At 43.5% G+C, this 129,339-nt stretch overlaps 2 protein-coding genes across 6 annotated transcripts in view; both read left to right on the plus strand.

Moving 5' to 3' along the window:
- LOC144327686 (receptor-type tyrosine-protein phosphatase C-like) overlaps positions 1-8,189 on the plus strand; it is a 10,445-nt gene extending 2,256 nt beyond the window's left edge. The window contains exons 3-8 of the mRNA XM_077928084.1: positions 1,601-1,831; positions 2,988-3,938; positions 5,133-5,341; positions 7,317-7,380; positions 7,564-7,681; positions 7,922-8,189. Coding sequence (XP_077784210.1) covers positions 3,749-3,938; positions 5,133-5,341; positions 7,317-7,380; positions 7,564-7,681; positions 7,922-8,012 — 672 coding nt within the window. The 5' untranslated portion in view covers positions 1,601-1,831; positions 2,988-3,748 and the 3' untranslated portion in view covers positions 8,013-8,189. The remainder of the gene's footprint in view (positions 1-1,600; positions 1,832-2,987; positions 3,939-5,132; positions 5,342-7,316; positions 7,381-7,563; positions 7,682-7,921) is intronic.
- Positions 8,190-17,747: 9,558 nt separating this feature from the next.
- LOC114598659 (receptor-type tyrosine-protein phosphatase C) lies at positions 17,748-100,395 on the plus strand. 5 transcript variants are annotated; one of them, XM_077928378.1, is made up of 32 exons: positions 17,748-17,882; positions 17,969-18,087; positions 60,179-60,211; positions 63,156-63,347; positions 64,401-64,529; positions 66,765-66,866; positions 70,835-70,852; positions 73,889-74,119; positions 74,568-74,693; positions 75,393-75,539; positions 76,327-76,464; positions 77,661-77,819; positions 79,557-79,756; positions 80,088-80,151; positions 80,327-80,435; positions 81,690-81,730; positions 82,562-82,671; positions 83,182-83,272; positions 83,404-83,480; positions 83,602-83,638; positions 85,280-85,377; positions 87,053-87,178; positions 88,739-88,896; positions 89,907-90,042; positions 92,893-93,042; positions 93,765-93,855; positions 93,983-94,119; positions 94,980-95,114; positions 95,343-95,465; positions 96,395-96,576; positions 97,905-98,040; positions 98,872-100,395. In XM_077928378.1, exons 2-32 carry the CDS (start codon positions 18,024-18,026, stop codon positions 99,142-99,144), a joined length of 3,813 nt encoding a protein of 1,270 aa, XP_077784504.1. In that variant the 5' UTR covers positions 17,748-17,882; positions 17,969-18,023; the 3' UTR covers positions 99,145-100,395. The 5 variants fall into 5 exon arrangements, with proteins under 5 accessions (XP_077784504.1, XP_077784505.1, XP_077784506.1 ...); XM_077928379.1 differs by having other exon boundaries at positions 81,690-81,703; XM_077928380.1 differs by lacking the exon at positions 63,156-63,347 and having other exon boundaries at positions 17,749-17,882.
- The last annotated feature ends 28,944 nt before the right edge of the window (positions 100,396-129,339 follow it).

The following is a 129,339-nucleotide window of genomic DNA, read 5'->3' on the forward strand; positions in this document are numbered from 1 at the left end:
GCCGCTAAACCGCTAATAGCGCTAATCCGCTAAGCCACTAATAGGGCTGCTTCACAAGACGAAAAAACCGCTAGACGAAGAGACCCGCGGAACGGATTATTTTCGTCTTGCGAGGCACCACTGTATTTGCTTTTATTTGTTATTAAAGTTCGTACTGCCCTTAATTACAGGGCAGCTTACAATATATAAACACAAAAATACATCCCATAGTAACAAACAAAAACAATAGCGGGCTGCAATTCTCACCTCACTTACCTGGGAGTATGTGCCATTGAATTCAGTAGGACTTGTGTCTCAATAGACACAGCTAGGATACATAGCTGTCAAAGTTTCCCTTTTTTAAAGGGAAATTCCCTTATTCTGAATAGGATTCCTCACAAGAAAGGGGAAAAGTTGACAGCTATGTTAGGATTGCACTGTTACTCATACCTATTCATTTCAATGGGTCTGCTATTTATAGAATACATCCAACTTGTGAAATACAATGAACTTTAACAAGATCTTCATCCAGCTGAAATTCAGCTTTTGGCTTCTGATTAGAAATGCAAACCAATTTTGTCCCGCTTGGACTACTGCAATGCGCTCTACGTGGGGCTACCTTTGAAGGTGAACTGCAATTAATCCAGAATACGGCAGCTAGACAGGTGACTGGGAGTGGCCACCGAGACCATATAACACCGGTCCTGAAAGATCTTCATTGGTTCCCAGTACATTTCCGAGCACAATTCAAAGTGTTGGTGCTGACCTTTAAAGCCCTAAACGGCCTCAGTCCTGTATACCTGAAGGAGCGTCTCCACCCCCTTCATCCAACTGAGGTCCAGCACTGAGGGCCTTCTGGCGGTTCCCTTGCTGAGAGGGCCTTCTCAGTAGTGGCGGCCAGTGGCGTAGCATGGGGGGTGCAGGGGGGGGGCCGGCCACACCGGGTGCAACATCTGGGGGTTAGGGTTAGGGGGCGCAAATCCACGGGTTAGGGGGCGCAAATCCACGGGTTAGGGGGCGCAAATCCACGGGTTAGGGGACGCAAATTACTTGCCTTGCCCCGGGTGCTGACAACCCACGCTACGCCACTGGTGGTGCCTGCCCTGTGGAACCCCCTTCCAGCAGATGTCAAGGCAATAAACAACAGCAGAAGCGCTAAATCACGTGCAGAAGTGCCAAATTGCAACCCGCTTGTGCACACACGCAGCGCTGTGGGTTGTGAACGCTGCGGGTTGCGAATGTGCTTCCTGCATGGATCACGTTCGCAACCTGAGCCTCCACTGTAAGCTCCGCCCGATCACATTCTACCACCACCACCCCAGCCTGATGCCAAGGTGTTCTGATGGCCACCATATATATTGCTGATGAGCTGTGCTTGGCTTGGTGAGTCACACAGGTTGGGCAGATCGGGTTAATGAACTGAAATATTTCCAATATGAACTGAAGGAAAACAAGCAGCTGCAAATCTAAGTAATCAGCAGAAGAACAGTTTCTCTCACCTGTAGTGCACATACTGTGCCTCTCTTTAAACTGTTAATGCACATTAAACATTGTTTGTGGTTTGCTTGTTTTTAAAACGTTCCAGTGCAACAAGCTTTTTAACATTGATTTGTTCTCTTAGGTCGTAGAACCATTTCAGTGGCTCGTTATGAGTACAATTCACAGGGTGCCACTGCAGAACTTAAAGTTATGAAGAAGCCAGAGCTGCAAAATGTTAGCTGTGAACATGCCCACTGTACTTGGGACAAGGACCGAAACACACTTGCTGGACTTCAAGAATGTGACGAATACAAGATAGTAGCATCTTTTAATGGATGTGATGATTTAATATTCCCAGTTTATGTCCCCCCTGGTAAGATCAGATACTTCTCATTTATTTAAGCAAAATCTGCCTTCTTGTTTTTCAGCCACTCTGATGAGCTCCCCCCCCCCCCCAGTGCTAAGCTATTGGGAGAATGTATGTCAGGGGCTAGAGAGGGTGCGGGAAGTCAGTTTTAATTTTTTTGCTGTCAGCTAATATACTGGTTTTCTGTTTTTTTATGGTTTCCAACCACTTTTAATCGCATAGTAACTCTGATGGCTTCTCTATGCTATTTAGAATAAAATAATGTGCAACTAATAATCGGAAATGTCGTTGTCATGCTCCACCAAAATTGAAGAGATTTTCTTTCAAGTTATTGTGTTCAGATTTGTATTGGTTTTATATTGAAAACAGCAAGCAGTTGTGCCCCTTGAGTCATGAGCAATGCCAACGAAGTGAATGCATGAAGCTGGCGAGAGGTGAAGGGCTGTAGTGATTCTAGAATGATGCTGTAATAATGATTAGAATTACTGTATTTTTTGCTCTATAAGACTCACTTTTTCCCTCCTAAAAAGTAAAGGGAAATGTGTGTGCGTCTTATGGAGCGAATGCAGGCTGCGCAGCTATCCCAGAAGCCAGAACAGCAAGAGGGATTGCTGTTTTCACTGTACAGCGATCCCTCTTGCTGTTCTGGCCTCTGAGATTCAGAATATTTTTTTCCTTGTTTTCCCACTCCAAAAACCAGGTGCGTCTTGTGGTCTGGTGCGTCTTATAGAGCGAAAAATACAGCAAGTGCTGGACAAATAATCCACAAGCACCACTAAATCCCATAGATCGCAGAGGGAAATTTTAAACCTTTGAAATCTATTAGGATTTTAAAATGCTCAACTGTGGCTGAGTTGTGCCCAGTGCTCTTGATTCAAGTCTAGATGATTGAAAATTCACTAGATTTCTCTCAACAACAGGCTTTTAAAGCTAAGCAATGTTTTTATTTCTCCTTCCATCGTATCTCATAGTCATCTAACACATAAAAGTATGCTAATTCAAAATGAATAGATGAACACTGAAAACTGTGTTAGGTACTCATTTGGGGTAAAATGATGCAACCCATTTAGCAATATATTATCCAGCATGCTTTTAAAACTGAAAAAGAAATACTGAACAGAATGTCATTGTGATATTTTTCTCCTTTTTCTTTATTTGGAAGAAACCGATAAGTGGAAACTGGAAGAACCACAAAAAAGTAACACCAGTGTGACTTTATCTTGGAACAATCGTGGATATGATAAGCAGCGTTGCCATTTAAGATATTTGTGTTACTGTGTTCCTTATGGTAGGAGATTTTAGAAGTTTTGAATTTCTGTCTTTATTGGCTGGAGAATTAAATGCACTTTATTGGGGACCTTTGCTTTTGTGTCCTGTGTATGGACGTATTTAGAATTAAGTATAGAGAGGTGGAAAGGCAAACAAGTCTGGTAAAGGTATGAGTCTCTCTCTCTCTCTCTCTCTCTCTCTCTCTCTCTCTCTCTCTCTCTCTCCTTAATGAAATAGCAAGAAGAAATACCTCCTGCTGTCCAGAAGGATCTTACTCTACACGAATGGTTTCAAGTCCCTAAAAAATCACAAGTTGTTGATAGTTTCTCTAGGTTTGATTACTGTAGATAACAAGGGTGCAATATTTTGTGTGAAACATTAGATATGGATGGTGCCAAAGAACTGCTTGGTAGGGTGGACCTAAAACACATAGCTGCAGTCAAATAGCAGCTCACATGGAGGTGAGGTCAGGGGAAAGATGCAAGAAAGTGGGTAGCATGTTCTTGATTTTTTGTCAATCAGAGCTAACCTACACGACCCTCCATACCTTCTTGGACTCATCTCCCAAAAGCCCCAAGCAGCACAGCCAATGGTAAGGGATGTTGGGAGTCTTGAAGGCAAAAGATTCCCCATCCATGGCATAGATGCTTCTGGATGCTTGAAGTATGGAGCAATGATGTTTTGAAATTTCTTATAGGTGAGAATTTTCGGACCACTGAAGAGCAGAATGGTTGTACAGTGACAGGTTTATCACCCAACAAGAACTACAGTTGTTTATCAGAATTATTGTTTCATGGCAATATTGCGAAAACTGGCAACAAACAGCTAACAACAGATTATGGAAGTGAGTATGACAACATGATGCCTAGTCACTTATGAACTTGCCTTCATCCCAGAAACTAAACTTTTATAACGAAGAAGGGTATCTATGTGCACATATAAATAAAAGCATACAAATAGGATTTAATGTATTACCGTGACAGATTATAATCTGGGCAGGAGTGCCTGATCCAACTTTGGAGGCCCTTGGGTAAGATGTCCATTGTGGGCCCCTTCTCCAGCGGGGTCCACCTTCTTCCCTCCACTGTTTATTTTCTGGCCTTTCTGATCTGAGACAAAACTGCATGGTAAACGAAAGGGAGCCACAAGCAGTCTCCTGCTCTTTCTCCTTACTCCTATCACTACACATTCACTCAGAGGACATTTTCACTGGCACTCGATCATAAGTCCATCCCACCCATTTTGTGTGGATTTTTTTTGAAAGAATGCCTAAAAGGTTACCATTTAAATAATCTACATAATGGCACATATTTCCCCAGAGTGCATATTTTTTCAAGGCTTTACAACATGGTTTCCTATGAAGCATGCCTTTTATACATAACCACAACAATACTATCAATTTTGTCTATCAATTTTGAATGTCTCAAATAATTGGTGATATTGCCTTTTATACATAACCACAACAATACTATCAATTTTGTCTATCAATTTTGAATGTCTCAAATAATTGGTGATATTGAAACCAATCAACAATGCACTCTCTTATTTCCCCGAAGCTTTTTAATTTCAATTGGTTATTTTCCTCCTTTAGACGTTGGCCATGGTCCCTGGATATTTTTTCTCTTAACTGCCTTCGCCTCTATTGGCGAGATCCACCAGGGAACCTTGGGTTCGAGCAGGTTTTTATACTTCTCCCAAAACGTCATTAGAGATTTCCTAACAATATGGTTTGAAAAGTTCCTGTGAACTTTTGCTTTCCCATAGGCTAAGTACGTGTGCTATCCCCGTCGATTATCATATCCCTCCAAGTCTAAGAGGTCTGGGTCCTGAGATTTCAAAGGAGGGTTACTCACCCTCTCAAACCTATAACACAGCAAACAGGGATGAAAGATTGCGCAAAGCGATCTTTTCCAGAAGAAAATAAAACTAAAAACCTACAGTGTTTCAGAGCCCACACTGATTTTTTTTTAATCTGTTCATGAGATCTAAAAGCTTTAGCGTGCAGACTATGGATATCAACCATTTCTCTTTTAAACAGAGCCAACACCAGTGAGAGAAATGCAAGTCGACCCATTAAACCAAGAAATCAGTGCTGTTAAGATCAAGTGCAGGGAGCCAGAACAAATAAATGGTCCTGAAGAAAAATATTATTTGTACTTCTTAGACGAGGAGACCATGATTAAAGCTAACGAAAGCTGTTACTTTGAAGTTATAAACCTCTGTCATTCGACAACATACCAGTTTAAGGTAAATTGCTTAATTCTAACTTTAACGGTCAGCTACAGGCAATGACCTGGGACGCGGGTGGCGCTGTGGGTTAAACCACAGAGCCTAGGACGGTTCGAATCCCCGCGACGGGGTGAGCTCCTTTTGCTCGGCCCCTGCTCCTGCCAACCTAGCAGTTCGAAAGCACATCAAAGCTGCTCTGGTTCACCAGAAGCGGCTTAGTCATGCTGCACATGACCTGGAAGCTGTAAGATGGCTCCCTCGGCCAATAAAGCGAGATGAGCGCCACAACCCCAGAGTCGGTCACAACTGGACCTAATGGTCAGGGGTCCCTTTACCTTTACCTTACAGGCAACGACCATTTTAGGTGTGTCCAAGTGACGTGTGATAGCTGATATGCAGGTCCTTTTGGACCTGGAAGAAGTCAGAGAGTGGACTGGAGTGGAGCAGGCTTTGTTCTGGTCCACCCCTGAACCATTAGCTGTATCTGAATGAGTATTTCTTAAACAAAATGATGTGCTCTTCTTTTTTCTTTCCAGGCAGATTTTTTGGGCAACTTTTCTCTAGAGCAGCCTCTCTCATAAAGAGATTGGCTAAATGCACACAGATTTCCATCTTCTTTCTGATCTCCCCTGCGGGATGAATTGAGGGGAATAAGATTGATCTAGGGATTTACTGAAGGCCAATTGCATCTTTGGAGATTACCTCCTTTGCCTCTAAAGGCAGTGGGGCAAAAAATTGAGGCACAATGCGTACCAGTTGTTCTGGAGCTGCCATATTCTTCCTGGCCTTAGAAAAAGACATGGTACTTCAGTAGAACCCATTAGGGCATAGCTGTCAACTTTCCCCTTTTCTTGCGAGGAATCCTATTTGGAATAAGGGAATTTCCCTTAAAAAAAGGAAAACGTTGACAGCTATGCATTAGGGTGGCTCTAGTTTCACCAAACTCACCCACCTGAATGCCTGTTTTCTTAGATCCCTTAGCCTTCTCCAACCACGCATCCCGTTGTAAGAAATAAACAACTAAACAAAATGACTTTATTTCCCCTTCAACATTTTCCATTATTACCCAACCCACAAGTAGACGCAGTAGAAGCTGGTCTATTAGCACATGTGGAGCACTGCCCCATCAACCTCAGTTTGCCCCCAGTCAGCTCTTGAGTCTCAGTTTTGTCTCTTGTAGAACTCAGCACGAAGGAATATGGAGATGAAATGAGAATTACTTTGCTCTGCCTGCCATTCAACATGGCTCCACCAACTGTTGGACCTCCTTACTGTCCTACATTTGTGTAAAAGTACAGTGGTACCTCAGGGATGCGGGTGGCACTGTGGGTTAAACCACAGAGCCTAGGACTTGCCGATCAGAAGTTCGAATCCCCGCGAAGGGGTGAGCTCCCGTTGCTCGGTCCTAGCTCCTGCCAACCTAGCAGTTCAAAAGCACGTCATAGTGCAAGTAGATAAATAGGTACCACTCCAGCGGGAAGGTAAACGGCGTTTCCGTGCGCTGCTCTGGTTCGCCAGAAGTGGCTTAGTCATGCTGGCCACATGACCCAGAAGCTGTACGCCGGCTCCCTCAGCCAATAAAGCGAGATAAGCGCCGCAACCCCAGAGTCGGTCACTACCTTTACAGTGGTACCTCAGGTTACAAACGCTTCGGGTTACAAACACTTCAGGTTACAAACTCCACTAACCCGGAAGTAGTACCTTGAGTTGAGAACTTTGCCCCAGGATGAGAATGGAAATCGTGCGCCGGTGGCGCGGTGGCAGCGGGAGGGCCCATTAGCGAAAGCGCGCCTCAGGTTAAGAACAGTTTCGGGTTAAGAACGGACCTCCGGAACGAATTAAGTTTGTAACCCAAGGTACCACTGTAGCTCTCTTTATGATATCACTTCTTTGGTTTAGGTGGAAAACCGTTTGGAAGGTCTGCAACATTGTTTGTGGTGATACATTTTGGACTAATAAAATAACAGCATTTCCTGTTCTTTCTGTTTATCAGGTTATTTTCTACAATGGGAAATATTTCTCAGACCCTGTGATCTCTGACCCAGTAAGAAGAAGACGTAAGCTAAAGTTTCAACTGCTTCTTTTAATTTGCTGATTAACCTAATTTACATGTTAAAACACAGAGTAAGAAATGACATGACATGCAGAAAGCAAAGTGAAGAGATGTGCCAGAACTAACTTCTGTTAACATTTTCTAAAATCTTTTCAACATAGCTTGTCTCTCCCTCTCCTCTTTTTAGATGTTGTAAATAATTATGGAAACCTAGTGACGTGTTTGGCATTCCTCGTTACTGGGAAGTCCTTGGCTTTGCTCCTTCTTCTGCATAAAATCCACATCCTTATCGTAAAAAAATCAAGGTTAGGCTATTTCCCTTCCTTTCGTCTCTTAAGTATATGTAATTAGATGAGAAGACTGCAACATTTTTTTTTCTTAAAAGGTAAAGGGACCCCTGACCATTAGGTCCAGTCGTGGCCAACTCTGGGGTTGCGGCGCTCATCTCGCTTTACTGGCCGAGGGAGCCGGCGTACAGCTTCCGGGTCATGTGGCCAGCATGGAGCATTGCTCTCATCCTTCATAACTGTTTATGTTTCTTACAGGGATCAAGATTTACCTATGCAGCCTCTTAACAGAGGTTGGTATTCTCCTACTTCTGGCAAGGGCAAGTATTTAATTGATGTTTCTGCCTAGCTCATGACAATGGCTTGGTGGCAGTACTGAACCCTGAAGCATGCTTCATGGAGTCGTAAGGTAGAAACTTTCCTCATAGACCCATGCAGGCATTGCAGAATCAGGGAATTGGCCTGATGAACCTCCCATAGCTACTTCTGTGCTGCCAAGTGGCTAATATGCCACTGACTTCACTCTTAAGCTTCAAGAAGAGCTGCTCAGACTCCGCCCTCTTCACTAAGCTTTTAGTGCAACTTAAGGTTCTGTCTTCCTGATTCTATGTTTGATCACTTTTATTGTGGTATTGATTTTAGTAATCTGAATTGTTTCAATGTAATTTGAAAGATTTTGATTGGGCGGTATGCTCTTTTATGGACTTCTTTGTCAGCGTTTCACATTGACCTGTAAAAGATTATTAAATATAACGTTATATAAAGCTCACCGCTGTTTCCCATTGCCGATGGCCCACTGCTCTGCAGCACCCCCTTGTGTCACATTTTAATAACGCCTCTTTAACGTTATAAACAACGAGTGTAGGTCCACCCATTGTTACAGATGCCATTTAATACTTGTTTTGTATTTGTATGAAATAGATTTTTCAAACCCTGCCTACTGATATTAGCAGGCGCCTTCACTGGGCTCTTTAGTGCCTGCTGAAAACATTTTTCGTTAGACAAGCCTACCCACATTTGCAGAGTGCTTTAATCTGTCTTTAGTTTATCATTGATTTTAATTATCTTTTGAATGTTTTAATTATTTGTGTTTAATTTCTTTTATTCTTTTTGGAAACTGCCTTGAGAATTTATTTTTTATTTCTACAACCAAGCGGCATATACATTTTATGAAATAAACAAAAATAAATAAGACTGCTCCATACTAAGTATTTTGACTTATTTCTAGATTATGAAAACTGTGGGCCACAGAACACGACAATGAATGCAGCTGAGCAGACAGAACCTCTAACAGGAAGCCAGATGTGCACATCAGTAAGAACTCCAGGCAATCGTATTGAGCACAGAGAGGAAAATGAATTAAACGTGTAAGTGAGAAATGACCACAGATGTACCCTTACCATTAAAATAAATAAATAACCAGCAGTTAATTGTACAGCAGTGATGAAGGTTACCAATGTTACCGAGTTTTTTCATGTGTTGCAGGGGCTTGGACTAGATGACCATCGGGATCCCTTACACCTCTACAAGTCTATCATTCTTTGCATGAGGACATATTGGAGCTGCACGAAGAGATAAACCCATTGAGGATGCAAGCTGGAGTTGAAGAGCAATAGTCGGTTTCAAAATCTGCTGCCATTTTTATGTTAACACCCCCCCATATGATGTACTACAGCACAGCTTTAATGTTATACAAATTGTTGATACTTTTCATCACCTCTTTCACATGTGTGCAACGTTGTTTTTTAAATGGTAAATGTTGTTGTTTGGAATGGCACGTTAGCCATTATTATTCTCATTTTTCATCTGTAGAACGTTGGAGGGTCTGTAAATGTGCATTCCGTCGTTGACCAATTTTGCAATGTTTAATTTCGATTATGTTGCTTTCAATGCATGCTTTACTTTTGAGTAATGTTTTATTCTGGATTGTTTTATTGGATGCTTCAATGGCAGTTGCAAACTGTTTTGAGATCAGTTGTAGAAACAGTAGCAAAGAGACGTGTAAAGTTCATTGGCTTCACGCCTTAGATTCCTGTTACAACGCCTTATAAACTTTGCTATCACAGGAAATACTGCACGTTCCCCCCTCTAACAAACCCTGCTTCTGTAACTCTGTGTGGGACTTAATTTGAGAGTCAGGCGTTTGAGCCCCACATTGGGCAAAAGATTCCTACGTTGCAGAAGGTCGGATTACAGGACCACTGTGATCCCTTCTTTGCTTCTGTTATTCTATCCCCTTGGCTCCCTTGCCCCCTTCACCTCTCCATTTGTTACTCTTCCCTCTTCCTTTCATTCCCAACGTCTCTTGTTATCCCTGATGTTGAAATTGTTATCCCCTTGGTGGGCAGGGAGATCTGTCTGTCTGTCTAAGATCTTGCCAAAGTGCTACAAACACTTTTATAACAAAATATATTGATGGTTATGACATTTAGCATGAGGATATGCGCCAGGTCCATGTACAGCTTTGTTCTGAATGAGAGTTCTTTCTGGGTTGGGAGTTATTTTTCTTTGTACGTATCCTGTTTTCTGTCTGTACCCTTTAGAGCATCCCTCCCATTCTTTGTCCAAGGATACAAACAGAGCCAGTGTCAGAAGTAAGCGCTGTATTTTTCATTTCATTTCATATGAAATTTACTGCATGTTATACCCTAAAAGAAAACTTTATGAAGATACAATTTCGATGGTACCTGACACCACTAAAATTATCTAAAATGTACAAAAATGTTTCAAGTAAATGTTGGAGGTGTGGGGAAGCGGAAGGTTCCATGCTACACATGTGGTGGACCTGCAAGAAAATTAAGGAATTCTGGAATGTCATTTATGATGAACTTTAAAAAACGACCAAAGTATCATTTCTAAAAAACCCGGAGGCTTTCCTCCTTGGGATTCTGGGCCCAAGAAATATTCTTGTATGTGACAGTAGCAGCAAGAATATTGATTGCAATGAATTGGAAGGGAGAAAAAATCCCAACAAAGCTGGAGTGGCAAAGTAAGTTGTTAGAGTATGCCGAAATGGCAAAAATGACAGAAAAGCTGAGAGGTAATACTGAGCAGACCTTTATTCGAAAATGGGTACCTATTTATCTACTTGCACTTTGACGTGCTTTCGAACCACTAGGTTGGCAGGAGCTGGGACTGAGCAACGGGAGCTCACCCCGTCGTGGGGATTTGAACCGCCGACCTTCTGATCAGCAAGCCCTAGGCTCTGTGGTTTAGACCACAGCACCACCCGCATCATACTTTTCTTTAATTTCAATAAAGCATATAAAATGGAAAAAAGAAAGAAGTAAGCACTTTAAGGCACCTGCTGAGCCCCACACTCCTACAGAGGGCCCACCTCCACACTCTTCTTTTCCGCCGTAGTGCAAATTTATTCCAAAACACACATTGTTTTTGCGCACTTTGGCCTAATATATATGTTTTTCCAAAGCAGCTTTCTCTAATATAATGCATTTTTAAATATTTTTTTCAGTAATGGATCCTTTTGTGTACACCTTTCCCTAATACATGCATTTTTTGGGTACACATACTTGGTTGCAAATTTGTGTACTGTTTTGAAAAGTGCATAGAAGGCAGGTTTGCCTTTAAGTGCAAACTGAGCTGAATTTCGCTGCCATCCCTTGCGCAGAGTGGGAGGACAGGGAAGTAGACAGCAGTGCCTTGGAGAGGAGGGAAGCTCGCTAAGGGTATCTTGCTAGGAGCCCCCCAAAATCTGGAACTGGTGTGCGATATCACTTCTTTTCAGCTCCCCTCTCATTAGTTCCTTGAATTGTTTCTCATTTCTGTGTGCCTTCCCCTCCCTCTGTTTTTGATGTTTACTTTCCATTGTACTCATGCCTCTTTCTTTGGGATGGATTTAGTCAATCGAAAGCCTTATCTCCCCCACTAGAATTTCTTTCTCTCTTAAAATCTCACCTGCGATGACCTCTGTTGTCTTAGCCCTCTTAAGTTTTGTGTGGGAGGCATTATTAGCGAGGCGACACACAAATTCCCAGTGCATTTTCATATGTATAAAAGGGTTCCCTTGGCAACCATTAGGAGCCAATATCTATCTAACTTGACAGCAAAGAGTGCACGAACTTGGCATCTTCCGCTTCCTCACTGTTCAAGGCAGCCGTTCCTTTTGCCGAACGCATCAGAGATCTGTTCCTTCCCCCCCAAGTGAAATTCAAAGGGAAATGCAAGCTCGGTGGCTGTAATTTTATTACGGGAAGGATTTCTGCAGAAAGGAAATGACATCTGGGGCACGGCATATCCTGCCCACCCTTGCTTGTCAGCTATGCCCTTGAACAAGTGTAGGCAGTAAGGAAAGAAAGAATCTTTGAGGGTTGTTGACAAGGAGGCATGAGCGCTGCATGTCAAAGAATATCTTTCCAGGCAAGAGTTCCTTACAGAATCGTTGGAAGGGACCACAAGGACCATCTAGACCCCTGCAATGCAGGAATCTCAGCTAAAGCATCCCTGACAGATGGCCATCTGTTTGTTGTTGTTGTTGTTGTTTAGTCGTTTAGTTGTGTCTGACTCTTCGTGACCCCATGGACCAGAGCACACCAGGCACTCCTGTCCTCCACTGCCTCCCGCAGTTTGGTCAGACTCATGCTGGTAACTTCGTGAACACTATCCAACCATCTCATCCTCTGTCGTCCCCTTTTCCTTGTGCCCTCCATCTTTCCCAACATCAGGGTCTTTTTCAGAGAGTCTTCTCTTCTCATGAGGTGGCCAAAGTATTGGAGCCTCAGCTTCAGGATCTGTCCTTCCAGTGAGCACTCAGGGCTGATTTCCTTCAGAATGGATAGGTTTGATCTTCTTGCAGTCCTGGGACTCTCAAGAGTCCCATGGCCATCTTAACCTCTACTTAAAAACCTCCAAGAAAGGAGAGTACACAACCCCCTGAGGGTCCACTCCACTGTCAAATAGCTCTTACTGTTAGAAAGTTTTTTTCCTGATGTTTAGTTGGAATCTCCTTTCTTGGAAATTGAAACCATTGTTTTCGATCCTAACCTCTGAAGCAGGAGAAAACAAGCTTCCTCCATCTTTCATGTGACAGCCCTCAAGATATTTGAAGATGGCTATCGTATCTCTTCTCAGTCTCTTTTCCATGCTCAACATACCCAGCTCCTTCAACCATTCCTCATAAGGCTTGGTTTCCAGACCCTTATTGGCCTGCCCTTCTCCTCTCCTTGCCTTCTCTTCTAAGATATTTCCCCATCTTCCATAAAATCTGCAGCTGTCTTCTCTCGATGTGTCTTAGAAAGAGGATTCAGGGTGGAACATAGGTATCTGCCTCACACGAAGGCTGGATCTACACTGAACTGAAAAACCGCTTTAAGAAAACCCCAAACGTAATATAGCTCTCAATGTAATTTCCCATTGATGGTGGATCACTGCTCTACAGCGGCCTCTGGTGTCACATTTTCATAACACATTTTTGATGTTATACCGCATTTGTCCATCTCTAAGATGCCCCCGTCTATAAAACGCCCCCTATTTTGGGGGCCTCAAAATTTAGAAAATAGGGGGGGATTGAGCTTTTGGAGAGGATTATTTGGGGGGAATGCCAAAAATCGCTCACCCACCGGAACGCAGCACACAACCACTCGTGTTGCAGCTGCCTGATCGCCACCATTGGCCCTCCTGTTTGCTGCTGCGGCAGCCAGTAGACAGCTGCACTTGTCGCAGCAAGCGGGAGCATGATTGGCGGCTGCTGGTGAACAGAAACCACCTACCAGCTCCCCAATCGCCACTAGCAGCCACCAATCACACTCCCACTTGGTGCGACAAGGGCAGCTGTCTATTGGCTGCCGCAGCGGCAAGGAGGAGGGCTAATGGCGACGATCAGGCAGCTGCAATGCGAGCGGTTGTGTGCTGCGTTCCAGCGGGTGAGCAATTTTCAGCATTGCCCCCCCCCCCAATCAAGCAGCCAATCGCCGCTTACAGTCTCAGGCTCGTGCAAAAAAACCATTCGTGCGTCCTCCCTCAGCACTACCCATCTATAAGATGAGCCTAAATTTTGAACCTCATTTTTGGGTCAAAAAAGCTCGTCTTATACACGGAAAAATACGGTAACTAACCAGTGCAGATTAGCCCCAGGTCAGACCATTGGTACACCTAGTTCAGTATTTTCCACACTGACTGGCATTCCTAGCCCTAGCTGGAGACACATGGGAGTGAACCCAATGCAGGTGCATTACTGCTGAGCTATGCCCCTTCCCCCTTTGGAATGATAGCAACCTGACTTACATTTGATGGATTATTTGAGCCAACATGGAAGCAGACTGGTGGTTGAAAGGTGGCAGTGGAGCAGCTTTCAAACTGATCTGGTAGGAGCCAAGGATCACCGGGTTTGGGGTGAATCATTGCTCAGAGCTAAATATAAATAAATGTGCTGGAAATGTAAGGAAAAAGAAGACACCTTTTATCATATGTGTTGGGAATGTAAGGTAGTAAAAGAATTTTGGGAAATGATATATAATGAGTTGAAAAAACCTTTCTTTAAAAAACCGAAGCCTTCCTTTAAGGAATTCCAGGTGTCAAAATCCCAAGGGAGCAGAAAAGACTATTTATGTATGTGACCACGGCTGCGTGGATGTTATTGGCCCAGAGATGGAAAGAAGGAAAAGTCCCTACCAGAGAAGAATGGCAGATCAAGTTGATGGATTATGCCAAACTCAGCCCTCCAGATGTTTTTGGGACTACAACTCCCATCATCCCTGACCACTGGCCCTATTAGCTAGGGATGATGGGAGTTGTAGTCCCAAAACATCTGGAGGGCCGAGTTTGCCTATGCCTGGATTATGCCAAAATGGCTAAAATGACTGGAAGAATCAGAAATCAGGAAGACCAAAATTTTAACAAAGAACGGGGGAAATTGATAACTTATCTTACAGACCATTGTAAACAGTTAAAATGGTTAGTAGTATTGGAATATCACTTGTAGTTTAAGGGTGAATTTTGGACACAATGGAGAGGTGAAAGATTAGGATGATCATAAAAGATGCAGGAGGAAATGATTAACAATAGGACCCACAAAGGGGAGGAGGGAAGTCCAAGAGATTCACTGGAATCTTGTTTTTATGTTGTATGTTGGATATGTGACTGTAAATTTTTAATCTGAAAAACCAACTAAATAAATTTAAAATAAAAAATATAAATATAAATATAAAATATATGGTTTCTTTCCAGGCTGCCACAAAGATCATTCTGGGTGGAACAAATCAGCATGGACATATACTGTTCTTCAAGTTTCACTTGCTGGGTGAAGAAATGTGTGCATGTGGAAGCTTGTAATCTTTTGTAGTGAGCTTGTTCACACACATCCACTGAAGAAATGCAGGAGATATGTCAATAACAGAATAGTTGACAGCATCAAGGAGCAATCTACCTTTTCCTGAGGCACCTGACAACTGGAAGCGAGGAAGGAGGGAGGGAGGGAGGGGGGAGTTTTCCACTATTCCATAATTTAATTGTGTGATCCTATACATTTCTACTGACGAATACAGTTCATTGGGATTTATTGCCCAGTAAGTGTGGATAGATCGAAAGCACGTCAAAGTGCAAGTAGATAAATAGGTACCGCTCTGGTGGGAAGGTAAATGGTGTTTCCGTGCGCAGCTCTGGTTCGCCAGAAGCAGCTTAGTCATGCTGGCCACATGACCTGGAAGCTGTATGCCGGCTCCCTCAGCCAGTAAAGCGAGATGAGCGCCACAACCCCAGAGTTGGTCACGATTGAACCTAACGGTCAGGGGTCCCTTTACCTTTACCTTTAAGTGTGGATAGAAATGCAGCCTTGCCCTCTCAAATGATGCTTGGAAGGAACTTCCATAAATTTGGTTTACAGAACTTTAGGGTTTGTTCAGGAGAATGTGATCGGTTTAGGATGAACTCCAGAGAGTTTGAAGTTTCGTTTCCATCCTTCCTGAATTACTTTCTGTGACTTTACAAGATGCTTTGAGTGCAAAAAAAGGAAAGGAAAAGAAAATTCCAGATTAGAAAATCAACAACATGCTCTAAACTCATAAAGCTGCTATGCGTACACAATAACTGCAACCAAACATGCCAGTGTGGACAATTTGTTGGCTGAATAAAGTCATAAAAATTCATAGGAATTGTTGAAAAGCAAACAAAAAGTGGAGTCTGGAAGTGTCTGTCACAAATACACAGGGAAATGTGAAAGCAAGACACAAGGCTGGATGAACTGGGCTATCTTTATTTAATTTAACACAACAGATCCTCAGTAGGGAACATGGGTGAGGGATGCATAACTAACTGTGGGTGAGCCAACTCTGTCAAGTGTGAGGGATAACTTTTCATATACAGTGGTACCTTGGGTTAAGTATTTAATTCATTCCAGAGGTTTGTTCTTAACCTGAAACTGTTCTTAACCTGAAGCACTACTTTAGCTCATGGGGCCTCCTGCTGCTGCCGCGCCGCCGGAGCACGATTTCTGTTCTCATCCTGAAGCAAAGTTCTTAACCTGAAGCACTATTTCTGGGTTAGCGGAGTCTGTAACCTGAAGCGTATGTAACCTGAGGTACCACTGTAGCTCTTCCCTAGCTAAGCGCCACCATTTCAAGTCAGCAGGGAGATGTTCCACTCCCTCTGCAGGTCCCACAACCCCCAAGTGGGTGTTAAGGGTTGCTCCAAAGGCCAAAACATGGGATGGAATTCAGTGTAGCTCCAAGTGGGCTACGTGCACTGGGAATGAGATTTAGGGGATGGGGCACAGGGGAAGGGGAGAGGGAAGTCCCATGGTGGAAGTGAACCTTGTGTCATGCAAACAACAACTTAGTTGGACCCCATCCACAAACCACAGTTTGCAATTGCTTCTGAACCTGCAAACTACAGTTAGCACTTGCTGTCCGAATGAGGATTGCAAAGCATATACTGACCTGGATTTGCAACCCTGGTTGTGACTCAACTCAATGCTGTGGGTGTGCTAAACACTCATGATGCGGGGAGGTGTCTGGAAGAAAGGCGAGAAAAGTGCCGTTTGATTTGGTGACATCTACCACAGAGGGTAAGGGACGCGGGTGGCGCTGTGTGTTAAACCACAGAGCCTAGAACTTGCTGATCAGAAGATCGGCGGTTCATATCCCCGCGATGGAGTAAGCTCCCGTTGCTAGGTCCCTGCTCCTGCCAACCTAGCAGTACAAAAGCATACCAGTGCAAGTAGATAAATAGGTACCACTGCGATGGGAAGGTAAATGGTGTTTCCATGCACTCTAATTTCCGTCATGGTGTCCTGTTGCGCCAGAAGTGGTTTAGTCATGCTGGTCAGATGACCCGGAAAACTTTCTGAGGACAAACACCAGCTCCCTCATCCTGAAAGTGAGGTGAGCGCTGTAACCCCATAGTCGCCTTTGACTGGACTTAACCGTCCAGCGGTCCTTTACTTTTTTACCTTGAGCCATAGTTTGGCTTAGTGTTACATGCAGGCTGGGTCAATGGATCATTATGGTGATAAGAAGTCTATATTTGCCTTCTCTGTACCTCCATTTAGCCTTCCCCATTCAGGCTGGGTACACATGCTCCAAGCTTAAGGCTACAGTTCCATGCCTACCAGCCAAAATGCATATATAAGATTGCACTATAAGACAATTGTACCTAGGCAGAGAGAAGGTTGTATCATGATAGAGCCTTCCGATCCCCATAGTGGCCTCCATGGTGGAGGAAGTACACTGTGATGGCCATCCCTCTGTGTGCAGGTGTGGCACTCACACTTCAATGGAGCAAACCTTAAGTGAAGCCATTTTTGGAGAAGGAGAACATTTTGCATCATCTGGGACTTCTCCAGGTCTGTTTTAAAGCAGCGAACACTTGAGATATTAGCTGTGATCAACGGTGGTGGCCTCGTCAGTTAAGCATGCTGGCATGCAATTGTCTTAACATTATCCGGCATCGTTGTAGGGGTGGGACTTTCTCCACAGCCACGAGCATTTTAACTCTTTCAGCATTTGACAGAGAAACCCGTCTCAGCTCCTCAGAAATTCTGGCGGCATCTGCTTTTCGACCAGGAAGTCACAACAAGTGCAGCAGCTTCAGAAAAACCTCTGACTTCCTGGAAACTGAAGTCAAGAGAGAAAGAGAGAGAAGAGTGGTTTTAGAGAAGTCAGTAAAAATTGTCTGTGACATCACTTTGCTGTGAAGTGTGTGTGTGTGTGTGCTTAGTCTCTGGGTGTCAGAGGAAGCTGCTCCCTGAATGATAAGGACGCATTGCAATGTACGTGCGCATAGCCTATTCTACATTTGATTTGGACCTTGGCAAGTCATTTTGCACAGGGCGATAACCATTATTTTGCTTTCCAGAGACTGACACACACATGCTGTTTTGTGAGGATACACATGAGCCCTGGATGTAACCATGTTTTTGTGGCTTAAACTCTTGGTGTTTGGCTTGGCCCTCGTTGTGGATGGACAGGACTCAGGTAGGTGGCCGCTGCTTGTTTGTTCACTTTGCTTATCGTGGAAACTTATTTAAAATAACTATCCTAAACGCATCTTGACAAGATCTAAGGGTTGGGTCTAACGCCTTAGGTCTGTGTATCTCATATGCCTGAGTGCCTATGATGATTGAGGTGTGTCAGGATCTTAAGAATATCAGTTACAGCAAACTAATTTATCTGAATGGTGACGTAGTCATCATTACCACTGGGTAGGAAGAAGTTTCTGGCCCACACTCAGTTGAGATGGAGTAATTGAGACAAGACCTTCAGGTCTGTCCAGCACTTATTGACAGCTCCTGTAGTACGGCCACAGAATCCTCTGCAGTTACTTGGGTTAACAATTCAACACAGAAATAGTTTGTTAGGAGTTAGCTATTTGAAAATGGCTGCTTTAAGATAACCTGCGCAGTGGTAATCTCAAACACGCTGTTTGGTTTTTCATTGCCAGATTCCCCTCCATCCTGAATCTTGGGTTGTCAACCAAGTAGGAATATCAAGTGTCCCTCTTCATTTGGAGTTTGGGTTGTCTGCGTTGTGAAAATATTCACAATGAATCAAGGCAACGCTCCTTTTGAACGTGGCGAGCAAGGATTTGCCATGATGCAAATTCTGAAATGCTTCACATTTCAGAAGTCCCACTGAGTTCAATAAGATTTGCACCCAGGTGCAGCCTCAATATATAGTTTTTTATCTAAAAAAATAAATAGATGCATTTACCACTCTAGTCTGAAAATGTTTAGAACTGGGACAACTTTATAAGGAATGCTTAGGATTGCAGAACTAAGTCACTTCTTTTAAATAATACATACCACTCAACAGGATTGCGTTTTAACGTTACATAAGGAAACACCTTCTTTTCATTTTCTCAGACTTTCTAAAGCAATGATATTGCAGCTGGGTTTGTCTCTCCTCCCCTTTAAAATGGACTTCTCCATTAACTTCTGAGCCACTCCCTGATCTCAGATCCTGTATTCAGTTCCTCAAATTTCAAGCTCTACTGCATCGAAGTTTCTTTTTTAATGTGTTTAACTGATTCTGTCAGATTGTAGGTGTGCGATATTGGATATAATTGCAGATTCCCAGAGCCAGTGGTCCAGTTAGGTAATTTCAGTCCCTGGATTTAATTGTTTTAATGTCCCCCCTTTTTAGATGACAGTGTGCTTCAAATGGTGGTAATAAAATCATTCTGCATTTATGTGTGTGCCGGTTGGGGCGGGAGGATGACTCCTGCTTATTCTGCTGAGTTATTCTGCCCTGGACTTATGACCATAGGAAGCTGCCTTATCCCAAGCCAAACCTCTCATCCATCTAGCTCAGAACAGTGGTACCTCGGGTTACAGATGCTTCAGGTTACGGACACTTCAGGTTACAGATTCCACTAACCCAGAAATAGTACCTCGGGTTAAGAACTTTGCTTCAGGGTGAGAACAGAAATCGTGTGGCGGCCACGCGACGGCAGCGGGAGGCCCCATTAGCTAAAGTGATACCCCAGGTTAAGAAGTTTCAGGTTACGAATGGACCTCCAGAATGAATTAAGTTCTTAACCTGAGGTACCACTGTACGGTCAACACTGACAGCAGCTCCCCAGTGTTCCAGAAAAGCATCTTCCACAGCCCTACCTAGAGATGCTGGGGATCAAACAATGTGCTTTTCCACTAAGCTATGACTACCTCTGTCCTGAAGTGGGGTCCTAACAGTACTGCTGCCCAGAGCTCAAGGAACCTCATTCAATCATCAGCTTCGTAGTCACTGACATGTCTTGCACCCTCTTTCTCCATTTATGCCTTCTCGGTCGGTAGTGGCGCCCACCCTTCAGATGTGAAGGAAATAAGTAGCTATCCTATTTTTAAAAGACATCTGAAGGCAGCCCTGTTCAGGGAAGTTTTTAATATTTAACGCTGTATTGTTTTTAATACTTGATTGGGAGCCGCCCAGAGTGGCTGGGGAAACTCAGCCAGATGGGCAGGGTATAAATAATAAATTATTATTATTATTATTATTATTATTATTATTATTATTATTATTATTATTATTACCTTCCGCCTTGTGCCTTTCCAAAACAGAACCCCCACTCCCTTTATACTCCCTGTGCTGCTTATTTTCCCCCTGTTGGGGGTCCTCCATGCACCCTACCTCTCTCGACATTACTTGCTACCTATTCCCTTTCCACTGCACCAAATTATTTGTAAACGCAGACCTGGAACTGCTACTTTGCTGCAAAGCTGTTTTTTTTTGGGGGGGGGGACACATGAATTGCAAGGTTCAAGTAACAGTCTCTTTCGCCCACGTTATTAATGGATGTTTAAGGTCTTCCATGCAAAAATACCCCAGGGTGATTCAGAAGAAGTAAATAAACATGCACGCTGCGGAGATGCTTACCTGATGGATGGGCTTGCAAGAGAAAGCAACGGGGGGGGGGGGAGTACGTATTAAGTGTCTCCCCTGGAAACGGTGCTCTGCTTTGCAGCAGAAAAATGGTAGCCCAGGTTTCCAGACCTGGGTTGTTGCTGAGTGCATAGTTTAGGCTTGACAACAGGGGCCTTGCAATAGTTGGGGATGTTGAAACGACTCTTCGCTTTCACAAATCCCAATGGAGTTGTGATTCTTTGGGGATGCTTCAGCCTGCATAGTTGGTGAGCCAATGGCCAGGAAGGGAGACAAAATTGCTTTCTCTTCCGCTCAGGGTTGTCCAGATGTTGCTGGACTACAATTTCAATCATCCCTGCATCCCTGACCTTGTTGGCTGGGACATCATCATCATCATTTGTTATTTATACCCCACTCATCCGGCTGGGTTTCCCCAGCCACTCTGGGCGGCTCACAACAGATTAAAAACAGAATAAAACATTAAAACTTCCCTAAACAGGGCTGCCTTCAGATGCCTTCTAAAAGTCAGATAGTTGCTTATTTCCTTGACATCTGCTGGGAGGGCATTCCACAGGGTGGGTGCCACCACTGAGAAGGCCCTCGGCCTAGTTCCCTGTAACCTCACTTCTCGCAGTGAGGGAACCACCAGAAGGCCCTTGGCACTGGACCTAAGAGTCTCTCAACATCTAGTAGGCCACCTCCCCACCCCGCTAACCTGAAGGGACTGTGATATTTCTGCTGGGGCAAAATATATCGATATTTAGGAAATACCTTCACAGCTTACCACAAAATATATGGCAGGGAAGTAGTAGAGATGTATTATTATTTATTAAATTTGTATACCGCCCTTCATCCGAAGACCTCAGGACGGTTTGCAGCATAAAAATACAAAACGAACTGCATAATAAAAACGAGCAAAAACAAAGCAAACCAATAGCACCCCCCAAACACAAACACAATTAAAAAGACATAGAATATTAATCAGCCCAAGGCCTGGTTGAAGAGGAGCATTTTTGCCTGGTGCCTAAAGTTGTATAATGAAGGTGCCAGTTGAACCTCCCTGGGAGAGCATTCTGCAAATGGGGAGCCACTGCAGAAAAGGCCCTGTCTCATGTTGCTACCCTCTGGACCTCTCTCTGAGGAGGCACACGAAGAAGGGCCTCAGATGATGATCACAGGGTCTGGTTTGCTTCATATGGGAAGAGGCAATCCTTGAGTTATCGCGGTCCTGAGCCACCTAAGGCTTTATAGGTCAAAACCAGCAGTTTGAATTGGGTCCAGAAACTAATTCTATAAGATCTAAGTCTGAGATTACAATGGTGGAAATTAGTACACATGGGGCTGATTCTGCATTTTGCTAATATACTGAAACTCAAGAAGGCAACTTGTAGGGAAGTGACAGTGAGTGGGCACAGAATGCAAACAATCTGCTGGTTTTCCTGAATCTGGTTTCCCCCACCAACCCACCCCAGTGTGGTTCACTTCCAGTTTTGAAGCTTAGCTGTGGGGGGAAAGGCAGTTTTCAAGAGAGAGGAAGGGTTAAGCACGGCATTTCTGCTTATTGATTCTCCCCGGTAAGTAAGTCCGTGTCTACCCTCTGCCCCCAAAGTTAACATTATGGGGGAAAGACTTTGCCCAGTTCTGTCCAGCAGCTACTGCCAAACACAGTAGAATTTAGTGTTTTCTTGCTTCATATGCATATTAAAAACATACAGACACTAAAGAGGTTCTGCCATTCGTGCTCATGACTATACAGAGCAACTGCTCTCCCTTTATCAACAAAGAAAGAATGCTTTATCTTTCCGAAGCTGTCACTTGCAGTATATTTTAGATTTTCCGGATTTTAAAATGTTGCGTCTCCGTCAAATCTTACAGCGGTCTCTGAACCAGCATCCATTTAAAACAAAGGTCCTCATTTTTTTGTTTGTTTGAAATCCCCAATAGCATAGAGACCAAATGTGAGAGGAGGGGGGTGGAATGGTTTGTCACCGATTTCATACTCTGGATTTATTCTTTTGAGCATTTATGCAAAGTGGAAGTTCAGACTTAGGATGCCCATTCTCAGTTGGGGTGCTCACTTCGATTTATGCGCATACATTTCCTCCCCTTATTTTTAAATTAAAAGCGCAATAAATAGAGGCAAATGGTAGCTAACTCTGGCATATGATAAAAAAACACACCAAGCTGCTAAAGAACAGGATTCTTTTCTTGTGAATTTTTTGTGTGGCTGTTCTTCATTTTTATAACTGACTTCCTACAGTTGACTGCTGTTCTCCTTTCTTTAGAAAGAGTAGGCTAGGCTCTGTCTCGGCAACTCACCTCTTTTGTTACTTTATGCAATGTCTAACAGAGAAGGCATAGAAGGGGGCTGGAAGGGAGAGTGTGCGACAATAGTTTTCTTCAAAAGACAGATTTTCCTCTCCTTTGCCTGCATGAGGTAGATGCCTGGGGCATGTGCTATCCTAACTAATTGTTGCTATAGAAATCCTAAGAGTTACCAAGATTTAGGAAACGTTGCGGCGCTGAAAGAGCATTACATTATTTCACAACTGTGAAGCAGATAAGAAGGTAACTTTCCCCCTTTGTTACCAGTCCTTTTTTGAAGGGAATATTTTTACCTAGTGTGCTTGTTCTTAAGCAGGTCAACCTGCCTTTTTTTCAGGGACTGTGTGTGTGTTTTATTCTCTAAAAATAAAGCCCTTCATACCTCTTCCCAGGCAGTCAAACAGCTTCATGTAAAAGAGACTTGTGTGTGAAATTATAGGCACAGCAGAACCCTATGCGTGTTTACTCAGAAGTAAACACAACAGCGCTCACAAGGGCTTATTCCCAGCTCAACCCTAACTAGGTCTACTCAGAGGATTGCCCTACTGAATTCTGTAGAAGCTCATCCAGAGAAGTGGGGTTAGGACTGCAGGCTAAATTACTCAGCTAAATCATATATTAGTGTTGAGCTCAACCCAGCCCCTACTCTGCCCTGAGAAAAATTCTGAGATTTATCTCCCTCCCCCCACTTCCCCAACTAGAAAAAAGAAGTCAGTTTTGCAGTATTTTCTTTAGGTATTCTCTTTTTAAACTTAAAGGTTTCCAACATATAATACAATAAAAACCCAAACAAAGGTAATATCTAAAGAGAGCAAAATAATAAAAAGAAGGGGGGCGCGGGGAAAGAAAAAACAAACACACCTACACAAACACACATTTTTATATTCTATCAACCTCCTATCTCAATCTTCAATTCACAGAGATCCCCATCTTCCCAGGCCCCACTTGGGACAGCTCCCATCTTTCTCAGCCTCATACCCTGAGAAATACCACTCTATTTTGTCTCTCACACAGATCTCTTCTATCAGTCTTCTCTCTGTAAGTTCATATCATGCCATTCATATCATACTTACAAGTAATATTATTGAACATTAATTTTAAAATATCAAAAACTAAATAAGAAGAAAAAGCCGAAAAGCAGAAATAGAAGAAAAAGAGATACTTAGAATCATAGAATCATAGAGTTGGAATAGACCACAAGGGCCATCGAGTCCAACCCCCTGCCAAGCAGGAAACACCATCAGAGCACTCCTGACATATGGCTGTCAAGCCTCTGCTTAAAGACCTCCAAAGAAGGAGACTCCACCACACTCCTTGGCAGCAAATTCCACTGTCGAACAGCTCTTACTGTCAGGAAGTTCTTCCTAATGTTTAGGTGGAATCTTCTTTCTTGTAGTTTGAATCCATTGCTCCGTGTCCGCTTCTCTGGAGCAGCAGAAAACAACCTTTCTCCCTCCTCTACTCTTCTATCTGCCAGTTTTCTCTAGGTATTCTCCACCATTTGTTTTGTGGCGGCTGCCATTTCCCAGCTCACCTCCCCTCAGAGCGACATGAGATCAGAGGCCTTGGAAAAAATGCCCAATGGTAGACTAGGCCGCCCAAAATGTCGCTGCTGTTGCCAATGGAAGCAGCAGCAAAGGAAAAAGAAAGGTGGGGGGAATAAGCTGTTGGAGAATTCCTTCTCTCCTTGGATAGCTTTGGTGAAATGGTGCTGCAAACAACTCTGCCAACAAATTAGGGTGGAGTATATCAAGAGTAAGGGATGCAGGTGGTGCTGTGGGTTAAACCACAGAGCCTAGGACTTGCCGATCAGAAGGTTGGCGGTTCGAATCCCCGCGACAGGGTGAGCTCCTGTTGCTCAGTCCCTGCTCCTGCCAACCTAGCAGTTCAAAAGCACGTCAAGGTGCAAGTAGATAAATAGGTACCGCTCTGGCGGGAAGGTAAACGGTGTTTCCGTGCGCTGCTCTGGTTCACCAGAAGTGGCTTAGTCATGCTGGCCACATGACCCGGAAGCTGAATGCCGGCTCCCTCGGCCAATAAAGCGAGATGAGCGCCGCAACCCCAGAGTCGGCCACAACTGGACCTAATGGTCAGGGGTCCCTTTACCTTTACCTATATCAAGAGGACATTTGCACACACCTCACCATGTATATCATACTCTCCAACATTTCGCCAATGAACACAGGGACCTCCGTTTCCATAATAATAATTTTGTTGCTTATACCTCACCCATCTGACTGGGCTGCCCCAGGCACTGTGGGCAGCTTCCAACATATATAAAAACATAATAAAACATTAAACCTTAAAAAAAGGCCCGATACAGGGCTGCCTTCAGATGTCTTCTAAAGGTTGTATAGTTACTTATCTCCTTGGCTCGGGGGATCACATGACTTCATCTCCTCTAACATTTCTCCGATGAAAATAGGGACAGCCTAAGAGATCAAAGGACATTCCGGGATCAAATCAGAAATTTACAGATGGCTTCTGTAAATCTGGGACTGTTCCTGGAAAAAAAAGACACGTGGAGGAGCTGGTATATCAGCCAGCACCTCACTTCAAACACTTTGATATGCTTCAGGTTTAGCACAATGGGACTGGAAAATGATCAGTGTGTATCTGTGTATGTGTGCGAGTGAGGCCTACAGAGGTATCTCACTTCCTCAATTAACTCCTTTCCTCCATCTACACAGCACATAAAGCTCTGTGTGCTTAGGGTGGCAGAGGTGATGCAGCGGAGGGGAAAGGAGATAAAGAAGTATTGTGCCCTTCACTGAGTCATTTCACCTTGTCCAATTGCATCTCTCTCTCTCCATGCTGTGTTCCAAACCCAACAAATGTGGCGGAAGTGGAGAAGGCAAACACCGCTACCTCACTTTCTCTTCCTGAGAAAACCACAAGGAAAATATACACAGGTGCTGTGGAAAAATGGTTTTATTTTTAGAAAAGGGCCTGATACAACTGTTTCCAGAGATGGAAAGTAACACCAAAAGCATGCCAACCTTCGCAAACACTTTAGTGATCCCTTAAGGAATCTCCCTGATGTAGGCTGCAATCCTAAGTAGGAACCAAGTGTGAATTCGTGGCGTCCTCTTGTTTCTGTACTCTCCTCCTTCCTTTGTGCTCTCTCTCTCTCTCTCTCTCTCTCTCTCTCGGGAGGGGAGAATGAAGGCTTCCTGGCCACTGTGTGGTCTAGCACTGTAACCCTCTCCCAAAAGTGGCAAGGTGGACCCTCTCCCCAAAGTGGCAAGGTAGAAGCTGCATCCAGAAGGTGAGATTTGAGATGTGCCTTGAATAGATGAAAGAGTTAGGACTATGGATGTGTGTGTGTGTGTGTGTGTGTGTGTGTGTTGTGGGAAGAGCTGCGAGGGAGAAATGAACAGAAAGTTTGGGGAAGAGAGGCAGGCATCAAGCTACAATGCTAGATCATTCACCATCCTCCATGCCCATCCACCACTTAACTATGCACAATTAGTGATGAGCAAATCCATACTTCATCATCCTGTGTGTAGTCTGGATTCCTTCCCGAACCTCCCAATTTGTCCAGTCCCATATATGAAAGTAAAATTGTTCCTGTCCCGTCCCTGCCCTGCCCCGCCCACGGAAATTATACATTGTTTTTGGGCTGTTCATTTCTTTAATATTTAGACATGTTCATTATATAAAGAAGGATGTTCTGCATCATGTTTATTTAGTTAAGTAGATAACCTTTCGTTGAGTGGATCACCAATTTGTTTTGTTCAGCAGATGTCTTGTTGCAACCCTAACTGAAGGGTTGGTCAGGTACAAGTGATTTGCAGACATAACAGTCAGAGATAACGTCATTTGAAAGCAGTATTGTCAGCATATTACACAAAGAGGCTTATTTTCTGAGACCCGTTAACCCCTTAAAAAAAGAAAGAAAATGCTACACAGTTGTAGAATCTTGTGGGTGCTGCACAGATAGAGTGTTGTTATGGTTGAGGTGCACCAGCGAGGCTGTGCCTGTTCTTCACACTGTGGAGTCCAAGATATAACACTGACCACCAACTTTAGCTTTAAACAAGGATTGGACAAATTCATGGACAATAAGGCTTTCAATGGCTACTGGTCATGATAACCACATTCTTCTTCCACTGTCCAAAGCAGCAGGCCTCTGTCTAAGAATCTGCTGCTAAGAATCAGAAGTAGGGAAAGAGGTTCTGCACTGAGGTCCTGGTTGCTGGCTTTTCAGAAGCATCTTCTTGGCATTGTGGGGAAAGGATGCTAGACCAGATCTGTCCTTGGCTTGATCCAGCAGGGCTTTTTGTATGTTCTGCTAAGACTTGTGAACCCCTCTCTCTTTCTTTTTTAATGCATCAACCAACCCTATCCACCTCTGGGATTTTATAGCTGTTAAGATTAAAGTCCCCAGAAGGGGAGGAATTTACACCATGGTCAGACCATCCCCCCCCCCCCCTGTTATGTAAATAATGTGCCACATTCCCTTATGTGGAGAGAAAAAAGTTTCCTTTTTTCGTGGAGCCAAACAGCACTCACTAATTCACCAAGAAGATTGAAGAAGAATATAGTATAAGCTGGTGGAGGTCATTCTGGGCTGGACTTCAGGGTACCAGAACACCCCAAATCCATGCGTAAATGTGGATAATATCTCCAGAATCCTTGAATGAAAGTTAAACAAATTCTACATCTCCCTAGGCCTGATCAAAGATATTTCAGGTTGTGCCAGAGATTTATTGTCAATCCGCAATTCTTTTTGGAAATTAAAGTGAATCAAATGCAATCAAGATTAGTTGCTCACTCTCAGAATTTATTCTGCCCTGTGTTCTTTCCTTCTATTTTGCTTTCTTGGGTGGGTTCAACAGAGCGGGTGAAAACATTTATAATAATTACTACTATAAATGAATTACTATTTTAAAAGTGGTGCTTTGAAACAATGTCAGAGGCTGGAGCAGAGAATGAGCAGGGGCTGACATAAGAAGAATTGCCAAATACAGTGAGAGGGCAATTGGGGAAAGCCTGCATACTTGAGAACTACTGAAGCAGCCATAGAGCTCTGTGCACTGTGTAGATGGAGGAAAGGGAGTTATTTGAGGAGGTGAAATACCTCTGTATACCTCACGTACACCCACTCACACCCACACACATACACCAGATACACACTGATCGTTTGCCAGTCCCACTGTACCCATATCTGCTTTTCTCCTTGTTAAAACTGGTTTGTGTTTTTATTTTTTTTTAAACAATTCTTCGGGGTCTCTCCACCCCTGCTTATCTCAAACCTTTAAGGTGTTTAAAGCCACAATTTTTGTCTCAGTATTACTCTCTTCTCGCTTTATTCACACTTCTGTTCTTGTTTGAGTACAGCAAGAAAAGGGGCACACTGAAATGACTGTTTTAAACTTTTCCCTTTCATTCTTCAGCAGCCACATGCGTGAGAGATAAGAGCCCTCAAATAGTCCATAGTGTCTTCTCAGAATGTATTTAATTCCTGTTACCATGTTTTGTCTTCAACCTGAAGTTCTAGATTCAGTGTAGTAATTTAGAAAAGATGTTTTGTTAACAACCAAGCACGCATACGTGTACAACTGAACTCCACCTTCTCTAACTGAACAAGCCAACTGCCATGCTTTCTCTCAAGAGTCTATTCATCTTAAATGATGTTGCATACATCAGCATGGGTTGTGTGTGTGTGTGCAAAGGGGGCTGAAGAATAGGAGAACTGAAAAGGCATGGAAACCAGGTGGCCTGTGCGCAAGGGACAGCTGAAAGCAAGCGGAGGGGGAGGGAAGGAAAGGAGGGAAGGTGAAAATGCGAGTGCAAAGGGGTTTGTGGAAAAGGAGGAGCAGGAGGCACTGGGATGGGGGCTAAAGAGGGAAACCAGGGGCACGAAAGGATCTGAAGAACAGTAGGGGATGGTGGCTGGACAACTGGACAGAAGGTGAAACGGTTGCTTAGCAGGTGCAATCTGTGAGAGGAGGAACATGCAGGAGGTTTCCATGAGGGTGGTTTGTGTGGAAGGTGAGTCAGAGGCACGGGCTTGGGCTTGAAAGCGAAAACATGGCTGTAGAATAGACAAGAGTAGAGGCTTCAGAAATGGGGTTGGGTAGGTGAAAAGCCAGCTTAGCTGTCACACAGGGTGGGAAGGGGAAACACTTGAGGGGGAAGTTGGAGGGGGCTGGAAGGGGGTGAGTAGGGCATGGCCTCAAATAAGAATATGGTATGAGCCTGCTAGGGACGCGGGTGGCGCTGTGGGTTAAACCACAGAGCCTAGGACTTGCCGATCAGAAGGTCAGCGGTTCGAATCCCCACGACGGGGTGAGCTCCCATTGCTCGGTCCCAGCTCCTGCCAACCTAGCAGTTTGAAAGCACGTCAAAGTGCAAGTAGATAAATAGGTACCACTGGAAGGTAAACGGTGTTTCCGTGCGCTGCTCTGGTTTGCCAGAAGCGGCTTAGTCATGCTGGCCATATAACCCGTAAGCTGTACGCCGGCTCCCTCGGCCAATAAAGCGAGATGAGCACCGCAACCCCAGAGTCGGCCACGACTGGACCTAATGGTCAGGGGTCCCTTTACCTTTATTTATGAGCCTGCTGGGTCGGTCCAAGAACCCATCTAGTCTACCAGCCAGTTCTCACAATGGCCACTCAGATGCCAACGGAAAGCCGAAAAGCAGGCTCTGAACTTTTGAACGTTTACAGTAAAAGGATGAAGAGTACTTCGAGCCACATTGGTGGTTACCTTGGTAAGGGGGATGCAAGAGCAGTGGCTGTGAAGAAACGGAAGTCAAGCATAATTTCCTTCCCCTTTGCTGTGTTTCATGGCTTGCATGCTTGAGAACTACGAAGCAGCTTTAGAGCTTGGTGCAATAATATTTATATATCTGTAAAGTGTGTGTCTGTGTGTGTGTGTGTGTGAGAGAGAGAGAGAGAGAGAACAAGAGAGAACAAGAGAGAACAAGAGAGAACAAGAGAGAATAAGGGAAAAAGAGAACCAGAGAACAGGAGCTATGTCAGGGAGAAGCCGAGGCCATTTGTCCCACAGGAAATAGTGGGAGAGAAACTTCATTGTTCAGGATTCTGAGTAAAACACACATCAGGCATAATCTGAGGGCCACAAATACAGCAAAACAGTACCTCATGATCAGAGGGCCACAAATATAGCCACTAATAGTGACCGGGAATGTAGTTCTGACAAATATTCCTAGCAGATTCCACCAAAAGAATGTATTTTTCAAAAACAGAAGGAAGAAAATGATCTTTCAAAATGGTGTTGGGGTGTTTAAAGAAAGGGTAACCGGACCCCTGACCATTAGGTACAGTCGTGGCCGACTCTGGGGTTGCGGCGCTCATCTCACTTTATTGGCTGAGGGAGCCGGCGTACAGCTTCTGGGTCATGTGGCCAGCATGAATAAGCCGCTTCTGGCGAACCAGAGCAGCACACGAAAACGCCGTTTACCTTCCTGCCGGAGTGGTACCTATTTATCTACTTGCACTTTGACGTGCTTTCGAACTGCTAGGAGTTGGCAGGAGCTAGGACCAAGCAACGGGAGCTCACCCGGTCGTGAGGCTTCAAACCGCCAACCTTCTGATCAACAATTCCTAGGCTCTGTGGTTTAACCCACAGCGCCATCCGCATCCCTGTGAGTGTGTGTATTGTAATGCAATTCAGCATCAGGCACTAGAGGGGAGCAGTTGTAACTAAACACACCGCTGCCACCTCTGCTCTTGGTCTCTCACCTCCTGATCCATAGGTGCATCACTGAGATACCCAATACTTTGCCTCTGTGGAGCATGAAGAGAGAAAGCTGAAATCGAATTGGTTCTGTTGACATGCACTGCACTGGGCAAAGCTCCTCATAGAATAACAGAATTGTAGAGCTAGAATGGACCCTGAGGTTCATCTAGTCCAATGCAGGAATCTCAACAAAAGCATCCATGACAGGTGGCCATCCCGCCTCTGCCTAAAAACTTCCTATGAAGGAGAGTCCATCACCTTCCTTGGCCTTCCCCTAGCCCTCTTGGAAAGCTCAAGCAACCCAATGTCTTGGAAGGCAATTGGGCTGCATCCATGCCACTTCATTGGCTACTGTTGGCTGAGCCTGACTAACCCCTAGAGTCAATGGCTGGCTTTCAATTCCTCTAGGATTTGTGGGGCCCTACATGATACCTGCTCTGGTCTAGGGATGTTAAAAGGTTTCCTTGGTGGTCTGGCTCCTTCCCTGGTGGCCCACTCCTTTAACTTGGTTGTGGTGCAGAGTCTGTTGCCATGCTGTGAGTTTAAGTCCCAAAATCCACGTTTAGAAAAATAAGTGTTCGGTCAGAAGGTCAAATCTTTCTGGAAACAGTGATTTAGGATCAAAAAGCTCTTCCCTATGAGATACAGAGATTTGCTGTATTGTTCTAGTTCCCTGGCATTGAAAGCAGGTCCTGGAGTGCAGTCTTAGGGAGTCCTGCTTGACACCAAATACAATTTGTCTCAAATTATTATCTTATGGCGATGCTAACACCAATCCTTATACCACTATTCTCTAGTCCTACATTGTATAGCAGTGGCTGAGGATGTAACATAGGACTTTGAAACCTAACGGCTTGCTTTGAACCCAATGGCTGAGATGAAATTTGAATCATAGAATCATAGAATCATAGAATCATAGAGTTGGAAGAGACCACAAGGGCCATCGAGTCCAACCCCCTGCCAAGCAGGAAACACCATCAGAGCACTCCTGACATATGGTTGTCAAGCCTCTGCTTAAAGACCTCCAAAGACAGAGACTCCACCACACTCCTTGGCAGCAAATTCCACTGTCGAACAGCTCTTACTGTCAGGAAGTTCTTCCTAATGTTTAGGTGGAATCTTCTTTCTTGTAGTTTGGATCCATTGCTCCGTGTCCGCTTCTCTGGAGCAGCAGAAAACAACCTTTCTCCCTCCTCTATATGACATCCTTTTATATATTTGAACATGGCTATCATATCACCCCTTAACCTCCTCTTCTCCAGGCTAAACATGCCCAGCTCCCTTAGCCGTTCCTCATAAGGCATCGTTTCCAGGCCTTTGACCATTTTGGTTGCCCTCCTCTGGACACGTTCCAGTTTGTCAGTGTCCTTCTTGAACTGTGGTGCCCAGAACTGGACACAGTACTCCAGGTGAGGTCTGACCAGAGCAGAATACAGTGGCACTATTACTTCCCTTGATCTAGATGCTATACTCCTATTGATGCAGCCCAGAATTGCATTGGCTTTTTTAGCTGCCGCGTCACACTGTTGGCTCATGTCAAGTTTGTGGTCAACCAAGACTCCTAGATCCTTTTCACATGTACTGCTCTCAAGCCAGGTGTCCCCCATCTTGTATTTGTGCCTCTCATTTTTTTTGCCCAAGTGCAATACTTTACATTTCTCCCTGTTAAAGTTCATCTTGTTTGTTTTGGCCCAGTTCTCTAATCTGTCAAGGTCGTTTTGAAGTGTGATCCTGTCCTCTGGGGTGAATCAATACCCTTCCATCTTATGGTTAACATGCGCACGCATACACACACACTTGAACAGAATATATACAAGTAGTAGACACTACTTAAGTTCTGAACTTCCAACACCCATTTTTAATTACAGCGGAATCCTCCACATGCCTACTCAACCAGTGAGTCCCATTCAGTTCAATGGGGTTTACTCCCATGTACATGGGCACAGGATTACAGACTTAACCACCTGATGACATCACAAGGAGTAAACCAAATGCCCTTCTTATCTCCACCATTGTCAGGGTTTATGATGGTAAGAGCTGCATTTACTGCATTTGCCTCTGGTGTGCAGCATAATTATTTGACTTTCAGCCATTTTGCTTCTCTTAAATAAGGGGAATAGCCTATAGCTGGAACTTTTTCTTCTTTTTTAATATACAAATTTCAATGCCAAAGCCACACACCTTTGTGCAGTGGTGTAAAACTCAGGAACAGCAAAATACGGAATAGCTAGAAAGTGTGTGCATATGTGTATATAGATACAGATATTAAATGGGAAAAGCCATCCGTTCTGACTACGAATTTTATATTTGCAACTAGTGCTATTTTTTTCTTTAAAAAAATGTTTAGGGTACTCTCATTTTGACTCAAGAAAATCACCATTTTATAGTTCAAATCGGGAAAAATAAATACAGTAAATGAACAAAAGTACAAAGATCAACAAAATATTTAGGGGTATGCGTACCCCTGCGTCCCCCCCAGAAAAAAACCACTGTTTGCAAATGTGGAGGAGGGCAGGGTAGTGTTGGGGAGATGCAGACGGATTTCCTGTGTATCTTGCAGATTTCCATATCATTTTAAAAAATCATCCTGTTTATTAACTTTAAAGGGGTTTTCTGAGTCCAAGAGAAAAGGCTGTCATAAGATACAAACGGGAAAGCACAGCTGGATAATAAATTTCTAGCGAGAGATGCCGTCTGCTGAGTTCCAAGTGCATATATCAATAAAGCAGAACCCTTGCAAACAGGTCATGCTTGCTGGTCTTTCAAGAACTGCTAAACCATTTATCTATTTTCAGACATTTTCTCCAGTCTTTGAAATAAAAGCCAATTGCGGCCCCGGGTATCAGGATATTTTTTTTAATAAAAAAAACTAGCTGTGAGTGTTTCAGACCAGTCCACAATGTACATAATGTTATACTGAAAAAGGAGCTATTTTCTAGCTTTCCTTTTGATAATTCCCTCTTTCAGTGTTCTGTGGTTGCCATTATTCCCTCTGTGTCAACATGTCCTCGGTTGGAATGCTTGCTTGGCTTCTATTTTGTAGATTCAAAGACTTATAATCCTTTTGCTCCTCATTCACAACTCTACAGAGAAAGTTATTAGCGTCAGCCATATCTTTTATTGTATGTAGGGGGCATGAATTCTTCTCTTTTTCAAAAAAAACCAAAAAACCCTCTCACAAAAAGATAGATTCTGCAGAGCAATTTTTAAAAACCGCCTGTGAAATATGCTTTATTTGACAAATGGTGGAGGGGAAAGAAAAAAAAAACCAGACTAACATCCGAAGAACTGGTAGGTGAGGAGAAAAGGGCAGCAGATCAAAGCCACGTCCTGTATTACCTATAGCAACTAAAGTTCATTAAATGAACTAGATGGATCACAAAGCAAAATGTTATTAGGGAAATTTATGCTGGGAACACAATTTGCTACTACCAAGATGGGTTTGTAAGAAGAACACAGATATTAATGATGCTGTTTCTAGGTGGTTGTATTTTGATGGACATCAGTAGTGAAGTGTGTTTTGAAGTAATTAGGGGGAAGGAGATTTGTTGGGTCATCAATAAATTGAAGCGCAGAAGCATATGATGTCATGCTCTCTGTTCAGGGCTCTTCCAAGTTTGGTCTGATCTTTTGTAAGAAGTAAGAGCCCACTCGAAAAACCGAAATTTGAAAATTGTTCCCTTTGGATTAGCATGGCATGGATAATGTCGAAAGGGGCCGTAGAAAGCAAGGAATAGATGGTCATTTTGGATGGAGTATGTCAGAAGAGACCAATGCCTGTCTCTTTAGATTTTCCTTTCCTCCCAGCCATATGTGGGGATATGGAGAACTAGGCCAAACTGTGTGTAAAGCTGTCTTTAGGTACCTGCATCTAGTGGATGGAAGCTAGGGATATGCCTGCAAACTTTCCCCAACAATCCTCATGTGTTTTGTCCAGGATGCTCAGTCCCTGATGTTCCCATGGGGTGCACTAATCCATCAATTTTGGTTCCCCAAATTTCACATTCTCCCAGTCATAATTTCAGTTCTTCACATTCTGTAACAATTAGTGGGTTAAAAAAAAAATCCCCGTGAAAATTCACCAGCTAATTTCTCCTCATAAAAACACTTTTGTATGCAGCTATTTTCACAAATATATGCATTTTTATGCACAACCGCTTGGCTAGAGAAGCACACTGCCAAATTCGGAGAAGTACAAATTTCAAGGCATGGCTGTGCTTTGGCTCACAAACTGTTTCAAAAAGTGTGGATATGGCAGATTCACCTGAATGAAATTTCTCCTCCATCGCTAGTTCAGCAGGGCCTGAATACACCTGGTGTTATGGTGTGTGGCTGCTGCGTCTCTAACAACTTGCATGCCCGGACTCAAGGAGGGCATAATCAAATAATGTCTCATAGCCAGAAAACCCTGCACTTTGTGTGATCATTGGAGGCAATTTTGTACGGCCATCAAGTCATCAAGTGTGGTGGAGCCACCCATTATTGCAACTGCTGAGAAACTGCATTCCCTCTATACTTATCACATGATTGGTTTGGTAATCTCAGTTCCTCCAAGGGCAAGTTGCTACCAGGCAGTTAATTATAGTATCACAGGAGACTCACAGCTTCATAGCTTCCTCTGAGCTTTAGGTCTTTTAGTTTCTTCCTTTCCTTTTCTCTGCCTACTGATTGCGTAGATCACACTTGGTTGTTTCCATCTGGTTAAGTCTTAACTGACTGTAAGTGCACCAAGACATATTTGAGTCCAGCTCAGCCTCCATAAGGTTAGGCCTTTGTGGTTTCAGACTTGCTGAGTATCTGCTGAGCTCGGATGAGGTCATTCTTTGTGGGCTTCCCAGCTTCAGAGTCCTTTAATGCACTTCCTGTAAACTTCTCAGGCTGAGCACCACAGAAGGAGAAGTGTTGCTATCCCGACAGAGAGTCATGGCACAATAGACTCCACAATGTGTCAACATTTTAAATCAGGAAATGGGATTTAGCATGTATGTGCAAGGCAGTGGGGATCTAATGATTTTATATTGAAATGGACAACAGGAAAGACGAAATGGCTTTGTAGGAAAAATAGTGTTTTGGACATTCAGGTCAACCAGTCACACAGTCTAATGAGGAATGGTTCTTGTTTCATGAATTTATACAAGGTATGTACATTGTGTTGTTTTCAAGGTACGGAAGTTGGCAGTTTTACTGAGTAATGAAAAATGGCCCAGACATCCCTTTTGAGTGCAGCAGAGGACATATCAAACCCACTGGAACTTTGCATTAGAATAAGGAAATTCATTTACATTGATACAGACAATGCTACAAGAGTCAGGAGGTCTTTATTCTTAAACAATAAAGAAAAGGAATAAAAATGCTGAAGCTCCATTTGTCTTCTTTTCATGATTAATTGTTGACTTCAAGATTGCTCTGGTAGTGATCCAGTATATGCTCTTTTATATAGTATATAATAGAATCACAGAATTGTACAGTTAAAGGGGACCCCGGGGTCATCTAGTCCATGCAAGGGAGAATCTTCATTATCTGCCCAGGTATAGATCTAATCAATCCAAAAATAAATAGATAAGTGAATAAATTTATGTATATAGTACCAGCAAAAATTAAGCAATACAGAAAATAAAGCTTTATAATTCTATGATAAGATATTGCAGTGTTGCTTTTTATAAGCAAAGATTTTAAAAAATCAATGTTATAATATTTGATCCTGCCTAATCACTACCATGTAGAAGGATCAAAGCACATTTAAATCACAAAATCCTGGTTCAAGTAGTTTGCCCCTCACAGTACTACAATTCCCAGCACCCGTAACAAACTACCGCTCCCATTATTCTTGTTTTGGAGGGGAGAATGTGATTTAAATGGATGGCGTGTATACTGCCTAGAACTCCCACAGATGTACTCCCACTTCTGTTTCCATGAGCAGAGCACTTTCAGAAATGATTCTTCAAGATAACGTATGTTTCTTTGACAATTGTCATATTGGCTATATTCACCCCATGCTTTCAAAGCACATCCCCACCCACTCCCAAAGAATCATGGGAAATGTCATTTGGTAATGGTGCTGAGGATTTTAGCTTCCCAGAGAAGCGTAACCTGGAGTTCCCAGGATTCCTTGAGGGGAAATGTGCTTTCAGTGACATAGTATGCATACAGCAGCCTGCCTCCATCAGTTGTGTCTAGTCATTGATGGGATACAAGGGTGTTATCTATCTATTTTTACAGGAGGCATGCTTAACATTTTGCATCCCTTGCCTGACTGATCTTCCCAGACCCTTCACCTCAGCCACATCGAGAAAGCACAATGTGCAAGGGTGTGTAGGGCTTTACATAACACCCCAAAGCAGTGCTGACCTTAGAAAACTACTTTATCTACACTACTTAGCTGCATGGCTTGGATTGACTCCATCTTTCTTATCATCACTATCGGTTTTAGCTTTTCAACTTTCCATACGTATGGCAGGAGAAGAACATCTGTATTTCTGTAATCTGGCCTATGTGACAATGCTCCGTTGCCCATGACCCCTCACTTCGTTTCCCTGACCCTAATTAGCATAGCCCCCCCCCCGAAAGCTTCCTAGAACCCTTCTCCCTAGTTCACACTAGGGTTTAAAGCCTAAATCAATTAAGCCCAAAATATCAGAAATGAATGGTAGAGGGGACCCTCTTGGTAGTTCCACCTTCTTCAGGAATTTGGGATGGCGGCGGCCCAGGAGATGGCATCCTCTGTGGCAGCCCCTAAGTTGTGGAATTTCCTCATAGAGTTATGACTTGCATAAATCAGTTGGCCCATAGTAAAGCAGGGGTTTCTTTTGGTTTTTGCATGGGATAAGAGCATTGAATCAGGGACGCGGGTGGCGCTGTGGGTTAAACCACAGAGCCTAGGACTTGCTGATCAGAAGGTTGGCGGTTCGAATCCCCGCGACGGGGTGAGCTCCTGTTGCTGGGTCCCTGCTCCTGCCAACCTAGCAGTTCGAAAGCATGCCAGTGCAAGTAGATAAATAGGTACCGCTCCGGCGGGAAGGTAAACGGCGTTTCTGTGTGCTGCTCTGGTTCACCAGAAGAGGCTTAGTCATGCTGGCCACATAAGCCGGAATCTGTCTGCGGACAAACGCCGGCTCCCTCGGCCCATAGAGCGAGATGAATGCCACAACCCCAGAGTCGGTCACGACTGGACCTAATGGTCAGGGGTACCTTTACCTTTAAGAGTGAGTCTGACTGAACGCAACCCGAATGAGTCCCACTTACAAACTAGTGAGCTTCCTGTTCCTGCTTTAATGTCATGCTACTTCCTGTTCTTTTCCGTTTCTTCCTGTTTCTGAACGTTCCAAAGAGAAGATGGGGAAAGCCCAGTCTCTCCCATCTTCTCCTGAAATAAAACTACTGCCACTTTGCCAAAGTCTGCACTAGAACGATACCGCCAAGAGCCAAACAATGGTAGACCTTCCATAGATATTTTTGCCTAGTAACTAATTTGACAGTAGAGTGGCCCACATATTAGGGCACTCTGACTAGTGTGGTTTTTGCATCCAAGGGTCCTCATTTTAAGATTTTTAAAATGCAAAAGAATGACTCATTCGTGGCTGAGGGTGCTACTTTGAATTTTTAAAGAAGAAATGAATTGCACTGGGTATTATGAAACCATTTTAGCGCTCACATTTCTGCTTCGTGTGCTAATGCCTCCCTTTTTGTCAGCCTGACCCCCTGTATTAAGAGATGTCCATAATTTAAAAGAACCCACCATTCCAAAGAAAATGATGAACTGTCACAGCTCAACCATGTCCCCTATTTTAATATAACATGGTGACAGCCCTATGAATATCACACTTCCCTTATAGTCATATATTTATCCAGTACTAAGGGCATGACATTTCGGTACTAAATCTAGGTTTTGGAAATTTTTGCAGCCCCAGAAAGTAGCCACTATCATCACATTGTGCTCCAAAATCTCTGCCCTGCACTATTTATCTATTCAAGGAGACCACGATATACCATACCCCAAATGGATCTCCTGCCCCATCCTACCAATAATAACCTCAGGGATACAGGGTACATAGGTAAAGGTAAAGGGACCCCTGACCATTAGGTCCAGTTGTGAACGACTCTGGGGTTGCAGCGCTCATCTCGCTTTATTGGCCGAAGGAGCCAGCATACAGCTTCCGGGTAATGTGGCCAGCATGACTAAGTCGCTTCTGGCGAACCAGAGCAGTGCACGGAAATGCCGTTTACCTTCCTGCTGGAGTGGTACCTATTTATCTACTTGCACTTTGACGTGCTTTTGAACTGCTAGGTTGGCAAGAGCAGGGACCGAGCAACGGGAGCTCACTCCGTCGCGGGGATTCGAACCACCGACCTTCTGATCGGCAAGTCCTAGGCTCTGTGGTTTAACCCACAATGCCACCCGCGTCCCCACAGGGTACATAATACTGCACTAATAACAACCCAATGAAAAAAGCCCATATTTCATATTTCAGTGGGTTAACTATATGGCAGGTATGCAATTAGTCACTTGCCTGGTCACCTGGGGTAAGTGGAAAAATATTCCAGGTAACCAGACAGACCCAATCCCCACCACTAGGAAACCCCCCCCCCCAAAAAAAAAAGTGTTTCCCAACCTGTAGGTCACAAGTAAACCCCAAATAATTATTGCCTATAATCTTAAACCAGTAGGATTATTGCCTCTTACAACTATTTGTTTTGTTGGCATATTACAGTGGTACCTCGGGTTACATATGCTTCACGTTACAGACTCTGCTAACCCAGAAATAGTGCTTCAGGTTAAGAACTTTGCTTCAGGATGAGAATAGAAATCGTGCTCCGACAGCACGGCAGCAGCAGGAGGCCCCATTAGCTAATGTGGTGCTTCAGGTTAAGAACAGTTTCAGGTTAAGAACAGACCTCCAGAACGAATTAAGTACTTAACCTGAGGTACCACTGTATAAAGCTGCATTGCCACTTGTAACCGAATCTCAGAAAGGCTTCAGCCTTAGCTTTTAAAAACCAGAGAACGTTCTCCAGTGGTTGGCGGGAGAGAAGACCTAAAGCCCAAAATTCACGTGACTAAAATCTGATGGGTCATCGCACAAAGTAAATTTGGGCTTGTGGGTCCATACCAAAAGGGTTTGAGAATCATTGTCCTAAAGGAGCTTCTGGAAGGTTTCAACCAAAGGATTAGTGGGCCAACTCATATTGTTTTTCCCCTCACCGACCCCTTAGAATAGGCTCACGGTATTGTGAGTAGCGTTGTATTGACAGTAGAAGCAACAACTGGCAAAATATTTCTGTATAGAATGTATATATAACATACCTATGCCCTGTTCCCTACCTGGGCTCCAATCTTCAGTTTTGTAAACTTCCCTTTCTGAAAATAGCACCAAGCTTCTGCTGTCTCTGAGTCCTATGCTCAGTTTCGTTTGGCCCCTACTTCCTCCTCAGCTTTCTGCAACATGGCTCCACCTCAGGTTCCTGATTTGCAGGGCACTGCCAACTTTGGCCCACTTGCTTTTACTGCAGTGCCTCAGCCTCTGTGATGTTAGTGCTTTTTTGTGACAGTATAGAGTACTGCTAGCTCCTTTTTTGTGTGTCTGTGGTAGTCATTTTCTGCTGCCGCCCATGAAGCTTTGATCAAGTAAAGGTAAAGGGACCCCTGACCATTAGGTCCAATCGACTCTGGGGCCTGGTGGCCGACTCTGGGGTTGTGGTGCTCATCTCGCTTTATTGACCGAGGGAGCCGGCGTACAGCTTCTGGGTCATGTGGCCAGCATGACTAAGCCGCTTCTGGCGAACCAGAGCAGCGCATGGAAACGCCGTTTACCTTCCCGCCAGAGTGGTACCTATTTATCTACTTGCACTTTGACGTGATTTCAAACTGCTAGGTTGGCAGGAGCAGGGACCGAGCCACGGGAGCTCACCCCGTCACGGGGATTCGAACCGCTGACCTTCTGATCAGCATGTCCTAGGCTCTGTGGTTTAACCCACAGCGCCACCCACGTCCCAAGTACTTGCACCAAATTTAATTTATTTTTTTTTACTCACAAAAAATGTTGTTGTTTAGATTTCTTACCCACCCTTAAGTATAGGGTCCCAGAGCAGGTAACAACAGTGCATAAAAACACATTATTTAAAACAGTGAAAACAATTTGCAACCAGAAGAATAGGGTTGGTCCTAAAATCTCTTTCTCTCTCAGGTGTAAAAGGTACATCTTCAGCAAGGAAGGGAAAATCTGTCGGTTTTTGCTTATTTTAATTTTCTGGGGTCCCCCCCCCCCATCTTTAGTTCAGATCACATTTCCACATCCCTTTGTGATTTAAAAAAAATAAATCCTCATGAAAATTCATCCACTGAAATTTCCGAATATACACATTTTGTACGCGACATTGCATATTTCCCCGAATATTTCAATTTTCCCTAATATAATGCAATTGTGTACATTAACTTTCACTAATACATGATTTTTAATGCACAGTTCAACTTAGCATATGCTTCCGTGTGCACATTACTTGACTGGAGATCTGCACTGTGAAATTTATAAAAGTGCAAATTTCTAAAGCTGGTTCCCAGAGTGTTTCAGAAAGTATGAATTAAGTAGATTTGCCTTTACATTTGAAGTGAAATCAATTTTCTGCCCCATCCACCGTCTTCGGCATATGACAACAGCTATATAATGTAATTGGCTTTCTTAGAAAGGAGAAAAGTATTGCACCTTGCTTTTAAAGCATGTTGCTTCCCCCAAAGAATCATGGGAACTGTAGTTTCTGAAAGGTGCTAGGAATTATGTGTGAGGGGAAACTACAATTCCCACAATTCTTTGGGGAAGTTGTGTGCATTAGAGATGCTTTAAATGTATGGGCTCAGTCCTAGACAGACTTGCCTGGAAATAACCCCCATTTAACACAGTGGGAATTACTTACAAGTAGACATGCCTAGGAATGTGCTGTAACTCTAAAAATGGCTTTAAAATGCTTTCTGTGTGGTTCCTCATAGCTGTATCTCTTAAGAAAAACATAAGATAATCATAGGTAACTGGAAAAGCAAGCAGCAAGCAAATGTGATTTATTGGGGTGTATTTCTGTCACACAGATCAGGTGAGGGGAAAAACCTTAAAGAATCTGTATGGTTTGTTAGCATATATCTAAGACTGAACCTTAGGGACGCGGGTGGCGCTGTGGGTAAAACCTCAGCGCCTAGGACTTGCTGATCGCATGGTCGGCGGTTCGAATCCCCGCGGCGGGGTGCGCTCCCGTTGCTCGGTCCCAGCGCCTGCCCACCTAGCAGTTCGAAAGCACCCCCGGGTGCAAGTAGATAAATAGGGACCGCTTTATAGCGGGAAGGTAAATGGCGTTTCCGTGTGCTGCGCTGGCTCGCCAGAGCAGCTTCGTCATGCTGGCCACGTGACCCGGAAGTGTCTGCGGACAGCGCTGGCTCCAGGCCTATAGAGTGAGATGAGCGCACAACCCTAGAGTCTGTCAAGACTGGCCCGTACGGGCAGGGGTACCTTTACCTTTTTAAGACTGAACCATTGCCAAGTGATTCAAAATCAGGCTGTTTCGTATTAAATATGAAATAGCAAAACTAAAAATACATTATTTGGTGAAAAATGCAGATTTAGGCCTAGAAAAACTCTTAGCTCTGGCGATTCAGAGCTGAACTACACACGGTGCAGAATATTGATCTACAGTTTCTCCTGGATGTAATCTTTTCAGATGACAATGAGTGGGTAGGAGAAGGGAATTGCTCTTTCATGTAGCCATTATTCCCCACAAAACAAAATCTAGTATGAAGGCTGGAAAGTTCGTTTCCACCACATGCTAGTTTATTGTATGGGGACAATTCATTCATACATTCTATTTCTAGACCATATATCAACCAAAATTATCTGGTTTCAGTAGTTGAAACCCAAGAAGCCATATGAATTCTGTGAAGGGAATGTGGCACTGAATATTGGAAAGGCAGAAATGGAAACATGGACAGGATCCAAGAGAAGACAATGACAGTGCATAAAAGAAGGAAATAAATACATAAAAATCAGGTGGCAGATGTGTGAATGGGTCCCATGATTCACTTCTGTGAAGGGCCCCATGTTTTTCTCTCCCTCCAATACTTCCCAGACCTGGTGTTTGAGTCTGAAATGGCCTCAGGACTGCCAAATAGCAGTGACAGCTGCATCTTCATGTAGATACTTTCTTAAGGCCACATTTTCCTAGATTTGCCTTGAATGTGTGTCTAAACCAACAACAACAACAACTCTCAGCTTGTTTCAACAACACATTTACCTGTTTTAAAATTCAAATATTGGGATGTTAGTGGGAGAAGTAAAGGAGTTGCTGCTACAGGGTTTGCATTCCTTTCCCCTCCCCATTCCTCTTTCCTTTTGCATCGTTACCAGTTTGATCTTTTACTCAGAACTGGTCCATGGCATTTTGCTTCCTCAAGCAAAAGACAAGAGGGAGCCCATTCTCAATTCCAGAACAATTTAGGTAGTATAGAAGTATGAATAATAACAACAAACTAACAAAACAACAAACGTAACAAAAGTTTGCTCACATGACTATTCAAGTACTTTGCGATCAGAAAGTCTTCCACTGGTTTATCAAGTCAGCCATTTTTTTGTACCTGAATAATAATGGGCTGTTGTTTTTGTCGCCTGATAGATACTGTGATAATGTCAGACAAATAAAGCTATGATTGCTTTCAAGAAAGTGTGGGTAGAACAATCCTGCATCTATGATTTTCATACAGGAAGGATGTAGGTGGCACATCTAGAAACCTTCTGAGACCTCTGCTTGGCAACTGTGCTTAACTTTTCAGCAAAATGTGCCATAGTGCTGCTGCTTCTACATGCTATACAATGCCCAAATCATCAATAATGTACTTTAATGCAGAAAACATTTGGGAGTTTCAACCTTTGGTCCAATAATAGCTATTTTGGTGAAAAGGCACATTTGAAAGGATGTTGTAATGCAAGTCTCCACAGATGGAGGATTTCAGCAGATAAGCAGTAACTACAATGTTTAGAAAGAGGGACACCCACCCAAACCCACCCACCATGATATTAAGGAGGGACTATAGAATGATCTCTGACCTGGAAGTTCCTCCTTTCTTATTACAGCCTTCCTGCGAATGATTAGAGAACTGTCAAGGATCAGAACTCTGTGATCATCCCACGATAATGATAAAATACCTTGGTACCTTGGTTCTTGAACGTAATCTGTATTTTATATAATGGCTTCACAACATGAAGTATTTTATTTGTAATGCTACATCAACCCATCTAAGGGGGTCGTATTGAAGATCTGGGCTCAGGCTGAGAGAAAGCTGTCTCCTTAAGACCACCTAGTTGAATTTATTTTATTTATTTCATACAATTTATGAAACCTGTGACAGAGCTTTCTGTGTACAGGGAATGGTTGGTTTGTTTTGAAAAGCTGGAAGATTCAATCATGTGAGCTCCAACTTAGAAACTGAAGTGGTACCATCAAGACACAGGTTTTCCATCTCATTGTGAAAATGGGCCTATGTCACATCCTGAAGTTGTTCATGATATTATTATAAAATACCCCTCACATTCTGCTTGAAAAACAGTGTAAACCATAATATGTTGTTGTTGTTGTTGTTGTTGTTGTTTAGTCGTTTAGTCGTGTCCGACTCTTCGTGACCCCATGGACCAGAGCATGCCAGGCACTCCTGTCCTCCACTGCCTCCCGCAGTTTGGTCAGATTCATGTTTGTAGCTTCGAGAACTCCATGGACAAAAACCATAGTATAGGTAAAGGTAAAGGGACCCTTGACCATTAGGTCCAATCGTGACTGACTCTGGGGTTGCGGCGCTCATCTCGCTTTATTGGCCGAGGGAGCTGGCGTACAGTTTCCGGGTCATGTGGCCAGCATGACTAAGCTGCTTCTGGCGAACCAGAGCAACACACGGAAACGCCGTTTACCTTCCCGCTGGAGCGGTACCTATTTATCTACTTGTACTTTGATGTGATTTCGAACTGCTAGGTTGTCAGGAACAGGGACTGAGCAATGGGAGCTCACCCCGTCGCGGGGATTCGAACCGCCGACCTTCTGATCAGCAAGTCCTAGGCTCTGTGGTTTAACCCACAGCGCCACCCGAGTCCCAACCATAGTATAAACCCTCCTAAATTGTAACATTTAGCTTTAACTAAACTGTCCTCTTTTCCCAATTTTCTAAAGCTTCCCCTTTATATTTTAATACAGTGGTAGCTCTGGTTGTGAACTTAATTCATTCTGGAGGTCCGTTCTTAAGCTGAAACCATTCTTATCCTGAGGCACACTTTCGCTAATGGGGCCTCTCACTGCGCGTGCACTTCCAGCGCACAATTTCCATTCACATCCTGGGGCAAAGTTCGCAACCAGGAGCAGCTACTTCCGGGTTAGCGGAGCTCGTAACCTGAAGCGTTTGTAACCAGAGGTACCCCTGTATTGGGCTTTCTTGCAGCTTGATGGCATGCCTGAGTTGTTGCTTTGTCATGCCTAGAGCCCCAAGGAACCCCCAAAATCACCCATTATTGCCACATTTTCTTTTGCTTTTTTACTTTCTGTATCAGGTTGCCATAAAAATGGTAATCGTGTTAGGGAGGAACCATACATAGTCAGAATTGTTAGCAGGGTCACTTGATGGAGTCCAGAGAGAAAAGAACCTGATTATACATTATTGGGTAAATTGAACAAAAAAGGTATATAATTTGAGGTGAAAGGAACACAGAGGTTTTGTCTTTCTTACTTCAGGCCTTGTACGTAGCAGGAAGTCATTCAGCCGAACACACAGAGGGGAAGAAACCCCCAGAACTACACAGCCAATCAGGGCATGTGCCACTTCAGTAAGCATCACGCCACTCAGCGTGGTTGCTAAGCAGCACCCATTCTGCTCTTAGCTAGTTGACTTTAACACATTCAAAATTAACTGTTAAGTTACATATCTCTGGTGTTGCACTTCTAACAAGAACTATGTATTTCGTTGCATGGACAGGGGTTGAGAAGGTGCAATTGATCAGGACTTCCACTGTGTTTATACCAACCATCACATGGCATGAATAGCCTGTAAGCTTCATGCTGTTTCATTCCTGGACACCCTTCTCACGAAACCTTAAAGTGCTGGCGCACTGCAACAATTCACCCGTAAAGACATTTATTCATTTGTGAGCTTACAAGCAGCACAACGTGGGAATGAGACGGCAGCTTGCTAAGGACTGCAAGCTGAAACATGCTCTTTACAACTGCGTAGGGTCTGCAAGCGGCAGATAAAATTAACATAGCCACATCCGGCAGCCCTTCGCCGTTTGAGCTAGAAGTCATGTGTCAGGAAACAAAACCAGTTCACATGCGAAGAACCACATACACACATATGAAGCTACATTTGTTTCTTCGGTGCGGTGTTCAGTGAAAATGAAATATTCCTCCATTTGAGCTCCTCAGTTCATTTTTTTTTAAAGAGTCCCACCTTATATTTTCACCCAAATATTATTTTCATTTCATATCTACAGTAATCTAAGTAAGCTGTAAGAATGTGTGTGTATCTTCTGTTGTCTAAATGATTATAGAACCCACCTGCAGGTGATATCCCCCCCCATTGCTTTTTACCGAAATGCATAACCCTTCCCCTGTTTATTTACATCTGGGCAGTGGTGCAGGACTTCCTTGTACTGTGCTCAGGCGGGAACTATTTGCAAAAGCTGCAAAGTGGTTTGTGAACTGGTGCAGTGCCAATGGAATTTTTTCTTCTCCTTCTCCTCCGCCTCCTCCTTCTACAAAGCAAGGCCAGAGCTTTGCAGAGCAGACAACTGAAAATTTAAAATATCTTCCTGAAAGTTTGAGTAATGCTCGATTGTAAGCTTAATCGGCAGAGGAAGAGGCTAACTCTCAAGGTGACTCATCTCAGTAGGAGTAGGGACTGGGCCCCTTTGGCAATTTTTCGGTTGTTCCTTCTCTCAATTTTGAGCGAAGAAGAAGAAGAAGAAGAAGAAGAAGAAGAAGAAGAAGAAGAAGAAGAAGAAGAAGAAGAAGGGCGAGCCAACCAAAGTTAAGCACTTGTAAGGTCCACTGATTTCAAAGAAAGACGGCATAGCCAACCCATTGAAATGAATGGGATTTAGACAAGAACATTGGCTACATTGTAGTCTATACTGCTAACCCTCTTACTTGTGGAGTTGGAAAAGGAAATATATAGGCAAGTATCCTTCAGGAAAGATACTTCAAATTGCTCTGTGCCTGGCACTGAATTGAAATATTTGTTTGATTACAGTTATTTAACTTGAAGCCATTTGCTTGTCTGCTTTTTAATTGTTTTGCACGGACTTTTGATGGCATTCCCCATCAGCACCCAGAACACCCAGCTGAATACCAGGACCAAAATAGACAGACAAGGGAGTGGAGTGTTTTACATTGGTGAGGAGGCCTGTGGAACTCCCTACCAATAGAGAACCTCTATTGTCCCTTTCTCCATATAACTTTTTGGAAAACCATATCATTCAGAAAAGGCCTTGCAACAACTTTTCTCTTTTTAATGAATCCATATTTATTGACGTTTTATTGATTTCTTAAGGTAAGGTTTTCTGGATACTTTTTTGCCGATTTCATCCTTCTATGTTACAGACCACCAGGATATATTTTTTTATGAAAGCATAAATTGCAAATATGTAAATGAACTAAATAAATACATAAAGTCAACAAAGGCAAAGGCAGGCTGCATTTGGAAAATACCTTTTCCTTTATATTTCCTTACTTGCATTTTATGCAATCTTTCACGCAACATGACAGCCGCTTCTGAAAATTTAGTGAAAGTTTAGCACTCATTTCTGTGTTGTTTCCTGGGGGGAGGGGGAAACGTGTTTGCAACCCCATTAACTCAGAAAATTGCAGTGTTTTCATGTGATCAAATTTGGGGTGATATACTGGCACACGTTTCTTTATTGATCAAAAAGCCATTGTTCCATAACACAACAGATTACTGGCAGTGGTGTGCAGTCAGTGAACTAGGGGAATTAGGCTAGTCCCCATAATATTCCCTTGGTGCCTCCTTCCCAAAGCCCTGGAAGCTTCTGCCCAGCTTAAGGAGGGAGGTGCAATGCTCTGATATGCTCATGTGTGCAACATCAGGATGTCACGCACGCAACGTCCACCTCCCCCAATTGCCCTCGCAAACTGGGACCTCTGGCCCTAACTGTTCCCCTACGGGAAATTTCACTGCACTCAACTGGATGTTGCAGTGTACAGTGGTACCTCGGGTTACATATGCTTCAGGTTAGAGACTCCGCTAACCCAGAAATAGTACCTCGGGTTAAGAACTTTTCAGGATGAGAACGGAAATCGTGCTCCGGCAGCGCGGCAGCAGCAGGAGGCCCCATTAGCTAAAGTGGTGCTTCAGGTTAAGAACAGTTTCAGGTTAAGAACGGACCTCCAGAACGAATTAAGTAGAGTGGTACCTCAGGTTAAGTACTTAATTCGTTCCGGAGGTCCGTACTTAACCTGAAACTGTTCTTAACCTGAAGCACCACTTTAACTAATGGGGCCTCCTGCTGCTGCCGCGCCGCCAGAGCACGATTTTTGTTCTCACCCTGAAGTTCTTAACCTGAAGCACTATTTCTGGGTTAGCGGAGTCTGTAACCTGAAGCGTATGTAACCTGAAGCATATGTAACCTGAGGTACCACTGTACTTAACCCGAGGCACCACTGTAGAAGGGACATTAGGAATCAGGACAGAGGTGCTAGCATTACCATCAGCAAAAGTAACCCAATAAACTCCACATCAGAATGCAGCCACAGCGCACCTGTATGGCCTGCTGGGTGTTTAACAACCTCCCCGCCCCCTGGTTTTTTCCAGCACTGAGCAAACAGGAAAAGCAAGAGTTTTATCATTTCCTGGAGGAGGCATTGCATATAGCAGTTCACCAGCTCTGCAGGCCTGCCCTTTAAGAGCAAAGCGCTCGCTTCTTCACCAAATGTTCCCACACATTCTTACTGGGAACTAACACCAGAAAGATTTGCTTGAAGCTGTTCCCTTGAATCAGAGTGGCCTGCAGTCAAACCTCCTCAGCTTTAACGAAGATAAGCATCGCAAGCCCATTAAGACGAGAATTTGTAAAGAAGTGAATACCATTTAATATATTAAAAAGATTTACCTGCTTAGGATAGTCAGGAAAGAACTTTAGTCCTTCACAGATGTTCCTCTGCTGTTTTATGGCAGCATTTTATCAGGGTTTATTTTCTTGGCACTCTTACCGGCAGCGCTACTGCCAAACATTTAGCTTTGTAGCTACAAACCAAGGTTTGTTTTGTTGATAAAACAAATAGCACTGATGTCCTCTTCCTTGTAATAGTTTGCTCTCTTTCTCTCTCTCTCCCTGTCTCACCGGTAATAACTGAAATGCCACTGTACACCTCTGAAATAGCTTGTTGTCAAGGTCAGGAAAGATGTTTACAGGTCTGGTGAATTCCCTAGCTCATGTACCTCAATGCTGTCTCTGAGACAGGAGGGTAACTGGAGCATGTAATCACATGTTCTCCCAGCTATTGCCCGAAGGCTTTATCTGGGGCCTAAAGTATAGGCTTTTTAAAGTCCACAGCTGACTTTCAAAGACTCGGCCACTCTTACAGATTCTGCACCTAAGTGGGCTTTAAAAAAAAAAAACCTTTTATTTCCCCTTGCCTGCTGCAGTCTTTAGGCCAAAGTATGGAAATAAACAGTGTTTCCCCCCCCCTAAAAAAATGTTTAGGGGGTACTCTCATTTTCCTACTCATATTGAAATACTGCTCTTCAATGAGGCCAAACTTAGATTCACAAAATGTTTAGTACCCCTGCACCCCCCAGAAAAAAAGCACTGGAAATAAATAAAATGCAACTCATTGGCTAAGATTCTTAAGGGAGTGCAGCCCAAGTGTGCTTTTTCTTCTTCTTAATTGCTTTTTATCAGTTAAGCTTTTATATATATATATATGAATGATTGAACTAGTAGCTACAGTGAGTTTTAGAAAAAGTTCTTTTTCAAAATAATTTTTGTGACTGTAGATATCTGTATCTCTTTATGGAACAATGTCCCATTAATTGCAATGAGAAATATTTACACACACTATTACGGACGCTCCAAGAATCCCTATTTTCCAGGGACAGTCCCTGGAAGCTGCCCTGGTTTCTGATTTGATCCCGGAGTATCTGACTTTTCCTTAGGAAAAGTATTGGTGGGTAGGAAATGTTAGAAGGTATGGTGTTAATGCAACCCCTGAGCCAAGAAGATAAGTAATTGCGTGTCAAGGTCCCCAAGACACCCCAAATAAGAACACAATGACACTTGATATTTGTTTAAGGTTTTTGGCATAATTTTGGCCACAACTTTATTAAAAATGCAGCAATGTGAGTGATTGCTTAGGCATTGGTAGCAACTAACTGACCCCGCATGGGGACAGCTCTGACATTCGCACCCCCCGCGAAGTCAGGAAGGGTAAGTCACCTGGGGAGAGAGACGGGACTGGGAAGCATGCCTCACCTCTCCCCAGAATGCATGGCGAGTCCCTAGGTTCCTTTAACGGAAAACCCTTGAAGCAGCAGCAGCAGCAGCAGCATTTTGGAGGGTCGGGCACAGCCAAATCCATACCCCTCCACCAACCAATTCCCAAACCAATGCCTAACTGCAACCTTACAAGTTGTGACGATTTGCTACGCAGTAGGCAAAAACCAAATGGCACCAGCCAATCAGCCAAATGGACAAAATTCCTACCAGGCCCCTGCCCCAAAGCAGACGACCCCATGACAGGCATAGCAAGGTCAAGCAAACAGCCTAACATTAGGGAGGGAGGGTGATCCGAAGCATGCAGAAAAGAGGAAGCTCATCACTGTGTGCAGTGTATTTAACAAACAGGGCTGTCAATCAATAAATGGCAACATATAAATCCCCCCAGTAACAGCCCGCCCCTGCTTAAAGATGGCCAAACTCTTTTGCCCAGCAACAGTGAGGTGTCTTGTCAGCCCCCACCGCGACACGTGCTCTCTATGAGGGAGAACACGCTTTATACAACTGTTAGAAGACTTCTGTTTTATAATGTTTTTCTGTATGTTGGAAGCTGCCCAGAGTGGCCAGGGCAACCCAGCTACATGGGCAGGGTATAAAAAATAAAGTTGTTGTTGTTGTTGAATAGGATGTCCCTATTTTCATCGGAGAAATATTGGAAGGTATGCTATTATACACATGCTTACTTGTCTCACTGAAATCCATGAGAAGTAGAATGATTTGTTTTGACTGGTTCATGCCCATTTCATGAACAATTCTCCAATGAAAATAGGGACATACCATTCCATAATGATAATTTTACTATTGATTCCCCACACATCTCACTGGGTTGCCCCAGCCACTCTGGGCAGCTTCCAAACATACATAAAAACATAATAAAAGTTTAAACATTAAAAAAAAACCTTCCCAATATAGGATTGCATTCAGGGGATGGGATAATTCCATACCTTCCAACATTTCTCTGATGAAAATAGGGACATCCTAAGGAAAAGCAGGACATTCCAGGATGAAAACAGAAACTGGGACGGCTTCTCTAAATCAAGGATGTCCCTGGAAAATAGGGGCACTTGGAGGGTCTGCCATTTATGTATTTTAAGGCAAAACCCAGAAATTTGCTGCACTTGGTTTGCTCTGGCTGAGAAACCTAGGATGTTTGCAAGAGGGTAAAATGATATCTTTCCCTCAGCCCCATCACTGTGCCCTTGTGTGAACGAGCAGGTGCTAGATATCTATCAGCCAGCAAAGGTTAGGTACTTTCTTCAGAAATCTGGGTCATGATAAACAGAGAAGACTGGCAATGTGGTTTAGAGAGCCCTGTTTCCTGGTGACACGATGGCTGGGAATCAGATGCAGAGACGGCAAAGGCTGCTGAAGGTTCCATTAAGCTCGGAACAAGAAATGGTAGGATCCCGAGTGACAGCTTGTTGGAAAACAAAGTTCTTGTATGAGCCTTGCTGTAATGGTATCTTTATTGCGACTGAGATCATTCCTTGGCTGCTTAGGACATTTCAGAGCCTTCAAAGGATTACAACAGGGAGAGGATTTGCATTGTTGCAGAACAGCAAAGATAAGTCTGAATTGTCTGTTCAGAATGAAGACTGCCATGTGTCCCCCATCTGACTCTTCCTCCCCACTTTTTTTTACTTTTTTACTGCACAGACAATGATAAATTATAGAAGCTGTACTGCCTGTTGAATCAGGGGCAGTCCGTTAGCAACACAGAGACCGGATCTGGCCCACAAAGCATTTTATCTGATTCCAAGTGGCTCTACTAAAATTTAATTAAGGTGTGGTTAAAGTTCACTCACACAGCAAAGAAAATGTTTCATAATGTGTGTGTGTGTGAGAGAGAGAGAGAGAGAGAGTGAGAGAGAGAGAGAGAGAGAGAGAGAGAGAGAGAGAGAGAGAGAGATACCATCCTGTAATGTTACCAACCTTCTTTTAAGTATTAAAAAGGTAAAGGGACCTCTGACCATTACGTCCAGTCGTGGCCCACTCTGGGGTTGCGACGCGCATCTTGCTTTATTGGCCTTGCTTTATTTATCTGGTGAACCAGAACAGCGCACGGAAACGCCGTTTACCTTCCCACCGGAGCGGTACCTATTTATCTACTTGCACTTTGATGTGCTTTCATACTGCTAGGTTGGCAGGAGCTGGGACCGAGCAACGGGAGCTCACCCCGTTGCAGGGATTCGAACCGCTGACTTTCTAATCAGCAAATCCTAGGCTCTGTGGTTCAACCCACAGCAGTTAATTACATTCTTCCTTCAAAGCGTTTGGAGCCAATGTACATAATTCTCTCTCACCCCTCACACTAGCTGAATATGCAACATACATTCAAAGACATAATTTAAAGAACTCCGAGAACAGAGCTGTGATTTCCAGCACCTTAACAAACCACAGTTCCCAAAAGTCTTTGGGGGAAGCCATGTGCCTTAAATGAATGGTGTGTGCATGCAGCCCATCTCAAGTGACTCTAGGTTAGATTGGTGACTGGCCTTAGAGCACCCAGTGTGGCTGATTGGGGATTTAAATGCTATTCTTCCCAGTCCTAGGCCAACAGTCTAGCCCAGGGGTTGTGGAAACTTTTCTGCCTAGGATGACAGGGATTATCCAGGGTTTCAGACAGGGAGAGTTCCCAGCCCTCCCTGAAGATGCTGGGGATTAGATCTGGGACCTTCTGCATGCAAGGAGATGCTCCCCCACTAAGCTACAGCTGATATTGTTAGAATTTCAATTATAGCTGAATATTGTTAAATGGAATGTTAGTTCAACAAATATTCCATCTTCTGAAGTTATATTCCAACAGAATATTAAAACAGGATGAAACATCACACGTTAAAAACATACCTAAACAGGGCTGCCTTCAGATGTCTTCTAAAAGTCAGATAGTTGCTTATTTCCTTGACATTTGATGGAAAGGCATTCCACAGGGCGGGTGCCACTACTGAGAAGGCCCTTTGCCTGGTTCCCTGTAACCTCACTTCCTGCAGTGAGGGAACCACCAGAAGGCCCTCGGAGCTGGACCTCAGTGTCTGGGCTGGACGATGGGGGTGGAGACGCTCCTTCAGGAATACTGGGCCAAGGCCATTTAGGGCTTTAAAGGTCAGCACCAACACTTTGAATTGTGCTCAGAAACGTACTAGGAGCCAATGCAGGTCTTTCAGGACCGGTGTTTATATGGTCTCGGCGGCCACTCCCAGTGACCAGTCTAGCTGCCGCATTCTGGATTAGTTGTAGTTTCCGGATCAGTTTCAAAGGTAGCCCCACGTAGAGTGCATTGCAGTAGTCAAGTGGGAGATAGCTAGAGCATGCAGCACTCTGGTGAGACAGGAAGCATCAGGAGTCAGTAAAACGCCAATAATTATATGTACAGTGGTACCTCGGGTTAAGAACTTAATTTATTCTGGAGGTCTGTTCTTAACCTGAAACTGTTCTTAACCTGAAGCACCACTTTAGCTAATGGGGCCTCCTGCTGCCGCTGCGCCACGATTTCTGTTCTCATCCTGAAGCAAAGTTCTTAACCCGAGGTAATATTTCTGGGTTAGTGGAGTCTGTTACCTGAAGCGTATGTAACCTGAAGCGTATGTAACCCAAGGTACCACTGTGTTTATGAAGAACAAAACAGCAGCTATGGCTTCCTACCCCCGTCAAGACTAAAGGCCAGTTCCCATTGAGCTCTGGAGGAAACAACAAGCAGAGAGGGGAAGAGAAGTTTCTTTACAGGCTAGGCATGACACAACACTCACAACAACAACAACAACAACAACATAGGCCTGGTTTAAATAAAAACCACCATATGGATCCACTCTTATTCATCTGGGCCTGACAGGGCAACTTACTGTCATCTGAGGTACAAGCAAACGTAGGTAACATAAATGCCCTGAGTTTGCAGCACAGGGTTTGAATCAGGAAGCTCGCATCTACCCTGGAGAAGTTGTGGTTTTAGCACAGAGTGGGTCGATGCCTTTAGCATGCTGGTGCTATGGAAACCGAGTTTCGCCACAGAGAAGAACTCGCGTACTAAACCACAGAGCGCTGCACACCCTCTTCCTTTTTTTATGCAGCCTCCCGAAGAAGAAAAACAGAAGTCGGCAAACCGAAACCACACATGAAGGAGGCCTTTGCAGCAGTGCTACGCTAATGGCCTGATATAATGGGGGTCAGATAATGGGAAACTCTCACAATGGACACGGGGTTGCAACAGAGTGGACATATAATTTCAGTTCCTAAGAAAAGGGATGGCAGCCAGATGCCCTAGTGTGGAAGTTTAAATGCTTAAGGAAGATCGGAGCAACTTGTGAACCTCGAAGCCAAATACGGACTGTCAGTCATGAACAGAAGGCGGCCGCGCCCCCATTTCGCCCCGCCCCTGTTCCGCCCTGTTCCGCCTCATTTTCCGGCCACTTCCATAGCGATGTACATGTGCCATGGTTGTCGCCTGTATTACATTAGAGAAAACTGCTTTGCAAAAATGTGTATATTAGGCAAAATTGCATGCAAAAATAAGTTAGGTAAAGGGACCCCTGACCATTAGGTCCAGTCGTGACCGACTCTGGGGTTGCGGCGCTCATCTCGCTTTATTGGCCGAGGGAGCCGCCGTTTATCCGCAGACAGCTTCCGGGTCATGTGGCCAGCATGACTAAGCCGCTTCTGGTGAACCAGAGCAGTGCACGGAAACGCCGTTTACCTTCCCGCCGGGGTGGTACCTATTTATCTACTTGCACTTTGATGTGCTTTCAAACTGCTAGGTTGGCAGGAGCAGGGACCGAGCAATGGGAGCTCACCCCATCATGGGGATTCAAACCGCTGACCTTCTGATTGGCAAGTCCTAGGCTTTGTGGTTTAACCCACAGCGCCACCCGTGTCCCCCCCCAAAAAAAGTTATATTGAGATAATTTAACTCTGAAAAGCTGATGAATTTTCATGAGAACTTCTCTCTCTCTTTTTTAAAAATCGAAATCTGATGTGGAAATGTGGAAACTGAAACTAAGGTTGAAAAAAGTGAGAAGCTGAGATAAACTAAAATGGACATTGTCCATCCCTAGGGCCAGGAGAGCTTTTCTGGGGTGGAGACTCCATAAAGTCCTGTCTCTGTTTATGTTCTGCCCGGTAGTCCCTCCTCCATAAGGACATCTGTGTGCAGCAAGGATTAAGACCTTCCCTGCAATTGCTCCAAGGCTGTGGATTCCACAGCGTGGAACGACTTTCCTGATGAAGTTTACAACTGCTCTTGACTTGCAGTCTATCCAAAAAAGGCCCACAACTGCTGAGCAGACACTGCTGTTGATTGCAGTGTATCTTGTTAGCTTTGTTTCTTAAAACAATTATTTGCTTTTATTGTGTTGTGTTGTTGTTTTTTAAATGTTGCTTTTCTGTCCAAAGCCCCTTTTGAACTTCAGAGTGGTGGGCTTCAGAACGTTCTAATAAAATAAATAGGTGATCTGACTGAGGGGTTGTGGCCATGGTTGTGGAGGTGCTGCGCTTCCAGATTTCAGGAGTGGGGATGTGTGTTTGAAGCATGAATGTCTTGTGAACGAGCACTGGGCAGCATCTACAGTAGGTATATTGAATGTTATCTACTCTAGCAATAATCTTTTGTGCATGAATGAGAGCAAAGCGTAAAAAAATCTCATGATTGACAAACGTACAATGCTTTGTGCCAAATCACTGCTTACTCATCAAAAGAATTTAATGTGGTCATTTTCTTATTCCAATCTGAAAATATTGATTTTGATCAATATTCCTGATTTCCATCTCTTTCCTTAATCTCCGTGAGGTGAGCTTCCTTCCCTCTCCCCCAGTTCTGCTATAAGCACAAACATTCTTTTATATATTGCATGCATTATTATAAATATAATATTATGGGATATATGTCCAAGTTTTCAAAAGTAACCAAAAGTATGCATGTAAGGCATTTTTGCTGAGGAAACATACTGCACCGGGTTTGACTCTTTTATATGCATCATGCATATGATAAACCTTTTTGTATACACATGTAATAAAACAGGCTTTTGTTTTAAAGATCATGCGTCTCAGAGGCAAGTGGGCTCTTGATGGAGGAGAAGGTCTGATGTAAGCATAGCTTGATTGGGTTGGAACACCATGCAATGCCTAGCACATATCCAGCAGCCAAATTCTGAGTATAAACACGTTTATAAAAGGATTCCTCCTCTGTCTGTAGTTGCCAGGCGTTGAGCTCCATTCAGTCCTCTGGTTTGGCTTGGCTTCTTCTCAGCATTCCCTGCTCACATCCTGGACGTTTAGCATCGAAACACCTTGTGGTGTCTTTCGTTGGCTTTCTCCCCACTCCACAAACATATCCAAATCACTAGAGCTGGTTCTGTTTCCTTACAACTTCTGCAGACTGATTTAGAACAAGAAGGGTATATGAAGGATCCCATTATTCATTATTTTATATTATTTATTACTTATATCCTGCTTTTCCTCCAAAGAGCACAAGCTTGCTGTCAGGGTGCTGACAGAGGCTCCTGGCTGGTTGCCCAGGAAAGTATAAAAACAAGGGAAGGTTTCTTACCGTCCTTTTTTATTCAATATTTACAGAGAGAGGCTATAGAACCCTGTCTCTTGGATAATGGCACTGTCCTGAGTGAATCTCCACCCCTGTCTCTCCCACTTCCTCATTCATCACTTCTATGGGTGCTGCTACGTGCCCTGTCTTTGAGCTCTTTGCTCTCCTACTTTCAAGGCTCGCTGGGTTCTGGGAAGGATGGGGGTCTGGAAGGCTTTCCAATGACATCATGTCCATCAGCTGTCACCCCACTTCCTCCCCCCTCCTCTCCCATTATTTCCCAACTTTCCCCCTCCTCTGCCTCTGAGCTGTGACCTCCCGCAAACCACTGTTGTAAGTCTATATTGTCTTCCTCTTCCTCCTCCCTGGAAGGTTCAGGGTGGGGAGGCGGTCTCCACCATTCCTCCTGTGCCCAGTCCTTGACACTAGCATGCGCCCCTCTCTGTTTGATTCTTCCCCCCCCCTACTCCATGACCCTGTGAGATAGGGTAGGCTGGAGAGATAGGGTCCAGGGTAACCCAGTGAGCTTCAGTAGGATGACTGAATATTTGAACCCAGATCTCCCCAACCCAAGTCCAATCAATACAGCATCGTCTCCCTCCACCTTTTCTTTTTAAAATGTCAGAAGCAGTTGTGTGTGGAAGCTGACTTATAATAATAAATAATAATGATAAATTTTATTTATACCCTGCCCTCCCCGGTCAGAGCCGGGCTCAGGGCGGCTAACACCAATAAAATCACAGTAAAAAAACATAATAGGGGAAAAGAAAAAAAGAGAAAAAACCAATTTAAAATACAGGTTAAAATGCAATTTAAAATGCAGCCTCATTTTAAAAGTAGCTGATAAATCAAGACCATAAGGGGAGGAAAACATAAGGGTCAGACTGAGTCCAAACCAAAGGCCAGGTGGAACAGCTCTGTCTTGCAGGCCCTGCGGAAATATGTCAAGTCCCGCAGGGCCCTAGTCTCTTGTGACAGAATGTTCCACCAAGTCGGGGCCAGTACTGAGAAGGCCCTGGCCCTAGTTGAGACCAATCTAACAACTTTGCGACCTGGGACCTCCAAAATGTTGTCATTTGTGGACCTTAAGGTCCTCCGCTAAATGGGGACAATACCCCACCAACTTCAGGATGGCCAAAGTGAACCCCTTGCCATCTTATTTACAACCAGTCAGAGGGTGGCTCTACTTGTCACTGGCTTTGCCTGCGCCATCTCCCCATCTCCCAGGCATATACCCGACGGGCACTAATCACTCCTAGTGCTCATGAAGAACTGGTGCTGATTTAAGAAGGTAGCCAAGATGTGAGCTGCTGCAAAGAAGGTGCCCCACACTAAGATGATCAACAAAGTTCTCCGCAACTGGTGCCCCTACAACAAGCTGCCTGCAGATTCAATGAATCAGTCCAGTTTTCCTCCTGCAGACGAGACACACTTGTCTGCTTGCCATATGAGGAGTTAAGTTCTCAGCCTCTCCCCAATAGCACATTGCTGGTGGTGTTTCTGCTGCAATAATTTAATCTGCAGCGGTCTGTGCTGAAGCAGCAACCAGCAAACTGACCTCAAAGTGTTTGAACACATAACAGAAAGCAAGAATATTCTCTTTTTTTAAAAAAAATGCAATGTTTACTAGAAGGTTTTAGGCTGTGTTCATATACACACACTTGGCTGAGTATATGCTTCATTGCGCCTCTCTGACAATACTGAGCTGGGTGGAACCTAGGTTCCTGTGACATCTGATTAGTGTACATATCATCTTCACTCATCCTCCTTGTTTCTCCAGTCACGACAGTCCGCATTGCCCTGCATGGGAGAAACCAAGTAAGACTAGGAATGTGGCTATAAAAATCCAGATGAGCACCACTGATGAACACAGATAAAAAAATTGCATGATGATAATAGAACATTGGTGACTCTGGATTGTGGAAGTGCTGCCATTCCTTTACCATTAGTACTTTTGAAGAAATAATCATGTAACCTTCTGTGGATAGGAACAGCCTAGGTTTTGTTGTCTATGCTCTGGTATCTTCTAGGTTAGGTTACTGCAATGCTGCTTCTGAAGGTGTTTCAGAAATGGTAGCAGGTGCACAAGTCCACAACCAGATTGTTGACCAACGCAAAAGGATCTGAACGCACATCACCAATTCTGACAAAGCTGCACTGGCTTCTAAATGGTTTCCTGGCCCAGTTCAAGGTGCTGGTTTTCACCTATAAAGGCTTCTGTGACTCAAGACCTCAATGACTACCTCTCCCCACATGAACCAACCCCAACCCTGCACTCATCACCCGAGGCCCTTCTCCATGTTCTCAGAGAACAGGCCTTCTCAGCGGTGGCTCCCTGCTTGTAGAACGCTCTTCCCAGGAAGACATCCCTGACTCCATCATTACCTGTCTCCAGGTGCCAGGCAAAAATGTTCCTTTTCTGCTAGGCCTTTGACCTTCAATTATCCATGGCTTCCTTTGTGGGTAGAGTGGGTTAATCCTTCTTTACATATATATAAATATGGATGAGTTTTAGCTTTTACTCTCTTTTAGTTTTATGTTGCTTTTAATTTATATGCTGCTTTTTGTAAGTTGCTCTGTCTTACTTTTTGTAAAATTAAAATAAATAAATAAGTGACTACAAGGCTGAATTAATAATAATATGAATAGAAATAATAAATTAATAATAATATGAATAGAAAGGAATAGATCATAGATATACAATCAGGTGCCCTATGGTTTTTAACATCCTCTGTTCAAAAAAGGACTTCTCTTCGTTTGACTTGGTGCCTCACCATTACCAGGTTACTAGGGAACGGATATTTACTGCATACAGTTTGGTAGTGTTATGGTGCCATCTACAGATTTCTTTCTAAACTTTCTGTGCATTACAGCACTGCTATACAGAGTATAATTGCTACTTCTTGGCACAGCTTTATTATGTATACGGCTAAAAACAACAACAAAACAACAGAGGACACCTTTCTATCATGGAACTCTTTGGTTAGCTTAACCCCTATGTTGCCTTCTGTACAAATGTTTGTCTGGGACAGGAAATAATGTTATTTGGATGGTTCCCCCCCACCGATGTATTGCCTAAACTTCCTCTTTCGGACAAGAGTGGGATATTTTGCTTTATGTGCATAGGATGTGGTATTATGTTGCAAGAATCTAATCATTTTGTTGTTGTTGTTGTTGTTGTTGTTGTTGTTGTTGTTGTTATTATTATTATTATTATTATTATTATTATTATTAACCTATTATACTGCACAGCATAAGGGAAGAGGTCACAAAAGGATCACAGACACTCACTTGAAGACCTACAAGTCCAAGAAAAGGCAGCTCAAAATAAATGCCCTGTCTTTCGTAACTCTTGAGTTTTCACCACTGAAAGCTCCTGGCTGGTTAAAAAAAAACTGTTTCCCATGCTTATTCTGTCCAATTTTATTATATATAAGAAATATATAATTACAACCAATATATTATGATTTACTTTTGCTGATAATTCATATCTCTATCTCTATTTCATCTATATCTGTAAAATTTAAATACACCAAAGGATACAAAAGTCCCTTGTGGGAGAAAAATCAAGAAATTGCATCTCAAACTCTTTTCTTTTTTTCTTCCTTTCTTTCTTGAAACAGTGGCAAAGAATCCTACTGCTCCTACTCCCCAAGGTAAGAAAAGTTGTTTATCACATTTATGTTAAATATTTGCTACAGATGGGTCATGATCCAGTTCTATGAGTGGGGAGGGCAATAAGTAAGCCGTGAGGGATTGGGTCCGCTCCCTTATTTGCCAGACAAACATCCAGAATATACATCACAGGCGGACTGGGTTCAGTTACATCTTACAGAGAATGAATATATCAAGAATTTGCTGTTAAAATCAGATTGCCAACTGATTAAAAATAAATTGAGTTTCGTCAGGAATACAACTACTCACTGCCAGTTTTGCTGTGCAAGCCTATAACTATTCCTTGCCCCACTCTTTTTACAATTTTGTTGGGTATTCTCTCTCCCATTTAACCTTTGACCTGCTCCTCAGTCCTGGGAACTATATTTAAGACTTTACTTGGATTAATTGTGACTTAATTGCTTTTTGTCACTTTTTAGTTGTCGTGAATATAGAGCCAATATAGAGTTGGCTGTAGGCATAGTCATGGTTAGAGTAGACCTGTTGAAATTAATGAGATTTACATTAATCTCTAACCTAGGTCCCATAGATTTCTGTTTTGTTCTAAGCATGATCTGGATCTAACCCATAGTAATTAAAGAACAGATTTTCCCTCATTCATGTTTCAGACTTATTTCAGTTCAAATATCTAGTTCAACTTCCAGAAAACTTTTTGAAAGAATGCAGCATTAAAACTTTTTGAAAGAATGCAGCAGTAAAAATACTAATGGAATAAATTGCACAAATACACAGGTTGCCCTGCAATGCATTTTATCAGGGAAGTGTTCTTAATCTGGGTTAATTTTAGTAGCAAATCCAGAACCTAGCAATGGAAATTGTTCTGGATTTATTAGCAAAGAACACGAGGACTTTTGGGTGGGCTCCTGCCACTTCTTCCATCTTCCATACAGTGTCTAGCATATTTTCAGCCACAAGGTATTTGTCAGGCTTTTAAACTGCCATTTACTTACCTGACAGCCTTTAGCAAATCGGAGTTGCCAGCAGACGGCAACTCAGCTTAAGTTTGGTAAGACGTGAGGTGGGCCTTTTTGGTTTCTTTTGGACCACCCATGTGCCACACATCACTATAGGTATGTACATATGATCAAGAAGGCTAGTGACATTTTTCGAAGGCTATTGCCATCATGGCCAGCCATGTTCGATTTTTATCCAAAGGGTGTGTTCAGCAGATAAATATCCTTGAAATTGTGAGCTGCACCTGGCAAAGGTAAGAAGTCATGCTCAGTGCTCTTTTTTCTAGGAAAAAGAGGTGCCGGAACTCACCATGAATATCTCCCTTGTTTGCATGGCAATGGCGGCCACTGAGTTCTGGCTGAAAAACAAGCCCTGGCCTTCCATGAGGGGTGTGCTGGTCCCGTGGGTTACATGAGAGGCAAGGTCCAAGTCCGGTCCATGGTCAAAAGTGCAACATGGAGGCAGTGCATAGTAGCTGAAGCTGGGTGCAGGGCAGGGAGTCGGGTGAAGTCAGGAACAGGCATGCAAGCAGGGAGCCAGGGTGGGTCAGGAGCTCTGGCAGAAAAGCAGGACAGTGTTCAGGTAGGAACTAACAACCAACAATGTTGCTTCCCCAACTTGGGACTGAGGCTGGCCGGCTTTTATCTGCCCCGAGGTATAGGGCAGCCCCGATCCTCTGGTGACTCGCCTCTCCTGGCTTGGAGGTGAACACTCCTCCTTAGTTCCCTCCGCCTCTCTGCCCTGAGCCTCTATAGCTCAAAAGAGGCTAGAGGGTTACCAGACCCAGAGGCAACCTCAGCCTCCCCTGACGGGGCTGAGAGTGGAGCACCTGCAGGCAATGGGTCCTCCATCACTCCAGGAGCCAGAGCAGACTCAGCTGATACCTGCACCTGAGGACCCAGCACAGGTGAAGACCCTTCAGGCTCATGCCCCAGCCCCGGCTCAGCTGGTTCTGGAGGCAGGGAATCCTGTGCAGGCTGGGATCCCTCAGGTTCAGCATCCGAGTCCGAATCCCAGGCCATCACAAGGAGTTTTGCTGGGATGCACTAGCTAACCGCCCCCTCTGCCATATACCTCTTGCCATGGGCTGCCTCCACTTAGAAAAAAGGTCTGCAGGGAGGAGCCTGTTGGCGTCCTGTTGCAGATCTCCACCATCACAATACCTTGAGGGAGGAGGACCAGGCGATGGGGACATGTCAGAGGAGGAGGGGCCAGAGGGTGTGGCCTTGCTCTCCCCTCCTTCATTCAGCACTGAATGTCTGAATAGAGCAGGGATGCGGAACCCGTGGCTCTCCAGATGTTGCTGGACCGCAGCTCCCATCAGCCACAGCCAGCATGGCCAGGGCTCAGGGAAGATGGGAGTTGTAGTCCAATAACATCTGGAGGGCCACAGCTTCCCCATCCCTAAAACAGGTCTCCGTACTGAGTGCCAGTCGCAGTTACACATCCCTACTGAGGGCTTGCAAGGGTGGGTATTCTCCAGCCTCCAACATGGCGTACCTCGTCCGTGTCCCATGATATCTGAAGCGAGGGATTTTGTAAACTTGGAGTTGAACTACACGAGACATGGGAGTTCCTTGCTTGGAAGACAAAGGCCCAGATTTGGAGGGTTGAAATCTACCCTTTCCCCCACACCCCAAGCTGTTGTTATCCATAGAAAGTGAAATGTCTGTGAGATTTTCTCCCTGGGGCTAATAGCGACTTTGGGAAAGCGATCTGGATTTGGGTTGTTGGACAAGGGCATAGGGTTAGGCACCCCCCTCTTGCAAAGCATGGCTGTTCCAGTTATGGCACTTCCAACACCATAGCCTAATCCGTATTCGTAAGGATGGAATGACAGACCCCTGGAAGCATAATAGTCCTTGTAATTCATCCTGGTTGAACAGACTGCTGGTGCCATTCTGTTTAAGACTCTGCTGTGTAACATGGCTGATTTGTTTATTGCCCTCTCCCCTCACGTGCTCACCATAGGAACTCTTCTTGGCTCTTCTCCCACACTTCCACGCACCACTCCACCCTCACCTGCAAGCACCTCTGAAGCAAAGCCTGGCTCTGCGACCAAGGAGGCAGTGACCCCCACTTACCAGGCCTCCAATGCTTCCGGGATACCTCTTAGCAAAGCAACTGCCACCCCTGCGACTGCTGTCTCTGCCAACGTCACAGGTTTGCTTGGGAGTTTTCTGATAAGAGATTGTACTGCCCCAGGAATACTGTCCTCTCTCAGGAGAGTGGTGGTGGGGAGCCTCATCACATAACATGGCTGGAAACTTTACTTGAATAAGTATGTGAAGTTGCAATGCAATGGATGGTGAATGGCCGACTCTACAACCATAGAATTAGATCAGAAATTAGGAGAACATCCATTGGGGCAGGGGCCTGAGAGGTACGCATGGACAGCTGCTGAGGACAGGAAGCAACTCTGTGTTAGCAAGACTGAAGCTGGCTTTGTGGCTCACTTCACTCATCTTTGCAGAGTTGCTCACACTCACATCTCGTTATGACCCTTTTCTGCTTGGCTAGCTACATGAATGAAGGGGCATGCATGTGAACTGGGCCAATTGTACTAATGATAGGCTGTCCCCCTCCCCTCCAAAGCGTGGTTAGAATCAGGCTTAAAGGTAAAGGTGAAAGTTAAAGTTAAAGTTAAAGGACCCCTGGACGGTTAAGTCCAGTCAAAGGCAACTATGGGGTTGCGGTGCTCATCTTGCTTTCAGGCCAAGGGAGCCAGTGTTTGTCCACAGACAGCTTTCTGGGCCATGTGGCCAGTATGACTAAACCACTTCTGGTGCAATGGGACACTGTGACGGAAGCCAGAGCACATGGAAACACCGTTTACCTTCCCGCCAGAGCGGTACCTATTTATCTACTTGCACTGGTATGCTTTCGAACTGCTAGGTTGGCAGCAGCTGGGACAGAGCAATGGGAACTCACCCCGTCACAGGGATTCGAACCACTGACCTTCTGATCGGCAAGCCCAAGAGGCTCAGTGGTTTAGACCACAGTGCCACCTGTGTCCCATAGAACCACCTGGTCAGCCCACACAGTTGATGCTCCAGGTAGCAACCGCAGCATGTTTCACAGTACTGCTGCTGAATTAGCTTTGCAAGAGATCAGGAATACTGCTTCCTTCTCTGAAGGGGACCCGTTAACCAGTTAATGTTTTGCTGTTGTATCATAACAATGGTAATAAAAATTGTTGCACTTTTGTTACTACAGAGATTGTTCCAACAAGCAGCTCATCCTTCCTCCCTCGCACGGACGCAAACTCTTCCAGCACGCAGGCACTCAGCAGCACTGCTGCCCCTCCTCCACTCTCTCCCTCCACCGTCACACACGCACCACCAGGTTTGCCGTGTTGTTCTTTGCAGTGCCTCTGAGCAATGTCTTAAGTGCTGGGCATGAATATTCAGTTTGTGAGATGGTTAAGCATTATCAGAATGCATATATGTTTTGCTTGAGGTTGCTAAGCTGAGGCTGGATGGCCACCTCTGAGGAATGCTTTAACATTGAATTCCCTGTACAGTCAGGGATGTCAACCAGGTGATTGTTGAGGTTCTTTTGAAATCCGGATATCTTTAAGCTTTTAATTGCATTATAAAGCTGGGTAGTCATTGGAGGATGCATTCCTGTGTGTCTAGTTTAAAAATATCAAGTCAATGGCCAACTTAGTGCATTTTGGACATCTAACCATGAACATTGACTTCACATGATCTCCTAAACAATGTCATGATTTGCTTGGAAACACGCTATGAGTGCTGGTGCACACATCATGCTAAGTCAACGCTTAGCTCAGTTGGTTAGAGTGATCCGAAGAAAGGAGGAGTGAAATGACAGCTATGTTTGTTCACGTGGTTTATGGCTTGCCGTGACATGTGAACACACCCAATTTGCCTTATAGAAGAATTCTCACCAGTTATTCCTGCCCCTTGATACATTAAACCAGGCATGGACTTACCAAACAAATCAATGTACTAAAAGCTAGGATCCAGTGAAAAGGATCATTGGGGGACAAGTTACTTGTATGTATCTTTTTCTGGTGGTGGCGGAGGGTTTCCACATCACTTTATCTACACACTAAGAAAAGCCCCACGTATTTTGCCATATTATAGTGGTTTCAAAGACTCAGAAGCAGGGTGAGAAAGAACATTGGGAACTCTACATGAATAGCAAATTCAGGAATTACTTTTGCCAGTGTAAAATTCTTCCTGGAAGTGATTCCATGTGCAGATAGTGCATTTTAAATGTTAAACTTTTGAAAGGTTAACCTTAATTCCAGTTTTTAGGAAGCAAGGACATAACAAACAGGGAGCATCTCCTTTGCAAACCTGTTTTACACATCCTGTTTTATATGTCTATAATGGTAGGAACTCCTTTAAATGAAATAGTTAACTAAATAAATGCCAGTGGTGCTTATGTAGAATTATGTTGAATTTCCCTGGAGCTTTATGACTCGAGAGTCTAGGCTGCTTTGAACCAAAGAAAGGTTTCACAGCTGTGAACAAATATATTATGAAGTTGCTGTTGTTTTTAAGGCCCAATGTTGTCAAAGTCAGCATTTAATACTGTGTAGTTGGGTAATAAATATTTGCTATACTGAGGCCAAAATGTAAGAGTCACATTGCACACACACACACACACACACACACACAGACACACACACACACACACAAACCCAAGAGATGCTGGCCATTTCAGCCATTTCTAATTAATACCACATTTGCACTGATGTTACGAATTTGTATAAAACCGGGACAGAGTTAATTTGTCTTCCAGTATCTTACAATCATTTAGAATAGAAAACATTTTTCATTCTCGATTTTAATTGAGTTGATAAGAACACATACAGTTTTATTTTTATATGTATAGTGAGGGAGTAATGTGAAAGAAAATAAAGAAGAAGAAAACAAACAAAAGAAAAATTGAAATCGTGATACAATTGAGTATATCAGTGATACAATTCTTCCAATAAATGTAGAATTATTCTTGATAAATGGATTCCATGTATTGTTATATTTATCCAGACACAATCCGCACCCAAAAGAATACCTATAGATATTCCAAATGCATGCCCACCCACTGTGGTAGACTTGTAAAAATGAGGAAGGAAGGAAGGAAGGAAGGAAGGAAGGAAGGAAGGAAGGAAGGAAGAAGAAAGGAAGGAACCTTTATTCATATATCAAAGTGAAATGTTTTGTAGACATCTGAATTATCACTTCTGTTCTTCATTTCGAGTAAGAAATTAAGACTGCAGTCTTGTAGATACTTTTCTGGGATTAAGTCCTACTGAACTAAATGGGTCTTACTTCTGAGTTGGTATGAATAGGGAAGAATTGTTGCAGCAGCATCTTATGCAAACGCCCTCAGAAGTAAGACCCACTCTCTTCAATGGTGCTTATCTGCAGGTCTGTGTGTGTAGGACTGTACTTTATATTCCCATTAAGAAGGCTAGTTTTCCTTTTTACAGGAGAAGGAACACATTTTCTCAGCTTGCAGTTGTGCTTCAAGGTTGTTTCCATTCATGGGGATATGCCATCAATAATTGCTGAATGTAACGCTAACGTTCTGTTTATTTCCTGGCAGATGATGGGGATAATTCCACCACGCATACCAACATTTCAGCGTCCTCTGGCACTCCAGCAAACATCCCTCCAGCTCTCTCAGAGACCACCACTGGTCCAATAGGTGACAAACTTGCACACATTTAAGAGCATTGCTAGCACCACATGCATGCATGGCTTTGAATGGCATCCAAATTCCTTTGAGAATGAAATCTTTCCTGTGCAAACACAATTGAAATGAATTGGGATTCGTGCAGAAATTATTTAGTAATTCCAATCCAAGAATCTGGTTTAAGAGCCAAGACTGACATCTGGCATATGAGAAGTGGGATACTGCTTTATCTAAATTGGCATATCTTACCCCAATTCTAGAATGCACTGCAACAAACATAAGAACTTGCTACTTGAAGCAAATTATCCATTTAATTTAGGTGGCTTTCTCAATAGGCAGCACTTTTCAATCTCTGTTACTGTGTATTTGTCATAAAATTTCATTAACAGCAGAAGACCATAGCACCTGGTCACCAGGCATACTGAAATGTATTGTAACAGTTATTGGAATTGAGGATGATATGAATATTCAAGATTTCACAACAACATCAAAATTATAATAAATTATAATAAATTATAATTTAAAAAGGAATTGATCTAAAAGGCTCCTGCTACTTATTAAGGAATGTTTTGGTAGTCATAAAAAGCATACAGCAAGGTGACTGAACAGAAAATAAATGAAAGCAAACCAGGAGCCAGGGGTGAACGAAGGCATCGTGACACCCGGGGTGGGGCATTGCTATGTAGGGCACATGTGTGGCATTGCTACGTACAACGCGTACAACGCGGCAGCGCTCCAGAGTCATACAGATGGTGCTGGGATCCTCTGCTCACGGCTGCAGCCGCGAACGGTGGATCCTCCACATTCGGCTGTAGCGGCGACAGAGGGATCCCACCGCCGTCCGTACAGTGCTTAAGAGGCGCCGATGGCAAACCGCTATGTACAGCACATGTGTGGCGTTACGTACAGCGCATGCATGTGCTGTACATAGCATTTTGCTGCCAGCACCGCTCCTCCACATGCAGCTATGCCGGCGCAATGGCTGCTTGCGCTGCCATGGCGTGCCTTCTTGTCACCCCCCCCCCAGACATGGCACCCAGGGTGCACCACCCCCACCCCCGTTGTTATGCCACTGCCAGGAGCAAATAATAAATAAAAACAAAAGCAGAAAATAGATGACAAAAATTACAAATTGCAAACCAGCTTGGAAGCGCTGCTAAAATAGAACTAAATTGTAGCCCTGGGGCCTTACCCAATGCAGCAGCTCCACTCACAGAACAGACTTTTCTATGAGAACAATGGAACGTCCTCTTCCCTGCAGTTCCCCACACACCTTCAAACAACTCTGGAGCAGATTTTGGAGGTTAGGGGAGAGGAAAGGAAGCAGAGGTTCCATTGCATGAACAGAACTCTGCTCACGAAACCCTGGATTTGGTCACTGCTCTGATGGAAGACCATTTAGGACTCCTAGATTTCCCACCTTGAATTCCATCATGAAAGAAAGGTGGAGCAGGACTATCATTAAATGTTTTAAAGTGTTGGATCCCCTAGAAAGTGCTACTGGGCTACACTGCTGAACTACAGCTCCCAGTTCACCCCAGCAAGCATGGCAAACGCCCTGGGATGATGAATGGTGGGTCACCAGAATATGCAGGGACAAAGGGTTCCTCACACCTGATATAGGTATTTAAAGGCACATTTTCTTATGGAAGCAGGACAGAACAGTCCTATGTGTACACACTTTTGAAAGTGGCAAATAGACCGATTCATCCATCCCCAAGTCAACGAAAATGTAGGAAAATGTAAAGAAGAATAACTGCCAATGGAATGAAAGCAACGAACCTCATAATTTCTCAAGAAAGTTCAAGCGATAAGTCAAACAAACATCACAAACCAAAAATGGAATTACTGTTTTCAACCAACAATAAATGTAGACAAACCCCACATGCAGCAGGCCTGCCCCAAGATCAGAGAATAGTGAGGCAATCAAATAAATGTTTGGCTATCTGACAAGCCGTTGAATTAACTTCAGACTGTATCGACGGTTGCAAGCATTTAAATAGCTTATTTGGGAAAATAATTTACACTATGTCAGAACCTGTCATCTGAGGACAGTTTAGTAGAAAATAGGAAATAGGAAACTTGGAAAATAAAATCAACCTTTAAGGCTAAGTTTATAAGTAGGCGATTTCAATGGGAAATAGCTAGTTTTGCAAAACATTTTTAGCCATTTTGCAGTGACTTAAGTTGTGTGTTCAGACCTTTAAACCTCCCCCTTAAATAAATTCAGACAAGACTCAAATTTTGGTTTGGTTTTTGGCAGAACTTAGGCCACAACTTTATTGATTACAGCAAGTGAGTGGTTGCATAGGCTCTGGTTCGGCTAGCTCTCTGCACCCTTGCAGGTAGCGCTGACCCAGGGCACCAGCATAGGTCAGCCTAGGGTGAGCACCCGGATAGGCCGGGAACAGGCTATGTCCACCACCCAGATGTCCCCCTGGACTCTGGCATGGGCACAACCCCCTCACAGGGTTGACCAAACCATTGAGTCCCTGGATTCCTTTAACGGAATACCCTTCACATAGGGATGGCGAGAGCGTTCTCCCATCCCTATCACATGAACCAGAGACTATCCGCAACCTTACAAGATGTGACGATTTGCTACATGGCAGGCGAAACCCAAATGGCACCAGCCAATCAGCCAAGTGGGGAAATTCCTGCCGTGCCCCTGTCCCAACGACAGACGACACACGACGGCATAGCAAGGTCAAACGCACAGCCCTAAAAAATTAGGGAGAGGTGGGTGGATGTTCCAATGCACGCACCAAAAGAGGAAGCTCTGGGTCACGTGCATAGGTATATATAGGCCCCTTGATCCATTTAGGCTGCGTCCCATTGGCCTGATTAAACCCTGCATCAAGGGACCTACCAATTGGGTGTTGTGGCTATCCAATCATACCCACCAGCAACACAGGGTTTGGTTGCCAGGTCTCGCCACAACACGTGCCCTCTTTAAGGGAGGACCCGATTTGTCACGCCGTTTTGAACTAGTATTACAATATACAGCAAGGATGCAGACATGTTTGCTGAGCGGTCCCACTAGTCCCAGAGATGGGACTTAGCCATACAGAATCTCTGTAAGGTGCAGGTGCAATATAAAGTCAAAATAACCACATTTTGAAACTTAAGCATCGGCAACAGAATTCAGGTGCTCTTGCATAAGATCTAATTTCATTTCAATAACGTTTACACAGGAAATGTTTTTTGGGGAAGACCAATAAAAAAATGTTGTAGTTTTGTGGCTGTAAGAGTTTGCTCTGAAGATGCTACTGCCCTGACATGATGTCTACCCCAATATAAGAACAGACAGGCGACAGAAACTCCCGGCAAACACCAAGCATTTGTAGGGCTCAAGTTACCATGGCTCAGTTGTGGGGCCACCTTTACTGAGAATCCTGCAACTGACTAGGACCGCTGCAACCAGTAGCAGCCCAGTGTAACAAGGCCTTGGAGGCCGTTCAGCTGCCAAGAGACCAATTGCAGCAGAGCCACAAGTGTAGAGATACTGTCTTCTGGACGTTGTATTAGCTGTGGTTGAGGTTTGCTGGTGCCTGCATGTGTTCACTAGGCCTGGGGTGCATATCATATCAGAGCAGCAAGGTCTGTAGGCCACACCTCAAGTACTGTATACTGCATTTACCTCCATTTGAATGCTATTTCATTGGTCCCCAGTAATTATGCAGTATTTCAATTATTCAATGCAATGTATAGTTAACTGTGTTTATGCTTAAATGCCATGAAAAAGATCAAAACCATAGTATAAAAGGTACAATGTTATATAGATATTTTAATGATGGAAGCTTATATTTTAATGTCTTAACGTAATTGGTTTTTATGTTTTGTAAGACACTTAGAAGCTTATATTGGCACTAAGCAGTATATAAACACACACACGTATACACACTGTATGTGAATAATTATTTTCTCTTTGATACATTTATAATGAAGAGCCTTCTAAGATTTTATCTTCTTTCTTACAGCTACTCCCGTGGACTGCAGTAAGTTTTAATGTTTTCTTGAAGATGGGACCCAACTTGTTAGATGTCCCTTTTGTTATTCTCAAGGACACAGATAATTCTCAAGAACGATAATGAAATACAGAAAACCAGGCATTAAAAATGTGCCTGTAAATTGCAAGATTTGGGAGTCACTAGCAAATAATGGGACCATTCACATATATGACTCATGCATAAACGAAATATCTTTGAATATCCATATAATATGTAAGCTAAATATGTAGCTAAAAATCGACCATTCCTTTTCATTCCCTGAACTTCATGAAGGTCAACAGCTGTGGCCTCCCAGGAACTTGAGGTTCTCCTGTATTTTGCAGCCCCCTCTTACACAAACAGCAGTCAAAAGATCAAAGGGCTATGAAGCACAAGCAGTGGCAGATCTGAGGGCTTCAAATTTCAACGAGGCCCTGTGCAATGCCAAAATATGGTGCCCCCCCCCCCGCCTCTCACCTTCCATTCTGCAGCATAGTTACGTACGGTGCCCCTGAGGATCTGCGCCCAGTGCGACTGAATCAGTCGGGCTCTCCTAAATCTTTCCCTGGCACAAGCCAAATTTGGCAGAGCTGCAGGGCATTCCCCACCATACAGGTAGCTGCTGAATCAACAGCCTTGCTTTGTTTAGTGGCTGGGATGGCAGGACAGGAAAGGGCAGAGACTGGGGGAGAAATCTTACAAATCAGAGGTTCGTTTTTAGCTGGTTCTTTAGAAGAAGGGAACACAAGTAGACCCAGAGAGTTGCAACTCAACAAAATGTATTTATTGTATACATTAAAATTGCAGTCCCTAATACACACACACACACACACACACACACACACACACACACACACAATCTCTTGTAAAGTTGTTATTAGTATTCCAATATACCCCCAATAGTATCCAAATTATAATAATAATTAATTCCCAAATTATACAATTATCAAAATGCCAATCAACTTCCAATTATACATTTTAGTTAAAGTGGCTCCCCGCATGGTGGATTGGGTTCATTTCTGATCTTATATCACTGTGTTCCATAATCTTCATATCAGTTACATTTCAGTTATAAGTCATACACACACACATTCTCAATCATACTCACCAACTTTGCAGCAGTAGCTGATCAGGCTATTGGCAAGAGGACGGGTGGCAGGTATTGTAGCGCTGGGAACATGTAAAGTTCCTTCTTTATATCAGACATTACATGGACCACTTACAAACATGGACCACTTACAAACGCCATCTCCAACTTCTTGAAAGATTCCATCAGCGGTGTCTCTGAAAAATCTTACACATCACTTGGGAAGACAGGTGAACTAATATCAGTGTACTGTTGAAGCAAAGATCACCAGTGTTGAAGCAATGATTCTTCAACACCAACTTCATCGGAAGGTTATGTTGTGCAGATGCCTGATTATCGTCTTCCAAAGCAACTACTCTATTCTGAACTTAAAAGTGGAAAGTGTAATGCTGGTGACCAACAAAAGAGGTTTAAAGACAGTCTCAAGGCAAATCTAAAAAAAAGTAGTATAAACACTGACAACTACGAAACACTGGCCTGCGAGCGCTCCAGTTGGAGAGCAGCCTTTACCAAAGGTATCATGGACTTTGAAGACATGAACGCAAGGGAGAAACGTGCTCAGAGGAAGGCACGCTTGGCAAATCCACACCGTGATGAACTCCCACCCGGGAACCAATGTCCCCATTGTGAAAGGACGTGTGGGTCCAGAATTGGCCTCCATCGTCACTTAAGGACTCATTGTTAAAACCGTGTTTATGGAAGACAATCTTACTCGGCTACGAGTGATCGCCAAAGGAGAAGATATCAGACATTACAGCTCTGGTGATTCACTGCAATCTGTTCATCATCAAAGTTGTTCATCACATTCCAGAGTTCATCACACCCTTGTTAGTCAGTCTTGCTCAACACCCGTCCTTCATTATCAACCTGTTTGTACGTCAGGTCTCATGAGCTCAGCACCTCTTCCTCACTTCACTTGCCAACCTTATCAGTTCCACAAGTCTTAGCAAGACTCCATTTTAGAGTGGTGTTCTTCAATCTAAAAACAGGCCTACACTCATTCCTCCATTAATACCATAAATTTCTAATGAATATGATTATTATATTCATTACATATTGCCAATTGAGTTTGCATTTAAGGTTGAATCGCTCACATCTACTCTTTCCAAAGCAACGTGAGAACTGAAACACAGCTGTCCTTCAAAAATCGTACCTATCCGAATTTTGCAGTGTAGAACTCCAGCTGACTGCTCCTTACAACAACACAGATACTGGGTGTGGGTGTAATATGTGTAGATTAGTCAAAACTGCATAGAAAATATGTGTTTATTAGGATAAAATTGCACTAAATCGATCAAGGGTTTTTCTTTTAAAACCACAAACTGCTGAAGAAATGCAGAGAACTGAACTTACAAAAACTAGAAATGGAGACAACCAATATTGACAAGTCCTTCCATGCCTTGGAAGGGGACAGGATCACTGTGCCAGCCAGGAGCTGCTGCACCAATTGGGTCAATGGATTCCAGGGCCTTCTGATGGCTGCTGTTGTTGGGGATCCTGCCAGGGGCACTTTTGCCTGTCTGTAGATGTGTGTGGAGAAGTGCCAAACCAATAGAGTGATGCTGGCATGGCTGGCAGGAGGCCACCTGGACAGCTCTGCCCAATCACATTCCTCCACCACCCTAGCCTGACACAAAGGTGTTTTCTTATGGGGGAATTGTTCCGTTGGTGAGCCTCCGATGGCCATTATATATATTGCTGATGAGCTGCGCTTGGCTTGGTGTGTCACACAGGTTGGGCAGATCTGGTTAATGAACTGAAATATTTCCAGTATGAACTGAAGGAAAACAAGCAGCTGCAAATCTAAGTAATCAGCAGAAGAACAGTTTCTCTCACCTGTAGTGCACATACTGTGCCTCTCTTTAAACTGTTAATGCACATTAAACATTGTTTGTGGTTTGATTGTTTTTAACATGTTTCAGTGCAACAAGCATTTAAACATATCTCTCATCTCTTAGGTCGTATAAACATTTCAGTGGCTGATTATAAATACAATTCAGAAGGCGTCACTGCAGAACTTGCAGTTATGAAAAGGGCAGAGCTGCAAAATATTAGCTGTGGAAATGCCCACTGTACTTGGGACAAGGTCCGAAACACACTTGCTGGACTTCAAGAATGTGACGAATACAAGATAGTAGCATCTTTTAATGGATGTGATGATTTCACATTATCAGTTCATGTCCCCCCTGGTAAGATCTGATACTTCTCATTTATTTAAGCAAAATCTGCCTTATTGTTTTTCAGCCACTCTGATGAGCTGTTCTCCCCCCAGTGCTAAGCTATTGGGAGAACGTAACCTGGGGGTATGTCAGAGGGCTAGAGAGGGTGCAGGAAGTCAGTTTTAATTTTTTGGGTGTCAACTAATATACTGGTTTTCAGTTTCTCACAATAACAGGCTTTTAAAGCTAAGCAATGTTTTTATTTCTCCTTCCATCGTATCTCATAGTCATGTAACACATAAAAGTACACTAATTCAAAATGAATAGATGAACACTGAAAACTGTGTTAGGTACTCATTTGGGGTAAAATGATGCAACCCACTAAGCAATATATTATCCAGCATGCTTTTAAAACTGAAAAAGAAATACTGAACAGAATGTCATTGTGATATTTTTCTCCTTTTTCTTTATTTGGAAGAAACCGATAAGTGGAAACTGGAAGAACCACAAAAAAGTAACACCAGTGTGACTTTATCTTGGAACAATCGCAGATATGATAAGCATCATTGCCATATAAGATATTCCTGTCACTGTCGTCCTCATGGTAGGAGATTTTGGAAGTTTTTGCATTTCTGTCTTTATTGGCTGGAGAATTAAATGCACTTTATTGGGGACCTTTGTTTTTGTGTCCTATGTATGGACGTATTTAGAAATAAGTGTAGAGAGGTGGAAAGGCAAGCAAGTCTGGTAAAGGTATGAGTCTCTCTCTCTCTCTCTCTCTCTCTCTCTCTCTCTCTCTCTCCTTAATGAAATAGCAAGAAGAAATACCTCCTGCAATAGGGAATATGAAATCCAGAAGGATCTTACTCTACACGAGTGGCTGCAAGTCTCTAAAAAACCACAAGTTGTTGATAGTTACTCCAGATTTAATTACTGTAGATAACAAGGGTGCAATATTTTGTGTGAAGCATTAGATATGGATGATGCTAAAGAAGTGTAGGCTAGGGGAGACCTAAAACATATAGCTACAGTCAAATAGCAGCTCACGTGGAGGTGAGGTCAGGGGAAGGAAGAGGGATCTTGTCAAAGTGGCTCACCATAGCTCCAGTTCTTATCGGCAAGACAGTGGGATAGCATGTTCTTGATTCTTTGTCAATCAAACTAACCTACATGACCCTCCATGTCTTCTTGGACTCAGCTCCCTCAAGTAGCATGGCCAATGGTAAGGAAATTCCCCATCCATGGCATAGATGCTTCTGGATGCCTGAAGTACGGAGCAATGATGTTTTGCAATTTCTTATAGATCAGAATTTTCGGACCACTGGAGAGCAGAATGGTTGTACAGTGACAGGTTTATCACCCAACAAGAACTACAATTGTTCATCAAAAATATGGTATAATGGCAAAAATGTGAAAACTGGCAACAAACAGCTAACAACAGATTATGGAAGTGAGTATGACAACATGATGCATAGCCACTTATGAACTTGCCTTCATCCCAGAAACTAAACTTTTATAACAAAGAAGGGTATCTATGTGCACATATAAATAAAAGCATACAAATAGGATTCAATGTATTACTGTGATAGATTATAATCTGGGCAGGAGTGCCTGATCCAAGTTTGGAGGCCCTTGGGTAAGATGTCCATTGTGGGCCCTTTCTCCAGCTAGGTCCACCTTCTTCTCCCCACTGTTTATTTTCTGGCCTTCCTGAGACAAAACTGCATGGTAGTCCAAAGGGAGCCACAAGCAGAGTCTCCTGCTCTTTCTCCTTACTCCTGTCACTACACATTCACTCAGAGGACAGGGGAACTGACAGTAGGGATGGACAGATCAATCATAAGTCCACCCTGTTTCATCCATCCATCCATCCATCCATCCCTGGCCCTGCCTACTGCTTTTTAAACATTTTTATATCTTTAATTGCTTAGTAGTTTTTGAACTGTTGAACTATTAAAAATCAGGAAGAACCTTCCACCATTAAGAACTGTTCAACAGTAAAATTTTGACTTTCTCGGAAGGTAGTGGACAGTCTTTCACTGGAGGTTTTTAAGCACAGGTTGGGTGGCCACGGGTCATAGATGCTTTGGTTGAGAAGCCTGCATTGCAGTGGGTTGGACTAGATGACGCTCAGGGTTCCTTCCAACTCCATGATTCTGTGATTCTATGAACTATCACTGGGTTCCTGAATACTTTTTAAAAGAGTCCCCCCCCCCCCCGCTAAATTCCTGCATCAGCACCTGGCAAGCCTGAAGATATTTCATGGAATTCAAGTAATTCTTCAATAGAAATCACGTGGAAGAAGCCACAATCTGAAGAAAATGGCCCTATTGATGGGTACATGGTCTGCCTCGGGGACCACTGCAGTGAAAAAGGTATGTACATTTTGCATTATTTTGCCAGAAAGCATATTAAGTCCATTTGTAGATATTAGGTGTGTGTGTGTGTGTGTGTGTGTGTGTGTGTGTGTGTGTGTGTGCAGAGATCTTCTGATCTGCTTTGTGGCCCCTGGATCAGGCAGACCCATCTTGTGATTCTCTGGGGGGGACCCCCACCACTCTGTCCCACATCCAGTCCTGTATCAAGGAGGTGGGGGGGTTAATCGTAAATCCTAGTTAAACAAATGGGATGGAGGGGAGAGCAGTGGGGTTAGATCTTGCAGGGTGCTGCTTGCTTGTGAGTTCCTTCCCTGCATTGAAGCCCTTAGCGAAGGTAGCAGCACCCTGGGAATCATTTTTAATGTTCTGAGCATGACATTTATTTTGGGGTGAGTATTTTTAGATCATTTTAAAACTATTTTACTGGGGGTGTGCTTTGAAGAGTTGATTACAAGCCAACAGCCCTGTCCCTCTTTTTTCTAAGTATTCCCCTAACACACAGGCTGCGGGAAAATTTCTCCATTGATTTATAGGGGTTCACCAGTGATCAGAGCCATTTTCTGATTGGGAGGTAAATACCGTATTTTTTGCTCTATAAGACTCACTTTTTCCCTTCTAAAAAGGGGAAATGTGTGTGTGTCTTATGGAGCGAATGCAGGCTGCGCAGCTATCCCAGAAGCCAGAACAGCAAGAGGGATTGCTGCTTTCACTGCACAGAGATCCCTCTTGCTGTTCTGGCTTCTGAGATTCAGAATATTTTTTTTCTTGTTTTCCTCCTCCAAAAACTAGGTGCGTCTTGTGGTCTGGTGTGTCTTATAGAGCGAAAAATACGGTAGATCAGCTCATTTTTGAGAGAAATGGAAATCAAGGAGTGCTTGCGCCCATCTCTGCCTTCTTAGCTTTGAAGCAGTGTCTCTTCTCATATATTCCTCCATGTGCCTTGAGGTCTATTCCAAAGAAGGCCTATTCAATATTTTTTTTATTTGCACAAAGAAAAGCAGTCTGGGAATGTTGGGGTGGACCTTTGTGCACACCCCTCACCCCACTTCCAGTTTAACTTTCCACTTGTTCAAGCAAATGCCTGAACTGTAATGTCATGTATTGTTGAAAGCTGGCCATTATCTGTATTGATGGTTTTATCTTGTTCCATTCCATGTAATTTCTAATCTTTTAAAAATGTTTTTTTTAATTAGAAAATACAGATAATGTTTCAAAGAATACCAGTTATATATGGAATGACTTAAAGCCCTACAAAAATTATAGTGTCTATGTTTGGGCATACACCAAAACACAGAATGATGCAGTACTGGAAGGGCAACGAAGTAGCAAGACAATTCCCACTAAAGCAGCAAGTAAGTTGTGTTCTCAAATATTGTGCTAACGCTATGACTAAAAGTCCGTCCCCCCTATTTAAAAACTTGCTACATACAATCTGCTACTGTATGCATTGCAGACTACATATGGGCAGCTGCATCTAAATTTATCTATGTGGAAATCATTCATTTTCAACATTTAATGCATGAAGATTTATAGGAATGATTGGAATAATTTCCTGTGAAGTAAATTGTTATTTACCCACCCTCTTGGGTAATATCCAAGCATCATCTGACTTATCAGAATGGCTCAAAGTTATTGATGATCAGAGGTCTATAACATCTACCTACACGTTCGTTCTCCGTTACGTTTGGTGGTTGTGATGGAACCAAAGGAGGTTGCGCTAAGTACTTGAGGTCATATTTTGTCCCAGACTATAGGAAAGCATTTATACTAATTTGTCTAAATGTTCTGTCATCAGCTATGTTGGAAGGAATACTTGTGCCATGTAAAGAGGGGTGTTTGGGGTGACTTTTGGAGGAATGTTGAAAATAAGTTCATTAAAAACAAAGGAGCAAGCAAAAACAGAAAGGCCTGTGTGACTTGACAGGAAAAAGACATTTCTTTTATTTTTCCTGGGTGGACTAGAGCAGTTTGTTATCATGAGGCGATAATGAAATGCCTCTAAGAGTGCAAATATTCCGGTTGGAAAAATGGTCAGGCTAGTCCTTTGCTTACTAATGAAAGCTTCCTCTAACTCTAAGACATTTATTTCATACAATTTATATACGGCTTGATTGAAAGAAGAAGAAAACCCTCAAAAGCAGTTTATAAAAAACTAAACAATAGAAACAGTTAGAAACTGCTATTTAAAACATTCAAATAATAAATAAAATCAGGAATAAGCGAAAAACAGACCGAAACACATGTAAGCATTCTACATATTTGGGTAGGCTGTTTTACATTGTGCTTTGCCTGCTGTTTTACTATTTACTAGAGTGCAAGCCACTCTAGAAGCACAGCGTATTGAAGGGCAGCGTATAGATCTTTGAAACAAATGGATAAGTCATATCTGTGGCAAGAGGTTCGCTTTCCTGCCCTCTTGCTACTTCACTGGCTGCCACTTGTGGCAGGAAAACTCTGAGTGCCATGACTTCTTGGCTAGCGATTCAAAGCCTACAACATTTCTAGGGGAGTGAAGGAGAAGATCTTTTGTTATGGTGCCAGTCCTTGAAATCTTTGATTCATTAAAAGCAGTTTGTCTCCAAAAGCCTATTGGACCAATAAATAGTTCACCTGCCAGTGGAAGGACAAGGAGGGAGCCAGTCTGGCTTCTCCAGGGAGAGAGTTCTGGGAGGCCTTTGGTGCTTTGCCAGCTGATGGCATTTTGTTGAATCCCACTGTATAATTTGTTCTTTTAGTGTATAGTTCATTGCTTTGGACATCAAAAGCAGTATATACAGTGGTACCTCGGGTTACATACGCTTCAGGTTACATACGCTTCAGGTTACAGACTCCGCTAACCCAGAAATAGTGCTTCAGGTTAAGAACTTTGCTTCAGGATGAGAACAGAAATTGTGCTCCGGTGGCACAGCAGGAAGCCCCATTAGCTAAAGTGGTGCTTCAGGTTAAGAACAGTTTCAGGTTAAGAACGGACCTCCAGAACGAATTAAGTACTTAACCCGAGGTACCACTGTAAATGAATGGCATTATTATTATTATTATTATTATTATTATTATTATTATTATGCCTTAACTATTTGTCTTTCAAACAGAACCAACAGGTGTGAGAAATCTCAAAGCGGACTTATCAAACGAAGCAAACAATGCTGTAAAGATCAAATGCTCAAAGCCAGAACAAATAAACGGCCCCAAAGAAGAATATATCTTGTACCTGGAGGATGAGAATAAAACGAAGAAAGATTGTTCTTTTGAAGTTAAAGACCTGGCTTATCTGACAACATACACGTTTAAGGTAAACTGCTTAATTCTGATGTTTACATTGAGATATAGGTAGATGCATTTAATTCATCACCTCCCTGGGTAATGGTGTTTTCCCTTGTGGAAGCTGCAGACAAAACTAGAATTAGTCGGCTCTTCCTGCCACTGGCTTTGGCGCCACCTAGTGCTGGGCTCCCTGTCTTCTGCCCTACCAGTCCCAATGGGCAATAGCCATTTGTGTAAAAGTAGCTCTTTTGATTATTGCATCTTCACTTTAGATGGGAAACCATTTGGGATATTGTTTGTCTTTGGTGATACATTTTTGACAAATCGAAATAGTATCCGCTGTTCTTTCTGTTTATTAGGTTGGTTTTAGCAACGGGAATTATACCTCGGAAGCCTTGGCCTCTAATCCAGTAACAACCAGATGTAAGCTAAAGTTTCAACCACTCCTATCAATTTACTGATTAATTTACATGTTAAAACACAAGAGCAGGACTTGACATAAGGTTTAGAAAGCGAGTAATGGAACAAACTTTTGCTAGCATTTCTTAAACCTTTTCAACATAGCTTCTCTCTCCCTTTGTTCTTTCGAATTTTGCAGATAATTCTCAAGCCCTGATTATATTTTTGGCATTCCTCATTATTGTGACCTCTGTGGCTTTGCTCCTTGTTTTGTATAAAATCTACACTCTTAACAAAAAACGATCATCGTAAGTAACCCCTCTTCCTTTCTTCTCTTAAGTATATGAAATAAAATGAGAAGACTTGTCGATATAACGTAGAATGGCGTGAGATTTCTTTCTCCTTTATTTACCTACTACATTGCTCCAAGGAGTTCAAGGAAGTGTACATAGTTTATCTCTTTCCCATCTTGCAACAACCCTACGAGAATCCTACTCCAACCACCTAACGCCTGCTTCGCAGTGGCTTCCTTTGGCCATGGTCTGTTGGTTGCATATTTCTCCGGTGATATCTATAAGGAATCACATGTCAGGAAGTGTAAAGTAAGGTAGAGAAAAGTGAAGTTTTCTCACGGGGTGGTTGGACAGGAAGCTACATCAAGCCACACAGGGCCTCCCATGGAAAGAAAATAAAGTCCCTACCAGAGAAGAATGGCAGATTAAATTGATGGATTATGCTGAAATGGCAAAAATGACCGGAAGAATCAGAAATCAGGAAGACCAACATTTTAATAAGGAATGGGGAAAATTTATAATTTATCTTAAAAGCCACTGTAAACAGCTAAAATCGTTAGTAGGATTGGAATAACACTTGTAGTTTAATGGTGACTTTGGGACATAATGGAGATGTAAAAGTTTTGGATTATTATGAAAGATGCAGGAGGAAATGACTAACAGTAGGACCCACAAAGGGGAGGGGAGGGAGCCCAGGAGATTCTTTGGAACCTTCTGTTTATGTTGTATGTTGGATATGGGATTGTAAAACTTTAATCTGAAAAACCAGATAAATAAATGTATATTTAAAAAGACACACATGCCCCGCCCCCAATCCGCGCCATCACTGCAGCTTACCAGAAAGAAGAGGGGTGGGAGGGTCAAGGCTGTGCAAATGCACTTGTGAAACCAGTTGGGCACCACCAGTGCGTTTGCACTGTGATGACCTCCCTGCCACCTCACCCCTCTCCGTCTCTATAAACTGCAGTGGCACTGCTCCTCAGAGGCCAGGCCTCTTCCTGCTGGCCACTCCTGATTCCTTCTCATGCTAAAGTACCCTCCATGGGAGTTGGGTTATAGTCACATAGGAAAGAGTTATATTGTTATTCCTTGACCAGCACCACTTTTATGACTTTTACTAATACTGGAGTGACATAGGACCAAACCAGACACGAGCCTGCGGATCTCACTCGTAAACTTTGCTGGATGTACCTTAGAATTTGGTTGCAGAAAGCTTTGTTAACATGGAGCATTGCTCTTAGGCTTCATAACCGTTTGTGTTTCTTACAGGGATCCAGATACAGGTATGCAGCCTCTTATCATAGGCAGAGGTTGGTATTCTCCAGCTTTGGGCAAGTGCAAGCATTTAATTGATATTTTTGTCTAGCTCACCATAAAGCCTTTGTAGCAGTACTGAACCCCGAAGCATGCTTCTTGGAGTCGTAATGTAGAAACTTTCCTCATGGACCTTTGTAGGCTTTATAACTATTGGGGTAACAGGATTTATTACCTTTCGGTTAACCCTTCAGTACACAGAGTATGTGGGATAACCAGCCTCATATAACCAACATGATTCAGTCTACTTAATGGATGAAGGGGTTAATGCCATAGAGTAAGCTGTCTTGCCTGGCTTAGCCTATGTCACTTCCCTTCACCTTGAGAGGAAGGTAAACAAGCTTATTGTTCGCCTGAGAAGCTCAATATGTGAAAATGCAAAACCCTGTTCTCTAAACTGAGTTGCATCCAAACTTCCAACAGTAACATCAGGGAATTCTTGTGACCTGACAAATCTTCCAGACCTAACTCTGTAATGTTGTTAAATGTACATGTTTTAAGGATGGGGAACCCATGGTCTTCAGATATTGGATTCCAGTCCCCATCTGCCTCAGCCAGCATGGCCAATGGTCAGGAATTATGGGAGTTGTAATCCAACATATTTCTATGCCTGCTTTAAGAGAATGTAATACTCTTAAATAATGTGAATTATTTGGTAGTGCTTTGCCGAATGTCATTTCATTGCACTCAAGCTGTATAACTTGATTGCAAACCTATAACAAAACTATAGGAACCTAAGCATGTGTTTAAATATGGATTGCCTTTGTGTGGTATGTATTAAAAGAAACAAATGTCATGACATATATGTTTTTCTACGTGTTTTAAAGATGATGAGAAACATCTGCTGAACATAGACCCAATTCCTGCAGAGTTGTTGTGGGAAACATATAAGAGGAAGATAGCAGATGAAGGAAGACTTTTCCTGGACGAATTTCAGGTTGGTGCCCCATTAAAAGACATTAGCCAAGTAATGCTTGTGGCTGGCTTGCTTTTGTTATGGGGTAAGAAGTTCCCAAATTCCCTGAAGGGCTCAAGGTTGGGGGGGAGGGAGGGGGGGAAGTGCAGAGCACAGCTGTGTAGCCCAGAAGGCTAGAATTGCATTATAAGAGATGAGTCTTGCTGAATCCTTTGGCAGTTAGTCCTTGTTGTTGTTGTTGTTGTTGTTGTTTAGTCGTTTAGTCGTGTCCGACTCTTCGTGACCCCATGGACCAGAGCACGCCAGGCACTCCTGTCTTCCACCGCCTCCCGCAGTTTGGTCAGGCTCATGTTTGTAGCTTCGAGAATTGGTTTGCAGCTCTGAATGTGGATAAACTGGATTAAGGAGTGCAGTTGAAATGAATTATGATGTGAATAGTTTTGAAGAGCTAAATATGTCATTTATCCCTAACTGTGGTGGCAATGGTTTCACATAATTCTTTTTGCTGAGGTTGTTGTTGTCCTTTTGCAGAGCATTCCCAGAGTTTTCAGTAAATTCACAATAAAAGATGCACGCAAGTCTTACAACCAGAACAAAAACCGTTACATTGACATCCTCCCTTGTAAGTACATATTGCAAATTGGGTTCTTCGTGAGAATCCTTTATCCTTCCCTCCTCCCCCGAATTTATATCAAACTGAAGATAACCTTTGATAACGTCTTAACCTTTGTTTATGACTGTTTATATGAAAAGATGACTACAACCGTGTGGAGCTTTCTTCAATACTCGGGGACCCTGGATCTGACTACATAAATGCAAGCCATATTGACGTGAGTGACCACTGTTAGCAAAATTCCTAATGTCAGATTGAAAACGTTATTCATAATTATTCCTAAGAATGTGCAGATATTAGTTTGTCTGGGCATAATAAGAAAATACTTTATCTTGTAGGGCTTCACAGAACCAAGAAAATACATTGCTGCCCAAGGTTGGTATTTTGGTATTACTTCTTCTTCTTCTTCTTCTTCTTCTTCTTCTTCTTCTTCTTCTTCTTCTTCTTCTTCTTCTTCTTCTTCTTCTTTATTGAATATACCACAGAGCCTAGGGCTTGCTGATCAGAAGGTCCTAGGGCTTGCTGATCAGAAGGTCAGTGGTTCGAATCCCCACAACAGGGTGAGCTCCTGTTGTTTGGTCCCTGCTCCTGCCAACCTAGCAGTTCGAAAGTGCAAGTAGATAAATAGGTACCGCTCCGGCGGGAAGGTAAACGACATTTCCGTGTGCTGCTCTGGTTTGCCAGAGACGGCTTAGTCATTGTTATGTACTGAAGTTCTCACCCTGGGCCAGCAGGGGGATACTGTAGATAGTTATGCAAATGACTACAGTTACATTGCTCTGGAGCTCTATATAAGCAGGCTGACTGAGCTCCTCAGTTCAGTTCTGTTCCAGCTTACAAAATAAGGAGCTGCTTTGGAGAAATTGCTGTGTCGTCTGCTATGTCAACCCACAACTTAACAGTCATGCTGGCCACATGACCCGGAAGCTGTACGCCGGCTCCCTCGGCTAGTAAAGTGAGATGAGTGCTGCAACCCCAGAGTCGGCCACGACTGGACCTAATGGTCAGGGGTCCATTTACCTTTTACCTTTACCGCCCTATACCCGGAGGTCCCAGGGCGGTTCACAGAATAAAATCAAAATACCACAAAATACATATTCAAAATAAGAACAACAACCCAATAACCTCCCCCCCCCCAAAGCACACATTTTCTTTTTCCTTCCCTTTCCACCTTAAATCATTCAGGAAAGTAGTCTCTCTCTCTTTCTCCGTGCTCATACATATGAGGGGCTGCTGCCCCAGCTTGCATTGCTAACCAGCCCCACCTCCCACCCTTTCCAACCCTATCCCCTCCCTTTACCCCTCACCCATGCTTCCCATAGCCTCATAACTCCATCAACCTCCCTATATTCTAACATCTCCTTTATTCCTCCCATATCCACACAGCCCCTTCAATCCCCTATATTTTCACAGCTCCTTTAAGCTCCAGTCTCTCATCTATCTGCCACCTCAACCTCACCTACCCGCCATCGTCCGCTGCAAATCTCCATCACCTCACAGCTTGCTTGCCCAATGCTTCCCCATCTCCTCACAGCTCACCCCAATCCCAAGAGGACGCAGCTGCTGCCAGTCACAGAGGAGGGAGGAATGAAGAGGAGACAGTCTCTTCTCTGTCCTGCCCTGACAGAAAGAAGTGTGGATTGTGAAATGCACACTTCCTTCTGCCGATAGCATCAGTGAAGGGAAGAAAGACTTTCCCCTCCATGGTGGTAGTGACAGTGGAGAGTACTTGAAGGCCTGTGTCCCCAGCTGTGTCCTCCCCTTTCTCCCAGACTACCCACCCATTCATTCACCTGATCAGCTGGGCCACTCACTTGCCCTGTTCCCAGACTTCCTTCACCTTATTGTGCATGGATTTGGCCTGACCTAGCCAAAGTTAATTGCTTTTAAGTTTCCTTGATTTTTGTGGGGCCTGCGTTTAACTCTCTTTCCTTCTCTTTAAAAGTGCTTCTATCTTTGGCTGGGTCATGCCCATGGCAATCACGCCAACTGCTTAAAGTAAATATTTCTGCCCAGGTCCCAAGGAGGAGACAACGGATGATTTCTGGAGAATGATCTGGGAGCAGAAGGCAACCATCGTCGTCATGGTGACTCGCTGCGAGGAAGGAAACAGGGTGAGGGAAAGAGGTGCACTCTCCTGTTGTGGCTACTGCAAAAATATGCATGACTCTGCTTACTTTATTCTTACACCAATCCGGTTAATTATGGGAAACCTCTTTGGCCACAAAATATACCCAAGAGGATGTACAAAGGCTCTGTTGTGGCTCTGTGGTGGGTCATAACTTCTGCTAATGAATTTATGAGCCAACCCAAATTCTTCTGGGGAGACACTGGTAATCTGGGTGCAGGAAATGGCTACTGACTTGATCAGCAGCATGCATTGACTTGTCCAGGCTCTGCTGCTACTACCATTTCTTATGGTTTGTCTTGGCCAAGTTTTCCCAAGAAGCGCGTGCTTACCATTTGCTGGAATGGGGTGGGGTGGGGGAAAACTGTTTCTCCTCATGCTATGCACAGGGACTTCTGAGAAGCATCAGGCAGGCCATTGTGGGAAATGAGAAGATGGAGCAGAAGAACATTTGGGCTGACCCAACACAGCTCTCCTCTGTCTCTCTCTTAAAAAACAAAACCATTTCTGCGGGGGTTGCATTCCAGGTCAAAGCTCATGTTGACAGAGCATGCATAAGTCCACCCCACCCCATTATACCTCAGCGGCACCCCTGTTCCACCCCATCCTTTCCTCTTCTGGGTCAAAAATGACCCATGGCTTCAATTGGAAACACCTAAAATGGACACCGCCTGTACGTAATTTTGTTTGTATGCTGCCTTTTCAAATGATGCTCAAGGTGGCTTACAACATGAAAGCCATACCTAACTACGGCGTACCAAAAGTTGTCGTAAACAATAAATAAAACCTTTTTTTAAAAAAAATACAAAATGAAACTGAACAATTTCCAAAAGATCTAAAATAAAAATACAAAAAACCAACAGCAACAATACCCCAGCCCTAAAGTCTGCCCAGCAAACCTCAGCTTTTGTAGTTGGAGTCAGTCAGGGCCCTGCCCTCCAAGGTGAGGTGGAAAAATTCCTTCAGGGCAGGGAGCAGGTCTTCCAGGACTCGTAGCCAAGATTACATCTGACTGTATTTTTTTACATTAATAATAATAATAATAATAATAATAATAATAATAATAATAATAATAATAATTTATTTATACCCTGCCCATCTGGCTGAGTTTCCCCAGCCACTCTGGGTGGCTCCCAATCAAATGTTAAAAACAGTACAGCATTAAATATTAAAAACTTCCTGAACAGGGCTGCCTTCAGATGTATCTCACCTTTTCTACAAGCAGCAAAAGGTAACATTCATGGTTTTCTCCTTCCTCATTTTTTCTCCTAACAACCCTGTGAGGTTGGACTGGGCCCTGAGTTGATTCCTGAGGTAACCCAGTGAGCTTCATGGTGGAGATTTGAACCCTGGTCTCCGAGGCCCTAATTTGGCACTCTTAACTACTATATCACATATTGGAGCCATTCCTACTCAGTCTTACAGAACAAAGGGTTGAACTGCAGTACCAACTGGTTTATTTTATGCCATTTTTAGTTTGATAATTTGAGTTTTAACGGCTGGATCTTGGTTACTTTTATGCCTGCTTTTTTATTTGTAAGCCATTTCGAGCAACTCCAATGTGGAGGAGAAAATCAGTGTATACAATTTTTTAAAGTAAACAAATAAATGCAAACCTATGTTAGGGCCGGTTGCAGTTGATGGTCCTTGCGTTTCCACAGGTCAAATGTGCCAAATATTGGCCATCCATGGAAGAGGAGACCGCATCTTACGGAGACATCGTTGTGAAGATAAACGAATGTAAAGTGTGCCCCGACTACAACATTCAGAAGCTGCACATCACAAACGTAAGCACGGCAACACTTGCAGAGCTTTGCATAATCTTGCCTTTGCAATAATACTTGTGTAAAAGAGGTAAATAAGTAAAGCAAATAGTGGTTTTCCAAGGACCACCAAGCAGGTAGTGCGCAGCGACAGGAGAGGGGAAGCGGTGAGGCAGCAGGGAGGTTGGCATGGTGCGAACATGCCACCTGGAGGAACAGACTGGCTCTGCTGGTGCATTTGTACCATGCCAACCTCACCACCAACTTGCCCACCCCTTCCTAGTGGGACCCTAGTGGTCCCAGGCCCTAAGGAAGTTAGATTAGCTTCAACTAGAGCCAGGGCCTTTTCAACTCTGGCTCCGGCCTGGTGGAACGCTCTGCCTCATGAGACCAGGGCCCTGCAGGATCGGATTTCTTTCTGCAGGGCCTGTAAGACAGAGTTGTCCCTCCCCGACCTGGCCACAGTGATCCATGCGACGGTCACCTCCAGGCTTGACTACTGTAATTCGCTCTACGCGGGGCTGCCCTTGAAGCTGACCCAGAAACTCCAGCGGGTGCAGAATGCTGCAGCGAGGCTTCTCACGGGGTCTCTGCCATGGGAGCATATTCACCCAGTGCTTTTCAAACTGCACTGGATCCCGGTGGAGTACAGGGTCAGATTTAAGGTGCTGCTTTTGACCTTTAAAGCCCTTCACGGCCTAGGACCCTCGTACCTACGGGACCGCCTCTCCCGGTATGCCCCCCGGAGAGCCTCAAGGTCCGTAAATAGCAACACTCTAGAGGTCTCAGGCACTAAAGAAATTAGATTAGCCTCAACCAGAGCCAGGGCCTTCTCAACACTGGTGGAACGCTCTGTCTCATGAGACCAGGGCCCTGCAGGATCTGATTTCTTTCTGCAGGGCGTGTAAGACAGAGTTGTTCTGCCTGGCCTTTGGCTTGGATCCAATTTGATTCCCTTCCCCTCTTTCTTTTTCCTTTTTCCTTTCTCCTCCTGTGATGAGGCTGCATTTTAATATTTTAATGTTTCGATATTTTAATTGTTGTATTTTAATCTTGTTTTTAAGTTGTATTCATTCAACTTGTTTTTATTATTGCTTGCTAGCCTCCCTGAGCCCGGCCTTGGCTGGGGAGGGCGGGGTATAAATAAAAATTATTATTATTATTATTATTATTATTATTATTATTATTATTCTGATAACCCACAGTGATGCCAGTGACAAGAGGTAAGGCTAGTACAGCAAACCATGACGGGTGGAATGTGTCTCACTTCCCACTCTCTTAAGCACTATACTTCGCCTGCTCTTCTACTAAGCAGATATTTGGTTAGGAGGAACATGGCTCGTGGTGCTGTATAAATATGCCACTGGAGGAATCCTCTCGTGAGGCTTAATCATAACATGCGTTGCTCAGACAGACCAGTGTAGAAGTCCATCCATGTTCTCCCTCCATTTCTGGCTAAGCCCAAGGAAGCCGGAGAGCATTGTTCACCACTTGGAAGGTGGGCATTCCCACTCTTTCTTTGCTCTTTATATTTGCAATTGAAACGACAGTGGCGAATGTTTACATGCACTCCTTTTCATCCAGAGAAGGGAAAAGACCACAGGAAGAGATGTGACCCACATCCAGTTCACCAGCTGGCCAGACCATGGAGTCCCTGATAATCCCCATCTCCTTCTCAAGCTCCGACGCAGAGTTAACGCTTTCAGCAACTTTTTTAGTGGCCCAGTTGTGGTCCATTGCAGGTAAGAATTAGCTCTCTGCTTAACTGAGGCTGGGTCTATAGGTGCTGTAGAATGAAGTGATAGAATTCTAGACTGTGCTACCTGTATTCAGATGACAACAACAACAACCTTATTTATGCCCCACCCATCTGGCTGGGTTCCCCCAGCCACTCTGGGCTGCTCCCAACAGAATATTGAAAATACAATAAAACATCAAACATTAAAAACTTCCCTAAACAGGGCTGCCTTCAGATGTCTTCTAAAAGTCAGATAGTTGTTTATTTCCTTGACATCTGATGGGAGGGTGTTCCACAGGGTGGCCGCCACTACTGAGAAGGCCCTCTGCCTGGTTCCCTGTCACCTCACTTCTCGCAGTGAGGGAACCACCAGAAGGTCCTTAGAGCTGGACCTCAGTGTCTGGCCTGGGACACTTTGGGATACTATTTCTGAATGCTCCTCAAACTCCCTGTAAGTAAAGCAGACACATACACATCAGAGAGAAGGGTGCTTTAACACATTCTCCCTGGTATGCTAGTTAACTGTATGCAGGGAACTTTTTTCATATACATAGGAGAATATTCAAAAATGTGATTCTTACTCTGAAACGATGCAAGTCACTTCTGGAATTTTACAGCCTCATTTCCATGTAGTTCTCTTCCCTATCTGAAGTTACAAAGAAAACTGAATCAGAGAACATTATCACGTGTGTACACTTCTACAAGTACTGCTATCTAAACAAACGCATACACACACAGACACAGATTTTGCCCTGCCCCTCACAATTCTTACTGCTGTTAACCGTACCTACAGAAATGCACATCTGATCTTGGTCAGTGTTTGCTTATTTTCCTCAAATAGCTTTAAAAAGCGAACGTATTTCCCTTAAGTCGCATATCTTACAGCAAAATCCAACATAAGTATGCTGGGAAGAAAGCCCCATTTATGTTCAGTGGCCCTAACTCCAACGTAAGTGTGTACAGGATTGCAGCCACAGTTATCCGCAATGTATTGCTTTCTCTCCTCCTTGTCAGTGCTGGTGTTGGGCGCACTGGAACCTATATTGCAATTGATGCAATGCTGGAGGGCCTAGAGGCTGAAGGAAGAATGGATGTCTATGGCTACATTGTCAAGTTGCGGCGGCAGAGGTGTCTTATGGTGCAGGTGGAGGTATGCTGTCAGAGCTTTGATGGTCGACCATATATATATATATACAGTGGTACCTCGCAAGACAACTGGGACGCAGGTGGCGCTGTGGGTAAAAGCCTCAGTGCCTAGGACTTGCCGATTGAAAGGTTGGTGGTTTGAATCCCCGCGGCGGGGTGCGCTCCCGTCGTTCGGTCCCAGCGCCTGCCAACCTAGCAGTTCGAAAGCACCCCCGGGTGCAAGTAGATAAATAGGGACCGCTTACCAGCGGGAAGGTAAACGGCGTTCCGTGTGCTGCGCTGGCTCGCCAGATGCAGCTTGTCACGCTGGCCACGTGACCCGGAAGTGTCTCCGGACAGCGCTGGCCCCCGGCCTATAGAGTGAGATGAGCGCACAACCCTAGAGTCTGGCAAGACTGGCCCGTACGGGCAGGGGTACCTTTACCTTTTTTACCTCGCAAGACGAATGCCTCGCAAGACGGAAAACTCGCAAGACGAAAGGGTTTTTTGTTTTTTGAGCTGCTTCGCAAGACGATTTTCCCTATGGGCTTGCTTCGCAAGACGGAAACGTCTTGCAAGTTTGTTTCCTTTTTCTTAACACCGTTAATACAGTTGTGACTTGACTTCGAGGAGCAACTCATAGCACGCGGTGTGGTAGCCTTTTTTGAGGTTTTTGAAGACTTCGGTGATTTTTGAAGCTTTTCTGAAACTTTTCCGACACCGTGCTTCGCAAGACGAAAAAAAAACCCGCAAGACGACAAAACTCGCGGAACGAATTAATTTCGTCTTGCGAGGCACCACTGTATGTGATTATTAGAGCCTGTTGATGATCCATCTAGTAGGAAGATTGATTCACTCAGAAAATATTTTGGTAGGGTAAAAAAAAGAAAAAAGGGGTGGGGTTTACTTGTAGAGGTATGGATTCACACTGGGACAGGTGCTGGCATCTCCTTCCCCATATATTGTGGGACTCTTTTTTTAAAAGTTATTTTTCTTAAAGCTTGAAAAACAAAGGAAGAACAATATACAGAAATGAACATCAAATGTCAAGCATTTTTAACATAAAAACTAAAAGAAAGTAAATAAGGAAAAGAAAAAGACTTCCGTTTCTCCTTCTATCAGCCTTAAAAATGTATGCAAAACTCTTGCTCCAGAATAACATCAATCTTCTGTTTCCCATAAGCCAAGCTCTTTTCAGTCTTCAAACCTAGATATCACAAGCTCATTGTCCTTTTGGTGCAAAAAATTCCATAAGGGGCTTCCAATCATTAATAAATTTCAACTATTATTTTTATATTATTAAGTGCGGCAACTTTGCCATCTCAGCCAAACCCATTAATTTCAATAACCATTCTTCCATAGTCAAATCAAAAAAAATTCCTTCCAGTAGCACCTTAAAGACCAACTAAGTTAGTTCTTGGTATGAGCTTTCGTGTGCATGCACACTTCTTCAGATACGAAGATACATTCTTCCATAGTAGGTAATAATAAATCCTTTCATATTTGTGCATATGACAATCTTGCCTCTTGATTGGAGCAGGTGGTCCATTGCAGTCCCACCCCTTCTCAGTTATTCCAGCAGTAGTGCGTCTCTCTGCTTTCTGGATTTCTTGCGATTAGAGTCTAGTAAGCAGCACCCTGCTTTCCATTGGTTGGTGGACGACTCAAGCAATATACCGTAATTTTTGCTCCATAAGACGCACTTTTTTCCTCCTGAAAAGTAAGGGGAAATGTCTGTGCGTCTTATGGAGCGAATGTGTGGTGATCACTGGCTCCCTTTCTGGCCCCGCCCCCTTGCCCAGGCCTCCATTGTTGAATGTTCTGCAGACAGAGGCTGTTTGTTTCCCCAGCGACATGTGACTGGCTGATTAGATTATCTGTCTGGAAACCGTAGAAACGGCTCCCTTTCCTTTCCTAAAGAAGTTACAGAACTGTGTGGCGAACCCCATAAAAACAGGATTTTTTTCCCTTTGCAAAGTAAGCTCAACAACTTTGAGCTGATCCTCAAAAAAAGGGGCTTTTCCCCTTTGCAAAAGAAGCTGCACAACTGTGAGCTGATCCCCCCAAACACGGGGCTTTCCCCCTTTCTTCCTCTAAAAACTAGGTGCAGCTTATGGTCAGGTGCATCTTATGGAGAGAAAAATACGGCATTTGCTCACTGGTAGGAACTTTAAAGAGCTGACTTGAGTGGTCCGTTCATCTGTATGGCATGACCACAAAAGATGGCAATTCCCCAAGTGCTACAGAAACAAATGTGGAAGGATGTCTTCAAAGGAGGGATGGGGAGGACATTCTCTCTTCCTGAGACAATATGCTCTTCTTTGAAATTTGCACTTCTCCCAATTCCCCCATCACCAAATTATGTATATAGTGTGCCTATATTAGTAAAGATAACAGCAGGGAAAATAGGATACAAATGTCACCTACAGCCCTGCCCTTTCCTCGATTAAAGGGGTGCGTGCATATTGTTTTGGTTTGTCATTTTGGTACGTATTTTTGTGTGTTGTTTAAATTGTAAACCGCCCTGTGATCTTTGGATGAAGGGTGGTATAGAAATCTAAATAACAACAACAACAACAATAATAAGGAGAAATTCACAGTAAGCTGGTGCAGAAATGTGAACTGAATTTAAGAATAGAGGAATGAGGAAGACTACCCCAAAGTATACACTTGGCCCTTGCGGAAAGTGCAACCTTATCTAGAGCAAGTCTTCCTAGCCTACAGAGGCATCAACTCAAAGAGCCTCTGTCTTGTCAGGATTCAGTCTCTATTTGCTCTGTATACTGCTGTAGTCATGGAATTGTATCTACGTTTCTTTTAACTGGAATTTTTCCATCCTGCAACTGGCATAATCTGGAATCCTGGGGAACATCAGTCACAGTACATCTTGATCCATCAAGCTTTGGTTGAATACATCCAGTTTGGTGAAACAGAGGTCAATATCCCAGAACTACACAACTGCCTCAATTACCTGAAGAAGCGAGATCCTGCCAGTGACCCATCTCCACTGGAAGCTGAATTCCAGGTAAATTGCTCTCAGTAAAAGTTACCGTATTTTTTGCTCTATAGGACACACTTTTCCCCCTCCAAAAGTGAAGAGAAAATGTGTGTGCACAGAGAACTTCCGCTGTGGTCCGGGGGCTTCAGGCAGCTATCCGCAAGCCTTCAGAGCGCAGCAGGAGTTCCCACCATGCTCCGAAGGCTTGCGGATGACCGCCTGAAGCCTGAAACCCCCGAAGCGCAGTGCGGACGCCCACTGCGAACGCTCCAGGGGCTTCAGGCAAGCCTTCGGAGCACAACAGGAGTTCCCACCGGGGTCGGTGCACACTGATCACTCTTGCTCTCCAGGCTTCGCTTCGCTGGAGAGGCGCTGCACAGTTTTCCCTCTCTGCGCAGCGCCCCTTCAGTGAAGTGGGAGGAGAAATGGAAGGGGCTCTGTTTCTCATGCCGCTTCGCTGAAGGGGCGCGGAGCAGAGAGGGGCAGAATAATTTTTTTTTCTGTTCTCCCCCTCCTATGATCCGATGCGTCCTATGGTCCGGTGTGTCCTATAGAGCAAAAAATACGGTAGTTGAATATAACCCTCTGCCTCTCAACAGCTTATTGTGGGCCCATTTCATTTTGTTCCTCCTAGACTGAAGTTGGGAAGATGATTGCGGAGCAAAACTATGTAGCGTAAAGAGAGAAGAACGCTGAGTGATTATTTAGCATTTCTACTTAATAATCTCTTCTATATTTAATTTCTTTAGCGACTGCCTTCATACAGGAATTGGCAGACACAGAGAGCAGCTAACAGAGATGAAAATAAAAGTAAAAATCGGAGTTCGACAGTCCTTCCATGTGAGTATTTGAGGAGGCAGAAATAACTGTAGATTTCACACACTTGGTTTCTGTGACAGAGGGTTGACATTAACTCCTTGGAAACTATCTAAATGGCATCCTTTGCCCTGGCTTTCTTGCCCTGCAGATGACTATAACAGAGTTCTGTTCAAGTGTGAAGAGGAGGGCAGCCGAGAGAGTGAGCACGATTCCAACGATGAGGATTCAGACGAGGAGAGCGAATGCGAGGAGCCCAACAAATATATCAACGCTTCCTATATAACTGTATGTATGTTTGGATAACATATCCGTCTCATAGGTTTTAAGTCACATTGATGTAACTATTGTCCATTGGAATAGCGTATTTTGGTGGCGCTGTGGGTTAAACCACAGAGCCTAGCACTTGCCGATCAGAAGGTCGGCGGTTTGAATCCCCGCGACGGGGTGAGCTCCCATTGCTCGGTCCCTGCTCCTGCCAACCTAGCAGTTCAAAAGCACGTCAAAGTGCAAGTAGATAAATAGGTGGGAAGGTAAACGGCGTTTCCGTGCGCTGCTCTGGTTTGCCAGAAGCGGCTTAGTCATGCTGGCCACATGACCCAGAAGCTGTACACCGGATCCCTCGGACAATAAAGCGAGATGAGCGCTGCAACCCCAGAGTCGTCCGCGACTGGACCTAATGGTCAGGGGTCCCTTTACCCTTTACCTTTAAAGTCATTTTAAACACAGAACCAGTTTTTAAGTAGCAACCAAGAGATGAGGTCTGGGTTTTGGTTTGCATTTTAAATGCCAGCTTTATAGCCAAGGTTCCATTCCAGCTGCACAAAATGATAAGTTATTATCACTTACTTTTTCAAAACTAAACCACAAGGTGCCATTAAAAAATAAACAAAACTAATGGCGACTAAATGCCTGACATGCAAATGAAGGTGCAGAACAATATGCAAGTTTTTAAATGTTTTCTACTGATCTCTCCCAACTGAACTACAGATGACTGAATTTGGTTTATATTACACAGAGGAAAATTAAAAGATTGGATTTCCCCCTTAACTTGGTATGAAATCAATCCCTGTGTGGCGTCATGCATCCCACCACCCATTTATCTGCAACAAATTCAGGTCTTTCTCTCTTCCTCTCTTTTTTTAAAGGGCTACTGGCTTCAAAATGCAATGATAGCAACCCAAGGGCCTCTCCCAGAAACCATTGGTGACTTCTGGAACATGGTGTATCAAAGAAAAGTGAAAGTTATCGCTATGCTGACGGAGCTGAAAGATGACACACAGGTTAGTCTTTATGAGTCTGCAATATGGCATGGTGTCTCCCCCTAAGAAATACCAAAACTCTTTTTTTTTTCTACTACTCAGGCTTTTGCTTGTCTTTTTGGGACAAACAGCAATGGAATACTGATTTGACACTCTCATCTCTTCTTTCCAAGTGCATCCCCTACATCTTCCAGCTCAAAGCTACAGTGCTGGGAACCAGTGATTTTTTTGCTTTTCTTCATTTTCTAGGAATTCTCTGCACAGTACTGGGGAGACGAAAAGAGGACCTATGATGGTATTGCGGTTGAACTGAAGGATGTCAACCATTGTTCCAGTTATACTGTCCGTACCTTTGATGTAACACACGTGAAGGTAAATACACAAGGACTGGATTTCTTTCCAGTTCCCCCTTTTTGTTTCACTTTCAAAAAATTAAGAGAGAAAGTGAAAAGGGCTGCCATTCACCTCCACTTTCTCCTGTGCGCCAGGCTGTTGCATCTGTAATGTAATTATGCCATTCTGAACCATATTTCTGAATTTGCAATAACAAAACAGGAGCATACCTGAGCCATATTCTCATTCCTTACACCTGCCAGGCATTTGTCTTGTGATGTGGAAGCTGCTCTCTGTGGTGAGATGCCACACCACAGTGGCAATGCCCAAATGCAAAAGCCATATGGGACACACAAAGCGTGTTCTCCCTCATGGAGAGCACGTGTTGCGGTGGGGTCTGCCAGGCCACCCCTCTGTTGCTAGGCAGGGTTAGAAAGATGGCCTGGGGCAATAATTGGATGGTTGGGTTGCTGGGGTAATTTCTATGTTGCCAATTTGGTCGGAGGGATCAAAGCTTTTATATTCTGTGCACGCGGCTTTGAGCTTTCTCTTTTGCTGCATGCACCGGATCACCCGCCCTAGTTTTGGGAGTTTTGCGCTGACCTTGCTATGCCTGTCATGGGGTCATGTTTCAATATTTTAATGTTGTATTTTAATCTTGTTTTTAAGTTGTATTCATTCAACTTGTTTTTATTATTGCTTGTTAGCCGCCCTGAGCCCGGCCTTGGCTGGGGAGGGTGGGGTATAAATAAAAATTATTATTATTATTATTATTATTATTATTATTATTATTATTATTATTATGGTGAATTAGCTCAATATCTCTGGAACAAATCCCCAGGTATCTATCTGCACAGGAGTGCAATTAATTTCATTCTCTAAATGGTTCTCAGCCAAATGACTTCCACTCCCTCCGGGTTTGTTTTGTCATCTTTTGAAAAACCTCCCCTTTCATCTGTTTCTTGCAGAGGAAAGAAACCCGAAAAGTGTTTCAGTACCAGTACCATAAATGGAAAACCTTTGTTCTACCAGAGAACCCGAAAAGCTTAGTCACCATGATCCAGGACCTTAAACAGAAGCTCCCACCACCAGATGTAATAGCTGAAGCAAATATGCGGAGCAGCAATGTCCCCCTTGTTGTTCACTGCTGGTAGGTGTAAACTTTGGAGATATCGGAACATGCTTTGAGGCTTGATTTCCATTTTTTCCTCTCCAATTTCTCTCAACATTCTATATATGGTATGGAATTTGGTTTGATTTGTCTGTAATAAGTCCAGAACTCTCGTCTCTTTGGTTTGGGCTGGGTCACAATGTACATTTTCATACCTTGTGGGCACACCTGGAAGATTATAATTCTATGTGCCCTGCCCCCTGCATCCCTCGTAAGGTAAGAATAAGCATGGGCAGTGGGTTTATTGTGATGGTATTCACAGACATGGAGTACCATCTCCTCTTTTAGTTTTTTCTCAAGGCAGCCATTTTGTACTGGCGCCCACGGCACTGTTATCATGATGAGTACCAGAACCTCATTTTTTTTTTCTTTAAAAGGACTGAGTGCAGATCTTTTAAGGCTGATCTCACTGGTTACATAAGCTAAGATAAGCAGAAATTCCTCAGAATGTATTTTGCTGAGAAAATTCGCGAGATTTTTCTTTCCCCCCCTCACCCTCCTTACTAGAAAAAGAAGGCCACTTTGAGCTTAGCTCACACAGAAACCTCAGTGAGGGGCTTTTCGACATCCCAAATGCCATTGGAAAATGCCAGGATCTGTTGTGCTGTGTTAGGCTACAGATGCAGCCAGTAAGAAGATGCGGCAGTAACACTCTGTGTTGGCCACACTAGACAATTGGTTTTCATTTCTCATCTTGAAAATGTGTTTAGGTATTCCATGCTGCAAAATAAAATATATAATTTAACATTCTTTCAATAACTGGCTATATCCTTTCATGTTCATATTTCAGGCTTTGGCCTGAAAAGAATTAATAAAATAAAATGTGATCTCATCCAGGTCACAGCCCTTCCTAACTTAACCGAGTTACATTACTGAATTGTACTTTGGCTTGTAATGACTACATGTGGCAAGATGCTACAGCAAGCCTTGAGATTGTGAATAGTCTGTTCCTGCTCTGTATGAAATATCACCATTCCTTGTATTTCCAATATTCTGCCATTGAGTACCATTGCACATGTAGCCAAAGAGCACAAAGAGTACAAGAGGATCAATGTTTGCAGAAATATAACTATTTGTTGGGGAGATATCCCAAAACAACCCAATGACGCCTGAGCAAGCTCTGTGGCCACTAAAGGCTGATTGTTGAGATGGAAATGCAGAAAATTGGTGGTTGTGGCGGTCATGGTGTCCGCAGTATTTGGCTGCAGGTCCCACTTATATCATACTATTTCAAAGCATTGCTGAACTTTCTGTCATATTGCTTCTGTAGACTAACACGGTTGATTTCCCGGAATATCATTTTGTAGTGATGGTGCCCAGCAAACAGGAGTATTCTGTGCTTTGCTGAATCTCTTGGAAAGTGCAGAGACTGAAGGCGTAATAGATGTTTTCCAAACCGTGAAATCTCTCCGTCGAGCCCGGCCAGCAATGATTTCCTCCTTTGTAAGTGGATCAAACTAAGTTGAGTTGTTATTTGGGAATAATACTACAGATATCACTGCAGTTCAGCAGATGGATCGAGCTTTTCTTTCTTTCTTTCTTTCTTTCTTTCTTTCTTTCTTTCTTTCTTATAATAATAATAATATTTTATTTATATCCCGCCCTCCCCAGCCGAAGCCGGGCTCAGAGCGGCTTTCTTTAATCAATTAATTAAAATATTCATATCCTACTTTTTAAAGTAAACGATTTAAGGTGGCTAGCAAAACTTGGCTTAAAACAATAAAAATAAAACAATTAAATGCGAGTGCAGTGAAAATGCAGACTGGCTCTGTCGGTTTAAGTAATTAAGTACTGTGTTTTAATGTTGAAACCCCATATTTTTAAATGCTATAGATCAGGCATGTCCAACTCCTAAGAGACTGCAATCTACTGCCACTATAAAAAAAAACCTGGCAGTGATTTACCCATTGGATTGACCAAAGTTGTTGAGCTTTTTGAGCTTGCCTGCTATAGATCAAACAATGCTAGATTAATGCAGGGAAGGTTGGTAGTGAGAGCCTAGCTGTCTTTCAAAGAGGCGTATCTGCCATTGTTTAAGGAACCCATGAGAAGCTTCCTAGGAACTTGGGCGCCCTGTAGTTTCATTAACACCCACTGTTTTACACCAGCAGAATTTGATGCCAAGAAGCCCAGCAACCACACTTTGCCTGTCTCCCAGGCTTCGTGCTCCCTGCTCAGGGAAACCACTTGAGATAGGAAGAACAGTATAGGACACCATTGTGCCGATAGTCATGCTGCTTTCTCTTTCCCTTCTTTGAATTCCTTCCTTTTTAGGAGGATTATCAGTTTTTGTACGATGCTATTGCCAGCGTGTATCCCGCCCAGAATGGACAGCTGCAAAAAAACCAAGAACACAAAGTGAATATTCCAAATGATGTAAAGGAAGACGAAGGGGCTAACTCTGTTACCGTTGATCTCTGCCTTCCAGTCCAGACAAGCGGGAATAATGTGGAAAAGCAGGAAGAATCTAAAGCAAAGGATGGATCAAGAGAAGCAGAAAGTTCTTCCAATGGACCCACAAACCCAATTTTAACTGAAATAGCCTAAAAGCTTATTCTTCCCTTCAAGGCTTCTGTACGTCCTACAGATGGCTCATTCAGCAGCAAATGTTGGGGGAATCTTCTCTCTCACCACACAATCCCCAAACTCTTGTTTTCTTTAGAGAAAGGTTTTTTTTAATGAACTCCTGAAAAGATTGTTTCCCCGCAAAGGTACGCAATAGGTCACTTGAAACTTGTAGATAGCTTCAGCATACTGTGAATTGTGCATGTGTGTTTTTGTGTAGAGTCGCCATCTTTAATCGTTTGATGACATTTGCACTCTTTGGGGCGTGTGGTTGTTGTTGTTTTTTAACTGTATAGTACCAAGCTCTTTATTTTCTTTTTTACAAGTTGGTATTTTACATAGCACTGAAAGAGGAAAGGAAATCTTAACTTGTTTGTGTTTGTTTGGACAAAAGAGAAAAATCGCTGGCACAGTTTAGATACGTATCACCAATCATATGCAACTACAGATTTAAATGTACAGGCAGATAGCCAAAGCAAAGTACAACACTTCTAGATTAAAGAGACTCTTAAGACAAGGTTGGGATATGGCAGAAGAAAATGAAGATCAAAGTGTGGGGGCATGGGGGGGTTAGGTTTAGAAAATTACACTGGGCACCCCTAGGTACTTGTTCTTTGTTGGTGTCTGTCTGTCTTGGGAGACAATGGAGATGAATTCACCTTTGGGGGTGAAGTTAAACTATTGGAAGGGAGAGACATGTAACAACTGGGACAGATGAAGGCGTAAATTATATGCTGTTTGGGGAATGAGCCCTCCGGTGAGCAGATGGTAGCATTGGTGCATACACAGCACAATGCCCATTGTAGACATTGAGCATTTTCTAATACTGAAGTAACCGTACTGCTGCAAGATTTTTACAAGACTTGCATTTCTCGAACCTGCCTCAAGATGTCACTGTGTTCATAGATATCCAACTGACTGTTCCCCTTAGGATGTGCAAAAAGGTTGCTTGTAAGTTATGAACACTGAATGTTTTGCAATTTGCTAGACGGACATCAGTCAGTTTACTTGGTTTCCACATGTTACCACACCTGAAATATTACAAACACACACACAAACACACACACAGAGTTTTCTTTGGCTTGAATGAAGCTTTTCTTAAAATAGGTTTTCTTTTTATTCTTGTATATGCTACTCTTCCTGAAATTATGCAAATTTTATATGAAAATAAGTTTTATATGTTTTATTTCTATTTCTACTTTGAAATAAAAATAATATATCAGATAAAAATAACCCCTCAGAAATTATTCTGAGGCAAAGAAAAGGTTTGGCATCATTTTAATAAACAAGGTGGGTTGAAAAATACACACACACACACACACACACACACACACACACACATTACAGGTCATCCTAAATTGCTGTCTTCTGCAACACAAAATATATGGTTTTCAGGGCCAAACTACATAGGTGTTACAAGGTTATTAGCATTTATTAGTCACTCAAAGCAACTTACAAAAAGTTGTAGTTTGGGCTGTACAATTCGTATTGGTGCTGTGGCACTGAGGAAAGCGAATAGTATGAGTGGCGCTCATCTCGCTTTCAGGCCAAGGGAGTTGGTATTTGTCCATGGACAGCTTTACGGGTCATGTGGCCAGCATGACTAAACTGCTTCTGGTGCAACAGAACACCGTGGCGAAAGCCAGAACTCATGGAAATGCCATTTACCTTCCTGCCACAGTGGTACCTATTTGTCTACTCACACTTGCATGCTTTCAAACTTCTTGGTTGGCAGGATCTGGGACAGAGCAATGGGAGCTCACTTGGTTGCAGGGATTCGAACCACTGATCAGCAAACCCAAGTGGTTTAGACCAAAGCGCCACCTGCATCCCTTGTATCTAAACCTAAATCACTGCAGACACAAGGCTACATTTTTCCTTCTACAGATGGTGTGCATTACTCCAGCACACCTTTGCAAGTCAGATTGCTATTATGATTATGATTATATGATTATTATTATTATTATGATGCTTCCTTTAACATTCTTGATATTTGCCATGAGCAGAAAGTAAAATATGAATGTAGGCCTCCAAGTATAAAGGTAAAGGTAAAGGGACCCCTGACAGTTAAGTCCAATCACGAACCAATCTGGGGTTGCGGCGCTCATCTCACTTTACAGGCTGAGGGAGCCAGCGTTTGTCCACTCTGCAGACAGTTTTTCTGGAACATGTGGCCAGCATGACTAAGCCGCTTCTGGCACAACGTAACACCATTTACCTTCTCGCCGGAGTGGTACCTATTAATCTACTTGCACTTTTTGGCGTGCTTTCGAACTGCTAGGTTGGCAGGAGCAGGGACCGAGCAACGGGACCTCATGAATGTAGGCCTCCGGGTATAGGGTGGTGTATAAGTTGAATAAATAAAGAATAAATAAAATAAAGCTTAGGGGGAAATTCGTGTCAACTCGGGTTCACCTGACCTCCATCCAGTGCTAAGAAGAGGCCTATGGGCTAAGAAGAGGTAGGACACCAAACATCACAGCTTGTCTAATAATTACTTTATGGTACTTTTCTCTGGGTCCATCTCAGGTAGGTATATGTGACAGAGAATTGTCCCTGGGTATGTAGATAGTCTAAAACCTGTGAGAATAGCAAGGTATCAAATATTTTAATGGTAATTTGGCAGGAGCAGAATTAGGGTCAAGCAGTAGATGAAGGAAAGGTGGGGAATTGTTTCACAACAGGTGGGGAGATAATAAAAAAATATACTGTACTAAGAGGGACAGCTGTCCGTCTGTTTCAGGTGCCCAAAGGTGTCTTACTAGGTTTCCATGCAACTCCATTGTTTGTCCACTAGGCTGTGCTAAAACATTTCAAATAGAATTTCATCTTTAAAACAAAAAGTGCTTTGAGACAAATACTTAGGCAGCGGCAGTAAATGTCCGCTGAAAACTTTTATTTCTGCAAACCTACCCTAGCATAGAACTTAGCCTATGTTTGTCTTAAAAGTTTTATTGATTTTATCTGTTTCTATTATTCTCCTGTCTTAACAGTGCTGTAGATTTCGGCTGTGTTTTATAGAAAATTTTATTGTGCATGCCACTTAAGAGATGAAACAGTCTGTATAACTTTTTTTTCTAAGTAAGTAAAATAATACGGAAAGAAGGATGAAACCTGTGCTTCTTAATTCACAGCCATTGGTGCAAATGACAATGAGATTGAAGTTGCACCCTAGCCCCACTTACCTGGGAGTAAATCCAATTGAATTCAATAAGACATATTTCTGAGTAGACATGGTTAGATTGCACTGTAAGAAAGGGAGGACTTTTATGGTGGCACTAAAAATTTGCAGGGTCTTTGCTTAACATGGGGGTGGAGAAATTGAGGTCTTCTTCAGCTCCCATTAGCCGGCATGGCCAAAAGTCAGAGATGATGAGGTTTTTAGTCAAACAACAGCTAAATGGCCTCAGCTTCTCCATCCTTGGCTTAAAGGATAAAAATAGTTTCACCCTGTTTTCAAGCTTGGTGGGTATTATCTGGCTGAGGGACTCACACCTAACTTTAAGCTGCTAGCCCACTGTGCAGGATCACGGCTGTTGTGTGTGCCCAGTTTCCCAAGAATCAAAGTATTTCCATAATGAGACTCCCAATCTTTTTTTCAGAGGTCTGCAACTTGTTCTGTGTTTTTTTTTTTAATAGTGGGGGTTAACCCCCCCCAACTCCAGTGCCTCCTCAATATGTATCATACTTCCTTCATGACAAAACAATACAGGTGCATCTATATGTATAGTGGTACCTCGGGTTACATACGCTTCAGATTACATACGCTTCAGGTTACAGACTCCGCTAACCCAGAAATAGTGCTTCAGGTTAAGAACTTTGCTTCAGGATGAGAACAGAAATCGTACTCCGGTGGCGCGGCGGCAGCAGGAGGCCCCATTAGCTAAAGTGGTGCTTCAGGTTAAGAACGGTTTCAGGTTAAGAACGGACCTCCGGAACAAATTAAGTACTTAACCCGAGGTACCACTGTACATTAAACGGAGCGTGCTGCCAGGGCCTTGAATTTCAGTTTGTGGTCACTGCTTCCTCTGACTTCATAAATGTAAGATGGAGGATAAGACGAGGAAAGCTTTTAGCTACGTCTCTGCTGAGGATGGCACTATTCTGATGGCCATGAGAGGAGACGAGGAAGTTAACTCACTCCCCGTTCAGATATTTGCATGGGCTTCGCAAAGACTTGCACAATGCTTGCCTTTGTAAGGGAATGTGCAGAACATCTATACCTAGAATCATAGAGTTGGAAGCGTTCCTAAGGACCACCTCCTAGCCCAACCCCCTGCAATGCAGGAATATGCAGGTGACCCATACGGGGATCAAACCTGCAACCTTGGCATTACCAGCACCATGCTCTAACCAACTGAGCTCCAGTATGAGGCTCTAAAACAGATGAGAAAGCCCCTTAGAAAGAGCCCTGTGCCAAGCCTGGCCTGGCCTGGCCTGGCCTTGCTTCCACTCTCCCAGCCTCCTCGCTGAATGGCCACCCAACCAGAATGGGGAGGAGGGTTTGCACCTGCCAAGTGCTACATCGGCCAGTCGGGCTCCCCACTGGCAGTGCAGCATGGCCCCGAGAATCCTCTGTGCCCTGCGCTCATCTGGCAAGTGGCAGCAATAAGGCTTGGCCGATGCAGTGGGTTTTGTTTACCCTCTGTGCCCCGGGCACCAGCAAAGGACACAATGCTGCTGCCCTGTGGTGTGCTTTGAAGACCTCACAATAACAGGAATGGGGAACCTGTGACCCTTGAGATGTTTCTGGACTCCAACTCCTGGTAAAGGTAAAGGTAAAGGGACCCCTGACCATTAGGTCCAGTCGTGACCAACTCTGGGGTTGCAGGACTCATCTTGCTTTATTGGCCGAGGGAGCCGGTGTACAGCTTCTGGGTCATGTGGCCAGCATGACTAAGCCGCTTCTGGCGAATCAGAGCAGCGCACGGAAACGCCATTTACCTTCCCGCCAGAGTGGTCCCTATTTATCTACTTGCACTTTGACGTGTTTTTGAACTGCTAGGTTGGCAGGAGCAGGGACCGAGCAACGGGAGCTCACCCCGTTGCAGGGTGAGCTCCGCCGACATTTTCGATCGGCAAGTCCTAGGCTCTGTGGTTTAACCCACAGCGCCACCCGCATCCCCCAACTCCTGGTAGCCCTAGCCAAAAAGGCTTGCAACATCTGGAGGGCCACAGGTTCCTCACCCCTGCCTTGCTCCTTTGGGTCTCAATTTATGGAGCCCCTCAGCCCCTGACTTAATCCCTAGCCATTCCATTGTTGTTGCCCCCAATGCATGCTTCTTAACATGGACACATTTGGGGCTGCAGCAGGTCACCTACAGTAGACTGTCCCTCCCTACAATTTAATCACATGGTATTTAAATGAGTTTAGAGATCATTTGTGAGCAGTCCATCACTCCTGTAAAGGGTGACTTTAGGCAGCAGGACAGAGAGTGGTGATCCTTCAGTCCTTTAATCTTCTATTGAACTGCACAGTAAGGCAATTTCAGCCTCTGGAATTCTTTGAATGCACACAGGGCTGGCTCTAACTTTCGGCAGGGTGGAGCGTCTGCCTTGGTGATCAGATTCTAAGGGACAGAGAGCAGTGGTGAGGTGTTGGAAGATGGAACTGTGTGTGCGTGTGGCGGGATTTGTGCCCTCTAAACTAGCCATCAGGTATCTGGATTGGTGGAGGATGGTGGCCAGTGCCAATTCCCAGATTCAATTGCCAGTCCAGTTGGCTTCTGTAAATGGAATGGGAGGGATGTGGAATGTTGTTGTTGTTGTTGTTTAGTTGTTTAGTCGTGTCCAACTCTTCGTGACCCCATGGACCAGAGCACGCCAGGCACTCCTGTCTTCCACTGCCTCCCGCAGTTTGATCAAACTCATGCTGGTAGCTTCGAGAACACTGTCCAACCATCTCGTCCTCTGTCGTCTCTTTCTCCTTGTGCCCTCCATCTTTCCCAACATCAGGGTCTTTTCCAGGGAGTCTTCTCTTCTCATGAGGTGGCCAAAGTATTGGAGCCTCAGCTTCGGGATCTGTCCTTCCAGTGAGCACTCAGGGCTGATTTCCTTCAGAATGGAGAGGTTTGATCTATTTGCAGTCCATGGGACTCTCAAGAGTCTCCTCCAGCACCATAATTCAAAAGCATCAATTCTTTGGCAATCGGTCTTCTTTATGGTCCAGCTCTCACTTCCATGGATGTGGAATAGTGGGGCCTATTTCCATCTGAATAAACATGGACAGGATTGTGCTGTGCAGCCCACACCTTAAAATGTTAAGCGCAGATGCAACAAAATAGATTTGCAAATGTACATCGCAAGTACACCCTTCAGGGAGCTGCGATCAGCATATTTTCCATGGAAAACCTAGATTTGCCACTGTGCGATGTGTGAATCATGGGATGGGATTCGTTCTGTCAAAACAGGCACTTCTGTGCTCAAATAGAAAATCAAATGCCAACAAATCCAAGGTAAACAGTTGTAACGAACCAAAACTGAAATTAAAACCATACTCCAAAAAAGTAAAGCAAACAGGAAGGTGGATATTTTTTATATATTTAAAAAAACCGTATTTGAAATGTTTATTCACCCCTATTGGCAACATTCTGAAACTGAACCATAAACTACACTGATACCCATGCGCTGCAACGCAATACTTTTCCACCCAGAAAGAAGAATGCAACAAAGAAACCTGCAATGATTTCAGGCTTTGAAATAATCCAGTGCAAATTAAGGCCTGTTGCAAGTGGTTTCAGGATAAAGACCACACAGGCAGGAAATGCTTTTTTAAAAAAAAGAACCTGGGCTAAATAAAAACAGAAACGTAAGAACAGGATATAGTTCGAGCTGGGCCAAGAAAAGAAAAAGGAAAAAGAAACTCTGTCTTTGCAGGTGTTCATCTGTTAGGCTGCTGGACGTATTTGGGGGGAAGTGGGCATGCCAGATTAAACAACAGACGTTGCTGCCAACTGTATGTTTGCACAGCCTCATTTCAGCAGAAACTTATATAAGGTTTTGCCATCACAAGTGCAAAGCTGATAGTTTTAAGTCATGCATTTGTGCACAAAAGCTTGCTTGGACCAGTTCACATAGAGTAATTTCTCTCTCTCCATTGGCATGTCTTTTATTTTAATTAACAAATAAGAATAATAATTTTAACCACAACAACAAACCGCTGCCAGTTGACTTGAACAGCAACAATATCCCACCAGACTTGTTTTAAATGTACAAAACTAATTCAGGCAGTCCAAATAGGTGTCTCAACAAAACTGAGCAATGATAAGTCCTGCATTCATAGAAAGGCTAGTGAGATCTTGAAACCTCTAAGTGAGAGTGAACGAATATTTGCCCTTCCAACCTTACAGCGTGAGCTACCATCAGGGTTCCCAGAATCCATTTTTTTTGTCCCTCTGTTAGTTCTCACACCAAAGAAATATAATTTAAGAGTGTGCGAACATCCACAAATGCAAAGGATTTCTATCAAAGTTGGCATCTGCAGTAATCTCTGACCAGGGAGAAAACACTACAGGGCATTTCAGCACAACTTCTCCAACATTTATCTATCTAAACTAACCAATTCTTTCCCATAAAGCGCTATTAGTTTTGGCCCAGTTCTCCAATCTGTTAAGGTCATTCTGAACCCTGATTCTGTCTTTGGCAGCACTGGCAACCCCTCCCAGTTTGGTGTCATCTTTCAAACTGGATGAGCATCCAGCCATTTGTGAGCACTCTGGGTTTGGTCAGTCAACCAGCTCCAAATCCACCTAACATGTTACCAACTTCTCCACAAGAATACCATGCTTAAAATGTATATAGGAAGTGCAGTGTAAGTGATGGAAGTCAATCAATGAAATTTTATTATTATTTTCATATTGAGATACAGTGGTACCTCTGGTTACATACGCTTCAGGTTACATTCGCTTCAGGTTACAGGCTCCGCTAATCCAGAAATAGTGCTTCAGGTTAAGAACTTTGCTTCAGGATGAGAACAGAAATCGTGCTCTGGCAGCACGGCAGCAGCGGGAGGCCCCATTAGCTAAAGCGGTGCTTCAGGTTAAGAACAGTTTCAGGTTAAGTACGGACCTCCGGAACAAATTAAGTACTTAACCCGAGGTACCACTGTATTTGTAGAATAAATTTGGAAGAAATTCTTCCAACTTTTCTTCTTCTTCTTCTCTCTTTATTTTTTCTTCTTCTTTTTTCTTTTCTTCTTTTTCTTTTCTTTTGTTCCTTTTTTATGTATATGTGCTTATTTGAAGTGTATATGTGTGTATGTATTTGCAGTGTTTTGCTTATATTGTGTAACAATTATGTTAAATAAAATAAATATCCTGCCCTCAAAATAAATAAATAAAAAATACCATGTCAAAAGAATACATTGTCAAAAACCTTACTGAAATCTAGTTGTTTGCTCACCCTCCTACACACACACACACACACACACACAAGCACACTGCAAGCAGCCTTGGCACTCTCTGCTTGACATAGGACCAGTCTTGGAAAGCCAGCCATAAGTTGCCAGTGCTCTTGACACAGAGTAGCACTGACAAAGGTGGGGAGGGGGGTTTACATAGGCCATTTACCTTCTGTACCCAAGATTAATTTCTCAATTATATGAGTGATGAGGTGCACTTGCATTTAGCCCCCCCTTTCCACTGCCCAAAATTACAGAATTCTATTCCTAAATCAAATAGACCTTGCTTTTGCATGTGTGTGCTTAAGGGCAAAGGAAAACCAAGTCAGACTAATATTTGGGGTGCTGCGTTCATTTTATATGTTATTGCTTTAATAATAACTAGCTGTGGTGTCAGTTCAATAAAACATTCCCTCTTAAGGCCTGGCAGAAGCCCTGTTTGGGTGTTCAAGCAACAGCTGGGGGGCAAGTGTGTAAGGAGAGAAGTGTGTGTGTGTGTGTGTGTGTGTGTGTGTGTGCCAGCCCTCTCCCCAGCAGCTCCAGCCCACGTGTGTCTCCCAAGCCATTCTGTGATGGGCAGAAAGCTCTGAAAGGAAGCTTTTAAGTCTGTGTGGATGGGCACGCTAAATTCTCTGCACGTTCCTGTGGGGGTTAGAACATGGTTAGAAGTTCCCTACCTCCTCAGTGTAAGAAGCCCTGTGGTTTGGGATTGGGTCTTGCACACTGTGCCCCCTTCACACAAACACTTTGAACACTGGTGTGGGACTTCTGTTATTTTACTGGTTACATTCTGTATTGCTACCTCCAAAGGGTAGTTTCATCACACAATCCTGTACTGCACATTATACCATCTCGTCTGTTTAGACTCAGCACTATGCATCAGCACGGCATAAGATACTTTTCCTATGCGCAGGCTGCTTTGTGTTCAGACCACTGTTCCATTTTCTGTACCTTCTAAAGTTCATAACAAAGCCCTTTACACATGAGCCATTCCCCCCACCCCAAGGCTTAGTAAAATTCTCCCTTACTGAAACTGGAATCTGTTTGCTGTTGCCTATCAAGGAATCCTGCACAATCACTTTCCATCATCTGTTCCAATGTCCTCCCCACCACCAGCGCGCGCACAAATGCACACACTTTGTATATAGTGCTTCATTATAAGTCTGATGCAACAGCTGTTAGTGACCATGTGACTGATATGGTTTTCCAACAGATGTACAAATGATAACCCATCTATGAGAATATCTGCTGACCTGCCCAGCTCTCCACCCTCACCCTCTCTCTCACCTCAGGGTTCTTTAGAAACCAAAGGACTTACTTTCCAGCTCAACACTAACTTGCCAAATGGGCAGGAGCCAGGCTGCTCCTATAGGCTAGGAAAATGTGGCACTGCCTAAGGGCAGAATTATGGAGGCAGAGGCGGATAAGGCTAGACATTTCTGAATCATCAGGCATATTAGCTATGAATACACAGGGAAAGCAGGCTGATACTGGTCTGCCTTCACTGTAGTCATGTGGCCAGCAAAGGGATGCATGTCCCTGGTCTAGCTGATGAAGTTGGGCTGGCTCGCCCTTCCCTCTGTGAGGGCTTCAAACCTCCCCACGCCTCCACCCCAGCTGCCCAGTCCAGCAGGGAGCACAATACTTGCCCCACCCTGGACACCAGCAACCCGCCCTGCGCCACTCTATGTGTGCACCCAGAACGTGCACCTAGAGTTAAATCAGGAATGATAGACTGGGCAAGAGATGTAGGACATAATATATTGTTTGAAGATTGTGGAAGAAAGGGGTTAAGTTCACTGCATGTACGATATTAAAGGAAAATATTGTGAAAATGATGTATAGATGGTACTTAACTCCTGTAAAATTAGCAAAGAGTTTGGATTTGATATCCCGCTTTATCACTACCCTAAGGAGTCTCAAAGCGGCTAACATTCTCCTTTACCTTCCTCCCCCACAACAAACACTCTGTGAGGTGAGTGAGGCTGAGAGACTTCAGAGAAGTGTGACTGGCCCAAGATCACCCAGCAGCTGCATGTGGAGGAACGGGGAAGTGAACCCAGTTCACCAGATTACGAGTCCACCACTCTTAACCACTACACCACACTGTTGGAAATGTAAAGAAAAAGAAGGTACCTTTTTTCATATGTGGTGGACCTGCCCCAAAAAGAACTCTGGGAGAAGATTTATAATGAGCTGAAAAAAATGTTGAAATATACATTTATTAAGAAACCAGAGGAATAACAGGATTGGAATTGCCCAAGAAAGATGTTAAATTATTTTTGTATGCCACAACTGCTGCTAGAATTTTATTAGCCAAGAATTGGAAAACACAAGAAGTACCAACAGTGGAAGACTGGCAGATGAAGATGATGGACTTTTCGGAGCTAGCCGACCTGACTGGAAGAGTCCGCGATCAGAAGGAGGAGGATTACCAGGAAGAATGGAGGAAATTTAAAGACTATTTAGTTAAATATGTTAAATTAACTTAATTAGACAGCTTGAAATTACCAGATAGGCCTAGGATTTAAATATTTGATATGATGAATTAACATGTTTAAAGTTGAATTGTTTAGAAAGAAATATGATAAGAGATTAAGTTAATCTTTTAAGAATTTAGGTGTTGGAAAAATGATACACACTGAAATCCAACCAGGGGGATACGAGGAAGTCACTTAACAATGTTATGAAGTTTGATTCAACTATGGTGGAATTTTATGTTTGTTTATTTGTTTGTCTTGGAAAAAAAATTCTGTGGAAAATCAATAAAAAAATTTGGGGGGAAAAACAGAATGTGCACCTTAAGGCCCTGAAGAAGGCTGGCCTAAGAAATTGCAGACAGGTCCAGCCAGGTAGGGTCCAGGTGACTAGGCTACGAAAGCAACCAGTTGCTAGAACACTACAGTCCTTAGCTCTCTGCAATCCAGCGTCTCGTTCTTACACCCTGACTGACCCCTGGGCCATTAGAGTAGATTTCCCCAACCAGCTTCTTTCCAGATGTTTTAGACTTCAACTCCCACCAGCTCTTTAGCTATGCTGGTGGAGCCGATGGGAGTTGTAGTTCAAAATATATGGAGATTAAGCGAGAGGTAGGGGAAGCCAAGTGTAGATAATAGTGGGTTAAGATGGGCATGTAACCTCACCTGCAATGAGGCTGCTTCCTGTGGTCTTGGCTTCAATGGTCGTAAAATTTTTTACTTAACTCACTATCTGTAACATGGTGGATTAAAATATTTTACTACAGTGGTACCTCAGGTTACATATGCTTCAGCTTACATATGCTTCAGCTTACAGACTCCGCTAACCCAGAAATATTACCTTGGGTTAAGAACTTTGCTTCAGGATGAGAACAGAAATTGTGCTCCAGCGGCGCGGCGGCAGCAGGAGGCCCCATTAGCTAAAGTGGTGCTTCAGCTTAAGAACAGTTTTAGGTTAAGAACGGACCTCCGGAACGAATTAAGTACTTAACCCGAGGTACCACTGTATATCCATAATTCTTTTTTAATTAAAACATTTAATACAATGTCCACAGAAAGAATAATAAACGTATAATTAAGATTATAATTTCATTTTACATCATCTTAGTTGACGGGCAATATAAGGAACTAGGTAGCAAATTTCTCCTGCCAATCTCACAAACATGTCTGTGGAGAGCCTATATGCATAACTTTTTGAAGTGTCAACTCTTTTAATTATGTGGATCATTATGTCGTTATGACACTTGCCATGTTTGATGTTCCTTGGGGCAGGGGAATAGGACTACAATTCCAATTATTTCCACTAATATTTCCCCCCCCCCCCCAGCTTGGCCGTGTTTGTGGGCTTCTGCAAGCGTCCACTTTCTCTCTCACAAATTTCCTCATGTGAAATATTACTCGGCCGATGTTTGCCAGCAGTCTCTGGCACTTGCGTCATGAGGGAATTCGCCTGCAGCAGGGCTCTCCCCACACAATGGAAGACCAATGTTCCAAGAAGTCAGCGCCTCTCATTATGAGCTTATCTGGGGTGAGTGAAGGCAGCTGCTGAGTTTCACTGGCTACCCTCATTAGGCGTGTGAGAGGGTTTGTCTGCAGGAGGGAAATGGGGGAGGACCTGAGGGGGAAAGCTTTGCATAATTTCATGCTTCCTTTAAGGAAGCATAGACTTCGCAAGCAGGAAGGTAGGAACTGAAGGGCAGATAAAGCCAACCGCCCCTTCTTCACACACCCCCCCAAAAAAACCTGCAAAAGGAGGGAAGCAAAATACAGACAGCTGTAAGAAATACAGGAAAAAAAGAACCCTTTCTGGGGGAACAATGATATCAGTAGTGATGGTCAAAAGGACTGGTTCAGTATTTTGAATCCCATACAGATGATGCATGATGATGATCGCTGGTTATAACTAGGAAATGGTTCATTCAGAGCAGAACAGACTTGTTGGAATAGGTTTGTTACGTGAAATTGTTTATTGAAATGAGTTTTTGATTGTGGCGATGGTGAAGATTAAAAGAAATAAGCCTTTCAGTTTTCCCTCACTCACCACATCTAGTGTGTGTGTTTGTGTGTATTCTGATTATTTCTGACAGAGCCGTTAGCCGATGAAAATTATAGGAGTATAATCTCTGTAAGATTGTAGCCCTGGCACATTGTTCACCGCCACAAATTTCATCACTGCCCCATCCATTGTTTGTTTCCATTGCATGAGGACTGCTATGTAGTCATAGCCACATCCTCATGCAAACAGCTCAAGTCACATATCTGATTAATTTGAAATTTACAACATGGAAAAGACACACTGTAAACCAAGGGGTACCTATATTCTGTGCATATTCTTTCCCCAGGTATCAGCAATAACAACCTGGCTTTTAAAAAAACACAAAAATTATTCCAAGCTTGTATGTGTAATTCTTACAATAAGGGACTTTGGGGGGGGGGGGGGAGGAACAGACCAAAACAAAACTTGCTGACTTCTTCTTAAGTAAACATATCCCGATGGAGACACAAGACTGCTGATAGGCTTCATAGTTAAATCTCTGGTAATTTTAGACATATGTTTCTGTCTTTAATTGCATTCCTTATAAAATATATACTTTGTACAGTTATTACTAACAAGCAGGCAATTTCTGATTTATGGCCTGGAATCTATGCCTTTAATAGTATTTCATGCTGTGTTCAAGTAATTTATAAAGATACCCGGGTTGGTGTGTAAACTTAGATATTTAGAGATGAAAGTGTTGAAATAAAGCAAGCCCCCAGCCCCGCTTTGTTTTTTAGCAGTCATACTGTCTACAAATGTGCAGCGTATAAGCAGTTTTTGAGACACCCAGGCACCATTCTTGGGAGCTTGACTGCTTGCTATTTTTTGGAACAGGCAGTGAGGGAGGGTAAGTCTAGTGGAAATGTGTGAAAGATTGCTTCAAGGGCTGAGGTCTCTGGTTTCGTGATTTGAAATGTAACAACAGCAGTGCCAGATTGTATTATCGGGAGAGCTGATCCGGACATGGTAGCCACAGTTTCAGTGCGGTGCTGCAATCATTATGTGGGAGCTTTTGCCCATTTGGTGAAGTTGTAGAAGAAAGAGATCCAGGAACTTTAGTAGATCTTTTCAACATAACCAGGTTCCAATGCTGTTTAAACTCTGGGTGAGCAACTCAGACCTTGTTGATTGGTTGGCCAACAGATGTTCCAAATGAATAAATAAATATGTGAGTGAGCCATCATATAAATGTGGGGAAAAATATCTTCATTAATTATACTTTTAGCTTTTCTCAAGTTCCTCAGGCGTTCTGCCTAAGCACGAGTTTGTACATTGTAGGAAGAAAGTGACATGAGAAGTCACTTGAGAATGTCCCATGATTCTCCTTTCCTGTTTCTAGAAATTTCTTCTTCTGTTTCTTATTCCTCTCACCATTTCCCTCTCTCCTGCTCACCTCTCTATTGCTGCAATCCCCCTTGAATAATCATGGCTGGCCTTACGGTTTTAGCTCTCTCGTTGACAACAAATTCTGAAGAGGCAAAAGGCTTGGAAATGTGGGTACTGCAACTTATTAAAAGCTTGGGGGCCCAAAGTATCTCAAGGAACAGTTTCCCCCTCTTTTATTTATTTTCAATGTTCCATCTTTGGGGGGTAATCTGAGGTAAATAAATGGTTAAATCCCACCTGGGATGTGCCCAGGTACACTGTGTATGTGTATGGTTCCAGATTTAGTCCCAAGAACTCCCTTTCAAAGTACTTCAGGTAGCAAGACTGCCTGAAAACTTTTGTTTTGCGTTTTGTTGCATTACGAGGAAAACGGGCAAGGATTAGCAAAAAATCAAAGTGGAGGGGTCTGCTCAGATTCCAAAATGGAGACCTTATTTGGACTAAAGTTGAAGTCCCTTCCAACTCAGCAAGATTGCTTACCATAATACTTGAGAACAGATTCACACTGCCTGTTGGTTACTCAGCTCTCAGCAGGATCCTCACTGCCAGAAAAGTATTGTGTTTGGGCAGTGCTAATTCTCTGGAAAAAGAGGTGCTGGAACTCACCATGAACACCTCCCTTGTTCTCTTATACAGTGGCGCCCTGCAAGACGAACGCCTCGCAAGACGGAAAACCCGCTAGACGAAAGGGTTTTCCGTTTTGGAGGCGCTTCGCAAAACAAATTTTCCTATGGGGTTGCTTCGCAAGACGAAAAAATCTTGCGCGTCCCCGCGGGTTTTTTTCGCTTTCCCCCCCCTTTTCCTAAGCTGCTAAGCCGCCTATCAGCTGTTCCGCTGATAACCCGCTTAACAGCTGATCGCGAAAAGCCGCTAGACCGCTGTAGCGCTAATCCGCTAAGCTGTCAATGGGCTTGCTTCACAAGACGAAAAAACCGCTAGACGAAGAGAATCGCGGAACGGATTCTTTTCGTCTTGCGAGGCACCACTGTAATGGCAATGGTGCCCACCTGAGAGGTGCCGGAACTGAGTTCCAGTGAATTCTGGGTGAAAAAGGCCCTGTGTTCAGGTAGCATCAAAACAGGCAAGGGCCAAGCATCCTATGTGCAACACAGAGCTGCAGTTTATAGAAATAACATAACGCCATGCAAAGCTCCAAAAAGCACTAACATTGGATCACAGCTCTCCCTGATATACACAGGAAGTTTCCCTGCACGAACATTTGCGAAATGAATGGTTATTCTCTTGTGTAGTGTCCACTTCAATGGAGTTCCTACATGAGGAGTTCCCACTGAACTGAACTGCTTGTTATATTCATACCCATAGCACCCACCATAGTCTGAAGTGGTATATTCCACCTAGTGGGTTTCATCATCTCATTCTAAGGTTTGCATAGAAAGCCAGGACTGGACCAAGCTAGAAGGGAGGTTGCAAACAGGTTCGCAACATGAAGCTCTGCAAAGCACAGTAGCCTCTTCTTCACATATGTGAGCACATACCTAAGTAGAACTGGAGAGTTAAGTTTTTTCCCCTTCCCCTTGTGTGTGCCCCCAATAAAAAAAAGCAATAAAAAACAAAACACAGCTGCTTCTGCTGATCTATGATTCAGAAAGGACTACAAAATTGATTTATTGTGTATCAGTGCTTGAAGTGCTAATGTATAGGTATCAGCACCAATATTTGTCCCAGTAGGGTTATACTTTGCATCCCCTACTAATGCCAGTAGGGACCATTAATCACACATATGCAAAATTGGCATTAATTAGGCTAACAGAATAAACATTCTGGATGAACATTTGGGGAAAAAAGCTTTTTCTTCTTCAGAAAAGTAAACTAGTTCCCTACAGAGAGTGATAACCACTTAAGGGAGCAGAGTATTTTTTTAAAAAAAATACTCTGATGTGCTGAACATCTCATATTTATATAAATATTTCTTTTGAAAAAAACAATTCCCACCTTTTAGCCTGCAACCTCTTGACATAGATAAAAGCAGAATAAGGCATTTTACAAGGTAGAAATAACCCCCCCCCCAGAGCGAAAAAACCCACAGAGCAGATAAAACAGGCATAGGCAAACTCGGCCCTCCAGATGTTTTGGGACTACAATTCCCATCATCCCTGACCACTGGTCCTGTTAGCTGGGGATGATGGGAGTTGTAGTCCCAAAACATCTGAAGGGCCGAGTTTGCTTATGCCTGAGATAAAACCAAACAATTGTGGGGCAGGGGGCGGGGGTCACATCTTAAAGGTCCATAATAATAAGATAATCTTTGCCTTCCTATGGATGTTTACTTTCATTTTTTCTTTCTCTCTCTCTTTCAATGATCTCAATGGTGGACAAGATAACAACAACAAGCTTTTTATTTTTTATTTTTTGATAGCTGGGGGCTGCACCTGTGTGCTGCTGTTAAAAATGACTTGACATTTCTCTCTCTCTCTCTCTCTCTCTCTGTCTCTCTCTCTCTCTCTCTCTCTCTCTCTCTCTCTCTCTCTCTCTCTCTCTCTCTCCCCAAGCAGAGTATTAACAAAGGCAAGGTTATTGGAGCAGAAAATATCCTTCTGTAGACAACTTTCCCCTCTTTTCTGTGATCTGCACAGCTTGAAACACATAGCTGAGGTCAGGGTGTGAGGGCTTTTAAGGTTAGTATAACGACCTCTCTGTTTTCTCCTGTTTTCCTTCTCATAAGGGTACGTAATGGGAGCAGGAAGCTGTACTGAATGGGACCTTTGCACTGATAGCCGCAACAGCACCTGTTGGAAGCTGGGAATGTCAGTGCAGAAAGCCTTCCCTTCCCGTGGTGCAGAAACAGACACAATATATATCTTTGTTCTGGATAGCTTTTATTAGGGCAACAAATGGCCTTGTTATATATCACCCACTGATTTCTTCAGGGCATATTCTTCATGGTGCAGAATACTTTCTGGCTATCCCACATTGGTGCTTTGCAAACTTTGCCCCTTTCAACGGAAGAGCCCCATGTGTTACCGGCATAGAACCCTGGCATGTTGCAGAGGATTCTGGGAAATATCCCAGGATGCCAAGTCAGTTCACTTGCAAAACGGTAATATTGCCAGGACTCACATTTAACCCTAGCACTCCCAACAACAGACCCATATTTCTACTGTGTTTGCCTGTCCTTACCCTTGTTTTTAACAACTGAGAGAGCAGGATCAGTGTCCCTTAATAACAGTATATTTTTAAGAGGATTTTTGACAGGCACAGCTTGTCAGATAAGAATAATAAATGAGAATCTGCATCTGCCAAATTCCCCCCTTATTTGCAACTCTGTTTACGTGGGTGGCGCTGTAGGTTAAACCACAGAGCCTAGGACTTGCTGATCAGAAGGTCAGCGGTTCGAATCCCCGCGATGGGGTGAGCTCCCATTGTTCAGTCCCTGCTCCTGCCAACCTACCAGTTTGAAAGCACATCAAAGTGCAAGTAGATAAATAGGTACCGCTCTGGCGGGAAGGTAAACGGCGTTTCCGTGCACTGCTCTGGTTTGCCAGAAGTGGCTTAGTCATGCTGGCCACATGACCCGGAAGCTGTACGCCGGCTCCCTCAGCCAATAAAGCAAGATGAGCGCTGCAACCCCAGAGTCGGTCATGACTGGACCTAATGGTCAGGGGTCCCTTTACCTTTACTGTTCTGTCTGTGTGTTGTTTTCTCCCTTTGGCTCTCTTTTATAATGCTGTTTTTAAAGCGACGTGGACATGCCACTGGTGTAGCAATTGGGAGCTCTCTGCACAGTGGTGATCAGCTTTCACCCCCCCCCCCCTTTTTCACACTAGCATGCCCAGACTTTTAAGGCCCACAACAAAAAAGCTTTCCTCTCGTATCTGAAAAAAGTGTAGCTGCAGAGCCATATAATACTGGAGCAGTGGAAGCATGGAGAGCAATGCACTGCACAAAAGTCAACAGACTAGCTTATATGATGCAGGATGGGCTGCGTGGAAGACACAGCGGTGCCCTCCAACACTTCCTTGCCACTCCCTGCCCTGCAAGATCCAGTTCATTCTGAGAATCCTCTGGAAAAACAATCTCTCAATGGACCTGCTGATGGCATTTTACCATTGCACTGTGGAGAGTGTATTAACTTATGGTCTCTCTGTGTGGTTTGGGAGCTGCACGGCCAGGGGAAAAACAATGCTGTCCAGGGTTGTAAAGACTACAAAGAGAATAATTGGGTGCACTCTTCCCACCTTAGATCAAATCTATGCTTCCAGGTGCCATAAGAAAGCTGCAGAGATAGCGCAGGATAGTACGCACCCCGGAAATGATCTCTTTCAGCTTCTGCCTTCTGGAAACAGGTATAGGGTTATAAAGGCCAGGACTAGCCGCCTGAGAAACAGTTTCTACGCAAATGCAATTCTGGTTCTAAACGCAGCATAAGGAGTCTCTATAGTATATTGTATTTTAAAATGGAGTTTCAGAGTTTTTAGGGGTTTTTGAATGTTTTATGTAGTTTTTCAATTTCATTGTTCTGTATGGGACAATGACAATAAAGATATCATATATTGTATATATCCTATCGTATATCGTGAAGTGACCACCCTGCTCTTCCTGTTGGCAGGACCAGCTGTGGTACTTGCTAGAAATGTAAAATTTATGGTGCTTGATTTGCATAGTTAGTAAGCAACAGAGCCGTCTTTCCCATTGGGTTTACGGGTGCATTGCGCCAGGGCGTCGGCCTCTCAGGGGTGCCCCAGCAAGTGGTGTGGCTGCGCGGCTTTGCCGGCAGCCTCCCCTTTCCCTCCTGCACACCCGCCAGCTCCGTCAACCATATGGCTGACGGGCATGCAGCTTGCCTCCCAAGCCTCCACTGCAGAGGTTTGGGAAAAGGTCAACAGCTCTGGGAAACAGGGGGTGGGGTGCCGGAGGGATCTTTGCACCATGGCGCCGGATATGCTTAAGACGGCCCTGGTAAGCAAATTGCATACTGCATGAATCAGTCTGCCCCAAATTATGTAAATTGTGATATAGTGACTTTAATCTGGAATGGACCTAAATTTGAGTCTTGGAAGAAGAAGAAGAAGAAGAGTTTGGACTTGATATCCCGCCTTTCACTCCCCTTAAGGAGTCTCAAAGCGGCTAACAATCTCCTTTCCCTTCCTCCCCCACAACAAACACTCTATGAGGTGAGTGGGGCTGAGAGACTTCAGAGAAGTGTGACTAGCCCAAGGTCACCCAGCAGCTGCATATGGAGGAGCGGAGACGCAAACCCGGTTCCCCAGATTACGAGACTACCGCTCTTAACCACTACACGGAAGCACTGGTTCTGACATGTAGGCTAATTCTCCTGCAGGAATAACTGTGGTGCTTGGATAAAATATATTACGGCCAGAATCTTTCTGTGCGCCACACATCTTTGGCTATTTTGCCTCTGCTTCAGAATGTTATTTAAATGCTTCTGGTTTAATTATCAAAATACACGAGAGGCAAAAGCTACTGACCTAGAATGTTGCCTTCCAGCTTCTGAGCCCGGCTGATCATGGAATGATGTAAAAAATGACATGAAAGCCAAAGACATAATTGCTCATTGTGGATCTCTTGTTTTTCTCTCTCATGTTAACTCTAAAAGATGAAAAAGACAGTTGTTTATTTTTGGCATCGTTTCCCTTTAGCCAAAGAAAGAAAGAAAAAGGAAAAAATCTCACACAGTCTACCCCCCCTCCCCGACCTCACATTTGTGGAAGTAAATTTCAATTAAATTCCTAGGGATTTTTTAAATGTCCTTGTAGAACAAAATGTAAAAATGACTTCTGCCTGAGAGCTAATTCAGAGCTTTCAGAAAGTTAGCCCATTCTGTGTAAAATGTTCTGTAAGTGGGGAAGCCAATTAGCCAGACAGAAAGAGAGTTTACGTTAACCCGGTTAGCCTAAGCTAAAGGCAAAAGCTGTAGGCGTACTAGGCTAAATAAATTTACCTACTGGTAGAGTTTTAATTGTTAATTTATATTTAAAACATCAGCAACAGCCAACCCCCAAATGCCACCATATATTGTTTTTAGGAAAACAAAGCTGTAGCTTCCAAACACTGGATGTTTTGAAGGCAATCTTCTCATCTTCTTTCTTTTTAGCAAATGGTGGAGAAAAATCATTTTTTTAAAGTTTGGAAACAGCTGGTTTGCAAAGATTTGTGTATAGGCTTCCACCAGTATGGGAGAAGGAGAAGCCCTTTGGGCAAGGCTAGGAGTGGTCCGACTACCACAGCTGACATTCTCGGCTGATCCAGCTCTTTAGGGGAGCAGCTGCTAATCTCAGCTGCAAGTGCCGCCAGCTGCAGTTTGACAGGATGCTGTCCCTGGCCTCATTTCATGTGGCCTTGCCTTTGGTGTTTCTGTTCCTCATTCACGCATCTGCATGGCCGCTACGAGGCACAGAGTTGAGCACGACAGAAGAGGAACTCTTACGATTAAGCAACTGACCATGCAAATACCTCTGATAAATCTATGGAGCAGGACCTGTTCTGCTACAGGATTGTAGCCTATCATCTTTAGGGCAGATATACCAGAAAGAGGCAAAACATCCTGGTATTTTGTGCATTGTCTAGTGTTTATTTTGAGTACTTAAAACAACACTTTGCATGTAAATTTGTATCAAATACAACATGTGCATGTTAAACCACTATGGTACCCTCCTGCAATATTCCTCAGCTTAGAATCAATATATGCAGTTGGAGTGCAGGTCCAATCCTCAGCCAGCTTGGCCAATGGCCGGGTATGATGGAAGTTGTAGTCTGTGGCCCAAGTTTGAAGAATACTGCCCTATTGGACTACTGGACAATTTCTGATAGACTGACAGGGACAAGGCAGAAGCAATCACACCAAGCATGTTAGAGTCAACTCTTCATTAGCAAAAACAAGATCTGCACAGGCACCCAGAGCAGCTAGCTCTGCCTCTGAAGCTGCCCAACTTATCTTGTTTCAAGGGAGATAAGTAGCACATCTTACAAAGTCTGAATGGACAGTTGGACGCCTTGCTGTACATCCTTTTTAAAGAGTGTATTAAAAAGGCACTGCTCATCCCTCTACTCACGTTGAGCTCACGTTGACATAAAGGCATAAAGAAGCCATTTCAGAGCTTGCCACGTGAAACCTGCCACTGCATGGTAAAGAAGTTGCTAGTAGCTTCTGGCCTTGTGGATGAGTCCAGTGTTATCAGCTCATTCCTTCACTAGATTTGTTATTTTAGGCAGCTGTTCAGAGCAGAAATGGTGGATTCAAGTTTGTATTCAAAAGTAGCAGATAAATGCTTCCCCAGCAAGATGCCTCCAGGCGACCACAAACAGGTAAGAAAGGTGAAGTTGTGCTTCTGTTGTCTACTCTCAGCATCTGTTATTCTAGTTTACTGCCTCTGTACATGGACGCTCTGTTTTTCTTGTCTTAACAGCCACCGATAGATCTTTCCTCCATGAATTTGACTGATCCTGTATAAGCTAGTGGCCATCATCACATCTTTTGGCACTGAACCCCATAAATTGATGTTTGCATTCATAGGAATAAGCTCTAAGCCAGTGATTTCAGTGCTCAATATTCGTCCAAATGCCTTGCCTTCCTATTACTGTGTGTGTGTGTGTGTGTGTGTGTGTGTGTGTATGAGCAAAGCCAAAACGTTCTGCCAGCTAGTTAAGAATCTGAGTTTGACTAGGCTCTGAATTCCCCTGACGCACACCTTTGCCTGCCAAACAGCTTCATCGTGTCGGCAATCGTTCTGTTGCAGCAGAAGGCAAGGCTCTGCTTTTTGTTAAGACGGGAGGAAACAGAATTTCTCACCCAGTAAAAGGAGCACAAGTTAAGCCTTTGCTACTTTCTGGTTGATCATCAGTGATCCTGAAAACCACCTGTTTAAAAGTGCCACTTTCGGCATTGCAAAACAGCAACTCTCCCAACAGAAGTGAAGATGTTCAAAGAAGCCCTGTGAATCTAGATAGGCCTAATGTAGTATGAGGATAGTTAGATTTCCTCAGGGGCAATTGCACACTGTGCCTTTGTGCACAAAGATTTATTGCCTGTGTGAGCTATCTTGACTTATCTCCCCTGACTGAGACCTAAAGCACAATTATGGAAGCCAAAAGAGTTGGTGAGAAGTACTATTTTCTAAATGTCATGTTCCAGGTTTTTGTACACTCTTTGCTGATACGCCTGGAATCTTGACACTGCATGATTGCATCCTATACCCCTGCCCAATTGTGTAAAGCAATGGAGGACATTAAGAATACGGTGGTGTAATTAATCTCATAATTTTAGCAGGATTCACGATTCACGGATCTGGAGATTTGTTTTAATATTGCTCGTGTAAATCCAGAAAAAAACTGAGTTGCAAGACGGGAAGAGAAAAGGAGTTGTGTACAGACCATCCTTTTATCGCAACTAATTCTCAGGGCCAGCCCAAATCTAGAAAAAAGGCTGGGGTTTTTTTAAAGCTCAGGGTCCCTGGGCTAGAAAGTAGTCCTCTGTTGACCAGTCTGGCCAATCTGAGTCTTCATACACTCAGGCGGCTGGTCACAAGAATGAACATTATACACTCCATTCAGTTCTCTCTCCCCTCCACTTTTTGTGTGAATAAGGAGGTGTCAGTACTTGATAAAAGTGCTGTGAGTGCCAGAGCAGAATGATTACCTTGGACAGAAAAAAGAAGAAGAGATGATAGTATCTTGTACCGTTGAAATAAATAAGAAATTGTCCAGTAGCACCTTAGAGACCAACGAAGTTTGTTCTGGGTACAGTGGTACCTCGGGTTACAGACGCTTCAGGTTACATACGCTTCAGGTTACAGACTCCGCTAACCCAGAAATAGTACCTTGGGTTAAGAACTTTGCTTCAGGATGAGAACAGAAATTGTGCTCCAGTGGCGCAGCAGCAGCGGGAGGCCCCATTAGCTAAAGTGATACCTCAGGTTAAGAACGGTTTCAGGTTAAGAACGGACATCCGGAACGAATTAAGTTTGTAACCAGAGGTACCACTGTATAAGCTTTCGTGTGCATGCGCACTTATTTTGACTGTGTCAGACCAACACAGCTATCTACCTGAGTCTTGTACCATTGAGTACCACCACACATAAGAAGTACTGCTCCTATTATTATTTTTTTGTCCGAAGGCAGCTCTGAGCACTGGGCCTGTACAGTTCACAACAGCTCCCTCTGCTAAGGGCTCACCTCAGGCTACCAAGTTTCTGATTCAGGCTGTGGAATCCCTAATTCAAATCCCCAGGGACATGCCAGTCCTTAAACCAGGTTATGGCTACTGTATAAGGCATTACTCTTGATCTTCAGAAGACACCAATAAATGCTTCCTCATGTGGTGAAGTGTAACTAGCTCTTATGACAATGTGAGAGCTGCCAGGGACCTAGCCTGGGTATCCAATCCATCCAGTTCTGACCAAAGCAGAAAATGCAAAGAAAGCAGTTCCATCAAACTAGGGGGTCTCTTTGCACCAATGGGCCAAAGAGAGAAGGCGGTGCTCCCTGACTTCTGTAAGGGCTTTCAGGTAAGGTTTGCTCGTCAGACTGAGCAACAAAGGGATTTTGCTCTGGATGCTCTATGCTGGACTCACCTTCACCTCCACAGGAGCCATTGCCAAGTCCAACGTGTGTCATGTGGCCCTGCTCACTGTGACGTTTGAGGCCTTTGAGATTATTTTTAAAAGCAAATTCCACAGGAGCAAGGATCTTGCTACGGTTCCTTATTTCATCACAAACGCATCAATTAGCACTGATTGTACTCGATAATTAAAATGATTTACACGTCAGATGGTGTCATTGACATTTGGGGCAACCACCTGTACCATCTCATTGCAGTCAGAAATTAATACCAGTGGTGGCTTCTCCCCACCCCCATTTACTGCCACAAGATGGAGATTCATGATTCAAACACATTTTCTTAGATCTTGAGGTTTCAGATTTTTTCCTCTTTGGAGTGGCATATTACTTCAAGGTCGTTCTCCCACCCCCCCACCCCCAATTGACAAAGCTCTCTGTCAGTTTAGGCATTTCGTTCCTGGTGTGTTTCCAGTTTGGAAGGAAAAAGGTAATACTGATATGAATATTTCTTTCTAGGCTTTATCAGCCTGGAAAACAACAACAACAACAACAACAACTCTGAATGCTGGCATCTGAGGAGAAGAAGACTGGCTCCATCTCAGTTTTCCCCTCCCTCAGTCATGGACTCCTACAGAAAAATGTTCAAGCTTTATTATAAAAAAGAAATAGGGGGAAATGAATGGCTGCAGGCTTGTAATTTTGACAGGACTGTTATTGTCAGTGAAAGGTTCTCTCTCTCTCTCTCTCTCTCTCTCTCTCTCTCTCTCTCTCTCTCATGTGTGTGTGTGTTTCCTCCATTTAAACTCCAGGGTACATTTGCTGGGGGGGGGGAGGTCAAAAATGTCCCCCAAGCCTGGTAAACAGCACAATCCTAACCCTGTTGACTCAAATTAAGTCCTGTTGAGTTCAAAGGGGGTTTACTCCCAGGTTAAGTGGGCACAGACTTTCAGCCTTTCAGTGCAATCCAAATCCAAGATCTGCTCGGATGAATGGAGAATGGGATAAGCAGTTCTTTGGATGAGCCTGGACTGAGCTGGCTGAAGTCCTTTATCCAAGCTCAGTCAGAGATATGCCGCGGTAACTCCTCCATCCTGGCCCAGCCAGGGCTCATCTCCATAAGCCAGAAAAAGGAGCATTCTGGGGGGGGGGGGCGTGTATGTGACGAGGGTTTGGCAGGGGTGGGGCAGGATAATAATATATAATAATAATAATTTATTATTTATACCCCGCCCATCTGGCTGAGTTTCCCCAGCCACTCTGGGCGGCTCCCAATCGAGTGTTAAAAACAATACAGCATTAAATATTAAAAATTTCCCTAAACAGGGCTACCTTCAGATGTCTTTTAAAAATAGGATAGCTGCTTATTTCCTTGACATCTGATGGGACGGTGTTCCACAGGGCGGGTGCCACTACCGAGAAGGCCCTCTGTCTGGTTCCCTGTAACTTCACTCCTTGCAAGGAGGGAACCGCCAAAAGGCCCTCAGCACTGAATTTCAGTGGCCGGATAAGGAGGGATAGACCCCTATTCTAAATCCCTTTCAGTCATATGAGCTAGCAGAAGTTACATAGACCCTAAGGATGTTGTAAGTCAAATTCGACGTTTTCCTTCTGCCAGGCTTGGGCCAGTTCAGCTAGCAGTACCCATACTCTTGAATGAGGTTTATGAAGGGGGTAATTTACACAGTGCTACAGAGCGGGTTCTGCCATTAGGCAAGCTGAGGCAGTTGCCTCAGCAGGCAAAAGCCCCCAAGACGACAGCCCTGTGGGCATCTCACCTGCCCTGCCACTTCTGCTGCTGGCCCAAAGTGGCACCACTATTGGTGCCTATCGGTAAATTGCATCCAAAATCATACGAGATTTGATTTGGGCAAGATCTCACCTGAAATTGGCACTGATGCCAGTAGTGCTTCTCCACTAGCAGTGGAGGTGGCAGGGTGGACAAAGAAATTACAATGGCAGTAGCAGGTATGGTGGCGGTGGCAGGGCTAGGCTAACTATGGTATTTTATTTTGATGCAGCTGTAAGTGACCTTGGCTTCCAGTTCAAATTCTGGTTGGGGACAGATTCATCCCTACACCCTTACCTTATTCTAATTTGCTTTGTGACAAGATGATATATAGAAGCGACTGCTGATGAGCTAGGTCTGGTAAGTAGAATATTAGCATTGTGGATTCACTTCTAGACAACAAGAAGAATCTTTGTTCAAAGCTACTGAAGCAAGTTTGCACCTTACCTGTGATAGAACTTCAACCATTTGTGGATTCCTCACTCCACAATCCGCCACAACTTCCAGAGAGCATTGCTACCCTGAAACCTTTTTGAGCCCTCATCCACCTGAGAATGTGCATATATTGAGTTGTTTCCAGTCCATCCCCAGTAGGAAAATGTGACCACCAGCTGTTATGAACTTCAATGCAGGAAGGATTTCAGTATAATTTTTCAGATGTAAATGTTTAAGAATGGTTTGGACTTGCTGGAATACAGCAAAGGGGAATATGTAGAAAGCTTCCTATTTATACTTACTTTTTGCCAGTTCTGTGGGAATACTTCTGCACCTGGCTGAAGAACACCAGAGGCTATTCACCTCAGTGAGGGTGTTAAATGTGACAATTTTTTATTCTGAGAAATCTTTTACACACCATGTTGAGCAAAATTTCAGAGTAGAGGGAAATGAGTGAATTGTGTGTCAAGGCCCCCAAGCCACCTGCGGGAGAATAAAAGACACAAGGACACAGAATTTCGCCTGGCAAACTGAGGTGGCCGGGGTCTTCCCCAGGGGGATGTGGGACGCCATCTTGCCCCGACGCTGAGGGGAGTGGCTAGGCAGCCGGGCCACAACCTGGCCCCACCAGGAAGTGGACCCAATTTTTTTGAAGGCCGTTTCTGGACTGTTGTCATTTTGAAAGTGGGATTAAACTGCCTCCTGGAAAATTCAGGTGGTGCATTAAAGTGGGTTTGGTTCCCTTGTACAACAAAGCTGCTCTCCTCAAACCCCAACTGGATTTTTGTGGTAAGGAAAATTATGGAATGTGTAGCATAACAATTGCTAGATGTGACTTTATATAACCTCTGCACAAACAAATTGAAATGAGCGCTCAGTAAGCAGTAGTTGTTGTACAACCTCCTCACAAACCTTGCAGATTGAGGTTGATTCCGCAAAAGGCCGCACCATATTTCAAATATATTGGACTCCACAATATGTCTCTAGGAACGCACTTTCTAATACAGACAGATGCCGGATAAACACTCAGTAAACAGGTCATCTGGAAGCGACCTAATTCCTTGAACTTTTTGCCTCTATTATGCCACTAGTACGGGGGGGGGGCAGAAATACTTGTACAATGTGTAACAATTGCAAACGGAACCATAGTAAGTGTACGATTAAAGACTTTGGTTCTGTATTTACTAATACTGCAAGAGGTGCTAGCTTGTTTCTGTGTCTTGAGACATACTCTGTCTCTACATTTTTCCAAATCCTATAACAATAGTTGTGGTTTGGGTTTCTCTCTCTCTTTTACTCTTTTCTTTGAACATGCTACTTTGAAAAGAGATAGAGAAAATACCAATGCAAATTCATTTACTATATTGCACCAAAATCTGGTACGAATTATTTTTGAAATAGCTTCATGATTGAAAAATGTTTATCATCAATTATCCTTATTTATTTAAACACACACACACACACTCTCTCTCCCAAACCGTTAATCCTGTATCCAGAATTATGTGCACAAAGCATACAGTTAATGAGTTCAATTTAAAAAATAATACATCAAGAATATTTTGCTATACTCTGCCTAGAAAGTGTGACCTCAATGTTGAAATATCTGTGACGTATCTATGTGGCATGATATTCTCATAAATTCCTGTACCTCACTAAAAATGGTCTATAAAATAAAGGCAGGGGTGGAATCCTGAGGCAAGGAGAAGGTAGACCCTTGGTAACGTATGACGCACTGAGGATGGGTGAATTTGTCAATTTCCGTTTTTACGAATTTTCTACATTTCCATCATATACATTTTTGCAAAGCAAATTCCCCTAATTAAAAACACTCTTGTATAATATTTTCACTGATACATTCGTTTTGGTTTCTTCAGATTCAGTGTAATTTATTAACAGTGGCTCTAAGTGGCAAATAACAAGGAAGAAACAGTGATACAAGCTGGAGATTTGATGCTGGAATGGTTGCAATTTATACATGAAAGAACACACACACACACACACACACACACACACACACCTCACACTCTCCATCCTCAAATATTACTAGAATATGGGAGCAGCCAATGAAGTTGATTGGCAACAGGTTCGGAACTGAGTGTGAACTAAAGACCTACACTGGCTCCCAGTACGCTTCCGAGCACAATTCAAAGTGTTGGTGCTGACCTTTAAAGCCCTAAATGGCCTCAGTCCAGTATACCTGAAGGAGCGTCTCCACCCCCATCGTTCTGCCCGGACACTGAGGTCCAGTGCTGAGGGCCTTCTGGCAGTTCCCTCGCTGCAAGAAGCCAAGTTACAGGGAACTAGGCAGAGGGCCTTTTCAGTAGTGGCACCCACCCTGTGGAACGTCCTCCCACCAGATGTCAAAGAGAAAAACAACTACCAGACTTTTAGAATACATCTGAAGGCAGCCCTGTTTAAGGAAGCTTTTAATGTTTAATAGACTGTTGTATTTTAATATTCTGTTGGAAGCCGCCCAGAGTGGCTGGGGAATCCCAGCCAGATGGGCAGGGTATAAATTATTGTTGTTGTTGTTGTTGTTGTTGTTAATGCTTCTTCACAAAGTGAACTTAGTAACTTATGGAATCCAAAGTTGTGGTGATATCTGAGCTGGCTTTAAAAAAAGGATTGTGCAAATCCACAGTGGAAGATATGTTTATCAACGGTTAACTCATTATAGCTAAATGCCACCTGCATATTCAGAAGCATTGTCTTAAGGAAGTGATTCTGAGAATTGTTTTCATATATGCATGATATATGTTCTGGGATTTGTAGTTGTTGTGTATGACAGCAGACTGTTCCTTCCTTGCTTACGTAGGCCACAGGGCAACTGGTAGTTGCGGCAGACTTCTCTTTGGGAGGGAAGGAGGGAGCAAGCTGCCAGCAACCAGACCTTCCTTTTGTTGGGAAGAGTTTGCATGTACGCATGTACAACTTCTCAACAGACACTGGTCTTCTGGCCAGTGTGCCTGTGGCCAGCTTGCCGTTTCTCTTGCTTCTTTAATAATGCATATTTATTAAAACTTTTCAAACACTGTGAGAAAAGCAGCACAACTCCGAAATGAATTACTTGAAATAGCGATAATTTTAAATACTTAGACAACCAAATATTATAAAAGAACAGGCAACTAATAAAACACTTTTCATCCTAAAAGAAATTCGTTTTCATCTGGAGCTGTCGTTCTGATGCATTAACCAATTACTGCTAAATATCAATGATGCATTCATTAAAAATTCCACTTAAACAGCAGGATATTTGTCTTCTCAATACCTGACATTCTTCATTCCGATAAGTATCAAAAATATTTGAAAAGAATGTAATACATAATGAAAATAATTCACAACACTTGAAAATGCAACAGAGTTAAGCAATTTATAATAACAGGCTCAAAAATCAAGTTGTTACAATTATTTGAACAGCACCTTCTGCAATGGATCGCTCTTTCCATCTGGAAAATATTACCTGAATTCTTTTTAAAATAAAAATACCTAGTGATGTTTTTTTTATGAGGAGGGAGTGGCTTACAATACTTTTGAAAAAGGGAGTGTTGGTGTCAATTGTATAGAAACCTTACTGTCAGGAAACTGTACCCTTAAAACAAATTATGTAGAAAGAAAAATATCCATCTGATGTAAAAAGAAAACACCCAGACACAAGCTTCTGAAGCATAACATATGCAAATTAAAACACAAAATCACAAGAATACTCTTGTTCTAGGACAAAATTAAAATGAGCTGTTGTCACAGTAGCACACGTGGATTGCGTTTCACCTCTAAGGTAGTTTAGGGATATGAGACAACCTCCTGGAAGAAAACAAAGACTCCTTCCTTCCTTCTGTTTTGATGTAACCTGTGCATGAATGTGTATCTAGGAGAGGACCAAAGCTTCATGGTAAAGCACAGATTTGAATGTAAAAGGGTTGAGGTTGAATCCCTCAATCCCTTTTTATGCAGGACCAGGAAACAAGCTATACTGAGCTACACATAGATGTCTGTTTTGTTATAAAGCAGCGTCCTATATTTCTGCTTTTTCTCAGGGGCTTAGCCAAGACCTCCATAGGAGGGGTAAGCTCCTCCCTAATCCCTCCCATCATGTGTCCTGATTGGTCATTGTGGTCCTACGTTA

This window comes from Podarcis muralis, chromosome 5 (assembly GCF_964188315.1).
Source record: "Podarcis muralis chromosome 5, rPodMur119.hap1.1, whole genome shotgun sequence".
NCBI lineage: Eukaryota > Metazoa > Chordata > Lepidosauria > Squamata > Lacertidae > Podarcis > Podarcis muralis.

Coding starts and splice junctions, on each gene's coding strand:
- LOC114598659 (XM_077928378.1), top strand. CDS start 18,024: ATGTTTTTGTGGCTTAAACTCTTGGTGTTTGGCTTGGCCCTCGTTGTG. Junction 18,088..60,178: donor TGTGGATGGACAGGACTCAG/GTAGGTGGCCGC, acceptor TTCTTGAAACAG/TGGCAAAGAATCCTACTGCT. Junction 74,120..74,567: donor ATCAGTTCATGTCCCCCCTG/GTAAGATCTGAT, acceptor TTTATTTGGAAG/AAACCGATAAGTGGAAACTG.